At 48.1% G+C, this 138,591-nt stretch overlaps 10 protein-coding genes and 2 long non-coding RNA genes across 20 annotated transcripts in view; 8 read left to right on the forward strand and 4 right to left on the reverse strand.

The window, feature by feature from the left end:
- Positions 1-8,733: 8,733 nt before the first annotated feature.
- Positions 8,734-20,352, reverse strand: AMER1 (APC membrane recruitment protein 1). 2 transcript variants are annotated; one of them, XM_072981530.2, is made up of 2 exons: positions 20,202-20,352; positions 8,734-16,105 (listed from the first exon to the last, which is right to left on the reverse strand). In XM_072981530.2, the coding sequence occupies exon 2, from the start codon at positions 16,029-16,031 to the stop codon at positions 12,747-12,749; it is 3,285 nt and encodes a 1,094-aa protein (XP_072837631.2). In that variant the 5' UTR covers positions 16,032-16,105; positions 20,202-20,352; the 3' UTR covers positions 8,734-12,746. The 2 variants fall into 2 exon arrangements, with proteins under 2 accessions (XP_072837631.2, XP_078236824.1); XM_078380698.1 differs by lacking the exon at positions 20,202-20,352 and adding an exon at positions 19,099-19,387.
- Positions 20,353-24,058: 3,706 nt separating this feature from the next.
- Positions 24,059-30,256, reverse strand: ASB12 (ankyrin repeat and SOCS box containing 12). The gene is made up of 3 exons (XM_020784303.3): positions 29,827-30,256; positions 26,016-26,859; positions 24,059-24,451 (listed from the first exon to the last, which is right to left on the reverse strand). Exons 2-3 carry the CDS (start codon positions 26,833-26,835, stop codon positions 24,318-24,320), a joined length of 954 nt encoding a protein of 317 aa, XP_020639962.3. The 5' UTR covers positions 26,836-26,859; positions 29,827-30,256; the 3' UTR covers positions 24,059-24,317.
- Positions 30,257-36,723: 6,467 nt separating this feature from the next.
- On the reverse strand, positions 36,724-60,328 carry MTMR8 (myotubularin related protein 8). 2 transcript variants are annotated; one of them, XM_078380699.1, is made up of 14 exons: positions 60,175-60,328; positions 54,218-54,340; positions 52,050-52,212; positions 49,185-49,342; positions 48,585-48,713; positions 46,507-46,641; positions 45,170-45,302; positions 43,998-44,107; positions 43,200-43,325; positions 40,876-40,925; positions 39,965-40,165; positions 39,370-39,498; positions 38,446-38,572; positions 36,724-37,767 (listed from the first exon to the last, which is right to left on the reverse strand). In XM_078380699.1, the coding sequence occupies exons 1-14, from the start codon at positions 60,196-60,198 to the stop codon at positions 37,459-37,461; spliced, it is 1,917 nt and encodes a 638-aa protein (XP_078236825.1). In that variant the 5' UTR covers positions 60,199-60,328; the 3' UTR covers positions 36,724-37,458. The 2 variants fall into 2 exon arrangements, with proteins under 2 accessions (XP_078236825.1, XP_078236826.1); XM_078380700.1 differs by lacking the exon at positions 43,200-43,325.
- A 2,729-nt stretch (positions 60,329-63,057) lies between these two features.
- On the forward strand, positions 63,058-70,840 carry LOC144584477 (uncharacterized). Of its 4 annotated transcripts, none has more exons than XR_013538742.1 (2): positions 63,058-63,600; positions 64,919-65,594. XR_013538742.1 is itself a non-coding variant. In XM_078380658.1 (2 exons), the coding sequence occupies exons 1-2, from the start codon at positions 63,453-63,455 to the stop codon at positions 69,420-69,422; spliced, it is 522 nt and encodes a 173-aa protein (XP_078236784.1). In that variant the 5' UTR covers positions 63,084-63,452; the 3' UTR covers positions 69,423-70,840. The 4 variants fall into 4 exon arrangements, 3 of the variants coding, with proteins under 3 accessions (XP_078236784.1, XP_078236786.1, XP_078236785.1); XM_078380658.1 differs by lacking the exon at positions 64,919-65,594 and adding an exon at positions 69,049-70,840 and having other exon boundaries at positions 63,084-63,600; XM_078380660.1 differs by having other exon boundaries at positions 63,087-63,600; positions 64,852-65,594.
- A 1,831-nt stretch (positions 70,841-72,671) lies between these two features.
- LOC110074279 (uncharacterized) lies at positions 72,672-74,584 on the forward strand. The gene is made up of 2 exons (XM_072981212.2): positions 72,672-73,136; positions 73,585-74,584. Exons 1-2 carry the CDS (start codon positions 72,830-72,832, stop codon positions 74,496-74,498), a joined length of 1,221 nt encoding a protein of 406 aa, XP_072837313.2. The 5' UTR covers positions 72,672-72,829; the 3' UTR covers positions 74,499-74,584.
- Positions 74,585-82,311: 7,727 nt separating this feature from the next.
- On the forward strand, positions 82,312-85,599 carry LOC110074271 (uncharacterized). Its single transcript, XM_020784299.3, has 2 exons — positions 82,312-82,786; positions 83,563-85,599. Exons 1-2 carry the CDS (start codon positions 82,312-82,314, stop codon positions 84,300-84,302), a joined length of 1,215 nt encoding a protein of 404 aa, XP_020639958.3. The 3' UTR covers positions 84,303-85,599.
- A 2,832-nt stretch (positions 85,600-88,431) lies between these two features.
- Positions 88,432-91,645, forward strand: LOC140702281 (uncharacterized). Its single transcript, XR_012081395.2, has 2 exons — positions 88,432-89,296; positions 90,005-91,645. It is a non-coding gene; the product is annotated as an uncharacterized LOC140702281 (long non-coding RNA).
- Positions 91,646-93,751: 2,106 nt separating this feature from the next.
- On the forward strand, positions 93,752-96,797 carry LOC110074275 (uncharacterized). Its single transcript, XM_020784304.3, has 2 exons — positions 93,752-94,193; positions 94,933-96,797. Exons 1-2 carry the CDS (start codon positions 93,848-93,850, stop codon positions 95,280-95,282), a joined length of 696 nt encoding a protein of 231 aa, XP_020639963.3. The 5' UTR covers positions 93,752-93,847; the 3' UTR covers positions 95,283-96,797.
- A 2,069-nt stretch (positions 96,798-98,866) lies between these two features.
- LOC110074277 (uncharacterized) lies at positions 98,867-103,143 on the forward strand. The gene is made up of 2 exons (XM_020784308.3): positions 98,867-99,341; positions 101,391-103,143. Exons 1-2 carry the CDS (start codon positions 98,969-98,971, stop codon positions 101,843-101,845), a joined length of 828 nt encoding a protein of 275 aa, XP_020639967.3. The 5' UTR covers positions 98,867-98,968; the 3' UTR covers positions 101,846-103,143.
- A 5,611-nt stretch (positions 103,144-108,754) lies between these two features.
- On the forward strand, positions 108,755-111,537 carry LOC110074355 (protein shisa-1). The gene is made up of 2 exons (XM_072981295.2): positions 108,755-109,193; positions 109,809-111,537. The coding sequence occupies exons 1-2, from the start codon at positions 108,914-108,916 to the stop codon at positions 110,156-110,158; spliced, it is 630 nt and encodes a 209-aa protein (XP_072837396.2). The 5' UTR covers positions 108,755-108,913; the 3' UTR covers positions 110,159-111,537.
- A 7,269-nt stretch (positions 111,538-118,806) lies between these two features.
- Positions 118,807-129,430, forward strand: C11H8orf48 (chromosome 11 C8orf48 homolog). Of its 4 annotated transcripts, none has more exons than XM_078380646.1 (7): positions 118,807-118,881; positions 119,812-119,945; positions 120,289-120,554; positions 122,050-122,178; positions 124,256-124,488; positions 125,126-125,278; positions 127,575-129,430. In XM_078380646.1, exons 3-7 carry the CDS (start codon positions 120,347-120,349, stop codon positions 127,710-127,712), a joined length of 861 nt encoding a protein of 286 aa, XP_078236772.1. In that variant the 5' UTR covers positions 118,807-118,881; positions 119,812-119,945; positions 120,289-120,346; the 3' UTR covers positions 127,713-129,430. The 4 variants fall into 4 exon arrangements, with proteins under 4 accessions (XP_078236772.1, XP_078236774.1, XP_078236771.1 ...); XM_078380648.1 differs by having other exon boundaries at positions 122,053-122,178; XM_078380645.1 differs by having other exon boundaries at positions 118,873-119,053.
- A 3,464-nt stretch (positions 129,431-132,894) lies between these two features.
- LOC144584473 (uncharacterized) overlaps positions 132,895-138,591 on the reverse strand; it is an 8,330-nt gene continuing 2,633 nt past the window's right edge. Inside the window, exon 2 of the long non-coding RNA XR_013538738.1 lies at positions 132,895-134,609. This is a non-coding gene — a long non-coding RNA (uncharacterized LOC144584473). The remainder of the gene's footprint in view (positions 134,610-138,591) is intronic.

A 138,591-nucleotide genomic window follows, 5' to 3' on the forward strand; every position in this document is an offset into this window, starting at 1 on the left:
AGGATCCTCACTGTCCGTGGATTCTGTACAAGAAAAGATGGAGGAAAGCCCTGTAAAATTAAGGATGCTGCTACACAGAGGGAGACTAACTTCTTGGTCCCACTGTGGTGCAAAGACTAGAAGGCAGTAATTGTTTCCATCACAGCCACAATGAATTTTAAAAAAAAGGAGAGGAAGGAAAATAAAGGAGAGACAGACCTGAACACCCTACGGTTTGTGACTTATCCACTCAAAGCCCAATTGGCTATCTTCCTTCCGTGCTCACGCACACACACAGTTCTAACAGCGTACTAAGTAGACTTTAAGAAACTTAATTTGGGAATAAGCGCCTTTTTTTGAAAAGTACGTTCCAGAAGGCAAAATCGAATTTAGACAGGCACAGAATGCAAAACTGAATTTAGACACATGCACCCCATCCTGCAGTCCCACACAATGGCTGGCCAAGTGGTTGCAAGCATGCCTCTGTGTTTGTGTAGTTGGGTGACCTCATCCATCCGAGCCAATCATAGCACCAACTTCTGGGGGTAGGAAATCTGGAGCTTTACTGAGGGCTGTAGTGGTCTTTTACCTTCTTTTGTGATGCCAACCTCTCAAAAACGCTTTTGGCTTCTCCTCTCCTCAGCTCAAATCATGGCCCGTCTTTTTAACCCTCCACATGCCAAATGGGATACTGAAGCAGCCACGGCGGTGTGGCTCCATCCCGGAGGGGAGCGGAGCAGCAGTTCCTTGCTCTGCCTGAGAATCAAAGAAATAATACCTACTCTGCTCCATCTTTGCACTTTTGACAAAAGATATATCCCCAATTTCCTTCCAACATCATTGGCCTCTGTATATCTTGGCGAGGGGTGGGTGGGTCTGTTTTATTTCCATCCTGCTGGCAAGCTACACCTAAGCATCCGGTTGTCCACAGTCTGTCTTAACAGAAAGCTGGGCTAAATCTTTGTCCGGACTCGAGTTCAAATCTTGCATCTTCTTAAGAAGACTTCCAATGCAGAAGATATGGGTCCAACCTTCTTCACCACCAAAAAGCTCCAGTTTCCTTTCAAATCTCTTTCTTTTTAGACCCCTGAGCCCCCTCTTCTTTTACAGACCAAAAAGGCCACCTGGAAAGACGAAGCGTACCCCTCCCTGTCAAAAAAAATTCCCCCACCCTTTCTAAAGCTAAAAATAGGTACTCTCTAAAAACAAAGATATTTTTCAACAAACCCAGAGCACACGGCACATTTTAATTCAGCAAGAAAGACGTTGGCCGTCCTTTGGGGCCAGGTTTTTGTTTTTTAACGCTCGTCCTCTGGAGGCAGTAAGGAACAATCAGCTTTCCAGAGCACGGCAGCATCCGATGATGCCAGTTAGATAACGGTTGCCATGGCGATTTCAATTTTGCATCTCCGTTTGGACAGAAAGGTTTCTGAAGGGCACTGGCTGGGAGGGTTTATCACAGGCGCAGCTGGCGCTGCCGGATGATGCTCAGGCAGGTTAAATTACTCTTTGGACTTTTCTCTTCCACTAGTTTGCGACACAAAAGGTTTTTGTGGCACCAGCAGCCGGTCACGGTTAAACATTAGGACTGGTAGGACCTGGTTTGCCACTGGAATGGGACTGGCAGCCTATTGTTATTATTATTCAAAACCACCAGGCACAGCAGTCCATAACAATAATGAAAACATAAGACGGGGGTTATATAACAGATACAAGTTTTAACCAAAAACCTAAGCATCTATTAAATATCAGCACAGAATCTAAGCTGTTCCTAATATTGACATTTTTTTGTAGCTCTGATGGTGTTATTTCTGAAATCTGCAACCACTTATAGTACTGTGTGACATTTCTTGATATGTGTTTCTTCCAGAGGCGAGAGGTTTCAATGGCCAGGTCTCTGTACTGTGTTAGTTTTTTCCCCCCAATTCTTTATTTTCAACTCTGGCATCCCCTGGAATTGCAATGTCAATGATCTGGACATTTCTTCGTTCTATCACTACTATGTCCGGTGTGTTACGCTCAAGGTGTCTGTCCGTTTGGATCTGGAAATCCCACAAGCTCCGTCGTATTTCGGTGTTCCAATGAACCATTCAGATAGATTTTTTTTTTGCAAGAGGTTTTTAACTGAGGTAAGCTGCCCTGAGCTTCTGGACTCCAGCAGAAAGCAGGCTAAAAATCCCCCCTATAAATAAATCAAACAAATACTGCACTAAATGAAGGAAAGGTGGCTCGCCACAAATTGGTACGAGCAGCGAGCCACAAAACATTGCAGGGTAGACTTTAAGCATGTTTGCCTCCTCTGAAGCAAGCCAAAATAACTCCCACACCGAGCATCTATCACAAGTTAATCCGATAACAGCAGTACCTACGCAGCGGCTATAATTTCTGATCACATCAGCGTCTGGCAGGGAGCGAAAGGTCATTTCTTTAAAAGCAGATTTACACTCAGGCAATAATCACAGTTTCATTGGGAGGCAGACAAACGAAATTAAAGTGATGACACCAGGTGGCATATTGTTTTAGGGCTGTCTGGCATCCCACATCCAGGCAGGGCCGTTACAGGGTTGTGCTGTTTTTGTAAATGGTAAAGTTAGCGTTTGCAACATTCTCTCCAAAAATACAAAATCTTTTGCTGGGCAGGACAAAAAACCTTTCTCTTCTTGTGTGTTCTGTCAAGTCGGAAACCAACTTACAGCAACCCTAATAGGGCCCTCCAAGGCAAGGAGATATTTAAGGAGTGGATTTACCAGTTCCACTTCCTCCCAATTGAGTTTCCATGGCAGAGGTGGGGTTTGAAGGCTGTTCTCCAGAGTCCTTGTCCATCACTCTCTCTGCAAAATCCGAGTGTCGGCTGAAGCCACAGAACTGTTTGCAAAGCTGAACTAGTTGGAGATTAAAGCAAACAAAAGCAGAATTTTTCTGCTGAAAGACCTTTGAGATTCCAACCAATGAAGATGCTGAAGTAAACATTCACTCCATCGCTCTCCAAAATTTTGCACAGGGGGCCAGAGAGCATTTGCGCCTCACACATTCTATCTGCTCACAGAACTGAATGCCTCAAAAGGGCGACAGCCATTCTTATTCATAGTCGGTGGGTTTCATCTCAGCAAATATAATAAAATTAAACACAAGCACACTGCACAAATGCCGTCTAAACATCCACCACCCTATTTGTGAGCAGAGAAATTCCAGGAGGCATCTAACCAAGCTTTTCTTAGTTTCTTAGAAATGGGGCTTATCTGTAGCAACGGTGGGTGGGTGGGACCTCAAAGTAACAATGATTTGAAAGTAAAGGAACACCTGGTTATGGGTAACAACAGCAAAGTTGATACAGTCACTGTATGTAGCTTTTTAGACTTGGCAAGGAGTTAAGAACTAGAGATGGGCACCAACTGCTGGTTCATGCTGGCTTGTTTATTGGCCAAACAGGTGTTTGATGCTTTAAAGCCCCACCTCCTCTGTCAGGTGTCTACTCAAAGGCAGTGCGCAGAGGAGGCAGGGCAGGGAAATAGGGGCACTGTTTCTGAGTGGGTACCTGTCAGAGGAGGCAGGGCTGGGAAGCATTGAACACCTGTTTGGCCAATAAATGAATCAGCATAAACCACCGAACCGGCAGTTCGCGCCCATCTCTATTAAGAACCCTTGATAGATATTAAACCCTTTCAAAAGGATCAATATAAATCCCCCTAAAGGGCTGTAGTGCTTCTTTTCCAGAATCGTGACTTTCAAATCCTGCAGAGTGTCCAGGTGGGCTGAAGTGATTTGAGACAGGCTGCTGTGCACTGCCATACCTGATGTCCCATTTATGCCCATTCATTATTTTGCACAGAGACTGTCTTGTCTGCCCCATGTAGAGTGCAGAGGGGCACAGTTGGCGAAGGAGAGCATAGCATCCCATTAGCAGAGGGACAAGGAAACGTATTCTTGATGTTGTGATATTGTTGGGCCCTGTGGTTGGGCTGTAGGTAGGTGGTTAGAGCTGGCCTCTGGGCTTGTAGCAGGGTTTGATCCCCATCTCTGTGTCAGTGTTGTGTAGGCTCCTGTGTGCCAATAGCTGCTTGAGATGGGGGTGGGGGGTTGTCTGTAAGCAAGTATACGACGTCTACCAAGAGCTTGGAAGAGTGAAGTATTCTTGTCAAGGATGGGTTGGAGATTATTTATGATGCATGGGGGTGGACTCAGTGGTGGGCAGAACCATCTTCTGGCTCTAGGTATTAATCTTGTTCCTTAGCTATATTGGATGGGCACCGTAGTCTGAGAAAGGTGTTTTGTAAATCGTTGAGTTTGGAGCCTCTGTTTTGTGGGTCTGAGCAAAGCAGTTCTACCTAAGAACTTGGCTGCTGCAAGAGAGGAAAAGATGGCACATTTTCATACTTCTGCCCTCCATGAGAGGTCAGAAAATCTGTCGCTGGCCCTCTCTGCAATTCAATCCTGAGCTTCATTTCCAGAGATGTGAGAACTCCCCTAATCTCTTCCTTCTTTCAGCCTAAGCCATAATGGTGCGTCAATTCTTCTTTGTCGGCTTAGTCCTCCCCCTCCCTTCCTTCCTGGCCTGCCCCACCTCCTGTCACCTTCCTAAATTGAATTAAGTCTAATTAGATCATGCAGGAAACTCAATGGCTTATCACTGACATGAGCCCCATGGGCCATCCACAAAGCCTATCTTCTCTGTTGAGCTGGCCTTTCTGCTCTCCCTCAAGACCTGGTGTCAGGTGCTCCTTAAGTTACAACCATCCATTTGAAGGGAAATCAGGCCCAAATGGGTTACCCTTGACTAGTCCTAATGCTTTTAAAGCCTGCTTACCATAATGACACTACACTCTTCTTCCTTAACCTCATAATTGGATGTCTGAGATGACACCACCCCATCCCCCAATAACTAGATCACTGTTTCTCTGCACTTAAAAGCCCTCCTAGGTTCTTGCTTGGGTGAAGCATCTCTGTGCAAGAAAGAACCTTCTCATCTCCACGCTCAACAGTCCCTGCATGGCAAGAGGTGTGTGTTGGGTCAACCGATCACGGAAAAACTCAACAGTCGAATAAAACTGAAACCACGTCTGTAGGGAGAGAAGATGGGATGAATCAGCCGAATTGGCTTTCTCTCATGTCCGGTTGATGTAAGGACTCGAGATTTTTCCATCATGTTTAATAAATACATCAACTAATTTGGATAAATTGACAAATCCCAATCTAACAAAAATTCTCCTCCATGGAAGGACTATATCAAAGAAGAGCAGCGACAACAACAAAAAAGGAGAACAGCACTCTCCAAATACGTTAAGTTATACAGAGAAGAGGTAGGAACTGTTCTCGAACCTCCCAGAGCACAGGACACGTCATCCTGGGGAAACCTACAGGAAGCCGGATTTCGGCTGAATGTCAGGAAAAACTTCCTAACCGTTAGAGCAGTACAACAAGGGAACCCATGAGCCCCAGAGGTGGCAAGAGCTCCAACGCTGGAGGCTTTCAAGAGAAAACTGGAAAAACCTCCGTCAGATCTGTTTTGATTGGCATCCCGGCCGTGAGCAGCAAGTTGGACCTGGTGGCCTTCTAGGCCATTCCAACTCTGTGATTCTGGGGTGGCCCTTAAAGACTATTAGTTATATTTTAATTTAATGTGAGTTCTTGTGGTTCAAGTCCACTTCAGTGAGAGTAAATGACTGCCGTATTTCTAAAGTCTTGAACATCTAATGTCTGAGGGGGTAGATTTGTTCCATTCAAACTGTATGGTAGCAGATAGCGGACACCTCTTTTCACCTCTATTAGGGTTCGATTTTAGGCTTTGAAAGAGCTTTTCTAGAAACAGAAAAGGGCCAGATGGTCACTACTAGTTTTCAAAATACAGTCAACCCTCAACTTACGAACTTAATCCGTTCCGGAAGGACAAAAAGTTTGTAAGTCGAATCAAAATTTCCCATAGGAGTGCATTGAAAACCAATTAATCCGTTGCGGCTGTTTTTGGATCTTAGGTCAAGGGGCAGTTTGTAAGTTGAAGCATTAGTTCCCATATGAACTAATGCAAAGTCGGTTAATCCGTTCCTACCACTAGGGCAGGATTTTTGTTCTTTTATTCCCCTTTTAACCTAAGATGACAGAACACCTTTAAAAGCATCTTTTCAGCTAAGACAAGCACCTGAAAGTTCAAATTTCACGCTTTCACCACCTCCCGCGCGTATTTTTCCGTTCGTAACTCAAATCAAACTTCGCTAGTCGAGGCAATATTTTCCTATCAGAGCAATTCATAACTCGAAATGTGCGTAAGTAGGGCTATTCGTAAGTCAAGGGTTGACTGTAACTCATTGAGCCCAAATGACGTTTAAAGTCCGAATCATGTATCTGAAAATCCTCTAGAACAAGGGCTATCAACCTTGGGTCCCCAGATGTTCTTGGACTACAACTCCCAGAAATCCTGGCCAGCAGTTAGTGGTGAAGGCTTCTGGGAGTTGTAGTCCAAGAACATCTGGGGACCCAAGTTTGGGAACCACGGCTCAAAGGGCATGATTTTCCTTTGGGGATTTTAAAAAAAAAATTGGGGAGTTTCACAGGCTGTTGGTAAGGCAACCCCCCTACTAGCCATGTGGGGCTTAGAGGCCACTTTCCCCACTCCTGCCCTACATGGAGGAACTCCGAAATGGAAACAGAGACTCACTGTGGGAACATCAGAGTCCTCCGTCTGATCGGAATCACGCTGCACCCAACACTTGTAATAACTTGAGCTGCGCTTAGAAAGCAGGCAAAGGATGTGCCTAAAGCTCTTCTCTTCCCGTTGCTTACAATGACACCCGGGCGTCCAGGATGAACTTTTGTGGGAAGGCAGTGGAAACAGATGGGAGGGCAGGAGGGCAGCGGCTGATCCAAATTACACTGAGCCGGTTTACCTGCAAGCAGCCACTGCACAGCTGTTGCCCCTCAAATAACCTCAAGGGCTGGGATAAATCCAGGCTTTGCCAGAAAGGAAGAAAACGAGGAGAGAGGGAAGGAAGCAAAAAGAAAGAGAGAGAGAGAGAGAGAGAGAGAGAGAGAGAAAGAAAGGAAGGAAGGAAGGAAGGAAGGAAGGAAGGAAGGAAGGAAGGAAGGAAGGAAGGAAGGAAGGAAGGAAGGAAGGAAGGAAGGAAGGAAGGAAGGAAGGAAGGAAGGAAAAAGAGAAAGGAAAGAAGGAAGGAAGGAAGGACAGACAGAAGGAAGTGAAAAGAGGAAGGAAGGAAGGAAGGAAGGAAGGAAGGAAGGAAGGAAGGAAGGAAGGAAGGAAGGAAGCAAGCAAGCAAGCAAGCAAGCAAGCAAGCAAGCAAGCAAGCAAGCAAGCAAGCAAGCAAGCATAAAGAGAGAGGAAGGAAGGAAGCAAAAAGAGAGGAAAGACAGAAGGAAGTGAAAAGAGAGGAAAGGAGGGAGGGAGGGAGAAAGCAAAAAGAAGAAGGAAAGAAATGAAAAGAGATGAAGGAAGGAAGGGTCATATAAAAGTTTTATAGATATTAATATCATTAAGCAAGGATTTGCCCATTATACCCCCAGCCTGGTTTTTTTTTTAAACAGCCAAGGGACACAAGGTAAAGATGGTCCCTTTAAAAACTCCGGACTTCAACATGTCCATCAGAATTCAGCAAGAAGGACATTCAAAGCAAAACCCAGGGAAACACATTTGGAAGCAGTGAACAGGAAGTGAAAACAAACTAAACATGGAGGAAACTTAAGCAAAAAGTCTTGCAGGGGATGAAAACGGAGGACAGAGTGAGATCTGACTCCACTTTACCCCTTTTCTCTGGATCAAACGGTGCAGAAGGAGGTAACCGAAAAGGCCACTGTGATTAGCCGCTCTTGAAGGAATTTCTTCTAGGTTCTGATCCAAGCCCCTGGCAAGGGATGAGGAAGAAAGAAATGTGCTTTAACTTGAGGCAAGAAAGACAATCCCTTTCTCGGTCCGTCTCCTTGAATTTGGTGGCACGCGATTCTGGAAACGGTGCAAAAAGCAAGAGAGACAGAAACACCACCAACAGTTTTTACATGGCCAGATTGAGGACAGGGACCCTCCTTGACATTGAGCTTCAACCCAAAAATAAATGCACAGCCACCGGAAGGCTTAGGGCCGTTTCGGCTCAGAATAGCATCAGTCCACTTTCACCCTCCTGGACGGAAAGACGCGGCTGCCGAAGAGCCCAATTCCTGCCTCTAAAACAAAGCCACTGTTCAGACAGGAAACATTCCTGTCTCTGGCCTGGGGAAGGAGGAGGGCTCCTATCGGAGGAACAAGGCGTTTCCTGAGAAAACTGAAAAAGCTTTGACTACCCATCCAAAGAGTGAGAAGATGTTGACCTGTGCCATTTTAAAAAAAAAATCTTCCTCTGTCCTCGGGGAACTTTGAAAGGAGAAGCATCCTCCCCGTGGAGCCGAGAATTGCTGGAAGGCAGCAGAAAGCAGGGGCAGGGAGAGAGAAATTATCTTCCCTTGCCCTGTACATAGTACTGGGCACAGAAAACAAACTGTATTTCAAAGCATGTATTCGTGTCAGGAAAAGAGGTAGTGAATTTTTTTTAAAAGGGGTTTTCAAGTTTTCCTCGACAGAAATCACTTTAGTGTCCCTCAGTCCTATCAGGACCCACCCACATTGCCCCTTTTAAGAGCAGGAAAAACTTCTTAACTGTTAGAGCGGTAAGATGATGGAACTAATTATCTTGAGATGATGATGATTAAAACAAATGTCTAGTTACTTCCTTAAAATCGGAAAACGCTTCAGACACAGGCCAAATCACGAAAGCAGAGTCAAGTGTGCACGTTGGTGTATTATAAAATGGTTTTCTTTTACAAAATAATAATAACAATAACAATATTTCCATGAACTATGTACAGACAGTCAAAATGCTAACAAACACGGGCCTGTAGATTAACATTCTTCCTAAGGTCCTTTCCTTTTTAAAATTTTCTCTCTCTTTTTAAATATACCTTATCCCTCACCCACAAAATCAACCACAAAAAATCAGCGAGAGTTACATTGTTCGACAGCAAAGTCCACAAGATGTCTTTGGTGATATGTTCGAAAGAAAACGAGAAACGGACACCCCACCACGAATCCCGACCCAAAGCAAAACATGTCCAAAACGATGGCAGCGTGACCATTCATAATCCTGGCTGGTTGACGTGGTCAAGGCAAAGCAGAGGAGAATCAAGGTGGTCCCACTCAGTTCACAGCTTCTGCTTACCCCATCCCAAAATAACCCAGATAAAAACCCCGGGCTCTTTTGTGGTGGACCAGCCAATGCTTCACGGACACTTTTCATTTTGACAATCTAGACAGATAAGAAAACCTCCGAGGTTTTTCAGCCTCGGATGATCTGCCGTTGAGACTCAACCGGGCTGTGTTGAGTTCAGGAACAAGCGACTTCAAGTCACAAAGGACTGAAAATCAAGGCGGAAGGACCTTTCCTGGCACTAGCAGGTTTTAAACGTTCAGTAAGACCCCCTTATCTTTGGGACCAGTATCCGCTGATTCAGGAATCTATGGCATTAAAATATTTTTTAAAAAATCCTAGAAATATATATTTCTAAAGGAAGTTACCAGACTTGGCCACTAGAGGGAGCCAGAGACCACACTATGTATAGCCTTCGCTATTATTCGCATTTCCAGCATCTGTGCCTGGCTTGGAACCAATCCCTCGTAAATATGGGGGATCTACTGTAGACATTTGGTTGGTTTCCACCAGACATTCCAACAATCGTTTCTGCCCAAATTTGTGTACATTCTCAGCTTCAAACAAATACATATTCAACTCGAGAGCTTGGGAAGTTACTTTTTGAAAGTAATCACTCCCCCATTGTTTTTTAACATATTGGAAAGCAACTTACTACACTTCTGCTTATGCAGTTTGTTGCTTTTCTGTTTGCTTTTTTAAATCAAAAACTGAGGATTGATCAGAAAATAGCACAAAACACAAAAAAAGCTTCCCATCAGAAAGCTAAGGGGGGGAAAACCCCTTTAAAAGTAATTTCTGAAAGTAATGAGAAAACATTTACTCATTGCACCAATAACGTAACCATGTGTATCTGTTACACTATTTCTGAAATGTAACTTCACCACTCCCGTGTTAACCAGAAAAGTAACTAGTTACAGGTAAATGCATTATTTGTAATATGTTGCATCCACGCTGTTACAAACCGCATCCCATATTAAAGATTTTTTTTTTTGGCCATTTCTGGACTTAAGACTAGCCAATCTTAAGCTAATGCACAATCATTAGTTCCCAAAAAGTATGGCTCTAGGTCAGAATCTTCCTTCCAGATATGATGCACTGTAAATCCCAGACTCTACATGGCAGGCGAAAGCTGTTCTGATTCATATGAAAAACAGGGTGACATCTGATGCCACCCAGGTGCAGTCAGGCCTAGATCTAAAGCTGAAACTGGACTTTTCTCTCGTTCAAAGCCTAGGGTCAAACTACATGTTACAGGGAAGGGTATATTTTCTTCCCACAAGAAAATAACCTCAGGCTTATGTGCTTCAGCAATCAGACTGCGTCAATGAAAGCCTGTGCTCACCTTGCAATGACCAATCACAAAAACAGAGAACACTAAATGCAAGATACCTTGGTGAAGAAAATTCATGCCCTGTGTCAAACAGATGTTTTTACCTCTTGAGGGAGCATTTCTTCCAAATACATGCTAAAGGTGTCCAGTTAATTGCACATGTATGCATGCAAAATTCCAAGGACACGGATTTTTTCAAAACAACATAAGAGCAAGGAGAAGTACACCAGCTTTTCCCAGCTTGGTGTGTTTCAGTTGTGTTGCAACCACAATGCCCATCGTCCTCCTTCAAAACGGCCAGCGGCCATGCTGGTTGGAATGCTGCATGTTATGCTCTACTATACTTTGAGAGTGCCACGCTGGTGAAGAGTTCAGTAAACAACCAAATAAATAACAACCAAAGTACCCCAAAGTGTCATTCTCATCTAAGTATTCCCGCTATCAGTGCTGCGTAAGGAGCTCACTGGTAAATTGGGTGCTCTAAACATTCCACCAAATGAAATTTAGTCATCGGAAGGAAATCGAGTGCAGTAGGACCCCTGAACCAGCAGGATTGGTATCAGTGGTTTCACCTATCCGTGGTCTGAAAATATTAGAAGAAAAATCCCAGAAACACTTATTTCCACAATGTAGTTGCCAGAGGTGGCCACTAGAGGGGGAAAGAGACCATGCTCTCTCTCTAGAGAGAGTGAGTTTGCTATTATCCACGGTTTTCAGCATCCCCGTGGAGGCTTGGAACCAGCAAATATGGAGGTCCTACTGTAATTGGATGCTTAGCAATAGGTTTTGTTTTAAAGATACACAACGACAAAATATCTCTTTCTGATGCTTGCCATCCCCCAACCCATTAGGGCCACCCCCCTCTCCACAGCACCTACCACCAACGATGTCACTCTGCACATGTCACTCTGTTCAACGGTTAAGTCCCATGGAGTTCACTGAGGTTTCCTACCGTTTACGTGGACACAGCAGCAAGGCTAGGCTGAAGACAGCACTCCAGATGTTGTGGGACTCCAACTCCCATCCTCTGGGGGCAGCACAGCCAATGGTGAAGAATGCTGGGAGATGGGGTCCAAACCCATCTGGAAGTCCATGCTTTAAAAAAATATTATTTATTTTTTAAGGAGGCCCACGCTTTTGACCACTCCTGGTATACAAGATGGGAGCATTAAAGGCCTTGATGAGTACTTTTCTCCCCAGCCACTTTGCCCTCCCTTACTCACTGCCTAACCTTCCTGGTTACCCCCTTCTCGCTCCCCACCCCTCCTCCTGACCCACAACACACCTCGTATTTCCTTTTCACCGCTGTTTGAGACTCCAAAGGCCACCCAATACTAAGGCAAACCTTTAGCTGCCATTCCTAAAGCGCATGTATTGAAACTTTCTGCACAAGTTCGGCCCTTCCTTCCCAATTAACACCCAGAGGCAGGATGGGTACATTCTTACACAACCCCAAAATTGGGAGCAACCACGATGGATCCAGTCTTCCCTTCCAAGGAAGCAGGTCTAGGACTGGGCTAAAAACTTGCACACTTATTCTTATTTTGCCACAAGCCACTCACTCCAGTTTTTAAAGTGGCCAGATTTAACATCCACCCTCTCTGCTCAAATGCTTTTTTTTAAAAAAAAAAAGTTAGCAACCTCACTGGTTTTTAGGAAATTACGTTCATACCTGCTTTTATGAGAACGCCAGGCAGGAAATTTGGAGGAACGTTTTCCATGGATGCCCAAAAAGTCGGAGACCCTTCCCACTTTCAGGATTAACAATGGTTTGCTCTACGGAAGGATGATTCAAGGGAAGCACTGTAACCGTTCTTAGTAGCAAAGTAAAGTCCTGCCATGGAAGCAAGAGAGCGGAAAAAACCTGCAGCTCCCAGCTCTATATTACAATTGTTTGTGTTACTTTCTGCCAAGTTTTAATGACCCCACAGACATAAGGACCTCCAAAAGGTCTAAAGTATGCCTTAGCCCCTTTCAATGTTTTTCCAGTCCCTTGTATCCCCTTGGAACTCCCATCCCATTGAGAGCTCAGGAAAGAGGCCTTTCTGGACCACAAGACCCAGACTCCCCCGCTAGCCTGGAGGAATGCCAGACTTATAGTCCAGATAGCCGTCCTCTCCGAACTTCACCCGAACCTTTCTTTGAACCGTCTCCCCCCAAGCTATTTGGCTTTTGTTACATTCATGACGGCACAGGGTGGAGCGGTCCCAAATCTGCAGATCCCCAGCCGGATCAGACGTCCCACAGCTCTGCCTTTAGGAAGGACTCAGCTCTGCCTGCGGCGCAGCCGAGACACGCCGTGCGTCCACCCCCACGGGTTTACACCGCATCAGCTCGCTGGGAGAATGAGCAAAACCGAAGCCGGGAGGCAGGTCGGCGTCGTTCTCTCCCAGAGGCAGAGCCCAAGCGCACTTTTCGGCCTCGCTGTCCCCACCAGCTCTGCAGAGGGCACGTCCTTCTTGGGGCAGGACGGGCGTCTGCAGAGGCAGACTGGACGGCCGGGCCATCGGTTTCGTTCCCGGACTGCCGGCTCCGTCAGTGTGAGATTTCCCAGGAGGCACCTTGGCAGCATTCGTCGCCAGGGACCGAAGCGGTACTTCCGCATCCAGCTGCTCCAGGGCAGCCCATGTGCTCGGGACGGCTGGCGCGCTGAGCTCACCGCTCCAGGGTTTCACCGCTGGCGAGGAGGAAAGCTCCTTCTCGTAGGGTACATTCTGTAGTCCCGGCCAAGAAAGGGCACCGCCGTCGGCTTCCTTTTCTTCCGGAGAGCAGGGAGCGCTTGCCCGGCCGACATTCCACCGAAGAGAACTCGGACCCTTCTTGGGGGTCCCGCTCCGGGGAGACCAGAACTCACACGGTTTGAAGCCATTCCTGGAGAGCTGCAGACTCGCCAGCTCAAACTCCAAACTTTCAGTATCAAGGGACCGGCTTCTCCGGCCAACGGAGAGCACCTCCGGGCCGGGCAGGCCGAGCTCGTGAAGGTGGAGACGCCGGGGAAGGCTGGCGATGCTCCAGTTGCAGCTTTGGAACGAGCTCCGAGGGTATCCGGGAAACATTCTCTCGTCACATTCGGCGAAGGATTCTTTCGAGAGGTAGCTCTCCTCAAAGACCTCGAAGGACGCCGCAATGTCCTCATCCGTGTTCATCTCCAGGTGTTGCTCACACTCTCCTTCCCCGTCCTGTTCCACGTCCACAATGTCGAAGGTGACCATTGTCGGGAGGGCCGGGAGGTTCTGGGTGAATGCGGAGCCCGAATCCGAGCTCCCGAGGCTTTCCGAGAGGCTGGAGAAAAGGGTCCCGCTGCTGGTGAACTCCACCAAAGCTTGGGAGAAGTTGACGGCCTGTTCCAGTTCGCACCCGCTTCCTGGACGGGGCTCTCCAAAATCAGACTCAGCCCGGTTGGGTTGCTCACCCGTTGGGGACCCGCGACTGCTGTGAGTTCGGTAGGAAGGGTAAGTCCCGGATTTCTCTAGGGCCAAGCCACGGAGGGCGCATGACTCAAGCAAGGCGTGCTCGCCCTTGACATCCAGCACAGACCCATTCTCGGAGAAGGGAGGAGCCAGGCAACCTCCTGGCTGGAGCATCTCTTGGAGGTCTTTCCAGTCCTGACTTGGGGTCGGTCTCCCCAACTTTAGACTGCTGTTCTCTGCATGAGGGGCCACCTCCTCACAGCCCAGGCCACTGGGATTTCGGCCAATGAAGCTGGCCACTCTGGTTTTGCCTTCCCTCGGCGGCTTCTCTCTCAAAGGCTGATCCTTGCTGAAGCTCTCCAGATGTTCCAAGGCAGGCGCCCTCTGCCTCTCCCAACAGAGCAGCTGTTTCTGGATGGCCATCAGCCTCTCCTCTTCAGTCTCCGTGCCTTCACCCTTCTGGCCCATCCAATGAACCAAGTCCTTCTCATCCGGGAGGGAAAAATCGAAGAACCAGCCAAAGACCTCCGGAGGGCACGCTTTCCTCTCGAACCATGGCTCCTCTCGAGAGGGGCTCATCAGCGCATCATCAGGTTCGTAAAATTCATAAAGAGCATCGCCGCTGTAGCTGTCCCTTGGTAGCCTCTCCTTCTTGACTTCATCCAGCCCATCAGCAGCTTCATCCTCGGGGCCCGGGGTGGCAGAGTCGTAGTACCCCTCGTCGCTATTCGGAGCAGATTCCTGCTGATCGCTGTGCGGCGTCAAGAGATCTGCCTCGTTCCTCGTGCCTTCGTGATAGAGCCGAGTCTCTGCTTTTGCACCATTCGCTCCCAGAAGCTCCCCTTTTGCCACCCGCTCCGGCCCGTGCCCTTCGTAAGCCGGCTCCCCTTTCGCAGTCGTTCCCCACACCTGCTGGAGATACTCCTCTATCTCGTCCGGTACGGCCATCTCCTCCCCTCCGCCCTGGTACGTCACCAGGCAGGAGCTCCTCTTGATGGCCTCTTTGCTCCGATCCGCCGAGGTCGAATTTTCCGTCATGCTATCCATATCTGGTTCAGCGATGATGTCTCCGCAGCCAGTGAGGGAGTCAAAGCTTTTGAGGGAGGTGACGTCTCCAAACATCAGGCTCAGCTGGTCGTTGGATGGCATGCCGGGAGGGCTGTGCTTCAGATCCCCAGGCTCAAGAGTGTCGGGAAGGTCGCCGTAAGAAGAGCTGTCACAGAGGGCGCTGTCTGGGCTCACCTCCACGTCGGGAGAGCCTTCTGGGTTTGCTGCCTCCCCACACAAGCGGCTTCCGTTTCCCTCCAGTGGGTCCTGACACCCGTCGGGGCTGCCTGCTACTCCAAAGGGAGCACTGCCCTCCGGTTTCTCGCCGCCGTCTGGCAAAACAGTCGGGCTTTTCCAAGCCCCCTTCTCGGAGGCCTGCAACGTCTCCGTGCTGTCCCGCTCGCTCGTGACAGCCCTCTCTTCGGCAGCCAAACCCTTGGCCGTCCACTCTTCTAGCTCTGTCCTCTCCGGTTCGGGCGCTTTGCTTTTCCGGTGGCGCCGGATGCTGTTGAAGAACCCCCTTAACCCTTTCTTTGGCCTCGAGGGAAACAAGGATTTTTCCCCACTGGACGGCTTCTTGTCAAAGCCCTCCGAATGTCCGGAGAGAGAGGCCGGCGGCCAGACCAAGCTGACCCGGAGATGGGCTTCGGTGCCCAAGAGGGCACTGTGTGAAGTGGGCAGCTGGGAAGAAGGGAAATCCACCCTGTTCTCCAGGGGACTCCGGAGCAGCCCTGAACTGGCATCTTCATAGCCCACGTCACTGATGCCGTCGTGCGTCTTACTCTTACTCAGTCCCTTTTTCGAGGCACCTTTCCCCGGGCCTTTGTTTTTCCCTCCGAAGAAGCTCGGCAGGGTGCAGATGCTCCTCTTCCCGCCAAAAAGCTTAAAGGCCGTTTTCTTCAGCTTGCCAGCCGGCACCGGAACCGGGTTTGGCTCAGAGGTGGCAAAAGATGCATCGCTCTTTCCGGAGAGCCGGTCAGCTGCCCCATTCTCCTCCTGGGCCCGCTGTTGAGTGCCGTCCCGGACGGGGGGAGGCATGGCGCCGGTTCTCCCTTCGAGACAAGCTGCTTCCGCAACGTCCATTCTATCCTACAGATTTCGGTGGAACAGAAGATGCTCGCTGTTCAGTGTCCTTTGATTGGGGCATCGCAGTTAACCTGAAATGAGAGAAGGGAGGGAAGGAGGGTGTGGGAAGAGGGAGAACGTCAGAAGAGCCTCTCGCAGTAACAAGAGTTTCGCCCCGTTCAGGCCCTTCTCAAGACCTGCGAGAGAGGGAGGAGCTACCCATCGGGCCCCACCCTCTATGTTCTTGCACACAACCCATTCCCCTGCTGCTCACCCGCCTTGCGCTGAACACTTGAGCTCCGAAGTAACCATCTGCGTGGCAAATTAAAAAGCCCAGAGTCTTGCCGCAGGAAGATGGAAGTCACAGAATCCTAGAATCATGGAGTGGGAAGGGGCCTCTAAGGCCACTTGAGCACAGCTCCCACCCACCCCCCACTCAAGGCAGGAATCCAAGTCAAAGCAGATCTGACCAACGATGGTCCCATTTTCTGTTGAAGGCCTCCAGCATTAGAGCGCTCACCACCTTCTGAGGTCATGGGTTCCCTTGTCGTACTGCTCTAACAGTTGAGAAGTTTTCCCTGATATTCAGCCGAGATCTGCCTTCCTGTAGCTTGAGCCCATTATGACGTGTCCTGCGCTCTGGGATGATAGAATAACAATCCTGTCCCTCCTCTGTAGGACTACCAATCAGGTCCTAGGAGGGAAACCTCACGAGTAAGCCTGAATCTATTTACTTGTTGAATTTAGCCCTCCTAAAGGACTTTTTTAAAAATTGTTACTTCCCACTTTAGTAAGGACCCTCTCCTTCTTCTCCTCCCCAGTAAAGGAAACCCTTTTACGGTGACCTCAGACCTGATCCATGGTAGAACGGCAAGTCTCGGGTTTCTCAGCTGGGCGCTCACGAAAGCAACTGTCCTCACAAGAATCCAGAGATTACCTCTCGGAATTTTCCTTTCCTTCCCCTTTTGCAGGGGGAGAGAGTTCATATCCGTAAGAAAGCTGCAGTCTCCTCCCGACACCAGTACAGACCAGTGCTCCCAGCTCAGGGGAATGAAACAGCTGCCCTGTTAGTTAATGCCATTTCTTATCAAAAGTAACCACCCCCATCTGGACTCTTCTGGTTTTACTCATGAGGTTTCCCTTCTTCTTTCATCGTTCCAGCAACATCTGGCACAGAACATTTAGAAAACTGAAACCAGGAGTCAGAGATTTAATCTAGCACCGGGGGGGGGGGGAGAGAGAGGGAACCACCCTCATGTTCAGCCAGTTGTACTCCTTTCTCCAGCCTGTTCTTTTTGCAAAATGCTTCAGGATGTGAATGCCACCGAGCCGAGCCTTGGGGGTTTGAGAATATTGCTATCTCTATGAATTAAGAGGATGGCCCGCCATGCCTCAAACCCGGGCTCTCCCACGGATGGGTCCTCGCCCACAATTACAGCAAACACAACCTTTCATTTCTGCCTCCACCGCTGCCGTCAGCCGGGCACACAAATTGTCAATCTATGAGCTCATGTCTCTTGGGAGAGCTCTCCAGAATGCAAACATCAGGAATTTGCTTTGAACCATCCATTTCTCTAGTAGAGTAATTTTAAAACAATCAGGTCTCATTCCCTATTTTACTGGCTAAAGATTTGAGAAAGTTAAATTTTACCACCACCGCTAATCTGCGTGTCCAGTTGCCCTTCTAGTCAGGGACTCAGGAGAGTCTTCTTGCAAAAAAAAAAAAGTAATCTAGCTTTGAATCAGTTGTGTTAATACCTGTTTTAATACCTATATAGGCAGGAGGTAATCTCAGACAGATCTGGCGGTCGCCAGGAGCTTCCTTTTCCAACAGGAAGTTAGGCCCGGGACATGAAGCCTGCTGGCTAGGCCTTGTCTTCAGGCGAGCAAAATTTAGGTGCTGGTCTCTCAGGTGCAACTCCCAGAATGGAGAATGACGGGATCTGTAGTCCCCCCCCCCAAAAAAAAGCTAAGAGTCACACACCTCTCTTGCCAGTATGAGTTTGGAACACAACTCCCAATAAAGAAAGGAAAGAGAGTGAAGGATTATTATTTTTTTTTACAGGGCAGAGAATCTACCTTGATCCCTACCTGTTCTGCAGAAAAGCAAATTCCACTGAGATAACACAACTGAAAGGACCATGGATCATTGAGTCCAGAGCTAGAAGGGGCCCTACGGGTCATCAAGTCCAGCCCCCTTCTGGAAGGCACAGCAGTTAGATACCCGAAACACAAAACTAGCCAGCGGTTCTTTTTTCCTTTTATCTTACATGATGAAATTTTAGCATTAAAAGCAACCAACAGAAAATCCTACGACCCACCCCCTTCCGGGCCTCCCTGTGGTTCTGCTTCACTTGACTACGTCTACTGATGTATCCTAAAAAGCTCATGTTGATATAAAATAGTTACTCTTCAAGGTGCTGTAACCTCTTCAGTTTGTGTTCTATTTTTGTTGTTGTCATGATGATGGTGACAATGTCTGCATATTGTTCCACAGATCAAAGTGGCTACTCCTTTCAGGAAAAATGGTGGACCCGTTTGGCTTGGAATGAGCATCCGTGGCCTGCAGCCGCCGCCTTCATCAGAACCACAATGAAGGATGATGACAAGCCAGAGAGTGTATGGGCCTTCTGAGGTGATCTCGTAAAGGTATTCACCCAATACAGATTTTGGCATTTATCTCATGGACCAAAGACCTATCTCTCTTTTTTAAACTCCAGGAAGGGACAAAACACAGTCTGAGGGCCACGTGTGGCTACTGAAAGAATTTTCTGAGGCCTCTGGACCCCATTTTTCCTTGTAATTAAAACAATAACAACTGAGAAATGCCTTTCAAATAAGCACCGGGACCCTGCTGTACAGTTTTAACACTCCAAAACGTAAACCACAGGGAATGGACATCCTGTTAATCCGGGGGTTTTCTGCTGTTGTTTTTTTGTGCATGCTACCAGACACGGAAACAGATCCTGCCCCCATCAAAATCAGTCCCAAACTGACCCCTATAGGGTCGAATCCATCAGTGACTAATTTACTCTAAAAGGCATGCACTGTGCATTATAATCTTTAAAAACAAAAGGATTTCTACCGTGCCTGGCTGACCTTTTTTTAAATCACCTGTTCCCGGAGCTTTCAAACAGGAAAATATAACGGGGGGGGTCCTCCTGCCCCCGCATCTCTTGGGCATCCAGCTCCCCAATTCCAGCCCTGAAGGAGGAGCCCCTTCCAAACCGAGTGTACCAGAAGCGGACTTCTTTCCAACACAAGTTTGGAAACGTTCCATGGTTTGAACGCCCGTTAACAGAACGTTCCTTTTTTCAAACCACCCCACTTGGAACGATCGTTCTGGTGGGAATTGGCGTTCCTAAATAGATTTTAAAAAAAGAACCGGGGAGAGGAGGGAACGGAGCGAGCCATCAAGTGGGCCGAAGCTCGGCTCTTCTTCCTTCCCGAGAGCGCCCCGAAGGGATCCCGGCTCTGGTTTGTGTGGCGGTTGTTTGTATTCCACAACCAACAACGATCACAAACAAGCGGCGACAGGCACGGAGGCGCCGGCCCGGCAGGTCGCCCCCTCGCTCGCCCCCCTCTTGAGAAGAGGGACCCTCCCGTGGCCAACCCAAGAGCTCCCCCCAGGAGGAGGGCGCCCGGCTCGGGGAGCCCAGGGGGTGCCTCGGCCCAATGGCCCCCCGGATCGCGTCCCTCTCCCAACGGTGCCTCCAAGGACGGCAAAGCGCCCCGGCTTAGCCGAGGATCGGCGAGGAGGGGGGGCTAAAGGGAGACCTCCAATCCCCCCCCCCCAAAAAAAGCCTCCGATCCTGGAAGGACAAAGCAAGGCTGGCGGGTTGGGTTTTTTTGGGGGGGAAGCAAGGAGGGGCACCCCCCATGTAGTCCCCGGGAGGGCTCGCCAAAGGCCTGCCGACCTCCTGCAACAGGCAACCCGGAGCGCACACAAAAGAGACGCCGCGCACGACCGGCGGCGCGGCGCGCAAACCCTCCGCGGCCCGGCCAGCCAAGCGGCGCGCCAAGAAGGCCGGGGCCGGCCGGCCACAGCTCCGGATCGGGGCGGCGGAGGCCGGCCGGCCGTCCTTCCCCCCCCTCCCCGTTTCCCGCAACGCCCGAGCAGGCCCCAGGCTCGGGGCAAGGGGGGGCAGGGGGGCGCGCGGCTCCTCCCGGACGGCCTTTTGCGCTCACCTGGGGACCATCTCCGGCTCCGGACGCGCGCCCGGCGGGGAGGAAAGGGGCCGGCCGGCCGGCCAGCCAGCCCAGCGCGGGATCCCCGCTGCCGCCGCCGCCGCCGCCGCCGTCTGCTCACCCCCCTCCACTCTCTCTCGCCCCCCCCACCGCGCGCAGGAGGAGCCGCGGGGCGCGGACGGGCGCGCCTCCTGCGCCGACGAGCCCAAGGCAGGCTGGCTGGCGAGGTGATGGACGGACGGCCCGGGCCAGTGAGAAAGCGGCCGAGGCGGGGCCGAGAGGGGGCGCCTCCTTCGGGGATCCGCCCTCCCCCCCCCCGGCCTTACGCGCAAAAGCGCAGCCTCCGCGGGCCCCGCCTCCCGCGGCCGCGCCTCCCGCAACTTCCAAAGGAATGCAAAAAGAAGAAAAAGAAAAGGTTGCTTAGTAACCGACTCGAGGCGACCCTTAGAGAGCTTTGAGAGAATTTTTTTTGGGGGGGGCGCTCTCGGTTCCCCCTCTCCCCGGAGCTGTTCATGGCCGGGTAGGATTCGAACCCACGTCCCCGGCGTCCGAGTCCATTAGTCTACTCCTTGTACCAGACGGGGTGTTTTCTTTTATTGCACCGGGTGGGAATTCCTTCTCGCGTCCGCCCGGCCGCCTCGCCTCTCCGCGTTTCCCAGCAAATGGGGGGGGGGGGGGGACGACCCGCGGATCTTAGGGCTCATGAAAGAGCGCCAAGCTTTTATTTCTTATTTAAAAATCACAAATATGCTCCGGGGTTTTTAACTTGTAAACCGCCCAGAGTCGGCACTAATGGGGCGGTATATCAAACAAACATTGTTTATAAATAATGTGTTACTTTAGTTGTTGTAAGTTTTTCTAGCTGCTTGGCCGCGTTCTGGAGGCTTTTCTTCCTAACTTTTCGCCAGTCTCTGTGGCCGGCATCTCCAGGGGAGAGGAGCTAGAACTCTGCCTGTGCTCTGGTGTCGTGTAGAAGAGGGTGGGGGGAAAATCTTTACAGGCATGGAGGAGCGAGAGGACAAACGCTGGCTCTATGGTTTGGAGATGAGCACCGCCGCCTAGAGTCGGACACGACTGGACAAATTGCCAAGGGGAACCTTTACCTTTTTTTCCAAACCTGAAAAAATAGGAATGCCAGCCAAAGACCAGCGCATGAAAGGCCAGCAGGAAGAACTGCGAGGCTCATTCCTTTAGGCCAGAAGCAGACAATTTCACAGCAGGCCAACTGACCGATCCCCTGAAATAATAAACAGGTCGATGATGCTGAGTTTCAGAGATCAAACATGTGACAAAGAGAAACAACAAGTTCCTTTTTTGAACTACAAAGTCCAGTAGCCATAGGGAGACGGCATCAATGCTGGCTTGGCGATTATACTGTGCCACTTCTGTTTGTTTGAATTGCTCCTAATTGGAGAGTGGTTAGACTGCAGTCCTGCAGCCAAAACTCTGCTCACAAACCCAGGTTCGGTCCCAGGTAGCCGGCTCGAGGTTGACTCATCCGTGTGTGTGTGTGTGTGTGTGTGTGTGTGTGTGTGTGTGTGTGTGTGTGTGTGTGTCTGTATGTCTGTGTGTGTGTGTGTGTGTGTGTGTCTCTGTGTGTGTGTGTGTGTTAAATAATTAAATTGCAAACCACCCAGAGAGAGCTTTAAATGCTATAGGCTACACTCTGCTTTGTTAATAGTAGCTGTTTTTCAAGATACACATGTCCAGAAAAACAATAAAACTGCTGTGGAAGGGAAAATCCCATCTAAAAAGGAGTCTTCCAAAATATCTCTTAACTGGCATACATATACCTGAATAAGGAATGTGAAAACATGTGGTGCTGGGGAACATTCAAATAAAAATCTGTAATTTTTCTTTTCTTTAAATGTCTACTTCCAGCTACAGCAAGCCTGCTGGAATCGGTACCTGCGAAAACTGGTTCAGCTTTTTTACCTCTGCTGGTCGTTTTTAAGAAACAGCTAAGAGCAAAGAAAACGGTCGAGGCTGGATTTTTTTTCTGCAGAGAAGGGGCTGAAAGGTGTTCCCTTCCACGGCTTTGTCCTCTTTTTTTTTATTAAATATCCTTCGGGCCTTCGCTAAGCCTGGTATTGCCTCCAAGCCTCTAGAGTGAAGCCTGATTATTAAGCTTCGCCGATCAAAGATAATTATTCATGGATGAAAGTCCGTGGAAAATCTGCTTGGGCTTGTTTCCTTGCAAAGAAGACGGTTATTTTCCCCCTCATGAGGATGGTCTTCTTTAGATCCCAGGAGACCCTAATGGCAGGAGGGAGGCTGGCCCTAATCATGAAACTTACATGAATGAATATACATGCACAGCTGTTATTGCGCCTACCAGCTGGTCATTTTTCTTGATCACATAGAAAATAATGATCTTTTCCTAGTGTCCACTCATGTATTAACAAATTACATCCCCCCCGGGGGTGTCTGTTTGAATGCAACTGAGGTCAGCAGGATTCGAACCAGAGGCGTCACCACCTCCACCCTCAGCCAGTCTGCTTCTACCTTCCTCTTCTCTTAAAAACACCCCATGACATGACGTTGACCATTACCTGCCTCTCTTAGGGCCCAGCTATGTACTGCAAACACCCTGTGTCATGTTTCTGGCATGCCTTCATATCAGAGAAAATGGAAGACTTGCTAATGAAGCCCATCTTTACCTTCCGAGGGCCAATCAGAAAACAAAGCCCAACACTCTTCATGTCTCGGGACCCTCCCACCCGAAAGCGACATCAGCTGATGGGTGGACGCAGAGAAGTGGCCTGTCATTCTACCTAAGCCCATCATTGTAGGCAGTGTGACCCGTTGATTGGCTGCTTGAAGGAAGATGCAGCTCTTAACGAGAGGAGCTTGGAGGACTTTAATCATCATGGTCACTGGCATATGGGCTGGTGGCTACGGTGGCCCAGGGCAATGATGCCACCGGCTCCAGGCTCTTCGTACCACCAACAACATCATTGATTGGAGTGAGTTTGGGTCTCAGTAGAGTCACTGAATCTCCAGTCCCCCCCCCCCGGTGGGTTTCCTGGGGGGTTGAGTTCCCTGCGCTAACCCCTGCCCCCAAGTAGTGTCTTTTCCAAGGGGGACCCCCCACATAACCTCACTGGGGGACCTGGCCTGGAGAAACAGGAGGGGGAAAAGGATGGTCGGCAGAGCTGGGCATGCGGAGGTCTGCTCCTTGACTCCTGCCTCACCAGTATGGCAACTGGGTGGTTTGTGGGCACGGCTGCTGCAGCTGACCAATGTGGATGCCAGGAGGCAGTAGGCAGTGAGGGTCCTTCTGGGACACAATGAACAGAGGCTAACCTCCCACAGCCCTTGAGGCTCCCAACTGGCACGGATTCAGGGGATTCCCGCCAGAGACCTGCTTGCCAGGTGTAGTTCACCCCCCCCGAGAGGCACCCAACAAAGGGCCCCAAACTTTCACCACTGCTCACCCCCAGACACCCCCCATCAGCTGGCTCTTCCCCACACACCTGTCCTGCCACCCCCAATGCCTTCCAGGTGCCCAGGAGCGGTTTCCCCAGATTCCCTAGGGGCTGATGGGTGATGGCAAGCAGCCTATCTGGAGGGATCAGTGTGCCCCCCCCTCACAATCACCATAAAGCCCAGGATTGAACGGGGAACATTGCCTGTGAAAACGCCCTACCGCTGATTGTGGATCACGACCTAGAACAGCTTAGATTCCCACTGATCATAGTGACAGTGATGGTAAGAATAACAATAATGTTAATATCAACAACAACCAAAGTGTATGGTTGCCCCGGTTAGCTCCTGGAATTGTGAGCTTTTCCTTTGGCTCGGTCCCCTTTTTTGGGGAAAAAAAAAGATAATGTGTTTAATTAAGGCAGCACATAGAGGCTCGCCTTGTAATTTTGTGAGGGTGGTATAAACCATTTCGGGTTTTAGTGTGAACTTTACAGAGCTCTCTGAACACCCTGTCTCCCAGATGGTTTCAGCCGCTTTGGACTAAAACCCACAGCGGGTCGCCCAAATAAAACGTAGACACACTGAGAGAACTAAACAAGACCACCACACGACTGAAATTCCAATTCTTAGATGTTTTCATTTCTTCTTTTCTTATCCAGTTACCATCCTTACCACTCGGCTCTTTGGTTACGGTTGGTGTTTGAGGTAGTTCAGCAGCACCAGAGGGATTTCCAGTTGATCCACCGCGTGCGGCCGGTTTGCCCGTTTTAAGAACTTCCTGATGGCCAGCCTGCACTGAGACATCAAAGGTTTGGGGACCGCTGGAAGTGGAAGGAGAAGGAAGGAAAACGTGAGTCCTCAATGAACATCCTATGGAGACTTCAAACGACACGGAGGGGCCCCCAAAGTGAGATGCATCGATTGGAAGCAAAGAGGAGGTGCAAAACCAATCAATCTATCAAGGGTTTTAGAGACTTTAGTAACAGCAGGAGCTCCTCATTCTGCTACTTGAGCAGCCCCTGGAGTTCATAGTTAGGCAGCAGGATCAACCCATAAGGAGAGAGGGTCTTTTGTATAGTTCATGGCTCTTGATTGCTCCTTCAGTGGCGGTTGGACTACAAAGCTCATCAAGAGCAGACAACACAATGAGTGGTGGATGCAAATGGGACTTGTAATCCAGTGTGAGACCTAGAGGGTCAAGCATACTCCGTCTCTGATTTCAGTTCACTTTCCCACAGAGGGTTGTGGGAAAGAGATAGTTTTGGTCAAGCAGCTCTTCCCAACAGAAAAGATTCTTTCTCGCGTGAGCTGAAATCTCCTTTCTGATCTATTTTGAACCCACTGATTCAAGTTCTACAAGTTCTGGAGCAACAGAAAACACACTTCCCCACCTGCCATGTTGAGGTACAGTATTTGACAATATCACCTAAGATTTCACATGTTAATCTTGAGATACCCAGTTCCCTCCTTCGTTCTTTAGAAGGCTTGTTTTCCAGATCCTTAACTACCTTTATTGCCCACTTCTTGTTTGTCTGTATCCTTCTTAAACGGGTGTGTCCAGTACTGGACACAAGGGAGCTGAATTCAGACCAGTGCAGAAAAGCACCATTCCTTCCCTTGGTCTGGACACTATACTTCCTTTTGATGCACCCTAGAACATTAGCCTTTTTTGCTGCAGTGCCACGCTGTTGGCTCCTGCTGTCTACTACAACCTCCTAGATCCTTTTCAATATACTTCTCTTCAGAGTAGCAAGTGAATTTAGCTCTGTAAGTATCTGTTCATTGATAAGTTCTTGCACTGAAGTGAAATTAACTTGCTGAGAAACAGCTTCCCTGCACACTCTCAGTTTCCCTTTTGAAATCTGCTTATTCACATCTGTACTTAGGGATAAGATAGGATTCAATGGGACCACCAGGTACATGGATTTAGGACTGTCTTGCATGTCCCATGCAAACATTAGAGACAGATGTGAAAAATAGCACACTAGATTTCATTCATTCATATTAAAACCCTTCCTTTTGCACTATATAGGAAGATAAGCCTAGTGATGTGTCTAAACAATAATGTTTGGAAGTTAACATATCTGATGGATAACACTATTTCCAAAGCATTGTTTCCTAAAAGATTACAGGCATCCTTCCTGTTTGGCACAAAAATGAATCCTTTTGACATTAACACGCTAAATCTCATGCAATATTTCTCTGCTCTGGACAGATGTTACAAAGATATTTTAAATAAATAGTTAAATAAATAAATGTTGTCATTTTTAATAGCTCGGATGATGTCATTTCTGAAATCTGCAACTGCTTATAAAACGGCGTGACATCCCTTGATATGGTTCCCAACGCCCTCCGTCATCATCACCCTTAAAGACCATGAATTACCTCGCTCTCTGGCTAACAGATCTTGCGCCTTGGAGTTTGCAGAGATCACGTCGAAGGCGATGCCCGGTAAGTAGGCGTTGGCGCCGAAATCGAGGAGTAGCTGGACGAATTCGGCTCCACAGCCGTGCCTCAAGCAGATTTCTAGAAGAGTCTTTGGAGCTTTGATCCGAGCGACCATTTTCTCATCGTTGCAGTTGTAGTTGGGGTCCGCCCCGTAGAGGAGGAGGAGCTTGAAGCACTCCAGGTGGCCGTAGACGGCGGACAGGTACAACGGGCCCGAGCAGGCCACGGCGTTGGCGGCCCACTCGGGCAGCCGGGCCTTGACGTTGACCTCTGCCCCGTGGGCCAAGAGTTCCTTCAAGATGTCCACGTCGCCTTCTCTGGCGGCCGTCAGCAGCGGCGTGCAGTTGTTGTGGATGCTGCCGGAAGGATCCGCCCCGGCTTCCAGGAGGACCTTGACACAGTCCAGGTGGCCGTTGTTGACGGCCGTGAAGAGCGGCGTCTGAGCCTTCACGTCCAGGCTGTCGACCTCTGCTCCGTGGGCCAGGAGAACCTCCACGCACCTCACGTGGCCTTTGGAGGCGGCCAGGCGCAGGGGAGTCCCGGGCACGCCCCAGCCGCTCCGGCTGTCGATGAACCGCTTGTACCTGTCCTGCTGCAGGAGTTGGTCCAGGAGCTGGTAATCATCCTGAGACACCGCGAGGTTCAGCTCTTGCCTTTCCCCCTCGCCTTCTTCGTCTTCCCTGGGTTGCAGCAGGGAGAAAATCTTGGTGATGTCCAGCAGGCTCATCTTCCTTGGTCTCTTGAGTGTGATTTTCATCCTGAGCTGTCCAGTGATGGAAAGCTACCAACCAAGAGGAAACAAGACTTAATCCCACGGTTGGCCAGGTGGATGGGCCGTACAGGAGCAGCCTTAGGTGGGGTGCCTGTGTGATAAAGGGGCTTGGGAGGAAGATTAGAGCTCTCAAGCCTTTCCCCCAAAAGCAGTGAGAAGTTCTTGGGCATTGGGGCAAACCACATGGTGCCGGTTGTGATTGCTGGCTCTCTCCAACATATGCCTGAGAAGGTACTATAACCACCCTGCAACTTCCCACTGTCTCTGGAGGCAGCTTTCCCACCTTGGCCGATGCAAGGACCCGCCTTCTTTCCGCTGCTCCCTTCTACAGGTATTTATTCTGTGCCCATGGGTCTCCGGCTGATTTAAAAGCTAAAGCGTGTGTCCTGTTGTTTCAGTGTCCCTCTGTGGTCCCACATGATCCGTGTGAAGTTTGTTTTAAATACGGAATCCGGCCCTGGGTAGGTAGAGAGACCTTCACTAATTTATTAAGATCTCCTTTAACGCTTGACTTGGAGAAACATCAAAGGTAATGGCCATAGGCCAGGATTGTCCTGGTTTTGGAGAAGGTGGTGCAGGCCTCAACTTTGACCCCATCATCAACATGGCCTACTAGCCATGGGACCACCCTGGCCTTCCTCTTAAAAGAGCAGTGCATTTTTTTGGGGGGGAGGAGATGAATTGAGTTTTTCTGCAGTTTAAAAACCTTCCATTTTCAATGGCTTCCGGGTCATGACTAAATTTTAGACGGACTGCAGTCCTTCCATGCGTAGGGGTGAGAATGCAGTTTTCCTATACTATGAAGAGTCTCAAGGCAGCTTAAGGACTAGCATGTTTTATTTGCTTTCAGCTTTCATGAACTTTAGCCTTTTTCATCAGATACCCTTCAGTGCTATTTTATAGTGTCACACAGTACTTAATGCATTTTGGAGGCATTTTGATGGGGATTTTTAAAAGGTTTGATTCCATTCTCTTATTATTCCAAAATGGCAAGGGAAGGATTATTTGATTTTATTTCATTCTTTTGTTTTTTGTCGATTATTTGCAAGGTGCATTATTGAAATTGGCCAGTAGGGGGAGCCAGAGATGTCGTCCCTGTATTTTCCTGCCCTGCTGGTATGGCTATCAATGCTATGTCAGTGATTTGTACAAAAATGGGAAAAGGATGCTAGACGAGGGGGCTGTCTAGCAGATTTAATTTATTCATCTGTAAAAGAAGGAGGCGCTTTAGCCGCCTGGGATCTGGGGGTGGGGGTCAAGCTGGTGGAGGGACACAGTGGTATTCCTGGCATTACTCTTGAGAAACGGAAGCCCCATAGAAGTGCATGGTTTCCATTTTTCACCAGGAGGAATTCTGGAGCTCCACCTGTCCAGCTATGGAAACTCTACAAGCCTGGGGGAAGGGGAGGAAAAGAATGCCCCACACATTCCATCTTGGAAGCCTCCAAACATTTCACCTCCCGGAGGCTGATGCCTGGTGGCTGCGCATTTCCAGTCCAGCTCCAGCTGCTGACACTGAGAGGTGGGGGGGGGGGAGAACCAGACTTGCCGAAGCCCAATCTCAATCTGGACTCCAAATTTTAGAGAATTCCAAGAAGACTGCATTTCACTCTGCTTGGTTTGCTTCTTTTCCCCTGACTTTGGTGACGTCTGCTGTTTTGGGTTAGATGGAACTTCCCAAATTCACGACTCATCCTGTCACCAGGAGGGCCTTCGTGACTGGGGGAGCCCAGAAGGCATCCGCCAAAAGAGAATAAACTTTCCCCATCTCTGTCCATGTTACAGATGACTTAAAAATTTGGCTAGCCTTCTTTACCCCCCCCCCCAGGTCTTAAAAGATCTTTCAGAGCAAAGGCATGCTCGGAATTGGGAAATGGCCCAATTGAGACAGGTGTGGGACATCTCCCGGTGGACCGGGGCCATATTTTGGGCTGTTGGAGAAATCTTGTGTCTGCCTGTGAGATCTGCTTGGAATCTAGACATTTAATTTAATAGAAACCTGAGATTTGCCAGCTACAGCTTGCTGCAAAAGGTATACAGATTTGGAGTTTATAAAACCCCCAAGAATGTCGTTTGAGTGCCAGCTACTAACCAAGCAGTTCATGGCCCTTTCCTATGGCAAGGCCTGTAGTTAGAACGAAGGCCACCCTGGATACCTCCGTTGCCTCCTGTCAGGAGTCTAGTTCTGTCGGTCTTTGCTCGGGCTGGAGATAAATAACGGGAGGTCAACTTTGTTGGTCAACTTGGGTGCAGTTCTGACTGGAACGGATCTTTAGTCCCGTGGCCCGCAGGATCTAGTGGGACCCGTGGACCGACACTGGAGGCAACCAAGCAGGATCAGACCGCTTTCCGGCATTTCAGCCTAGGTGGTGCAGGGTCTCCCCCTTCCAATGTTGGCTCTGGAGAACTTGAGACCAGCTTTTTTTTTGGGTGGGGGCTCCTCTCTCCTGCTTCTGAAATCTTGCAGGAGGCTGATGGCAGGCAAGCGGGCCCTGACAGCTTCCAGAATCCCCCAGCGGGCAGGGCTGGGGGATTCTGGAATTTGTAGTCCACAAAAGCCAAGGGTTCCCCTCGCTGTAGCTGAGTGGTGCCATCCTGCAAGGCTGCCTGCGCTAAAACCATGGTTAAAACCGACCTAGACATCAGAAGCAAACATCCGCGCATCGTTTGGGGCCAAACTTTCTGGGCTTCCCGGATGCTAAAGGAGTTTTTTTTTTGGGGGGGGGGAGGGCTCTGAAAAAAAATACCCCCACCCAAGTGTGGCGATCCACTCTTGGGATGTTCCCCTCTCCCCCCCCCCGCTCCCTTCCCCCTTGGAGACAGCGAGGTGGCGGCGCCCCAGCGAGCCAAGGGCTTCGCGTGTCGGCGCGCACGTGGGAACGCGTTCCGAATCCCCGCGGGGCGATTCCGCGGGCGGGCGCGGCGGGCAGCGGGGAAGGAGGCGGGCTGACCCGACGCCGGGAGAAGGGTACTCACGAGCTGGTGGCTTGGCGGAGACGCCGGGCTGGGGGGCCCCCGAGGCTGGGGCGCCGGAGGGCCAGGCTGGCTGGCTGTGTCGCAGGCCGGCCTCTGTGAGGTCGGTCGTTGGGGACCCGCTAGGCGAGGGCAGGGGGTCGGCCTCCCATCGCAGACTGCCCCCCACCCCCGAGGCTGGGGGGCAAGGAGAAAGGGGAGAGAACAAGGGGGGAGGCGTCGAGGCTGCCGGGGGGCAGAAGAAGCCAGGCGATCGCCCCGTCGGGATGGCAGCTGCGCGACTCCAAAAGGGGCCCCCGGAGCTAAATTTAGCCCCCCGCTCTGGAGTCTTATCTCAGGACTTCCATTCTGGGAAAGAGGACGGGCCGAAGGGCCGGGCCTGCGCACCCGGGACGGATAGGGCCCAGAGCGCCCCGTCCAGGCCCCAGACTCTCTTCCCAGCGCCCCCTCCCCGCAGCCATGAACGAGCGAAAGGGATGGATGGGGGTCGGGCCGGGTGCGCTGGGCCGAAAAGGGGGCGAGGAACCCCTCTCCCCAAAAGCGTTTAGTGACTCTCTGAATTGCTCCACGCGTCCCCCCCCCCCCCGCAGCCTCCTGAAAATGGAGATACGAAGCAGGTAAGCCGAGATTCGTTGCCTCGGAAGAAATATCCGGCTAGGCAAGAATCAGTTATTTCCGAGGAATGCTCCAGAGCTTTCAGGTGGTCCGCTCCTGGGTCTAAACTCCTTTCTGGAACTGATACACGACCGACCTGTCAAGCCATATCGGGGGTGGGTGGGTGTTTGCTTCTTTTTTTAAAAAATGACACCCCCATCCATTTTATTCAACAAAATAAGAGACGGCTGATCGGATACATTTATCCGTGGAAGCCTCCACTCCTCCGAGCCTAGCCTCAAGTTCTGATCCAGATGCGGGAGTTTTTGGTGTCTTCCCCGCCCCCGCTTTGCAATGCCCAGCCAGACGAAGAACTCGGTGGTATTCAGAAGCTAACCTGCTTGCCGGGCTGGATTGCTCCCGTTCGCTCCTGGGGCGTCACGCTCGGCAGAGAGCAGAAAGGAGCTTAAGAGGGGCCCCTCTTTGTACAAGAGAGTTAATTGGAGGGGAAAAAGAGATCCACTCCGCTTCTGGATCAATTTTCCGCCCGTGTGCGGCGGATTCTCCCACCTCATCGCCGGGGAGGGGGGGGGACACACGACCCATCGGAGACGCCTGGAGGAGGAGACGGGCAGGCTCAAGAGAAAAGGGGAAGCGACGGCGAGCCCCCTCCAACCCCCCATGGCAAGCGCGATGTGGGCTGGAGTCCGCGGAACCTGCGCGCTCTCTGCCTTCCGCGGCGGGCGGAGGGGCGGTGTGCGGGATCCAGCCTCGTTTGCTTCCCATCCTGGGGATCGAGGTGGCGCAGATCCCGTTCGAATCCATAGTCAGCCGTGAAACTGGCCGGTGTGTACAGCCGCTCTCGGTGGCACCTATAGACAGGGAAGAGGACCATGAACGATGGAGCTCTTTATAGGAAAGGTGGAATAGCTATGGAACAGGGATGGATGGATGGATGGATGGATGGATGGATGGATGGATGGATGGATGGATGGATGGATGGATGGATGGATCTCTGCATATAGGCATCATCATGTAGTATGGCAAAAACTGGAACCCACCAACTTTGTGTTATGCCTGTACATGAGACCTGTTAAGGTCCTCAGGTATAGACTCACAGAAGGGGCCTCTAAGGCCATGGAGTCCAACCCCCAGCTCAAGGCAGGAATCCAAATCAAAGCAGATCTGACGGAAGATGGTCCCATTTTCTCTTGAAGGCCTCCAGCATTGGAGCGCTCACCACCTTCCGAGGTCATGGGTTCCCTTGTCATACTGCTCTAACAGTTAAGAAGTTTTCCCTGATTTTCAGCCGAAATCTGGCTTCCTGTAGCTTGAGTTCCTCATGACGTGTCCTGTGCTCTGGGATGATTGAGAAGAGATCCTGCCCCTCCTCTTTAGGGCCGCCTTTCAAGCCTTTGATAAGAGCTCTCCTATCTCCCCCCAGTCTTCGTTTCCCAAGGCTCTCTGAACAACACCTATGCAAGGCCCTCCTTATGCAAAGCTCAAAACAATGTGATCAGATTGGTATCGACAATGGATCCACCCCAAGCTGGTGGGACTTTCTGCCCAGCAGAAGCTTGAGAGGATATGGGATATGAAAAGGTTTGTGGGACAGAACTAAAATGGGAACGGAGGCCAACTTGCCCTGACGTGGCACACCTTTCAGATGTTGTTTAGTCATTTAGTCGTGTCCGACTCTTCATGACCCCATGGGCCAGAGCACGCCAGGCCCTCCTGTCTTCCACTGCCTCCCGGAGTTGGGTCAAATTCATGTTGGTCACTTCGATGACCCTGTCCAGCCATCTGGTCCTCTGTCGTCCCCTTCTCCTCTTGCCTCCACACTTTCCCAACATCAGGGTCTTTTCCAGGGAGTCTTCTCTTCTCATGAGATGGCCAAAGGATTGGAGCCTCAGCTTCAGGATCTGTCCTTCCAGGGAGCACTCAGGGTTGATTTCCTTCAGAATGGATAGGTTTGTTCTCCTTGCAGTCCAGGGGACTCTCAAGAGTCTCCTCCAGCACCACAAAAAGCATCAATTCTTCAGTGGTCAGCCTTCTTTATGGTCCAGTGGAGGACTACAACCCCCATTATCCTACAAGTAGTCAAAGGAGATTATGGGCATTGTAATCCAACCCATCTGGACCATACCAAAGGTTCCTGTAGACCACGCGGGCAGGAAAGACCTCTGTCCTGTTGTCAGTTCGTGGAAAGATGACGATGGCATTATCTTCTGTCTCCGCGGGCAAAGTGTAGGTTATTCTTCGACTTGTGTCCCTAAAACTACCTGCTCTCTAGCGCTGCTCTAGTCCTTTACACAGTACTGTATTAGACCAAGGACCAGGCCATTAAAAACAAAAACTCCTCAAACCTATCGTTGACCCAAGAAGTAAAAAATAGAGACTGTTAAAAAAATGCAAGAACTTTATTATTTTTGTAATAAAAAACGTAATACAAATCAAACTGTCCATAAGACTTGCAACCAGGTATATAAAGAGCACAATACTCTTTTCTTCTCTCCCCCCCATCTTTTTTTTTATCAGTGAAATCAGAGCTGGGCCATGTATTTAAGATATATATATATATAATATATATATAATGATTCCCCCCTCTCTCTATATAGAGGGAATCATTAATCACAGTTTTAGACAGCTATATTTTAAGACAAAACACAGCCAGCAACTTACAAAACTTTATATCAGACACAATTTTACTTTTTTTTTTTTTTTTTTTGCAAAAGGGGAACTGCAGAGCCTTTTAAGGCTCATTTTAATATACTGTCAGGTCCAGTGCTACATTAACGCAACGCCACACAACCTGGAAAACATACTGCATCACCACCATGACAACGAGACACATACATTTATGCATACGCAGAAACCTATTAACGGGAAAGCTACTCATGCATTCAGTCCATTCCAGGGAGCATACATCAGCTGGATTACCCATAACTGTACAAGAGGTTTGGACCCATGCAGATGGTTGTGGCCACGGGCGGCGGGTTTCACTCTCCCTGAAATGTGGAGTCGCCTAGCAAGGAGAGAGGTGTGCATCTGGATCCCTTGGTCCTTCCGATGGAGAATCGGGGCCTTCAACTGCAGGAAGGTTTGGCCATCATGGCCACACATGGCCACGGGTGTCAGGACTTGAGATCCACAGCACCAAGAACCTCCATCCCAAAGTTACACTCTTGGGCTTCCATGGCACGGATGCTGAGGATGAGCCCCCCCCCCAGGTCGAACCTCTGAAGACCAGGGGGCTGCTTGAAGCATTCAAGGTCCACAGTCTTCAGGGTTTTCTAGTTACTTCCCAAAGTGACTGCCCAAGGACATTCATTCAGTGGAATTTTGTAAGTTTTCAAGTTTTACACCACTATTATTTTTTTAAAAAGTAAGAAAAGTTTACAAGTGTGATAACAGCACTGCAACAACAGAACAGTTACTCTTCAAACACTGTAATGAGTAACAGGAGCTAATTACTTTTAAAAAGTAACTCCCTAAGCTTTGGTTCAACCCACTTATGCCAAGGATTCACTGGCCCACGGGTTTAGTGTAGAAAATCATACTAGAGTAGGCCCACTGAATCAATGGGGGTTGGGTGAGTCGGCTCCTTTGTCTGTTGCACTGATTCAAATGGGCCTACTCTAATTGCAACTTATTATAGTAAGTTGCAATTAGAATAGGCCTATTTGTATCAATGAAACAGAGGAGCTGACTCGCCCAACACATCCCCTTTGATTCAATGGGCCTACTCTACTGCAATTTACTGTACTAAGCTACACTGAAAGTTAACAAGTCTCCTCCATCTGAATGGGGTCTATAAGGAGCCTCACAAGGACCCACATAACCTCTGTCTCTATGGGGCAGTCGGGGGGCGACGGTGGCGTAGCTACGATTTGCCTAACCAGCCAACTCTAAAGGTGCCGAGTGCAAGGATTGCTCCGCAAGCTTAGTTCTAAAAGAGAGCCCTCCCCTGCAGCTGCTGCCTTTCAGAGATCCGTGGAGGACAACGACCAGGCCTTCCAGCCTGTAGTCCATGTAAATCAGGAGGGACCCACAGGTCGGTGACGAGAGACGCCTAGACTCCCCATTGCCGAACACGAGCGCTGGCCCCAAAACCACTATTTTTAGCAGCAGGTAAGAATTTGAACAAAGCGAGGCTCCGCCGGGTGCCACAGCAGGGAGCCAATTATATCCGACGCAGGAGGCCTAAGGACATACAGTGACGCTTTCCCAATTTTTGTTGTTTTTGATGTGGAAAATGGCTGCCCGGGCAAGCATCAGTAGCTCGAGATCTTTCTATGTGGATCTTCAGCCCACCGTTCTCTCTTGCTGACATGAAGCAGGAGCCGGCTGAAAGTGGCCTAATTCCGACTGCTAGTTCCACATTGCAACAGAAGATTTAAAGACACTAGGCTTAGAATTCATACATCAGGCCTAAGTGGAAAGAGTCCGGAATCTCCATGGATGTAAAGGTTTCCAGTGCTTTACGATTTTTCCCAAGGAGCATGAAAGGGACAGAGCTTTGAGCTCACAACTCCGTAGTCCCTCCACGGGGGAATGACTTACCCGTGCGGCTTCCTTTTGAGTGAGTACTATACAAAATGTATATACGTATTCGTCAGGCATAAGCATACGAATTCGTATGCCTATGCCTGAGAGGGTTGGAAAAGTCCTTTAGCGACAGATTGAACTCCCTTAATCTAGAGGATGGAAAAGGGTGACTTCTGCGATACTCCGATACAAGAAGGTGGTTTACGATGAAGAGTGGACTTCTTCCACCTCTGCTCCCCTGCGAGGGGAAGGTTGTACATCTATGGAATGTCCATCAGACAAATGGCCAGGTCCCCGTCTGGCGTGTGTGCCGAAGGAAGGTACTCCGTCAATGGATCCAGGAAGAGGCGACGTCCCTTCTCTACGTGGTGCCTGTAACAAGTTGGTTTCCTGCTCTCCCTTATCCCAACTCCCCTAAAAATTCTGGTCTTGAGGGTTCCTCCGTCCTATGACTGTATTGTTCCATATCTGCCTTCTGTCAGAGCAAGTGTCCTAATGGATCCTGGCTGATGCATTCACTCCCCCCCCCCCAAAAAGTTTTATTTTAAAAACAGCAAAAGAATAAATAAGATAAAGCTTCCCCTTACAGGAAACCAAATACAGCATGCATGAGTTTTTTCAGGGGGAACCACTAGATTAACACATTTGGCCATGCTTTTCCCTGCTGGTAATTGTACATGCATGTCTGCTGTTTCCAACTTCTCCATCATGAGCCTGTGCTTATTAAAATAATGTTAACCTCTTGGGTAGGTGTTTATTTTCTCGTTTTGTTTATTTTCTCGTTTTGAATCGGCAGGATCAAAAGCAAGAAAAGGTAGACAGACATGCGGAGCAGAGGTTCCCTCTGCATTCCATGGAGTGGCAAACAGCTCACAAAGACATTTCGGACTGCTCCTGCCCAAATAGGCTTTTAGAAAGGAATGTTTGTTAGAAAAGCGTAGCAGAATAACTGGCCACCGTGTACACCATTTTGCCCATCTACAGTACATACAGTAGGGCTTGGAAGACCAGGTGGTGATTTTTGGAGCGTTGGTGTTCGGAAAGGCCAGACGGCTCTACTTCCCTTTGGGTCCTATTCCCTACTTCTGCATAAACCTGAATGATTCGTCCGAGTGGTTTCCGATTCGGGACTTCTGGTCCAAACCGTAAGCCTTCTAGAGTGTTGAGAAAGTGTGGTCTTCCAGATATGTTAAAAGGCCAGTTTCCGGAAAGCTCAGCAAATCGTTAACGCCAAGTCCAACTCCTGAGCATCTGGAAAAGAGAACCTTCTCTGTCCTAGCTCAACAGTTTTAAGATGATGATAGCCCTGTCTTTTGAGAGCAGACCGGCATCGTCACGGTCTACCACCACACGTTCCCTGTTCATTGTTTTCCACAGACGGGGGCGTGTTTTCTCGCATCACTCAGATGAGGACAGTGCCGTTATTAAGGATCGCACAACACAAAATGAAGGATCTAGCAAGACAAAATGCCCACGCTGCTCTCGAGAGGTCCGGAGCTGGCCAAGCTACATGTCCATGCTTTGCATTTCCACCCTTTCTTCGGAGAAGGGCTTTGTTGGATGTGATCTTTTCTGTGTGGCAGAGAGGAAAGAATGGCGTGGGCCCTTTCTTAGCACCCTAAAGGTGATCATTAGCCTGGCCAGTATCTGAAAGGAGGGAAAGGAAAACAGGAAGAATACTGAATATTCAAGAGTCCCTGTGGATGCTTGAAAACCCGAGACCGTCGTCCCTAAAGTCACTTCATCCGTGGGCCACAACACCTTTCAATATCTTTTAACAGCGACAGAGTGCTAACCACTGTCAAGACAACAAGCAGGTTCAGAACAGTTATTTAAAAAAACAAAACAGGGATACAGTTCTAAAGCACAACTTCCACATACTCCACATTACAATCACACACACCACAGTGAGCAGATGACCACAGGGCCAGTGGAGGGGCATGAGGTTCATCAATGCTTAAAAAAAAACAACGTAAACAGCAGAAGGCACAGCTATGTAGGGAAAAAAAAAAAGAAGAGAAACACGTGCAGGGCCCCCAAATTCTAACCCGAGGTGGTCGCAGAAGGGAGTCCCCGCACGAGGCAGCCGCAAAAGGGCTTCTTTGAACATGGTCTGACTGTTGGTCCTTTCATGGCAACCTCTCTCTTCCCTGGGGATCCGATTCGGTGTGGTTTGAAAAAAGGGTCCCTATTGACAGGGAGTCACCGTCCTCAGAGGCTACGAGTAACATCTGACCGTGTGTGTGTGTGTGTGTGTGAGAGACAGAGCACACTTGTATGGCCTGACTTGGTCCCCATCCGTGGCAGTCACAAGCCCTGTGCGGTCTCTGCCCGGCTCCAGAAAGCCCTCCAGACCAGCCGACACCAGCTCTCCCTGCCCCAATGCTTTCAACACACAGAACGCAACGCTTGGCCCCACAGGGGTGAGGTGACTGGCCTGGCCCAGGGTGACCCCTCTCGCCGGCCGCTTCTCCTTGGCTTTCGCAGCCCATCTCAGTGGTCCTGGAGGTCTCCCTCCAGGGCATCAGGCCGGGCGGTCCCTCCCGCGGGCCAGCTCTCGCTCTCTGGGACCAATTTGAGGGAACTGGTCTGGTCTTCTTGGAAGGCTGTCAGAGGCCGACCCGGTCCGTCCCCTCCCTTGCCGGCGACGGTCCCGTTGGCCAGCAGGGCGGGGGCCTCTTCGCCCTCGTAGTCCTGAGGCGTGTTGAGCAGGGGGGATTTTGAACAGCGGGTGGAAGCGACGGCCATTCTGGGTAAGATGGGAATCTTGTCAGGCAGCGGCCCATCTTGGAGAGGCAACTTCTGTATCGACGGAAAAAGAATTCATCATCAGAACCCCAAATGCGTGATGCAAACAGCAGAGCACCAAGGAATCTGCCAGGACAGTAAGACTCCCGTATCCACAGGGTGTCATTTAGATCGGATGTAAATGGTGCCCTAACACCTAATCAGGGCTGGCTGGATAGTTGTGGGAATCCTTGGACTCAACCCGGCCCAGGAGACCAGCAGACAAAAGACAGCCACCTCATATTTTTACTCCCTAAACTCCCTAGGAGTTTCAAAATTCTTTTGGTTTTGCTGCCTGCCTAGGGTCAGGCAGACCCACTGGGGGGAGAACAAGTCTTGCTGAAGAAGGATCAGTCTGGCTTCTGCCTTGGGAAGCCCGGTCTGCGCAACCCAATTCAAATCCTGCATGTCAAGCGAACACGGCAGGAGGGTATTGCAGATGTTAAAACACAGATAAGCATCAGAGGTCAGACAAAAAATAGCTACCTAGGACAGGAAGGGAGGGATAAGTAATCTTAGGGATAAGCAATGAGTTAAGGACCCAGAAAGCAGGCAGGAAGAATATGCACCTAGGAAAGTTCAAAACAATCCCCCCCTCCCAGATAAAAGCAGCTCCATCATCCTACCCCTGAGTGACAGCATTAGATTTATTCTCTTTGTCTCTGAGTTTGGTCTCACTTTCCTAGTACTCACATTTTCTAGCTCGCCGGCAGCATCTTCCAGCTCCACATTCTGGCTGATACAGCCAAGGAGATGATCCAAGACACACTGCTTTGGGTGCATCCCTTTATCGAAACGGTTGTACATGCCGCACCAGAACCTCAAGGAGAGAGAAGGATGGAGAGAAGTCTAGTAGGAACAAGTATGGACGGCTTTGTCATTTACATTTGCTTTTAGGGTCACAAACACTTATGAGAAGCGTGACGGTCATGTTAAAAAACTCTGGAGGCACAACAGCCTAAGGACTACGACTTCGCTTAGAAATCAGGCACCCAGGATTTCTGGTGGACTCCCCACTCTGGGTCCCCATGGTCAGAAGGGTAGTGGGGGAGGCTAAGAGAAACTGCCTTCTCACCCACAAAACTCAATCTTTGGAGAACAAAGATACAGCAATTTTGCAAAACTGGAGCAACTAACTCAGGGGTGTTGTGTTAATAGACTATTGTGCAAGGACCCCATCTCATTGCTGCTCCTACTTCTCCAGTTAAAACCATCAGGTCATGGTGAAAAGACCCTTCTCTGCCAAAGGTGTTAAGAGGAGGCAGGCCATTTTTGGCTCAAAATTATAATTTAATACATCTGCATTTCATCTAACAAGCACACAAAACTGTGGTTACAAGGCAGGGGATCAGATCTAAAAAATATTAGTAGTAGATTAGGTTAATATTAAAGAAAAAAAATGAGCAGTTAAAAAAACCCACACAACTTATTTCTGAGATTAAAGAAAGAAAAGAACCTCCAAAGTTACTTAAAAAAAGCTTCTCCCTTCTGCCTGCACCAAGTGGTGTGACAAGATTTGGGCAGAAACTGCCGGGGGGGGGAGCTATTCAGAGTTAAGGAAAATACAGGGTTCCCCCTCCCCTCCCCGGTCTTCTCTACCTTGAATAAGCGACTTACTGGAAGCTGAACGGCAAGGTGTTGGGCCGGAGTTCCTTGTAAGCTGTGAACCCTTTGTAGAGTGGATTTCTAAACTCTTGCTTCTTCTGGAGGAGGAACGGCCACAGAGAGTGAGTCTTCTCAAAAATTCTGCCAGGTGGAAAAATAAACAGGGAGGACGCTCAGGGGAAAGAGTTACTGGGTAGCCTCTGGTTGAGAATGTGGCTTTGTATCCTGCATCTAACCTCCACGTCTAGACCCAAGGACTCATCCAACCTGTATAATCACGGCCCGTTACGTTCCACAGGGCCAGCTTTGGGGAATCTCATTGGAGACTCCTAAGATTTGGCTGGCCAGCTTACAGCAAATCAGGTCATTCTCCCGACTTGACGTAAAGGTGTAGAAGTCAAAGTTAAAAACATTCATTTTTTCTAAAAACAAATATATATATTGGGTGGGGTGGGATGAGATTCAGAGGAGGACTCAAGACCACAGTATTTTGCTCAGCATCACAACATAGTTCCCTACCTGTTTCAAATAAATGGATATTCTTAATATAAAAGAACCCCCCCACACACACACACACACATTCTGCTCCCTGGGAATGCCGACTCACTTTAGATCTTCCCGGTCCTTGTGGCAGGTCCCCAAGAAGTTGCCAAACTGGCAAGAATAGACATGGTCGTGGATCTCGAGAAGAAAGCGCTCGTTGAAGTCAAAGGCGCAGGGAAACTGCTGCAGGAGCTGCCAGGTGCAGTCAATGAACTGGGTGAAGACAGGAGACACTTCTTTGGGGTCTCCCTCCAGGTGGCCGCACCTGCGGAGGCAAGAAAAAGGGGCCTCAGGGCAGAAAAGATCGACCAGCACATGGACCTGGGATGGATTTCCATCCCTCCACCAGTTCGACTGGGAACGTGGACGCTCAACACTTAAGTAAAAGTCCATCAACTCAACAGAGGTACGTTCGTTAGGGAATAGCAACTGGATCTAACCCAAGGTGTCCAGAATCCTTTTGGCTACTTACAGAAATGCAAACAGAATGGCCGCTGGCTTGATAGCTCGGTGAATTGGAGTATAGGGCTGCAGAGCCTGAGGTCCGGAGTTCAGGTCCTAACTGTGCCTCTGGGAGAAGAGCCAGCCTGGGTGGCCTTGGGCAAGCTGCATAGGTTTAAAGCAATGGTTCTCAACCTGGGGTCACCTAGACATTCTTGGACCGCAACTCCCAGAAATCCTGGCCAGCACAGTCTGTAGTGAAGGCTTCTGGGAGTTGAAGTTCAAGAACACTTGGTCTGTCCAAGGTGGGGAACCACTAGAGCACATCAGACGGAGGGACTTGTAAAACACCTCTGAGTAATCCACACCTAAGAAACCCTGGAAAAGGGTCCAAACGGGCTTGACAGCACACACAAAAATGCAACGATCGAAATCACAGCACTGAAGAGCTCTTAGTCAGCAAGTCCCTCCTTGCCTCCATTGATTTCAAGCCTGCGTCTTCCTAACCTTCGCACACTCAAATCTAATTTTTACCTGTGTGAAAATTTGTGGCCCATCGCAATCCATTCCTTCTCTATCAGGACCTGTAATGGTCAATCAGAAAGAAAAAGAAAACACAGTTTACCAAGAGGCCAAAAGACCAAATTAAGTGGCAATATTCACAACGGCATCAATATCTCCGAACACCAGCCGTGTGCAACGCACTCCCAGGACGCAGAGGACAGAGACGAAGGCAACCCTCCCTTAAGGCACCGGTTTGTGGCAGGCAAATCGTTTTGGAGGGGGAAATGCAAAAAATAGGATTTGTCTTGGTTGCGGGTTAATGCAGACCAGCCCCAAAAAGCTGCAGCTGCATTTCTGCATGATGTACGAACGGGTTCCAAAGGGAGAATCCTGTCAAAGAGCTGTTAAAAAGGCCGTGCCGTATTTAATGTATCACTTGCAATATCTTCCTCCACGGGAGAGCTTTTAAAATGATTCCCGGGGGAGCGATAAAGAAGAGAGAATAGACAGCGCAGCTCGAAAACCAACGTTCCCTCTCCTTCTGCAAACCCAGAAGAGCTCTAAGGGGCCGGGCGTTGTCATAAAATAGGGCGTCTGGAAACCGAATTCCAAAAATGGGGCCTCCAGAGAGGACGGCCCAGCTGAACCAGCTTCCGTGGCTCCCTGCTAGCCTGTCAGGGATGATGGGAGCTGTAGTCCGCCACCTCTGCAGGGCACCAAGTTAGGTATGGCTCTGCTGTAGCAAGAGGAACGGTTTGCTGACTTACAATGTGATTTGTTTTAACCCCAAAAGCAACGACTGTCCGGAAGGGAAAAAGAAAAAGCTTTAGAAGCACTTGGTTTCTCCAAATGAACTTTTTTCAAAACGCTTGAAAACATTTCGGGGTATCTTGGGATCGGATTATGCGCTGACTCGCATATGCTTTCCCTCTTAATTATATGAACCGCTTCAAGGCAGTGCTATATTTATACAAGGAGCATATGCACCGCCGAGTGTCGGATGGTGGTATGCTAAGCTTTAAATCTGGGTCGGGCGCAGCCGGAGAGGAAACGGCGATAAAACATTCCTAACCTCAACCGTTGGCTTGCCTGTTTCAGAGACACCCGTCCTTTTACCCGAGGGGCGGCGACTCCGATTTTAAATGGATATGACGGCCGCTCCTCTTCACTTTCTCCCCGGATGTGAGCTATGCTCGCGCTGCAAAACTGCCACTGGGGGGTCTTGTGGTTTTTAATTGTTATTACAATTCTGCCAAACAGCATCCGGAGCGTTGAAAACAACAACGGTAGTGATGAACCTTCAGGGAAATCTTGGACATGGGCATCTTGTCTTGCAGCTGTTCCTTCCCAGGTACAATCACAGAGTTAGACCATGATGCAGAGAGGAGCAAAGATGTACAGCTGATCAATTGATACAGGATGCTTTTTTTAAAAAGAACATAATCGTATGAAAATAAAATCCAGCTGCAGGCAGTTCAGGAAAGCTGGCTGTAACACTTGGGCTGGGAAGAAAGTGTGATGTGTACTGGCTGTAGCAGGATCAAGCTGCAGCCTGGCCTCACTCTGGCCTTCTCTTTGTCTGTCGGCTCATCTCGCTGTGTGTCCCGCCGAGCCTTCAGGGCACAAGGAATTGCCAACTGACCGGCTGTGGTGCCCCGGACAAAGGGGAGCTGGAGGAAGACTTATGATGAGGATCCAGCCTGTAAAGTTCCAGAGAGACTGTTTTTTAAGGAGCCCCCCCCCACCCCCGGAAACCAGAACCACCTCTCAAAAGGAAGCCGAAAAGGCAACAAAGGAGAATGTCTGTTTTTTTTAAAAAAAACCAGTACACTGTACTCTAGGTAAAAATGACAGACAGCTTCCCCACCGGCTCACAAATGCTCCAGAGTTAATTGGACGAACTCGAGGGAGATCTTTCCCATTTCAGATCGATTCCCAAAGCTGCGCGCTCGTTGCTGCTTCCGAAAAGGCCAGGATCAAACCCTACATGTCCTTCTTTTCTTTCGTTCTGCTTCTGATCCAAAGCTGTGTTCGATGCTGGGCTTCCGTCTGCATAAGAGCAGAATCCTGCAGAAGCGACAGCCGTGCCCTCCTCTTAAGCTCTCCTCACCCCCACCCCCCCGGGGCAAGTTAAGTTTTCAAACAGCTCCAAAAGGTCAACAGAAGGCAAAAAAATTTATCCAAAGATACCACCCATGTACCTTCTTGATTAGACCAGGGTACATGGAATTAAGAGTCTGTTCATGTTTACCAGGTTAACAGAAATTTTTTAAGATTCAGCGGGTTGACGGATTTCTATTTGAGGGGATTGGTGGCGGTGATGTAACCATTCCTCAATGCCTCTCTGCTCTTACCATGAATCCTTTAAATGTCCGATAAAAGGGATCCAGGAGGAGACAAGCCACGGAGCAGACCTGAGCGGTGCGATCCCAGCCATCTGAGCAATGCACTAAAACGCTGGCCTTCTCATCTTTCACTGCCTGGAGAACGGCGAAAATAGACTTACTTAGGAGGTAGGGTTTAAGCCAACCAACAAACCACCATGCCAACTATCTCTGACTGTTATGGGCCAAGAAGGGAATGGCCAAAAGCCACAACAGGGAAGGAGAGAGACAGGTAGAACATACCCTCAAACTCAATGCGGTATTTGGAGAGCACGGGGAAGTCCCTTTGGGGAGGCAAAATCTCACACAACCCTCTCCCTCCCCTTGTAGGCTTTAAAGATCCAGAATGTGCCCATGGTCCTGAAAAAAATGTTCTAGATCCTCAAGAGTTCTTTGCCTTCTGTAAGGACATACCTACCTCCCACCACATTTTAAGGAGCAAGGTTTTCATTTCTGAATTTATTTTACTGTAGAAACAAGGGAACTGATAATTCTCCAGATGCCACTGGACTACAACTCTCCATGGATAGGCTGATTAGGGCTGGGGGGGGGCTGGTGTGCCATAACATCCCAAGGCCTGCAGATTCCTTAATCTGTTGTTCTAGAACCTCGCAGACGATATCAACATGGGCTTTCGCGGATTTCATTTCCCAAGCATTCCCACCTTCCAGGGCCCGCGTGCGATTCAGGGAGTTGCAGCCAAAACAGTCAATATTCCAAACTCTGGACGGTACACCTGTTCTCCAGAAACTCAGAGCCTGGCTTTACCTTTGCAAGAAAGACACCGGCGTCCATTATAGCTTTGATGTGCCGTAACCAGCCAGAGTTCTCCAGGCCGGTAAGGAAGTCACTCATTGAAAGATATCTCATTTCACACACTGGAGGGACAAAAACAGACCTTTGGGTGAAATCCCGTTCTTCCCCTGCCCTTCTTTAAAGTCCCTTCCAAGGGCCGGGAGACACTTTAAACAAACATCGCTCAAAAACTGTCACCTGTTCATGGAGGAATTTAAGAGCACTGGAGGAAGGAGGAATTTAAAGAGCATTGTGGCTCATAACAAGCATGGTGAAAAGCAAAGGGTGCTGCTTATATACCGCCCCATACTACTTCAAGCACTCTCTGGGCAGTTTACAAGTTAGTTATGCAGGCTCCACATTGCCATCACACACACACACACACCAGCGAGCTGGGGACTCATTTTACCAACCTCGGAAGGACGGAAGGCTGAGTCAACCTTGAGCCACCGTTACCTGGGATTGAACCCCAGGTCGTGAGCAGTTTTGGCTGCAGTCCAGCTGTTCAACCACTGTGCCACGAGGCTCTTACCTGGCACCGTCTATACTGAAGTCCTGAGAGCCGCACATCTAACTCTCCTGGGTTCTAGCCTGTCCTGGGCTCCCGCAGCAGACAGCCTCTGGTGTCTGCCAAGAACAATTGAGTTCGGCAGGTGACCCCCCCCCCATGCGGCCAGGGAGGAGGCCAACACACTGGGCCAAGTTCAGAGGAGGGCAACCAGGGGGCTGGGAATCCCAGCCCTAGAAGGAAAGACTGAAAGAACAGGGCCCTGTTTAGCCTTGAGCAAAGAAGACTGGGGAGGCACTCCTCAAATACTTGGAAGGCTACAGAAGAAAGGCAGGATCTGTTCTCGGTCATTCCAGAGTGCAGGACATGCAATAATGGGCCCAAGCGACAGGAAGCCAGATTTAGGCTGAACATCAGGAAAAACTTCTCAACTGTTGGAGCAGTATGACAAATTACCGGAGAAGGTGGCGAGCGCTCCAATGCTAGAGGTATTCAAGAGAAAATTGGACACCCTTCTGTGAGACCTGCTTGGGTTCTTGCCTTGAGCGGGGGGGGGGGGGTTGGATGCGATGGCCCGAGAGGCCCCTCCCAACTCTATCACTCTAGGATTCTATGACCAGCCAATCAAAATACGCACCTTCCAAAAGCTTCTGCAGGCTGCTTCTCATTACATGGATGTTTTCAATCCCAATGAACTTAAAACGGATGTTGTCGTAATTATCCACATTCTCGTAGCCCTTTCCGGCAGCACGGTTGGCCATGGCGTTCAGCTGGAAAAACCAAACAGCAAACATTACGAACAGAATACTCACTGCCTCTCATCCCCTCCGTTCCCAGGGGTCACCCTGCCGGCGGCAGCATTTTCCAGAATTTCCATTCTGGTGGCTGGGGTTTCACATTCACCGGTAAAACTGGAATCGATTTTAAACTTTGTAACTTAAGCAGTTTAGGCATCTGGCTGCGGAGCCAACGGTTGGGAATTCGATTCCCCCATCGTGCCTCCTTGAGAGGATCTGATCCCTTCCAGCAATGCAGTTAAGATGATGATGATGATGATGAAGGAACCACTAGCATCTCTGTCATGGCTGGGTTTTTCCTTACAACGATCACAGCTACACCCATGAAACTAAGGTAGGAGAAAAGCAAGGTTTAATGCGAGCACACCACACCGCAGTGTAGAAAAGCTTCAGCTTCCTGCATGCGCCAGCTTTTAAAGACACACAAAGATACGCTTTCCTAGTCCATGTGGACGTGTGTGTGTTTGCAAACTTTTGTAAACATCTGCCGGAGTGTGTGTGAGGATGAATAAGGGTTTTGGTTACTGCGGCCGGGTCTTCAGTGCTCATCACTCTTCCCATGATCAGCCAAATCATTTATGCAGGCAAGACTTAAAAAGAAATCAGGTATATAAACTTTGGAGATTTTGCACACATTCCAGAACTCAATTTTGTTTGGCACGGAGTGTTACTGTTTTCTGTTCAGAGTACAGTAGGACCCCCGGTATTTGCAAGAGATCCATTCCAAGGGCCCTCCGGATGCTGAAAAACACTTAACACTATACATAGCATGCTCTCTAGGACTTTTCTTTTAATATTATCAGACCATGCCTATGCAAATCAGTGGATACTGATCTTGCAGATAAGAGGGCCCTCCTGTACTGACAAAGTTGAGATTTTTTTTAAAAATCTCTCTCGATCATCTGGCTTCAACCCAGCTCCTGGAAGTCTTTTAAAATCCAGCAAATACTGAACAACTTGCAGGTTCTCCTGTGTAACTGGGTAGGACTTCAGCAGCAGTGGTGACTATCAAGGAAGGGTTCTGCTTTCCTTCCTAGCCCATTTCTGGCACCCGCCCTTTATAACTTGGGCTGTGCTTTGGGAACACCAGACCTTCCGTATGTGTGTGTGAAGATGCAGCAGAGGGGGTGACCCCCTCCCCCCACCAGAAGCATCCCCAGATCCCAGGAAGTGGTACCTTTGGCCTCGTGTCTACAACATACATGAACGGACTTCCAGGGTTGGCTTCCCGGATGGCCTGCAGGAGCTGTTCGTCCTCCAGGCAGCGAGTGTTAAGCCCGGACAAGGGCTGGCTGCACCGACAGATGGCGGCCTGAAAGACACGAGAGAGGGCCGCCGGAGATGGGTCAGAGGCTCGCCAGGAGCTGGTAGTGATCACAGCAACTGGCTCAATGGTCACAAGGCTCTTGAGAATGAAAACCCTAAAGCTTTAGTCTGCTCATCCTCCTTTTAGCTCAGACCCACGAAAACATCCCAGGAGCAAGAAGGGTTTCGGATTTTTTTTCTTTCTTTTTTTTTCTTTGGCTAGTTTAGAAGATGAATTACGGAGGAAATAAACAGGGCAGTCCAAAAATTTAGGCCAGATACTTCTTATTCATTGATTTCTTCATTTGTTGTCTTATTTACAGGCTACCTTTCTCCTGAGATAAGGGGACCCTTATGAGGACCAACTAAATGTTGTAGCTGTGATGTCTGTGCAACCCCATACTGAGGCGGAGCCTGAAGGTAGATCTTCAGGGATGAGGATCACACCAGCGACCCCTTCCTGCTCCCCTCCAGCTTCATGGAAGGGTTCTGGAGACATCCAAAGCTCCCTGGTTTGGGGGCGTTTTAGTTGCTCCTAATAAAGGCAGGGTCCAGGGGAGGGGGCTTAAGGGTTTTCTTCTTTGTGGAGCAACCCAACTGTTCAGTTTTTGCCGGTCCTTTGAAATAAGAAGACAATGGCCCTTGGAGGAAATGGGATCACCCCCACCCCCATGTCCCTCTTATGCCTGCCTCTCTTTATTACAGATAACCCATCGCTGGTGGTGATGCTGAGCTGCCAGAACAGGATAGGGGAAGTCCCTGGGACAAAATAAAAATGAAAGCCCGGCTGCCAAATAATTCTGCCCATACTTCAGCCCAGGGCGCTGCAGAGGCAGCAAAAGTTAAAAGTGAAACGCTCAGCATTTTTATTTCGCAATGAGTTCCATTTAACCAGGGTGATAATAACTTTCTGTAGAAAAACTCTCTGTTCCAACCTGTTTCTCCCAGATCAAAAATCTAAGCAGATCAGAGGTGAGATGTAATTAGCCCGTCCCTGATTCTGGTGGGCTCAGATTCATTTTTTAAAAGCCAAAAACCAAAATAGATTAGTGCCCTCTAATCGAAGTGAAGCTTCTTGGAGAGCTCCATGGTTTAGGTCTCTGGCTGCAGAGCCAAAGGTTGGGAGTTCGATTCCCCTTTGCTGCCTCCTGGGAGAAGAGCCAGCCTGGGTAGCCTTGGGCCAGCTGCCCAGTGGTCCTAGAGCGCCCCCAGAGGAAGGGAAGGGTAAAGCACTTCAGTCCACCTAGAAAACTCTGAAAAGGGTCACCATAAGTCAGAACAGACTTAACAGCACATGATGATGATTAATGCAACTGAAATTCCAAAAGTGGATGCTAGCCAACTAAGGAGGGAGTCATAAATCATTTGTTTAAAAGAGATGGGGGCCGATACTCTTTTTGCCCAACCATGTAACAACATGCTCTTCGGTGTGAGCATAGAGGAAGTATTTGTATTCTTAAAACGAAACAAACTTTTAAAAAACTAGCCCCATAGGGAGACGTGTTTGTGCTAAGCTACTGGGTGTTACCTTCTGTTTCCAAAGTCTGTCTATATCAAAAGACTGCAGCTCTTCAAAAACAAAGCAAAACATGACACACACACAAACCCTGTAATAAATTTCATCTGAGGGCTACTGGACCCTCCTTGGCTCTCCCTCAATAAGTTGTATGGAGGGTCTGATGCAGTCATAGGACGAGCGTAGCTGTCCGAATGTTAAAGCACTGCAAAACCCATCAGGCCTAGGAGAGAGACACACACACAACCAATGGTGAGAGATGATGGGTGTTGTACTCCAGCAACATCTGGAGGGCCAGGCCTTCTCCGTTCCTGCAATTATGAAACGTAAAGAACGCAGCCCAACAAATATCAAAGTGCACTTGCATTGGGAAGTCACCCAATGGCCCCGGAGGCAGAGGGAACCCCAGAAAGAGCAGAACACGCATGACTAACATTGTTTTCTCTGGAGAAGTAGGAAAGCGCTGGGATCCGACCTCGGCTTCTGAACTTGGAGCTGCCCAGCACCATCGCCTTGGTGGCGGCTTTCGGCACCACGAGTTCCGGAGAGTACGTGTTGCAGACCTAGGAGGTGAAAAGGGGAAAGAGGACCGGGACCTTAAATCGCTGTGATGTGAACCGCCTGGAACATTTATTACAATGGAGCGCCTGCTGGCTGTAACAAGTCCAGCACTGAGATTAAAACAAAACCTTGACACTTTTAAGACCGTTTTTCAGATCTGAACTCGCTTCTTCAGATGAATGAAATTCCTGAAACGTCTTCGGAAATGGACAAATTTAGTTATGTGTCTGTTTAAAGACACTGAATGCAAGTAAATCCTTGCCATTCAGAAACTCTTCTAGCTAAGAAGATAAAGAAAAATATATCTCCTTATAGCCTTAAAGTCAGATTCCATCCTTCCCAGGGAGCTGGTAAATAAAGTCAAAATATGTAAGCAGGACCGATAAAACACAATATAAAACAATGTGCAAACAACCATTTATCAGAGCTGTACATCTCACCCAAAATCGGCCAGCTATCTGAACAAGACTTACCTCGTAATCTTTGTTGGCATCGGTAAACTCCCAGTAATCATTGGGGATCCCCATCCTCTGGTAGTCCACGCCGACCTCTATGAGTTTCCAGCCCATCTCTCGGTGGTCCTTGGGCATTTTAGGGTTGTATGAAAACGCATAAAGTTCCTCGGGTTTCCCTAAAGCAAAGAGGCAATTTTCAAAGAGGGCGAAAACCGGTGATTGCAGCAGCCATGCTTGCCAGAGGCTCTTAGAAAATCACATGGAAGTCTGTGGTGGGGTTTCACCTTCCATGTCCATAGAATCATATCAGATTTGCTTTTTATGGCTTCAAAAATAAGCCCTGAAATGGTTAACTATAGATATTTTACTAGTCCCTCTCCCTAGCGATCTTTAGTTGCCTGGGAGGGTCACTTTTATGATAAAAGGAAAATGAGCCAGCCTTTATAAAGCTTCAGCGCCTGCTTGTTTCAAAATCCTGTTGAAAATGGGAACTGCATGGATTCTAAAATGAAAGTTTTAATTAAGAATCCGTGTGCCTTCCATTCCTGTAAGTGTAAGATCTGCAGTTCAAAACCCTGCCTAATTGATATCCCAGATTAGAGATGTAAAATTTCCAGGAATTATGAAGCCATATAAAACAGCTTTGGAAAGTAAAACAGAAAAGTCTGTTCCCCCCCCCCCCAAATTTTTTTCCAGGTTTTTTCCAAAGCTGTTTTATATGGCTACAGAATTTCTAGAAATTTTACATCTCTAATCCAGATTAGAGATGCCCTCGAGTCTTATTAGAACACTCCAGTCACACGTATCTCTAACAGAGAGAACACCAGTTCTGACGCTGTCCAACTTTGACAGAGCTTCTCTGAAGATAAAGCTGTGGCAGATGTTCTCCTTCCTTAAGTACGTACAAGGTTTGCAATGCAGTACACAAACCCCGGAGGACTCTATCCTATCTCAGATGCGCAGATACAAAAGCACTGTGGCAGCTTTGAAACTAATAAATATTATTTCCGTGAGCTTCCATGAAATAGAAACGCATTGTTTTCAGACACACCAACCTCTTGCATCTGAAGAAGCAGAAGGCAATCTGTCAACGTTCATGCTGAAACACACTTGTGACTTTTACAGACGCCACAGTACTACCTACTGAAACACGGTAACAATGGGTAGCACTTTGGGGGGGGAACTTTATGTTTACACACATGTGTTTCTGTGTTGCCTTTTCTCTCTCTGTCTCCCCACCGGGTCCTGAAGAAGGCATTTACTCTAGTGGCATGCTGGAAACTGGTCCCTTGAGAATTTCAATGATTATTTATCAATCAAAGAGGAAGGACCTGCCTTTAAACAGCATTTCAAAGGATCTGCCTGTTGTAGAATGGAGGAGCTCAAAACCAGGAGCCCCAAAAAGACTGGAAGAGGCAATGCACAATCAAGAAGGCCCCAAGGTAGCTTATATTATGAAAAGACAGTATTGAAAGGTAAAAAGAGTAAGTGTACAAATACTGAAAGGGATCAAACAGATACCATCCCGGGAAATGGTAAACAAAAGCAATACTAAAAACACATTCAAAGCAACAAGGCGCAACCAACCATTTAAAATCCCCACTCAGGCTGCCAGTCATGAAGGGAAAAGCCTGCCTAAAGATAAGTCTTTGCCTGCTTGCAGAAGGAGAGCCAAGAGGGGGCCAGCCTGGCGTCCAGTGGGAGGGAGTTCCACAGTCTCTGGGAGCAGCCACAGAGAAGGTCCTCTCCCGCATCCCCGCCAAGCGCACCCAGTGAGGGTGGTGGGATGGAGAGAAAAGCCTGTCTTCTATTAAAAGCAGTGGGTGTGCATATGTGTGTGTCTAAGAGAGGGGGGAATGTCTAAGAATGAAAACATCAATCTTATACGAATCTCATCTGAGACTCTTATGTCCCTAGAACTGTTTTGCTCAGATGCTCCCAACTTTTTTGGGAAAAGAGACCGGCTGGCTCTTCCTGGAAAGCAAACCTCAACCATCTCTATGTGAAAGGAAGGCTGTCCCCACCACCCATCACCCTTGGCCCCCTGCCCTCCAAGATGACTTTCCCTCCCCTCCACAACGTGCAGATCCAATCCATCACGCATCCTGCCGGTCTCTCAGGGCAGCTCCCTAGGGAGAGCCTGGGCCCTGCCAGGGTCTGATAAAGCAACTCATTTGCCCAAACAGGTCATCTTCAACTGTCAAGTCATCCCCTAGGAGACGATGAGTAATTCTGGTCCTGTGGGATATTGCAGAGGGAAGATACGGTGGAGGAACTGAACCAGAACACAGAGGAGCTCCCCTCATGAGAAGGCAAAGGAGCCTCACTGGGTCTCAGAAATGTCCCCCGTCCAGCCTGTAACTCTCCTACCACTGTGGTTCCCAGTCTTGAGTCCCCAGATCTTCTTGGACTACAACTCCCAGAAGCCTTCACCACTAGCTGTGCTGGCCAGGATTTCTGGGAGTTGCAGTCCAAGAACATCTGGGTTACCCAAAGTTTGGGAACCCCTCCTTTAAGCCATCCTCTCCCCTCTGGTGTCCCTTAGGGATGTTAGTCTAACAACATCCATCGTCTCCAGACAGCAGTCAACAGAGAGAGAGAGATGTCAAGAAAAGAGAGGAAAAAGTCTTCTGAACTTTTAAGACAACTTGAGCGCATTTGGCATTTCTGGGAGAAAACACTTTTGCTTGCCTCCATCTGGATAAAAAGCAGGATATTTTCATGCTTAACAGAGAGAGGGAAATAGTATGATGCGTTGATTCCTTCCTTTCTTCCTCTCTGGCTTAAGCGGAACTCCAAGGTCAAGGACCCCCATTTCCTTCCTTCACCAGGCAAGAGTGTCTCCAGGGTGTAAAAGTAGAGGAAAGATCCAGAAAACCATACCTGGTTGGGAGAGTTTCAGCAAAGAGGTATAGACTTCGTGACAGTCCCGTTCCTGCCCGATAGTAAAATGCACCACTCGGAAGTTCTTGCAGTGAATAAGCAACGGGCAGCCGGAGGCGGTCAGAGGCAGCTTCTCCACGGAAGCAATATGGTGATGGAGGATCTGCAGAAAACAGGACAGCTTAGGGAACAGAGCCTGAAATTTCTTCCTGCAGATGACACCTCAAAACAAGGCTGGGGGGGGGGGGAGAATCAATCTGGAGGAAGCAGCACGACTGCCAGAGCTTGAGATGAAACTTCCACTTAAAAGTCATAACTATTGGCAGTTTAAAGCCCCCCCCCCCCCCCACAGCCGAGCGCTTATTACTGACAACTGCAGCTCGGCATGAAAGATGCCGTAATTTGACTTCGAGGAAGTGAAACCTCACAGCGAGGCGATCATACCCTGCAGTCAGCCGTATTGTTTTATTAAGATGATTCATTTCATAATCATGAGTTTAAATCCGGGAATGATGCAGGAGCCCTGAACCGAGGGCTCAGGAACAGCCGCATCCCTGGGGCAAAAGTCTCCAGACAGGGGTGCTTTATAAAAGTTGATTCCTTCTCTCTAAAGGTACAAATGACTAAGAGAGGGATGTGTGGGCAGGAAAGCTCGGGAGAAAATATGCAAGCTCATAATTTTGGGGTGGAGTGGGGGAGAAAGAGACTTAGCTGCCGAGTTGTTCTCATTGTTTCCCTTTTATAACATAAAATTAGCACAGCATGAAAACAGAAGGGTTAAAAAAGGGGGGAAAGTTAGCAATTAATTGATAGCCTACACATATACACCGTCTGTCCTAGTGTGCAGAAAGCATCTGGAATGGCTTAATTGTGTGAGCAAGTCCTGCTGAATCTTCAGCAAGCTGAGACAGATCTCAGTTAATTGTCGTTCATCGATTTAAAAAAACCACAACTGTCCCATCAGCTGACATCCTAATAGGCTGCAGCAAAAAAGAAATGAATTTAGAAGCAGGACTGTTCCATGAATCCTGTTTAAAGATGACATTCCTGAACACTCCTAACTCAACTGCAGGAGTGGCCGGAAACAGAGGACCAAGATTGCACACACACACACACACGTGCACCTTAAATTCAAGACACCAAAACCAACTGGGCTGGATGAGGAACCTTCCTTCCACCCTTGATAAGAGTCAAAGCAGCATCCACGGCCCAAGAAGGCAACAGGAACTCATAACTCAGCTTTGCCCACCAAACCCTTTCTAGCTGCTCTCGAGTATCAGCCACCAGAGAAATCGAATTAATGATAGCACCGACCTTGTGTAGGTGTTACTGATGGCAACCCTTCCAGAAAGGATTCAGAAGAGAGGGGCGAGAGACACACGGATTTGATTTAAATCACCTCGATTTAAATCCCCCAAATTGGATTTTTTTTGACAATTTAAATAAAAGAATTGATTTTTTAAAAAATTAAATCATCAAGAAATCCAAGTTTTAAAATTTAAATTGTGATTTAAACTGATTTTAAAAAATTAATTTTTATTCACCCTGGATACACAGCATGCTAACTCATCTATTCCACTGAAAAATGATCAGTTCTCTGCTCTCCCCCCCCCCCACCCCCAGCCTTTTTTCAGTTTGCACCGAGTCTTTTTAGACTCTAACCTCCGTGTATAAGGCTGCCTTGTGTAAACTGACTGCACACAAGCCTCTTCGGGACCCATTCTGGCTGAGTGGGACAAAAAAATGCATAAAATAAACATTAAAATGAAATAAAGCGCAGGCTACGTGTGTTTCAAAAGGCGATGATGGCACTGCGGAATCAAGAGGAGAGGCTTTGAACAGCAGCTGCCAAGGAGCAAGCGGCGGAGAAAACAACATTGTCTTCAAAGCCTCATTTGTGAGCTCTCTTAATGAAGCCGGCAGATCACTGCTGGGAAGAGGGTACTGGATAATTAATCAAATCCACAAGGGTTCTTGTTAGGTCCTAATGCTCATGATGTGACTATTGATATATCGCACAAATGCATCCTTGTGTTCTAATGAGCGTCAGACAGTTAAATGGGGTGTACAGAGACACGAACTCGGTACAGCCCTCCTGGTTCATCAGAGGTCCCCTGGGGTGGGGTGGGGGGGACAGGCAGCTGGCTCATCCGGCGCTGTGCCCTTACCCATGTCTCCTTTCGGACTTCAGCGGAAGCATCTACGTAGATCAGATGGGTGGCCGTCAAGTAGAGCGTTCCATTTGCTGGCTTTCTGTGCGTATAACGATCCAGGAGCTTGACGTTTTCTACCTGCGGGTTAGGAGGGGTGGAAAACAAGGGAAAGGAGAGAGGAAGAATGAATTAGAACAAGTCCTAAAAGATCAGGGATAAATCAGGTCTGCCAAAGCCACGAAGGGCTCTCTTTGTGCTCCCCAGACAGGGCTGGGCACTCATACGGGGGTCTCCTAGAAGGTAAGCTTCACCAAGCTGTAAATCACACTTGGTTTAAAAACTCTGAATGTAGTAACATCTTTGATTCACCATGCTGAACGCACTTGACCTTGTCTGATTCTGAAAATTTAGCAAGGTCAGGCCTCATTAGAACTTAAGACAGGAGGAAATACTGCAAATTTCTATGCAAGGCTAAGAGAGGATACCTACAGAAATCCTGCAGAGCTGGGGTAAAATTTTTTTGAATCAATCAATTAAATAAATGAATGAATAAATGCTCAGCTAGTCATATCAACAAGGTAAGGCAACTTCCTATGCCCCTGACATTCACAGAGTCCATTTTTAGTACAACAGAAAAGCAGGCAGAAACTCTAGAATCCATAAAATGGTAAAGGACTGAAGGGTTAACGTATTTCTTTGCCCCCTCAGGATGGGTGCAGGTGAAGAAAGCATGTGTCACGATGTATGTGCCTTCTGTGAGATGTCAATAAAACAGGGAACGAGTGTAAAAGGCACTTCTCACTGGATAGAGCAGAAGCAGGAAGAGTAAATCTGAAGTCCTTCCTTGCCTGATTACTGTTCTTTCCTGCCGTGTTTGATTTTCTTATCTAGATTACTCAGTTAAAAGGCAAGGAGGTGGAAGCAAAAAAAAAAAAAAAAAAACATATTTGAGTTTTCTTTCCTTGAGATTCATTCTGGTGTTGAAGGTAAAGAGATACGAATTTTTAGAAGCGGCTAATACTTTCAAATAAAGCAGTAGCTTTTTAAAAAAAAGTATTTTCATGTCATTGGAAGATAATGTTTAGTACTGGACTGAAAGACACTCACAAACATTCTCTGGGTTTCAAAACTCAAGGGTCCGCAGACGTTATCCTTGGCAGAATGCTATTGAATCTCCATTCTGGGGTTGTGGATTTGGTGGCTGTGCTAAAGACCACGTTCAGGGAGCACATTTTCGTTTGGCTAATGAAACAGAAGGGCAGAGGGACCCAATGACAAAACGGGCTAGAAGCAAAGCATTTTCTTCATCAGCCTGAGCATTCAGCAAAAGGTTTGGGAGAAGCAGGAGGGCAATCAAAGCAGAGAAACAGGAAATGGGTGCTTGAAGAAATGAAGGGGGCCACGGCGCTAAGGGCAACCCTAAGATTTATAGATGTAGAAAACAGGGGGAGTTGAAAAGACGGGAAAAATAACACATCAAACTGTTTAAATAACTCAACTATGGAACTTCTTGGCTAACCAGATTAATATATGAAATACATTTAATACTTGAAAACGGCTGAATACATGTGAAGTATTATAAAAATATCCAAATAAGTAACTACTTATTGGGGGGGGGGAGACAAAATCAAGTCCAGCAATCGGGATCCTCATCGTACAAAGGCTGAGAGATGCGTCATCAACAGAGATGGCTCGCAGCAGGATTAAAGCATCAAACAACCTTAACCACTGTGCGTTCTGTGGCTGCGCCTGGGATCAGACAAAACCAACATTCACATCAGGGAAGGGTCAGTCTGAATAAAACTCCCCTGCAAGCAAATATGAATGTCACTTGTTCAGAAAGAACAACCACTTCCATCTCGGTTAGAGACCTGTGCAAGGTCTATTCTATGTGAGTTTTCTCCTAACGGTCTTAAAACGCATGCCTGCAGGAAGGGAGGGGGAAACAATGAGACAACCTGCCAACTTTTTATTAGGACCTTTGCAAGCGTTTATTTTAAAAGTCAAACCTCTTTTGCACAGCGGGGAGGAGAAATACTGGGAAATGAACAAAACTGTTAAGAATACACCGAAGCCTCTTTAACACAGCCATTCTCAGTGGGGCCATATCTGAAAGGGGCCCCAGACTGAAAATTTTTCTATTTTGCTTTTCTATCCAGCTGTCTGTGCTGTATCCTTGTTTAACTCTGTTAAACTGTTTAACGTTCGTGGGCTCTGGAACCCACGAAAAGCTCCCAAAAGCACCATGGCCAAAAATAAAAAGTTGAGTTTAACTGAACCCAGACTCCAGTCCATTGACTCTATTTTAACCACTGCTAGGCTGAACCACTTTTGGGTCAGGGCAGGACTTGAAACAGGTTGAAAGTGCCAGAACTGTACGAGTGTGTTCAAAATTCAACACTTAACTTCTTCAAAAAAAAATGATTGAATTTCCTATGGTTTTCTGCCAAACTTGAATCAATTTTTTAAAAAAATGCACAGGTGGCCCCTTACCCAAAACCACAAACTCCAGAACGGTGTTTCCCTGGACTGCAACGTCCAGAAATCTTGGCCAGCACAGCTGGTGGTGAAAGCATCTGGGAGTTTTAGTCCAAGAACATCTGGGGGAACCCAAGGTTGGGAGCCATTGCTATAGACCAAATTTTGGAAAAAGCTACTGCAAACCTTCCAAAAGGCAGCTTATCTCTGATCCACTCCCCACGCTCCCCAGTCCTTTTATAAGAAACTTTTTAATCCAGAGATGCCCTTCTTGATTCTTTGAACCAAGCTATGGGCTATCTATGCCCTTTTTCATACCCTGGCTTTAATAGCTAACACATTCCAGCAAGGTTCATAAACTGCATTTCTTCCTGCATTTAATTATGCCTAAGCAGACCTTCCACTTTTCTCTGGCAAGCCCAGTTACTCTGGGTCATTTCCACTGCAGGAAAGTTTGCAAAGATTCCTAGAGGCGAAACATTTTAGTGCAGTATCAGTTTCCATTTATTTTGAATATACAAATCCTCACAGTTATACTTTGGCAAATGCTTCCCACACTGAAACTGCCACAAAAGTATCCCTTATTCCATCAACATAGTATTTCTGAATATAGGTGCAACCATCCATTCATACAATATTTACACCATAACAGAGAGACATTTACTCTCAGTGCTGAGTTCTTGTTGCAACACCAGAAGGACACACAACGGCCAATGTACAAACCGTGACTTTGAAAATTTCTGTGCTTGTCCAATTTTTGAACCATCTTGACTTACAAAAAATGCTGGACAGCATGAAAGCTCATGCTACTTCCAGCACATTTTGGGAAAGGCACAGACATTAAAGACAGACAACCCATGATTAGAAGAGGGAATTCCTTAACTGATGGAAAGTGTCTGAGTGCACAGCAGGAGTTTTTCTCATCTCTTATAATGAGCAAGTTCTGTAATTGGAATGTGATTTCTCACACACCAAAGTTTGTGCGAATTATCGCTCAACACTAATGCACTTCTTAAGACTACCTGCAACATCTAATCTTTACTTAATGGTGCTGATAAAATGGAATGAACTCAACTCTGAATTTCGTGCATACACATTTACCTCTGAAATTTGCTTTAAAAACCCCTTTTCAGGGGTTACAATATCGCACAGCAGAAAATACATGATTATAACATCTGTAAGATGCCTGGCCATGATCTATTCTCTACAGTAGAAAGTAGTTTTCAGAGACTAGACCTCAGAATACCCACTTGGTGTGAATAATGCCAAGGCTGTTGGAAATTTAGTGCAAGGGGGAGTGTAAGCTTAGAGGTTCAACTAAATCTTGGGAGTGAGAGAGAAACCAGTCAGCCACTGGAGTTATTCAAAAATCTTTGGTTACCAGTTTGAAACAATTGCCAATAGTTGCTCAAATTTGCTTCCTAGAAATCCAAAACTCAGTACTCAGTTATTTCGTAAAAATGTCATCTCGCCCACAAATTTTCAGGATGATTCCTAATGTTTAGGCTTGGCCCCTTTTTGTCCAGCTCCATCAATGCTGAGAAATACAAAGTATAATGAACAGCATACATATTGCACTGATATTTGTACTTAGGTTTTTGGTTTAAAATGATATCCATTATATAATGCCAGTCAATGTTTTTATAATTTTGATTGACTGTGCCTGGTATTTTTGAATAACAACAATCACAATAATAATATAAATTATTATGATGGATAGCTCAAGTGTCAGGTGGATACACAACTGGCTACAGAATCGTACTCAGAGGGTGATGATTAATGAGTCCTTCTCTAACTGGGAGGAGGTAACTAGTGAGGTGCGAGTCCCCCTCTACTCAGCACTGCTTAGGCCTCACCTTGAGTACTGTGTCCAGTTCTGGACAACGCATTTCTAGAAGGATGCTAACAAATTGGAACAAGTTCAGAGGAGGGCGACAAGGAGGATCCGGGGGCTGGAAACCAAGCCCTAGGTCGGAGGAAAGATGGAGAGAACTGGGCATGTTTAGCCTTGAGAAAAGAAGACTGAGGGGTGATGTGATAGCACTTTTCAAATATTCGAAAGGCTGTCCTACAGAGGAGAGGCAAGATCTGTTCTCGATCATCCCAGAATGCAGGACACACAACAATGGGCTCAAGTTAAAGGAAGCCAGATTTCGGGGGAATTATCAGGAAAAACTTTCTAAATGTTAGAGCAGAATGACAGTGGAACCAGTGACCTCGGAAGTTGGAGAGCGCTCTAACACTGGAGGCATTCAAGAAAAACTTAAGATAATCACCTGGCAGATCTGCTTTGATTATAGTCCTGCATTGAGCAGGGGGTTGGACTGGATGGCCTTATAGGCCCCCTTCCAACTTCACTTTTCTGTGATTCTATGATTTCTATGATTCTAATACTGTAGTGTTCTAATAAAGGCAGTGTTTTATGTCTCTGGCTGCAGAGCCAAAGATTGGGAGTTCGATTCCCCCTCTGGGCCTCCTTGACAAGGGCTGGGCATGATGATCCACTGGGTGCCTTCCAGCTTTGCAGTTCCAAGAAGATGATTGTCACCTGCTGTTGCATTTGTACAATTTGGGGGGCCCAATGGGCTATTTTTTTAAATATATTTTTTTCTCAACAATTATATAAAATATTATAATCAGCTGCGTATCTCTGAAATAACATCATCAGAGCTGCAAAACCCAGCAAGATTAGGAACAGAATAGAGATTATACCAATATTTGACTGATACTTCGGCTTTGGGTTAACACTTCTACCTGTTGTATAATACCCGTCAAATACTGTGTCTTGCATTTTTCAAATCATCATCATCAACGCTTTTATAATTTTGACTGACTGTCTGGTACATAATAATAATGATAATACTATACGATAGCAACGATAGTAATAGCAATAAAGATAACGGTAACAACAATAATGCTTTAGGTGTAGCATCTCCAAAGACCTAGAAAACCCTCTCTCGCCCACAGGCTGCAGAAAGCTGCCTGGATGTGGGGGTCAGTCCCCCCCCCCCCGGTTTTCAGGAAATGCCTGGGAACCTCCTCCGTCCTTGGGAAAGACCCCCCCCAAACAATTGGGCCGAATTCGGTGCCAAATGTGAAATTCCAAAATTGAGAATTCAATTTTAGTCAAATAGCGTGGGGGGGGGGTTGCCAACCTCACGAAGACACAGACCCCAATAGTCAAGGAATGAAATCCCAGTCCACCTTGGGGAGTGGGGGGGGGCGAGAGACCTGGGCACATACTGGATGATGATTATGATGATGGGGAGGGAGGATCCACAGGAGCCATATTATAAGGCATGCTCTGCACATGCCCAGAGGCAAGGGTGGGGGTGGGGGCTTTCCACAGAGGCAATTGCAGCCCCCACAAAAAAACAGCCCCCCCATTTCATGGCATGGAAAAAAAAGGTCCAGGAGCTGAGCCCCCCCCCTTTCCTCACAGCCCCTCAGGGGTGGGGGCGGTTTGGGGGAGGGAGCCCCCCCTCCCCCGTTACCTTAGGCGTCGTGATGTGCTCCATGGCGGGGGCGAGGGGGCCGAAACACCCCCCCGGGCCCCCCCCTTCCCGACGGCGGGCGCGCCCCCCTCTCCTCACGTCACCCCGCCGCTCCTGGCGGGCCTCTCCCTCCAACGGCTCTCCCTCGCGCCCTCTCTCCCCCCCGTCCCGCCCCGCCGCCAAAACCTCGCGAGACTCCCGGCGGAGCGCGAACTGGAGAGGGGGGGGAGAGGGAAACGGGCGCTGCGTCGCGAAGCCGCCGGCGCCATCTTGGGGGAGGGCACGGTGCCCTTCGAGCGGGGAAAACGAAGGGCGCGAGGTGCTGGGGGCGGCGGGGCGGCGGGCGTACTACCCCGCCGCCGTGCGCGTCGCAAATGGGAAGCCGGCTCTCTCTAAACCCTCCCCTTTCAGGAGCTACCCCGTTTTGGGGGGGAAGTTTGGGGGTAAAATAGTTGTTCTAAAACAGGTGTTAATATTATTGCTAAAAAATCTAACGGGGCTGGTTGGGACTCCTCGGGAGTCAGGAAGGATTATTTTTCAGATGATGTTGGGAAAAAAAAAGGCATAGAGTTGGACTCTTTGATCGCACTTCTCGGGGACAGATTTAACATTTCTGCAGCGTTTAGGGTTGATCGAGTACAATATAAAATTAAATATAATTTACATACTGTATTAATAAGGACCGATGTATTGGAGCTCCTTAAAAATGAGCAGCTAGATTGATTGATCAGGGTGGCTTTGCAGCCCACTTTTTTAGATCCCCGGAGTGAAAGATTTTTTTGTTACAAGTTTCCCTATACAAATAATCTACATTGTAGATTTGTATAGGAAAACACAGGAAATTAAGTTTCAAAGTGGCATACATGTTATTCAAACAAAGGGCAGGCTGTGCTCCATAAAGATTTGGCTGTGGGTAAAGTGATAAAGTTAGTTAGTTTGCATCAGCTGGGGCTGAGGGCATTTAATATTCATTTCCCTTCCAGTCTGCGGTTATATGTACTGTATACTGTATAACTATTATCACCATAACTGCATCCATGGTTGGGTGACATGCAATGGTGTGTAGTATTCAGTGGCACAACCCAGCTGACCAACCAGCATAAATAGGTTTCAAGAGGTAAATATCTGAGGAGAGAGAGAGATAAGATGGTCCTATTAACGTTTGCATGGTCTTCCACCCTATCTATGCTGTTTTGAGTGTTGCTTAACCAACTCACATTTCATTTTTTTCCCCCTTTAAATCGGCTTTCTCAAACCTCTTCCCTCCCAAACGTCTTCCCTCCGAAAGGTGTGGGGTGCAAGTCTTACCAGCTTCATCCAGCCTGCTCAGTTGGGCAGGAGTGATGGGAGATGTAGTCCCAGACCAGAAGACCGGGTTTAAGTCCCTTTCTCTCAGTCTGTATCAAAGCTCAGATTTGTTAACAAAAAAATTGTGTGTGTGTGTGTGTGTGTGTGTGTGTGTGTGTGTGTGTGAGAGAGAGAGAGAGGTTGTTCCTTCCTTCCTTCCTTCCTTCCTACGTCAGTGACTCAGACCTAAGCAACTCTTTCCCAAAAGATTAATACTGACATTAAAATAATACAGAGAGGATTATTTTCTTATCTCTAATGCCAGCTTATAGCGTGGTTTTGGCAGGAAGGAGGGGCTGCGGCTTCGCTCTTAAAAGTACGAATTAAAACATCATTTCTGAGGGGCAGAAGGAGCTAAGCTGTCAGAAGCTAAAATATGTTTTCACACACACCATCAATAAAGAAGCTTCTCTCAGACTGCAGATCTACACACTTATATTGGGGGCCAAGCCCCACTGAGGTGAAGGGGTTACTTCAGAGAAGTTGTGGATAAGATTGAACTGTGCAAGATCTTGTCCGAGTTTTTCCGTTCAGCAGCAGAAAAAATAGCAGATGATGACAGTTTTACAGCATGTAACTTATGGCATGTTTGTTTTCATAACATATTTTTAATCTAGCTGTGGAGAGAGGGTCAATTACATGTATACCTATTTTTCATGATTCCTTTTTAGAGGGGATGGAAAAGGAGTCATATGACTTCATCATTTGCTTCTTTCCTCATGCTTCCTTCACAGCAGAATAAAACCTAAAGCTGAGTGTGTTTGTCCTCTGAACTTCCTTGATACACCCTAGCAGTCAATGGATATTTGCAATATGGTCTCTAGTGCCTCTTTTCTGAATCCAGCTTGAATGTTGGGCATGTCTTGCTCCATATATGGTTAGAAAATCTTTGTTGCAAAACTGTGAGCATCATTTTCTTGCGCGGGAAGTACTTTTCCATATTTCCATTTAAAAATTGCTGGGGATGACACTGTTTCTCCGCTGCCTGAGAGCTCTGATCTCCATGGCGTGGGCGATCAGGCTCACAAAAGGGAAGAAACATTACAGTCATGTTCAGCTATTTAATTGAGAGGCCCTAAACACCAGAGTTCTGAGTCTCAGCCAGATTTTTGGACTCAGTCAGAGTTGTTCACTCTGGATCTGTCTGGACCGGAACAGACCACTTTTAGGTGTTGTGAATATATGGTGTCTGAATGAAATCTTGGGTTCTGTGCAGAACCTGGCTTTCCGGTGACTGAAATACATTCAACTTTTCTCAAAGCTAAAGAGATTCAGTACAAGCAACATGGATTTCCTTATTCTTTTGGCCTTCCACATAGTGTCAGAGACCATTTATGCTGGCTAGGGATTATGGGAGTTGTAGTCCAACACAGAGGAACCCCAAGTCCTCCTTAGAAAAAGGATTTTCACACTCCTCTTTCACAGCTATGCAGTCTGAGGCATAAAAAAAGAGGCATAAAAACTTGCATTTGATTTGATTCAAGTAAACCCATAATAGAGTCCTTCAAAAAGCTCTAGGAGCAGATGATTTCTGAGATATAAATGGCATTTAAAAAAAAAACAGCCAGCTTGACTTCTAGGTAAACGAGGGAGGGTGCTTGTGAGCCTGGATTGGGGCCACAGAGAAGGTCCTTTTTAGCTTTCCAGGTGGAGGTGTTTTGGTCCCTCCTGGGAAGGAGAGGAGGGAAAAGGTACAAATAGATCTAAGGCCAAACCAGCGATGGACGATTGCATTTCTGGGCCTCACGGGGGTCATTCTGCTGGCGGAACAACAACAACAACAACAAAGTCACACAAGACCTGGGTTCCTGGGTGTGTAAGGACTTGGCCACACTGAGTTCGGTGAAGGGGCCCCGGTTCAGCTGGTTTCGAAGCAGGAAAGTCCTCCCACCTGGCCAAGTCGGGGAGTCCGCTTGGAAAGAGCAGGTGCCATGGTGGAGAGAGCTTGGCTGTGTGGCCTAGTAGTCCTGCTGTGGGCCGAAGGAGACGCCTGCCTGGAGAGCCGTGGGCCAACGGACCGAGAGTGGCTGAACCCCACCGACAGCCTAGGAAACCACCAGCACTCGCCCATCCCCTACCGTAAGGAAAACGGCCTCAGCTGTCACCCCGAGGCTGTTTTTGGAAGAGATGCATCTTTGGGTGGTTTTGGGCTGCATGCAAGGAGGCCGCTTTTGTGCTTTCCTGGGTCTCCCCTTATTCCGGTCCGGGCAGCACATCCTTGGCTGGTAGGATGGGGAGGGGGGCACATCCCCTGTGAGTGGCAGGCGACAGGGCATCCCTGGGGACCGAAGGATGCCTTCATACCTGAGCTGGCAAGCCTGCTTGCCTGCATGAATTCACACATGCACAGAGAGAAGCCGGCCAGGCGGGGAGGAGGAGGTTGAACCCTGGCTTCCAGTAAAGAAGCCCCCAGCAGTGGGGCAGGCTGGGGCTGTGCCCCCCCATTGATCCGAGGAGAGACGCCCTGGCTTCTCATCCTACAAGCCTCCTTGGAGGGGGGTCACGTGAATGCCCATCTGCTGGGCTTCACAGTAGGGTGGCCTGCTCATGCCACTCATGCCAAACCGGGGAGGGGGGGTCTGTCTTTGCACATGGAGATAAATGAGTTTAAAATGGGAGGCCCAAGTTCTCTGTTGCCCCACCATAGAACACCCAGGGGTTTTTGGAGGGCTTGTTTGGTGTGGGGGCCGCCGTAGGCTTTCACGGGGCATGTGGGCTAGTGTTCTGCTCACAGTGGCTGGCGGGGGTGGGGGGAGGTGATTCCTGCAGTTTCCTAAGCCGTCCTAAATCAACCGAGCATTTTGTGGCACAATAAAGAGTAACCGATTTAACGCGGCCTCTATGTCTGCCGACCGCCGAGCATCCGTAGCTCGCGCGGCCTGCTGCAGTCCGTGGAAGAGCAGAGAGCATGTTATTCTGAAGGCCTGAGAAAAAGGACTCGGTGCGATTAGATGGGAATTGTTGTGACTCTTTGATAAACCACAGTAAACCCAAATAACATCTGGTGTGTATGAGAAAGAATTCATGTGATGTAACAGGACTGTTTGCCTAGAAAACAACTTGTCAGCATAGCACAGATATTATATACAAAGAAACCAAAATGGAACCTCTCTGGCTCACTTCATAATTACAAAACCCATATGCCTTTAAAAGATTTTACCTTAAAAACCCATCTCATCACAGGGGGGGGGCAAGTTGGCACAAAGGGAAGGGAAGGCGGGTTAGGGTGGCTTCCGTGAAGAGAAAGTGGAAGAAACAGGTGAGGATGCAGGAGGGGGAGAGGCGGTCCCTGCCGGCACTCCAGACGGGCTTTTTCCCCCCCATTTGCAGGATGGGTGGCCGCTCTGACCGTGTTATGCGTTTCCCTTGCCGGCTGTCTGCTCCTGTGCTGTTGCAGCTTTTATCCCTCAAGACCTCCGTCTCCCCGGCAGCCTTCGAGCGTGGAGTGCATTCCCATGGAAGACCTCGAGCATCCCTTGGAGTCCCCCACCTCGGCGGCCTCTTCTCAGCTCTCCAGTTCGGTTGGGGACCCTCGAGGCCATCCGGAGGCTCCCCCTCCGTCGCCTGTGGTGCAGTTCCATCGGGCGTATGCCGAGAGCGTGGAAGACGGGGCGCCCCTCAGGCCCCTGGTGCACCGAGGTCTTTCTCGCCTCCTTTCACAGCCCAGTGGGGAAACGGATCTGCCCCTGCCGCACTGAGGGAGGCCGGCAGAAGAGACTTGTTAGGCCCAGCAGAACGCGACCCTGTCTTGGCCTGGTTTGGCTTTTAGGTTCCAGGGAGTAAACTGGGCTTGTGTTGGACAGTGCTTTTAAGACTGTGTAGGTTATCACGACTGACTGTGTCGTCTCATGGAGGAGGATGCTGGGCATCCTATCCTTAGGCTTTTAAAATCCGAACTGTACGGCAGCCGTCGCCCTCGCTCAAAGAAGCCAGGAAGACCGCGGGAAGTCACGCTTCGTGAATGAACGCCTTCCTTCTCTGGTGGCTGAGTGCCCTTGTTTTGCAGTTCCCTGTCCATTTTATGCTTATAAATGTGTATCTCAAGCCTTTAATAAAAAAAACAGTGGAATCTACCTGGTCTTGTTGATGCTGCCGGTCCATTTCCGAACCCCGGTCTACTGGAAATCGAGGTCCATAAAGGCCCTCTTTCACAAGTGTTCTCCAACTGGAAAGGCTGTCCTTTTGTTAAAAAAATATCTCTGCACCCATTCCTGGGAAACCTGGAATCTTCGTGTTTATCCAAGGAGTGCAACTGTGGCTGCAATTCCCCCCACCCCGCTCCCATTTCTGCAAATAAAAATGTGAAGGGCTATTCCTGTTTTTTTTTTTTAATGGGAGGGGGGAACAAAAAAAAACAGAAGCAAATAGCACTATGGCATATTTTGCACCCGCCCTTCTGCAGCTTGGGAGGTCTAGTTCCCGTCCAGTGACCGATGAGGTCGGAAAAGATCCTTTAATTCTGACAAAAGGAATTTCAAGTTGCAGCCCCTTTGCTCCCTCCCATATCTAACAGTTGCCATTATTAAAGGAAAAGTAGCATTAGGAATTTTCTCAATGCTTCGTGAATACGAACCTTGCCTTGGCCTTCAGCTTTGTGGAACGGAGAAAGACTGGCTCCTGAGTAGACTGACAGGCATTGGGTCCTAAAAACGGTCTTGAAAGAGCTCGGTAGGTCAGAACTTGGAAAAGTGACTTTTTAAAAGACTAGTCTTTACAGACTCTCCAGCCCGCGTGGCTCAGGGTAGCGAGGATTTCTAGGAAATGTAGTCCGAGAAGGTTTCCCCCCCCCCCCAAGGAAGGAACGGTGCAGCAAAAACAACGGAGAGTCTGATGGCATTTTGAAGATGAAGAAGTTTTATTTTGCAAAAGCTCTCCCAGGCTGTCGCTCCTGTGCTCAGGTACAGCGGGGGGCAGTTCAAGAAAGTGGGGCTTCCAAGGTCTGTGTAGCACCTGCATCCTAGCAGACAGGGATACATTTCCTTTTAAGCCACAGGCCCTGCTTAAAACTCCCAGATGACTCAGAAGCAGACCCAGACGAGGGCTTAGCCGGCATGAATCTGGACCCCCACCGGAGCCTCTTTCAACCTTCCAGGTGGAGACGATGTTGGGCCATTTTGGGTGTGGGTAGGAATGAATGGCAGGGTGCGGATCGGGACCAAGCCAGCTGGGTCGGATTGTGTCCCCCTGTCTCTCCAGAGAGAGAGAGTTCAGTGGAGGAACAAACTGGGAGAGGAAGGGGTTGCCATTGGCTTGGCTAATTAAGGGAGCTTTAATTAGCAAACCAGGAGCCTGGAGTTGGGCTAGTGATAGCCAAGCCAGGCTGAAAAGATCTCACTCTGATTGAAACCTCCTCAAGGGGTGGGTGCCATGGCCGGCGCGTGGCTGTGCCCCTTACTTGTGATGCTCTGGACTCCAGGAGATGATTCTGTGGCCACGGAGGGGCCCCTGTATCCAGACTGGCAGCGCCCCACTGATGCCATGCCAACTACGGAGCCTTCACCTCGGTACCACAGTAAGCGAGCCCACACTCCTTTCTTACCGCAGTTGCTCAGCTTCTGAGCCTCTTGGGGGTGAATCCTGGCTCCTCATCTTCCACTTAGGAGCCTGGGAACCTCTCTCTGGCTCTCCTTTTGGGGTCCCCCCCTCTTCAGTTTCTCCTGCCAAATCTCCTGTTCGACTGTTGGGTGGGGTCTCCTGGGGTGTTGACCCCCCTCCAAGCGAAAGCACCCACAGTTTTAGCTGCCCTTGGGATGACTGAGGGATCGGGCCCCTGCCTGGCTTTCCCTCCTCCAGCCTGAAATGGGGGAGAAAACTGCATCTAAGAGTCGACCCTTGGGCTCATTTCTTAAATCCACTCTGTCAGTTTCTAAGATCCTGTGCTCTGCTCGTGACTTACCACTTTAATTTTTTTTTAAAAAAAACAGTATTTAAGAAAGAAACCATGGGCACTTGTTTTTAAGGAAATCAGCAAAACTCGTGGATTCAGATATTGCCAATGATTAGCCTCCTGAACATAATTAAGAAGGATCATTGGGGGGGGGGGGAAGGCCAGAAAGAGTTGGTTGTTATCATGGATCCAGGGAGCAAGATTAATATTTGCAAAGAACTGGAACAGCAACAAACAAATCAGTCTTGAAGATGGGGAGGAAGAAATGTGGAGTTTAGCAATGAACAATAAGTTAACCTGTGCAATCAAAAGAAGGAGAAGAACGGTAAAATCTAACAATTGCAAAGATGTAATGGCATTTATACTTGGAGTATGTCTTTTTGAAAGGGAAAGGCTATAGGCCAGCAGAAGAACCCATGCATTTTTGGAGAGGAATGGGGTAAAAAGGGGTGCAAATGGATATTATGGGTTGGCTAGTCCCAAAGGTGAAGGTGACACAAGTGGGAAAAGTTTATTGTGTATTGTGTGTTGTCCCCATTGAGTTTGTATTTTAGTTTTAATTTTATTATTTGCAATTTTCTTTTTGTATTTTTTTTTAAAAAAACATGTTATTTAACACCAGCTCCAGCCATTTTTTAAAATGCAGGCCTCCATATTCACACCCATAGTCAGAAGGAGCGTCCTGTTTGTGACATCGAGCGAGGCAGGCGTCGGGCTGCTCAGCTGTGCCAGTCCTTCTGAAAGGCAGGAGAAATTCTGGGACAGGAGTCCGGGGCCTTTAATTGAGCAGCCATGCTACCATTTGTTTTAACAGTATACATGGATTTTTTTTAAAAAAAAATCTTCAAATAGAATGAGTAAGGTATAAAGTTTCTAGTCCATAGTGCATTGCAGTGCAAGAGACTTAAATGCCATTATTACCCTGTTAGAGTGGGAGGGAGGGTTAAACTCTTCATGGTGGCTTAAACCCTGGAGGTGTGTAGGTGTGAAAGGGTTCTGTCCCATCCAGGTGTAGCCCAAGAGATTCTGCGGCCTGAGGCAGTGCAGCAAAAAACCCTCTCCCCCCCCCCAAGGGAAGGTGCCTTGGGGTCTAAAGCAGGTCTATTCCTCTTGGCCTGTGTGGCAACAAATCTGTGCATCACCGATTTTAAAAAAGCAACAATAGCAAACTAAAAAAAAAAAAAAAAAGATTTACTGCCTTCCTAGGTCATCCGATGCCTGTCTCCCTCTGCTTCATGGCAGAGCTAGGCCTGGTTTCATGCAGGTGCAGATTCTGAGGGGGGAGGCTTGTCTGGACACATCATGAAAGAAAATTAGGAGAAACCGATGGGGAGAGATGGATTTCCTATCGCCTTAGGACTCTTTTATCTGGGGGGGATGGCTTCCAAGCCCCCCACTGATGCTGAAAAAAAATGCAGACATTCTATTTTAATAGTGAATGCTGTACATAACATGGTCTCTGGTTCCCTCGGGTGGCCAGTTCTGGTAACCACATCGTTAAAAACAGAAATATATTGGGTTTTTAAAAATATTTTTAATATTTTCAGACCATGGATAAGTGAATCTATGGATCCTGATCTTGTGGATAAGGGGGGGGGGGGGGTCCCTACTGTGCTAACTGGCTTTTCCTCTGTTTCTAGAATGGGCTGCTGTTCTGACTTGTGCCATGCTGGTGGCCTCCCTGTGCCTTTCCACCGTCGTCTGCTGCTGCACCTTTCGCTGGTCGAGGTCCCACCCTCCCCTGGCTGGGTCTCCGTACGTGCAGTGGATCCAGCTGGAGGAGTCTGAGCCTTCTGCACAAGCCCCAAGCTCTCCAGAGCCCTTCCCCTCTCCAGCGGCCGAGGGTCCCCGGGGCGACACGGACCAGCCCCCTCCCTCACCCATCGTGCAGGTTCACCGGACGCAGGCGGAGACCTCGGATGACGAGGCAACCCCTGGGCCTCTGGTGCACCGGAACGTCCCACGCCGTGCTGGGCCGCCCGGCTTGGAAACGGAACAATCTGCAGAGCAGTGATGTAGGAAGCGAGCAGAGACGTGTTGGACCTGGAGGAAGACAATCCCACGCTAGCTAGACCACCATGGCTGCTTCTAGGATTTGGGAAAGGAATCGTTCTTGTTCAGGTTGAAGGATCTGCATCCACTCTCTTCAGAGGGCATTAAAACATTTTCGATACTCAACGTGCATACTATCAGCCCCGCTAACAGGGCTGCAGGAACGGACCTGATTCTTTGCCTAGCCTGGAAATCGCCTTAAGTTAGGCCGATGGTCTTATGGGTCAGCATCCTGGATCCCCCTCTGAAACAGTTAATGCTCAATAGTTAATGGTCAGTGAGTTCTTGCTTGAGAGAAATGGTGTGCCCACCAACGGTTAATAACGCTTTTGTGTCTTTTCAGATAGCTTTCTCCTCCTTGACCCTTTCCCAGTAGATGTCAGAGGGAGACAGTATATCAACCAGTTTGACTTATGGAATATTTTCCATATTTTAAAGTCAGGGGCTGCTTCAAGGGGGGGAAGGGGAGAACAACATGTGACCCTCCAGGCACGGTTGGACTTCAACTCCCAGCATTCCTCACTGCTGTCTTTGACGGCAACGGCTCATTGGAGCTGGAGCAGAATGGCTGCTGGAGGCTCATTGAAGCAGAAAAGGGCGACAGGGAGCATCGCTCTGTTTTTCCTCGTGATGCTAAGGAGCGCTTTTCCAGCTCTGCGTCCCGAAGCAAGTAGCCTCATTGGATGTGTGTAGGATGATTCAAGCGGCATCTAAAATGCCGGTAGAGGATAAAGCTGTGGCCATTCCTGCGATGGGGAGAACTAGTTCTGTCTCACCAGATCTGGGAATCCACCCTTGGACCAATGACATTTGGAGCTTGTCTTAACACTGCCAACGTTGCAGGAAAAGTGGAGTGCATATCTATCTACCACCGTGGCTTCCAACCTTAGGTCTCCAGATGTTCTTGGACCACAACTCCCAGAAGTCCTGGTCAGCACAGCCGGGGTGAAGGCTCCAGGGAGTTTTAGTCCAAGAACATCTGGAGGCCCAAGGTGGGGAACCTCTGGTTTACAGTATGCAACACAGCAGTGTAGAAAATGCACAGGTTATCTTTATTCTGCTGGAACCTTTGTTCTTAAAACATTTTCTTCTCCTTTATTCTGGGCTAGTTTACTAGTGGACAGCGAGGGCTGTTCCTCCTGAAACTTCATTTCATGTTGGAATAAAGTAGGGCCATGTTTGGAGGAGAATCGGTTTTCTGCCTTCTGTAGTCAGGCTTTTAACATGTTTCTGTGCATTGCGCTGAAGAGGTGAGCGAGGCGGGCATCAAGACACCCTCCCCAAAGGACCTGCTCGTTGTGATGCTTGAAGTTGTTTTTCAACATAGATCATTGTTGTGTTTATCCATGCACGGTTTGTTAATAAAGACAATAAAAAGTGGGCATTTGGTTTTCCTTCTGGGGTTTGTTCCGCTTGAGATCAGAACTGGATTGATGGATTTGATTTGATTTATATACAGTACCACCCCATTACTGCAATGCATTATTCTGGGGGCGGGGGGAGATTTACAACCATAACACAACAGTCAATCAAATTTAAATAAAACACACAGAGAACAGCCATTCTCAAAGAGGCATACATTGCAACTTGAGTGCCGAACGTGAAGCATATCGAGAAGAATCAGGCGGGGTTACAGAAAAGCACATCTAAAGAGAAGAATAACTGCTGTGAATATCTTTTGCATGTTTGGCCTACAAATTCTCCAAGAATTCTGGGAATAGCAGCCCAAAAACTGAAGCTTGCCCTCCTGGGGGCTTTGCACCCATAGAGAAGGGATTTTAATTACCTGCACTGTCGGCTTTCCCGATCTATTCTTCCTATTGGGATTTGTGAAAGAAAGCGGGGGGGGCGGGAAGAAAACTGTTGTAGCCTTTCTGGGAGTTGTAGTTTGGCTGTCCATTATGTTCCATAGAAGGCGCCTCCCAAAGAATTACAACTCCTAAGAAACACCGTGGCAGTTTTCATTCAATCTCTCCTCCACGTTCCTCATTACACAAACTTTTATTGGAGTTCATGGTTCCATATTCTGGATGGAATGCCACTGAAGCTGTGCACCACCTTAGGGCCCTCTCAGGCCTGTCTATCTGCTAATATCTTTACGAGCAGCAGAAGACCCCTGGGTGTAGCTAGGTATGGCTCTTTGCTTGCCTGCTGCTAGGTCCATTTGATGGTTGCCACAGCTTTTCCCCCACCGCTGAGTGCTGTGCCTTCTGCCCCACAGGCCCCAGTGAGGGCGAACCACCCCATCCCAGAGTGCAGGACACATCATAATGGGCGCAAGCAACAAGAAGCCAGATTTAGGCTGAATATCAGGGAGAAAAAACTTCTTAACTGTTAGAGCAGTACGACGATAGAACCTTGCAGGTGTTGAGCGCTCCAATGCTGGAGGCAGTCAGGAGAAAATTGGACCACCCTATTGTCCGATCTGCTTTGATTAGGATTCCTGCACTGAACAGGAGGTTGCGACTCGATGGCCTTCCAACGCCCGGATTCTAGGATTCCGAAGGAACAGCGCCTCTCGATCATTACTCAACACTCAACTTTATCGTGACTCATGCTAAATTTAACTGCTTCATGTTTTAATAAAGTAGGACTACATTAATGAATATCTCTTTAATGTATTATGAGTTCTGATCTAAAACTGAGTTTATGTTTTTTGTGGTTAGCGATTTTTCTTTGCTGTCTGGCATTTGTCCTATAATTGTTTATTGCTAAAGTAAACATTTTAAGAAATGTGTATTTTAAATGGTAGGTCGGTAGGCAGTTTACGGTACTTGGGCGCTCTCTGCCCAAGGATGGTGACAACTGAGAAACCCCCCGTATCTTCCTATTCCATTAGTATATGCTGTTATTCCGTGACATGCGTTTGTGGATGCTTCTTCGGTGCCTGCCCACGTGGGCTAAAACCTTTGAACCCAAAATAGAACTGCGACAGAGGAAATGCACCCTGGCTTCTTAAGCCAAGAGAAACCGTGTGAAATTCCGACAGACTTCAGGTCCAAGTAGACTCAAAGAGGATGGGCATCTTACTAAGGTGCAGTCCCGTTGAAAAGAGGAGGTTTCCTTCCACGTAGAAATTGGGAGGCTCTTGGCCAGGAGGAATCGGGGCCCTGGAGAGGGAGCCCTGGTAGGTTCCTCAGGTGGAGGCGCTTTGGGTCATTTCCTAGCACTGGAGGGCAAACGGAGAAGTGCTGGCGGGCCTGGATCAGAGCCGAGTCAGCTGAGAGGTGTTGAGCCTGTCGGCTGCCATAAAGGCTGAGGAGAGACTCAGGATGTCAGACGGACGTGGGACCATCAGGTTGTTTAGGGACATTTTGGGAGAAGGAGGTGTGGTTTTGTGTTTTTTGTTTTTTACTTCCGAGGGTTGGAATGCACACAACTGTGCTGTGTGCTCTACTGCTCCCCCAGCTGCTGGCTGCTGGCTGGACCGCAAGGGTGGGCGATGGATGCTACTGCCCACTCAGAGAGGACCCCTCCCTCTCCTGGAGCCGGTGCCCGAAGGAGCCCAACAGGGAGGATGCCCAGGGCTGCAGGGAGCCTTGTCACCCTCCCAATGGCGGTTCAAGGGAGGGGTCTCCTCTCCAGCATCAACGGTGCCCCCGGGTTGCCCTCCTCCAAGCCAGCTTCGCCACCCCGCCCGGAACCACCGTGCCGGCCAATGACAAGCCAGTTCCTGGTAAGTCCCTACTTTTGGTAGAGTCTGACATAGGACCTCTTTATCTGCAGGATCAGTACCCGCTGATTCCCTTATCCACACCCTGAACATATTCTAGGAGAAAACTCCTAGAAATATGTATTTCTAAAGACAAAGTTACCAGAACTGGTCATTAGCAGAGCCGGAGAATGGGCCACGTATAGCGTTTGGCATTAAAACAGTGTTTGCTATGACACACATTGTTCAGCATCCATGGGGCGGGAGGAGTTTGGAACTGAACCCCCCCCCCACGGATACAGGGGTCTGATTTTACAAAACCCAGTTTGGATGGCTATCTTTGGCTCGCCCTGCTGAAGGGCGAAGGGATTCTGGTGCTCATGAAGGAAGGGGTGAAGGAAATGGGATGCCAGGGAGGGGCCTCAGACACCTGCCAACTGGAGGCCCTCTTCTGTTTTTTTGTGATTTCCAGACTGGGCGGCCTTCTGCTCGTTCATCGCCATCCTGGTGAGCATCACCCTCGGCCTTGTTGCCTGGCACTGCAAGGAGAGGTACTGGGGCCGACGGAGAGCCCGCTGCTGCAGCCACGTCTTTCTGAGCGAGAGCCCCGACTCGACGCCCCAAATGGAAGACCTCCCTTCTCTCCTGATTCCACTTCCTCTCATCATGACCCCCTACATCGGAAATCTGACGCACCGCGGCGTTAGTGCTGATGATCTTGAGGAGAACCTGGAGGGACCCCCGGTCATCCACCTTCTTTCTGTAGGTGCTGAAAACCCAGAGGACAAAGCCATCGGGGGGTCTGTGGGATCCAGAGCAATTCCTGGCCATGCTTTGAAGCTCAGGTCTCTCCCAGACCACATTCTGGAGCCCAGACCTTCCCCAGACCATGCTCTGGAACCCAGACCTTCCCCAGGCCATGCTCTGGAACCCAGACCTTCCCCAGGCCATGCTCTGGAACCCAGACCTTCCAAAGACCATGCTCTGGAACCCAGACTTTCCCCAGACCATGCTCTGGAACCCAGACCTTCCCCAGGCCATGCTCTGGAACCCAGACCTTCCCCGGGCCATGCTCTGAAACCCAGACCTTCCCCGGGCCATGCTCTGGAACCCAGACCTTCCCCAGACCATGCTCTAGAACCCAGAGCTTCCCCAGACCATGCTCTGGAACCCAGACCTTCCCCGGGCCATGCTCTGGAACCCAGACCTTCTCCAGACCATGCTCTGGAACCCAGACCTTCTCCAGACCATGCTCTGGAACCCAGACCTTCCCCAGACCATGCTCTGGAACCCAGACCTTCCCCAGATCGTGCTCCAGGGCTCATTTTGAAAACAGAACCCATCCGCACACCAGCTACACCTGGAGAAGAAAAACTACTGATGTGACCCCTTATATGGCTGAGACTGGATTTCCCATGCAAGATCTTCATGGCTTGCTTTTATGATCCAGCAAATGAACCAACCCTATTTAATTTTTTTTAAACACCCACACCCACACACCCACACCCCCACACACACCTCTTTCCCCAACACCCCCATTAACATAAATGAAGAAACAGCCTCCGTGGTGGGCTTGTTCTAAATATTTCCACTAGCTTCTACGGCACCTTGATCGTTCTCTTCCCGGAGAGATGCTCTGGGACCTTTTATTTGTGGTTCATTTGTGGGCCTCTTCCTGTTAGACCTTGATCTCTGTTTGGCAAAAAACCGGGGCTGCTTCACTCCCATGCAGGAGATTTGCGACGTCCGTCACCCATGGCTCTTTTCAATACGAAAACGGAACGACTCTTTTTGGGTTCTCGTTAACCTCAAAGAGGCGAAATAGAAAAGCAACTAGATCTGCAAAACAAGAAAGCAACGAGACCTGTTTGCGGGAATGACTGCTTCTGGGAGGCAAGGAGCTGTTTTTAATGCAGACCCTTGTTTTTAAATGTGTATGTCTTGTTATTAATTAAAAAAATCCCCAACTTCTGGCTGTTCTCTGGCCTCTTCTTCAGATTGCCTAATGTAGTAGGTAGGAGGCAATCTAGGGCCTAGATTTATCCCCGTTTCCTGTATCCCACCTACTTTTTTATGGATACGTCTGTTAGTTGCATTTAGGCACAATCTGTCTTCCAGTGACTTTGCTTCGGAATTCATGCCTGTCTTCCCTCCTGTCACACAACAACCGTTAGTTATTAGGTAGTGCTGGCTTAGAGCCCTTGACTGGCCAAATCTGCTAGTGTTCAAGGGAGACACACCTCAGAAGATTATGGGCTGTCGTTCTAACTGGTACACCAGAGATGCAAGCCCCATTAGGGTTGCTATAAGTCGGTTCCAGCTTGTCAGCACACAACAACACCATGCAGTGGATCTTAGATTAGTAAGATACAAGAGAACAGAATGAATTATTTTTGTGGGCTCATACTTTTGCCTATTCTTCTTCTGTTTGCCCACACCAAGGGGTTTGTATAATGTCTGTGTTTCTAGATTCAGAGCCTTTTTTTGTTTCCAATACAGGTTTTCTATTAATCACAAACAAGGAAAGGAAAAGTAGCCATCTAAAGCCCTATACGAATAAAATCCTTGTGAGTATCCAATGCCTTAGAAACTTGTTTTTGATTGAGACCCCGAGTGATTTCCCCATTTATTAGCTACAGCCTTTGCAAAGCCAAGAATACTTGGTGGGTTCAGCATTACAAGACGGTTTAAAGAAAGCACCGAGGCACTTAAAGAGCCAGCATCCAAAGCCACAAACTTCGTCTGTAGATAAACCACCACTGGATGTTCCCAAAGGAGCCTTTTTATTGGGATCCAGAGAATAATTTCTTCCCGTTGTAGCTCTCCCGAGTGCTTCCATCTGTTCTTCCATGGTTTCTCACATCCGTCCATGGAAAGGAAACACGGGAGAGCAAGCTGCTCGGTGCCTTTTAGATTTTATTGGTGCTTGGAATTGTTAGACGGGGAGCCATCCATGTGCTGATAAGGAATGGAAATGGAGAAGGGAGACCCTATGGCCCTCCAGATGTTCATGGCATCTGGAATGTAACTTCATCTGGAGGGACCACGCTTCTCACTTCTCTGCTGCCTGCCTACAACAGTCAACAAACAGCTGATGCTCCCTTCTCTATTTGCTAGGTTTACGCTCCAACCTTTCCCCCCTTAGGAGCTCAAGTCGGCGTGCATGGCCGCCTGCCTCTCCACCACGCCTTCGTAACAACTCAGCAAGGCAGATCAAGATGAGCGTCTGGGATTGGTCTAAGGACACTCAGTAATCTTTGTGGCCTGATGGGAGTTTGAGTTCAGTTCCCCGAACTTTTGTCTGATACTCTAACTGCTATACCACACTGCTTCTGCAAAAAACAAACATTGGCGAGAGCGCTGATTCCTGTTGTGTGGAGAAAGGATTAAAACAGTGGGTTGCAAACTCCAATCGAGTACTTATTCATGGCTGCATATCTTCCAGAATGTTTGGGTGGGGAATACGGGCTTTCCAGGAAAGAGGAAGGCTAAGGCTCCTCGGTAGAACTTTCCCTCTGTGTAGGAGAATCCGGTCGGAAACACTGAGGTTCCCTTCCAAGTATGTCAACGGGCTGCCTCCCCATTGGAACACGAGTAGGGACTGGATCCATGGTGCCTTCCCAGATGGAGGAAAGGTGCTAGCAATGAGAGGGGGCTTTGTAGGTGGGTGGATCAGGGCCGGGGCAGGTGCGGCGGGTTTGTGGGAGCAGTCTCATCAAGGAGAGGCACGTCTGGAGGGATTTAAAGACTCGCATGGACGGGGAGAAGAGGAACGTCGTGCTGGCTGGACAGGGGGATGTTGCAGTAACTCAGACCCAGGGATCGGGTGAACCTTGGAGAGGGGGGAGGCACTTCCTGGACGGGGTTCCCGCCTGAAGGAAGATGCATGCCGGGCAGCAGGTTCTCCTCTGCTGGCTCCCCTTGCTTTGGGCTGGGGGGAACCCCTCTGTCGGGGGGAAGGAGGGCGAACTCTGCCGAGCCTGGAGGTACGGCGAAACATCTCGGGCCGGTGGGGCGTTCCAGTGTCCGCAGCGTCACGACAGGGCGGAGGCCAAGTACTGTTGCGGGAATTGCCGCCTCCCTTTCTGCTGCTCAAGGGGAGAGGCCCGCCTGGACTGGCGCCGGTGCCGCCGCGCCCTTCCCAACCCGGCTGGTGTCACCCACCCTCAGCGACCCACACCCGTGGCGACAGACCAACCCTTTGAGAGTAAGTGACATGGCTCGGCCACCCGGGGGGGGGAGGTCCAAGCTCTCTCAGTTGAAGCATGGCCTTCATCACTTTAGGGATGCTGTGGTCAATTGAGTTGGGTCCTTGGCCCACCTCTCCCTCTCTGGGGCCTTCCAGTGAGCAGGTTGGTTGGGGAGGATGAGAGCTGTAGTCCGGCAGAAGATGAGGGCCTTAGAAAGGGGCACGTTGATCCAAGACCACATGGCCTGATGCTGGCCAAAGATTCGTCTATGGGTTCCTAGGGTGAGGGCCCCTTTGCCAAACTGCTGCCTGAGGCCGCTCCTGAATCTTTGCAGGGTTTGGACCCTGACGCTCCTGTTTAGAAAGAAAGCTCCCAGCTTGCACTGGGGCAGGAACAGGAAGCTTGGGTGGAGCAAAGCCTGGCTTAGCCTCCATGCCTTCCAGTTGAGGCCTTTTTCTCCCAGGTGAGCCAAAATGTAGTTGTCAGGAAGGCAGGTAGAATTCTGGAATACGGGTTATGGAATTTGTAGTCCTCTCTCTCTCTCTCTCTCTCTCTCTCTCTCTCTCTCTCTCTCTCTCTATCTAACTAACTATCTAACTATCTAACTATCTAGCTAGCTAGCTTTAAAGGCCTTATCCTCAGTGGCATGCTGGGTTAGGAGGTGTTGATTGTGTTTGTTTGCTTGCTTGCATGAAAAATCCTGTGTTTTCTGTTTCTAGGCTGGATTACGCTTGTCTGTGTTGTAGTGTTACTACTTGGCGTAACCCTTTGCCTCATTCTCAGCCATTGCAAAGACAGGCAGCAGCGTCGGCAGAGAGCCCTCTGGCTTAGAGGCATGCTCAACAACAGAAACTCGTTCAACTACGAAGACCTTTTCCCTCCGCCTCCTCCTCCTCCACCGGGACTGTCTTTCCCTGACAGTCCTCCCCCCTATGCTGAGGACCCACCACCCTATAGCGTTGAGGATCCTCATGCGAACCGTCCTCCATCGCCTCAGTTGCCGGTGGTGTATTTCCATCCTGCAAGCGGTGAAAACGAGGAAGATGAAGTAACCATCGGGCCCCTGGTCCACCGAAATGTTCCTAGCCATTGCTCAGAGATGGACTCGGTAAGGGATACTTCGGTAGACCAGTGATGGCCGGGAGGGTTGACCCACCTGGAAGACGTGTTAGGTGGCATGTCTACCCTACATAGTTAATAGTAGTTTGATGCCACTAAATTGCTATGCCTTCATCCTGCTGAACCTTTGGGTTGGTAGTTTGAGAAAACACAATGAATTATCTGCTGGAATTTGGAGAAGCACAAGAGAACTCTTTAGCAATGAATTCTAGGTCCAGACTATAAACCCCAAGGTTCTATAGGATGGAGCCATCAGCATTAAAGTGGGATCAAACCGGTATTAACAGTGTAGGGTTGATGCATTCCAGGAATGGAGTCCCATCCAAAAAGGCCATAGCTGGATGGTCAGATGTAGAAGTCCGTCCACTGTATTCGTTGATGCTTTTAAGAGTGTGTGTTCATGACATGGACTACTTGACCAACATTTTAATGGTATAACACATGGACATTTTTAATGATTTGGAACAGCACGGAGATGCTCCCAGGCCTCCCTCCACCTCCCCATTGATGAAATTGTACAAGAAAGAGAGATGGGACGTATCCATCCTGCTGTATTTGATCTTCTTTGGGATTGGCTGGTCAACAGTTCAATGAAACAGGGGGGGAAATGCACCAGAAAGGTGAACTCTCCTCCCTTCTATGGGATACTTGAAGGGTTTTCTTAAATGGAGATCACAGATTATCTGTCTAAAACAGCCTGGGACTGATTCGTATCCAGGATGAGAGCATGGGGGGTGGGGGTGGGGGTGGGGGTGAGGGAGGGGGAGGAAGACTCTGAACAAGCTCCTTCCAGTCCAGAACATGCCCAAAGAAATGTTTGTGAGAGGCAAGGAACTGTTTTTAGTGCAAGTGCTTTTTAAATGCATGTCAATAAATGTATGAACCTACTTGTTAATAAAAGTTGTGTATGTGGTCAGCCTCTGGTCTTGGTGGGGTGATTTGTCCGAAAGAGGTTCTGCTGGGGTCAAGATAGACCAACTATGGCCGAAGCTGATCTACCTGCTTTCTGTAGATCTTCTATGTAGGCCGGGTTTTAAGGACTTCTCTACTTGTACATCAGTCATATGCACAACCCACCTTTCTTCTAATGAGCTCAGCTCCATATCTTTCTTCCTCCCTCTGATATATATTGAGTGGTTGGTTTCACTTCATTATCTTCATAAGGAGCCTGTCAGGTAGGTCAATTTGAGAGTAAAAGACTGAGGTCACAGACTTCCGGGCCTCTGTATCTTTTGAGATTCTGCTTAGGGCTGTGCATTGTCTCTGGATCAATAAGTAAATTCAGGATGAATTAGAACAGAGTGCTCAACTCAGCAGATTGCCACTACCCCGGTTCTCTCCTGTCTATACCCCAATGCCCCCCAAAACTCTGTGACCCAGTCCTGTTGTGCAGCTTGTTATGACCAGGCATTGCATTTCCACAGTCACAGGAAAAAGGGTCCCCCCCCCCCAAAGAGATGTGCAAACACACAAGCACTTATCCAGATTTGAACAAGGACTGGATTTAAGGGTCTCCAAAAAGGGTAGAAGGCAAGCTGAGCACCAATCACTGTGCTCTTGCTGGGTGGGACTGAGTGCTATATATCCCTAATCTCCTTGCACCCAAGCCTTGGTCTGCAATAACTTAAATTTTTGTTGCTCACTTAGAACAGTGGATGTCAACCTCCCTCCCCCACCAATTATTTGGGGCTCCAGCCCCCAGAATCTCTGATGGCTGGCAATAATTGTTAGGGTTTCTATGAACTGAAGTCCAAACCATCCAGAGAACAAAACACAGAGAGCCACTTTACATGAATTATCCAAAGGGCAGAACATACAGTGCAGTATTCTGGAGGAAATATACACGTTCAGGACCATGGAGAGCTCCTGTAAAAAAGACTGGGGAAACCCAGGGTGAATTCATAGTGCTCCAAAGTTGGCATCATCAGCCACCATTGTTGCCACGAAACAGGGGGCCTTTTCCTGCCCTTTGCCTAAGGGAGGGTGAGGCGACCCGCTTCCCATTTCTCTAACCATATTTCCGTGGCACAGCTCCATCTCTTCTCATGCCTACAGAGAAATCACACCCACCCACCTAAACATTGGCCTGGTGTCCCACCATCATCATCTCGTGGCACGTCTCTGTCCCAAACACCAGAAGGGTTTTGGAGACCTTTTCCTGACACAAAACCAAACCAGACCAGAATGTTGTGGCACCTTAAGGATGACCTGCTACTGTATATTTGAGCGTCAGCTTTCGAACTCCCAACCTCTGGTTCCATAGCCAGATGCCGAAACCCCAGAGCCGTTCAGTAGCTTTCACTCCTGTAACCTCTCTCTCTTTTTTTGCCTTTCTGTGAGGAGTTGACCTCCTTCAGCGATGGGTCCCCTCTTCACACACCTGTCTTAGAAATTGGGTGGAGGCCTCCTCGTCTGCAGGGTTACTTCCTCACTCAATTTAGTCATCTTGGACGGCTTCCTGTCTCTTTTAGGGCTCTGTGCTGGGAGGGGTGGCCCAGGTGTGTCTGCTGAGCCAAGCCTGTCAGGCTAAACTGAGCACAATCTAAAGCAAGTACACGACAAAATGGTGATGATGAGGAAATGCTGGAGGAGAAAAGGTGGGGTGGGCAGCTTGCTGGATACCTTACACCTGGTGAGACGCCTCCTGCTTCTAGGCAAGGATTAAAGGTTCTCTCTTGTGACCACCCGGTCTGCTTTCCGACCGAAGCCTCCATGTATTTATTAGAAAGAACAAGGGAAAAGCTATGGGGTGCCCCAGGTTAAACAGGCATAATCATAGGGGGTACCTTTTCTTGGGTCACTGAAAAAATCAAACAAACTGCAAGCTTTCATCGGAGGGAAATGCCACTTCTTCAGGCTCAGCAGAACCCATAGTGAAAAATAAAATTGCAGACCAGTGTAAAAATTGGTGCCTTATGAAAGCTGATGTCAGTCAGAGGACTTGAGCCTCTGTGGAGCATGGTTTGGGATTTTCACACCCCTCTCCTGGGACCCAAAGGTTGTCCATTATTCTGTGATTGTTCCCCCACACAGACACACTCCAAAGGCCTGCTTTAAAAATCACAGTTTCTTTTGGGCGGTGGAGGTGAAGGAAAACAACACAAAGATTTATGTGTTTATTAGTTTGATGTACCCAGCGAGACATGCTGTGTGGCAGTGATGCACTCTCCGCCCTCAGAGGGTGATGATGGACCACTATCGGAGCCAGGAGCCTCCTCTAGTGTGCTGTTTTGCTAGGAGGACAGCTCTGGGACCCAAAAAGCAAACTTGCTTGGCTGTGGCCACTAGGCCGCATGGCTGCCACCTCCTGTGACTATTTTGGGGGGCATAGACAGCGTCTCCTACTGTGAATGCGTTTTCCGCCCAATGCAGGGGATCCCCTTCCCCGGGAAACTGGCACGGGGGCTCCCGCTGTCGGGCCCGATCCCCTTCACGCTTCCTGGCCCAGGTGGCTCCCCTTTGACTCGAACCACACTCTCGCGGGCGGCGTGGCAGAGGCCGGCCCCAGGAAGGCTGACTCTAGAGGAAGCCCAACTTCGCCCGAGGTTGCGAGGCAAACTTCCTCGGGAGTTGAGCTGGCGGCGTCGGACTTTTGAGTAAACGCATTATCTCTTGCATGGCCAGCGCCCTCCTCCCCATATGTCCATGTGGGAAGGATCGTTTGGGGGGAGAGAGGTGGCCACCGGCTTCCTCTGGCGGCGCGGATCGGGGCCCCGCCAGCTGGGGCCGCTTTCCTCCCCGACGGCGCCTCATCAAGGGGAGTTTCTCGACCCGGGTATAAAGCTAGCTTGCCGAAGGGGCTTGTTTCCAAGGGTGGGGGGTTGTCTCGGATCGGGAGGGGGGTGGTGTCAGGCGTCCTGGGGAGGGGGGAAAAGTGAGAATCGGGCGCCATGGAAAGGACTCTGCTGGGGGCCCTCTGCCTTCTCTTGGCTCTGGCGGGGGCCTCGCTGGAGGACCAGAAGGGCGAGGAGTGCTGGGCTTGGACATACGGTCCGGCCTCGACGATGTTCCCTTTCCAATGCCCGAAGAGCCTGGACGGGGCGGACGCCCGCTTTTGCTGCGGCCCTTGCCGCTCGCCCTTCTGCTGCGCCTCGGAGGAGGCCCGCCTGGATCAGAAGCAGTGCCTGCGCGCCCTGCGGCGGCTGGATGCGCTCCCGAGCGCCCCGGTGGAAGGAACGCGCCTCCCCTCCGCTCGGCAGGCGCTGAAGAGGGTCAGGAAGGACCAGGGCCCGGGAGAGGAGACCAGCCGCCCGCCTCCCCGAGAGCCGGCGACCCTCCCCAGCGGCCACGCCGCCCAAAGAGAGGAGGCCCGCCCTTACACCCTCAGGCCAAGGCCCACCCTGCCTCCGGGGAGGACTCAACCAGGTAAGAAAGGGTGCTTAGGAAGGGTCCCGTGGGAGATATTTCCCCCCACCCCGGAATGTCGGTTACTTATCGGCTCCTTTTGGCTTTCGGCTGGAGCTAGAATAGTTCTTTTTTCCCGGACAAAGCCCCCCTCCAATCTGCAAATCCCACCAGTCCATAGGAGACTGGTGGAAGAGTCGAGTTTTAACTCCTCTAAGGGTGTAGTGCAGACATATACTCTTTAGGAGCAGAAAAGGCTGTTGCTCCTGCGGTTTTCTTAGAAAAGGTAGGGACCCTCTGTCCCTTTCCGCATGCTTTGTCATTCTGGCCTAATCCTGTGGAATCCCCAAGCATTTCAAGGTGTTAATAGGAAGAACCCCCTTCTCCGCCCTGCTGCTTAAGATGGAGGCAGTGGGGGTACTTCAGCGAGAAAGCCAGGCGCTATAGCCCATGAAATGTCTCTTCCGCAAAAGTTGTGTCTAGTAAGCTCCCAGCCCACGCTTATAAAATGGGACTCCAGCTCCCGGTATCCTCTAGATGGGGAGCTGTAGTTGGGGATGGAGCTGGAATGGGCAGCTAAGAGCCACTGGCTTTACAAAAGACCCCCCCACCTCATTTGTTGAAATGCATGGCTACACCTGCTTGCAGTTGGTTGGTTATGGGGACTGTTATGAGGAACACTTCCTACAAATTTTTTTACCACCCCTCTGGGCTGGTGGGTGGAAAAAGTGGGGTAGAGATTTTATCTCTCGGTACACTACATAGCAATTTGTGACTGACCTTTCTCCTGTTTCTAGGGATACATGGATTCATCTGGGTTCTCCTTGGAATAGCAGCTATTTTAGCCGTTTTCTGTGCTATCTGCAAATTTTGTCCCAACCCCCAGGAATGTTACACATACCTACGGCACGGTCAGTTCACCCCTCCCACCCCTCCTCCGGTGCACTACAGCGTCCGACCTCCCAGCCCTGCTGCCGTGCACTTTGACATTGGCCCTCCACCCTATCAGAAAGATGATGATCTGCCGCCTTACTATCTTCGGAATCCTTTCGACGCCTTGGCTCGCCCTACTGCACAGGACAGGGCTGCTTGCATGGAGCTGGGTGTCATAAACCTTGGCTTCCAAGAAGGGGGAGCAGCTACAGCATCATCCGTGACCCGTGTGGATTCCTCAACTTCTGATTCTACAGGAGATTCTGCTGGCACAGGAGAAGTTGCTGCCAAGCAGGTGCCCTCCTGTGCAGGAGAGGTTGCCAGCCAGCTGGTGCCTTCTGGCGCAGGACAGGTGGTGCCTTCCGACGCAGGACAGGTTGCTGCTCAGGTGGTGCCTTCCGGTGCAGGACAGGTTGCCGCCCGGGTGGTGCCTTCTGGTGCAGGACAGGTTGCCACCCAGGCGGTGCCTTCCGGTACAGGACAGGTTGCTGCCCAGGTGGTGCCTGCTGCCAAAGGAGCGGTCATATCAGCGCCGGAACCTACCAGGAAGAGAAAAGCTGGCCCATTTGCAATCTACTGGGAAAGCAAAGAGTCAGAACTGTAGCTGAAGATTTCATGACGCTTGGCTCCTCTGCCAAAGCAAAACCCTTCCCCGGGTGTATTACTAATTAGTTTGTTTTTAGAATCAAGGGGGATTAGAAATGAACAAAGCCCAATCGTGATTATGCTTTTAATCTTTTTCTTAAATTTTTTTTGTAGGACTGTCTTTGTTGAATATTTTTGCTCAATATGATTCTTAATCTTTTTAAACAAAAACACACAACACCAGTATGACGTAAAGATTAGTGTGGAGTTATTTCACAGCACCCCACCTTTCCCCAGTCTTGGGCACTAGTTTAGAGGAACCCTTAAAGGAGCCCCTTGGAGTCTTGTTTGGTCTTCGGCCCCTTTCTGGGCACTGGAAGGACGCCAGCTGGATTGATCATGTCATGCTCTTGATCATTTGCCCAGGAACAAGGAACCGGGGGTGGGTCGGCCGGCCGGCAGGCCCAACACCCAGCACTCTGTCTTTCCAGCATAAACGAACAGTTCTATGGAAGGACTTCTGCTCAATGAGAGCCAAACAGAACTTGAAGGGGCATTGCAATTAAATCAGGGTTAGGTAATCTTGTGGCCCTGCAGGTGTTGGTGGATTTCAAGTCCCATCATCCCCAGCACCTACAGCCAGTGACAGGATTTGTGCTCTTAAGAACACCTGGGAAAGTCATGTTATCCAATCTCTGACACACAGGAATATTTGGGGCTCCAAATAGACAAAAGCTAAAGCAGTTCTTTAAAATGACGCGTTACCATCAAGATTTTCTGTGACTGGCACCTCTAGTTCTTCTATAGCAGGGAAATGGCAGATCTTGCAGTTCTGTGGGGTCAGTATCAAGTTGCTTAGGAAGACCGCTAAATAAGTAAAACGTAGGGTCTGTTTCTGAGATATATTGAACTTGTGAAGATGTAACAACATGTTGAAATTGCCCTACGGGACACTTAGCTGACTTGGTGCATTTAATTGCTCTAGCTAGGCAAGCCTACCTAAGATTTGATTTTTTTCCTGGGTTTCCTCTAAGTTTTAGTGTTCTGAATAAAAGTCTAGACGTTTGCATCAGCTGAGGGAACGTCGGCACGACTAACACAGGTTTATCTACGCCAAGGATTTTTAACCTCAAGAATTGTTCGACTGCTTCTATATATTAATGCCAAAAGAGGACAGGAAGGTGGCATAGGCTTTCCTGAATGGCCTTTTTCTGAAATGCAAGGAGCTGTTTTCAACACAGACACGTATCAAATGCATGTTTTCTGATGTACTGTATGTGTATCACTGAATCACCAATAAAGTTTGTCCTATTTTATTCCTGGCCTTTTGATTTTTGTTCAACTTCTAAAGTATTTTGCAGCTACAACCTAAAGAAGGTATAAGGTGCCAGCAATAGGAAAAAGACTAGCGGGTCCTTTCTCCGTTTGATATCTGGGAAGGCTGGCTGGTGGTTCTCTGTGTAGGAGTGGTGTGGTTACTACTTCACTTATTTTCCTATGGTTTGGAGAGAGGTAGATAGGTTATTTTGGAGTTTTTTGGGCAACAAATCCCATAACTCTCCATTCTGGAAGTTCTGCCTGAGAGATACCTTACAAAGATGGCCACCAAAATTTGGCTCGCCTGGGATAAAACCACCCCAAACTGGAAAGGTTTGAGGCCTAGTTTCCTATTGAGAAAGAAAGCTCCCAGCTTGCACTGGGGCAGGAACAGGAAGCTTGGGTGGAACAAGGCCCAGGTAGGCCTCAAAGCTTTCTGGTTTAGGTCAAGTGAGCCATATTTAGTTATCTGTAAAATGTCAATCAAGAATGGAGAATTATGGGACATGTAGTCACAAAAATCTAAAAATTCCATCCTTAAGAGAGTTTTATTATCATCTCTCAACTCAATCCCATTTTAAAGTGACTTTCGGATACCAGGATACCAATATTCAATATTTCAACACACTAAATTATAGCCATATGAATATAATGGGTGTTTTCAAGTGTCCAAGAAGCCATAAAGCATGCTGAATAGCTAGAACATCCATTGCCTAGATGGGACTTGTTACCCAGAGCGGATGAGAGTTTTGTGTGAAATGAGAGGACCACATTGGGGAAGGCTGATCTGCTGTGTACACCCTTCAAGTGACGATCCTCTGAGAGCCTCTTTCTTAAGGCTTAGAACCTGATGACTCTGGAAAGGCAATAAATTCTGTATTCTGGTAGTTCCCAACCATGGGTCCCCAGATATTCTTGGACTACAGCTCCCAGAAACCTTCCCCATTAGCTGTGCTGGCCAGGATTCATGGGAGTTGTAGTCCAAGAACATCTGGGTTACTCAAGGTTGGGAACCACTGCTCCTGTTGAGTTCTGATGAGCGCGCTCGTAAGGCATGTCATCATCTTGGACATGGTATATAACAGGAGGAGAGCTCCTGGTTGGTCGTATTCACAACTCAAAAGGGAAGTGCAGGATTGGGTTTTTCAAGAACCAGAGGAAAACGTAACTTTCTTCCATCTTTTTGCCTGCCATGAACTACAGCCACTGTTGGCAGTTTCCAATATACTGTAGCCTCAGCCTTCAAGGCAGGCTGCTGCTTGCTACAGTCCCAATAAAAATGTGAATTTAGCTTATCTATCACAAAGGCAGAAGCGGGGAAAAACTAGGTATATATCTAACAAATGTGTTCTCTCTCTCTTTAAAGCCATATAGTCCTTGTATACAATCCACAGGCAATGGCAGGTAATATGTCTATTGAACCACTTAAAAAAACCATAACATATGCTAGTTTTCAGCCTGCACACCAATTATTCATGGACAGGGCAGGGAAAAAGAAAAACAACTGTGTCAAAAGTCCTGGCTAGGGGCCCTCTTTCTTTGAAATGAGTTTGCAACACGAGGGGTGCAAAGACAAGCTAGAAGGGCTGGTTTGAAAGTCCACCCAGCCGTTATCTGGAGCAATTATGATCAGCAACACCCAAGGTGGAATTAGAAGCCTGTATGGGCTGAAAGCTGTGTGCATTCATTATTTTCTTTTTGTGGTTTAATAGAAGTAATACCTAACTTTGGATTAGGGGCATATCTGCCTTCTAAGCAGCAAAGAATGCTTTGAGATGACCACCCCTGGGCAAACCTTGCAAATAATCAAAAATGCAGGGTAAGAGCTCTTAGCAGAAGAGCACCAGACACGATGCAGTTATATAATGGTTTGATCCTGCTGGAATGGGCTGGGCTCTCAGTCACCCCCCTGCTCCTAATTTTGCAGGTGCTTGGAATTCACTCTGGTAATTTCAGGGAAGTGTACGGGAGTTTTTCTAGCCCAAGCGTCTGTGCCTTTTTCCAGATGACAAATTCCAGGATGTTGGGCCCTTTAGACTCCAGACGTCAGAGAGCGCAAGCAGAGATTTAAATAAATAAATGAACAATGCGGCAGAAACAGGATCGATGGAGGATGTCCTCCAGATTCGAAAAGGGAACCTGGGCACTCCCGGGGTCCTGATTCTGCAAAAAAACGAGGACGCTCGGTGGCTCTTCTACACATGAGGAAGGTGCTACTGAGCGATCCCTCTTGCCACCCGTCTTCACAGGACGGAGCTGGCAGGCACGGGAGAAGGCGCAGCCTTCTGGATGTGGTTGGACTACAACACCCATCAACCACAGCGGGTGCAGCCGATGGTGAGAAATGATGGGAGCCACAGTCCAAAATCTAGAAGTCCCACCCTCTTCTCTCTAGCATTTTTAGCCACCCTACTTGATTGCAGTGGGGAGAAGGTGGGATCCTGAGCTCCCCCAGGGCTTATGTCCATGCCTTTACTTTAAAAAAATGTGACATTTTTACCCCATCTTTCTTCCAAGAGCTCAAAGCAGTATAAATGGCTCTTTCTCTCATTTCCTGCTTTAACTCCACAACATCCCTGCCAGGCAGGCCAGCCGTTGGCCAGTGACTGGCCCAGGGTTTGGAGGAGGGAGGGAAGCATCGCTCAGACTAGTTCTAGCACTGCACTCCAACTGCTACATCCTACTGCCTCTCACCACGTTAAACACGGGTTCACCTCATATTTTAGAAAGGGGCAAGCTCCATTAACAGCCCCGCTCTGGTGCAGTGGGAAGACTGGGAGGCAGGATGCTTGAGTTCGAATCCCCTCTTGGCCAGGAGACCCATTGGAGGTGAGGTTGGCAAATGCAAATCCTTGCTTCAATATCTCACCTACTTTGAAAACCCAAAGAACTGCCAGAGAGCTCAGGGGTGTAGGCATCTGAGGATGGGAGTTCGATTCCCCAGAGGGCCTCCTTGACAAGGGCAGAACTGCATGATCCAGAGGGCCCCTTCCAGCTTTGCTGTTTTAGGATGATATAGATCTGCAACATGAATTTGACCCAGCTCCGGGGGGGCGGGGCGGCGTGGATGACAGGAGGCCCTGGCCTGCACTGGTCCATGGGATCAGAAAGAGTCAAACACGACTTAAAGACTAAACCACAAAACAGATCTGCAAACCTGGAAGGGACCCTACAGATAATTGATACAGGGTCGCTATAATTTAGAAGGGGTTGAAGGGACTTGTGCCTGAGTAAATGGAAAAAAGAGGCTTTGTCTCTTTTGGAGCAGGACCCCTTTCCCTGGAGGAAAGGAAGATTGAATGGAGGTGTCTTAAGTGCGGGTGGGGATCGGGGCCAAGCCAGCTGAGCCGAGTTGAGCTCACCAGCTCTTCACGGAGTTGACCTTCCTTCCTTTCGGAAGGTCGACATGAAAGCCAGTCCGGTTGGAGATTTAAGCCTCTTTCGGTCCTGGCGACGATTTAGTGGACAAGGAAAGTAACTGGGGGGTGGGGGGAGCTCCCTACTTCCTCATGCGTCCTGCTTGGTGAGAAGCGTGCCTTATGGATCGGGTTCTGCTGTGCGCCCTGGCACCGTCCGGGGCTCCCCAGTCTGGCCAGGAGGAGTCTCTGGGCTGCACCTGGAGGCCCGAGACTGAAGCCACGAAGGTTGCCCATCTCCTGCAAGCAGCAACACGCGGAGCAGCCAAGGGCGCCTTTGGTATGTGAGAACCCGCTGCTCGGTTGTTGCCCTCCAGTAAAAGAGGCCTGAATAAGCTGAGCGCAAAAGCAGGCAAGAGGAGTGGGAAGGTGTGGGAAGACGGCAGGTGGAGGGGCTATCAGAACTTGGAAAAGTTACTTATTGGGCAAGTTACCTCCAGAATCCCACCCTCACCAGCATGGCAGGCTGAACATGTTTTGTGAAAAGGAGAAAATGTCTGGGATCTGTAATGTAAAAAGGAATTTTCAAAGTTTTGGGAAGATAATCTGAAATACGAGCCTGCCTTTCCTCTGAGTTGGCCCATAAGCCTCTTTTGCTCAGGCTTTTCTGTCCACCCCCTTGGCTGTACGGTGGGGCAACTGAGCTGAAGTCCCTTCCTCATATCACTGTTGCCATCTCTGGTCTACACCATTGAACTCCTCAAAACACCATATTATCAAAATTGGAAAACGATTTGTAGCTCAGTTTGTTTACTTACTTACTTACTTACTTACTTACTTACTTACTTACTTACTTACTTACTTACTTACTTACTTACTTACTTACTTACTTACTTACTTACTTACTTACTTACTTACTTACTTACTTACTTACTTACTTCTCTATGGCCCAAATAAGATACCAACAAAATTATCTAAGCTCAGAAAATGGGAGGGGATGTGATGTGATAAAAGGCAATACAATTTTTCTTTTGTTTTTTCTTCCTAGGAGAATGGAAATACTACGCGTTTCTCACCACAATATTTGTTGCTGTATTAGTTTTAATTGGCCTCTTCTGCTTTTACTCCAAATTCCGGAACTGTGCCCAGTCCTGTATTAGGCGAGATCCTTTTGAAGAGCTAGAAGAGGATGATTTTGACATTCCTTGGGAAACCAATCTCATAGAGCGCCCCGAGCCCTACGGTGCCTGCATAAGCCCACCCCAAAGCATATCCGGCGGAAACACCCGAGTCTCCAGGAATGAGGATGTCCGGTTGCCCTTTGCTCCAGCAGATCTTGGGAGAAGACTGGTGTCCGGTTCCCCATCTCATACTCTTCAGGGGATTGTTGGCCCTGGTTTCCCCTCAGAGACTCTTGGTGAGAGGACCGGCCAAGGTTCCTCCTCAGAGAGTATCTTTACCATAGAAGACCTGGAGTAGATGGTGGTATTTTTGACTGTCCTCTCAGGCCAACTCCTGATACACTTCACAAAAAAACAGCTTGTAGAATCATAGACATATTACTTTCAGGGTTATACCAATGAGATATGCAGTGCTTTTAATTGACTCAACCAGTGGTTCCCAACCTTGAGGAACCCAGGTGTTCTTGGACTGCAACTCCCAGAAGCCTTCCCCACTCACTGTGCTGGCCAGGGTTTCTGGGAGTTGTAGTCCAAGAATATCTGGGAGACCCAAGGATGGGAACCACTGGACTAGATAAACAATGCATTTTTACATGTTGTTCATTTTTCTGAAGTTGCCCATGGCCATCTTCCACACCCAAAGCTGGCTTGTCTTTGTAATACCTCCATGTCAGTTCTTCTCCTATACATTCACTGCTCCTTGAATCGAGGCATTACTTTACCACCATTTAGTTCAAGACCCAAGGTTGGGAACCGCTGTTCCAAAGGATTTGCAGTCACTGAGTCCTGCCTTGGTGAACAGGCTTAGTTCTGCACTGTCCATCATCATTCATCCAAGAGGGGTAAAATATGGAGGTTGTCCTGGACAGAATTCCTTAACACCCAGGTGGACTACTTAATAGCTTTCCATGTATTTTTAGACTGCCATTCGCATCTACTAGGCCTGATGGGATATCTAATCCAGCAACAACTGGAGGCCTACAGCTGCCCAGGTCTTCCTGAACTATTGCCACTGAAACAGGGGTTGCCAACTTTGGATCCCCGGGTGTGTTCTTGGACTAAAACTCTCAGAGGCCTTTGCCACTTGCTGTGCTGGCCAGGATTTCTGAGAGTTGTGATCCAAGAACATCTGGATCACCCAAGGCTGGGAAGCATTACATTAAAATATGGCTGAGTTGCAGTATGATGCAGCTGTGGAACCAACAACTGGATCTCTGTATTCGTGGAGGAAATCTTGTTTATTGAGTGTTACTTTGTTTCTGCAGCTGTTCCTCCTTGCTATGTATTGCTTACCAGATGTCGTAAATGAAAGGGGTGTTTGTGTAGCTCACACAGGAGCAGATACCACAGGTTAGCTCAAAGTGTTTTTAGACTTGAGAAGTGTATGAGAGACACCTTTTCTTGAAGAGACAGGCAAAAAATGTGATGCTTCTGAGATTAGGGAACCAGGTGTTTTTTTTTAAAATGTATGTACCAAATTGCTAATAAAAGATATACAAAATTTTGAACCTGGCCTCTTGAAATGATTTGTTGGATGTAATAAGATGGTTACTTGTTATCCCACAGTTGTTTAACTGTAATTCAGATCTAGAGACAGTGGAGTGGAGAGAGTCTCAGCGTAGAACTTGAGTCTCCAGCTGCAGAGCCCGAGGTTAGGAGTTTGATTCCCCGCAATGCCTTTTTGATGGAGGCTGGACTTGATGATCTCTATAGGGTCCCTTCCAACTCAGCAGCTCTAAGATCATTATTATAAGACAGATAAAGCATCAAGAGAAATCTGTCTTCAAAGTTAGGGAATAAATTAGAAACTTACCACTGCCTCTGTGAAATGAATTTACCAAAGGCAGTGTATTTAATTTAGAAGAGTTGTAATCTGTTTTTCTGCTTTTGAAGATTTTCTCTCGCCATTTTTGCCCTCCGGTAACATTGAGCAGCCACCTGGAAATTGCGGAGGCTGTGACTTTTGAGTCCTTGGTTTTTGAACACTCAACACATGGGCCAATTTCATCCTGGATTGAATTCCAGCTGTGACGCTGAAGTTGCTGATCCTGGACAGTAAGCATCTTCCTCCCTTTGCTGCCTTGAGAACCGATTTGAATCTAAGTACTAGAGAACAGGAAACAAGTGGATTCCATGTGAAAGGTTTGGCAGGGACACAAAAAGCTTAGAGGAGTCCCCATATGGACTAGAGCCCTGAGATTCAACATGGGGATTCTGGGTTTCATTGCACATCATCACCATCCTAGAACTGTAGAGCTGGAAGGGAGCCTCTAGAGCAGCGGTTCTTAACCTTGGGTTACTCAGGTGTTTTTGGACTGCAACTCCCAGAAGGCTTCACCACCAGCTGTGCTGGCTGGGGTTTCTGGGAGTTGCAGTTCAAAAACTCCTGAGTAGCCCAAGGTTAAGAACCACTGCTCTAGATCATTGAGTCCAAGGTGGCACCAGGGGGGAATCAAATTTCTAACCTCTGGCTCTGCAGCCAGAGACTGAAACCAGTTAATACAGGAACTTTTTCAAGTTCTGGAAAATGTACATTTAACACAACCCACTCCATTGCTTAGTAAGACATAGGAAAATAACACATATAAGTTCCAAGATCAGACATTGCTTTACTTTCGCCTCCTCACTTTTCTCTGCACCTTAAACAGCCCACAAAAACAACACGTGTAAAGAGTTTGGATGAATTGATTTTTGGACGATAACTCCTGGAATCTCCTGGCGAGCATGGCTTGACATCTTCTTAAACCGCACCAATCCAAAATGCCACCAACCCATTCCACCTTTGGTATTTCTGCTGCCTTTCCTCCATTAAATCATCCCAAATCCGTCCTGAGTATTTGAACAATGTCCCAACTTCTATTAATCCAACTCTCAGCTGCTGAAAAGTTCAGTTTAGGAAAAAGGATATTTTGAGTGGCTAAACGATTAGTTATTTTCTTGAACAAAACTCTACCCGCTACACTGCACTGCCTCTTGTTCAAATCCTACTCGGAAGCAGATCCTGTTGAAAGTGAGGCTTATTGCTGAGTAAACAGGCACCAGCTGGGGCGATTACCAAACTGCCGTCCTCTGTAAGATCCTGATTCTGAGCCTACTTAGCAAATATTATTTCAGGGGATTGCAAAGCCCAGAAGGTGGTCATGCTGGATGGGGCATTCTGGGTGCTGTAGTCCAGAAAAGAAACTTCGCCAAGGTTTGCCAAAGCTCAAGTTACTCGAGGGTGAGCGATCAGAGACTTCGGTTCTTCCCGGAGCGCCGGTTGCAAAGGAGTAAGCTTCGTAGAACAGGGTGGCTAGAATCCTGTGCGGGATTAACGCGCGCGCGGAGCTCCCGCTGCGTAAACCGGTGGCCTGCAAACATCAGAGGGCTCTGGCAGTCTGATGAGATGCGCAGGAACAGGATACCGGCCAGGGAGGTTTGCCTTCGGCACAAACCCGAGCAGCCTGATGCTGTCAGCTGGCTGGGAATCGGGGCCAAGAGCGGCTCCACCGGGTTGGAACAGAAGCCCTCGGGACCCCGGGGGAGCAGGGGAGAGGAGAGGGCTGGGGATCGGGGCCGGCTCACCGGCGCCAGCTGCCATCGTGGGGCCTCATCAAGGAGCGATGACCATATATACCCCCGCCGGGTGAGGTTGGCTCCTTGTAGGTCCGGCTTCTTGAGCCGGAGGATCGCTAGCCAGGCTGCTTAGAGCGAGCGCCCCTTTACGCGCCATGGAGAGGTTTCTGCTGTGCGCCCTGGTTTTCCTGCGCTCTTTGGACGCCGCGGTTGCGAGAACCGCGAATACGCCGGGACACCGAGCGTGGAGCGCCGAGTTCCAGCCCAGCCTCGACGCCTCGCGGTGTCCCCAGGAGGAGCCCCACCAGCACGGGCTCCGCGACGGTCCCGGCGAGGGGAACACCTGCCGCCCAGCCGCCGCCGCCGCCGCGGCTTCCCTGTCGGCCCAGCCCGGCGTGGCTGTGGCCCGGTGGTCCACCGAGGGCTGGCCGGAGGCAAACGCCAGCCGCCCCGAGGGAGGGGAAACGGGCGACCCCGCCGCGATCGAGAACAGCGAAACGGGTAAGGAGGCAAGCGCGATGGAGGGGTATGTCCACCCTTTCTGAACTGCGTCTCCGAGGGTGCTTAGGAGCGTGGGACGCCGTGGGCTGTGCGGGGGTGGGGGATCCTGGGATTTGTAGTTCCCCCCTCCCCCCCAAAAAAACCCCTGTTCCCCAGCTTTGATTTGTTTGAGTTTTGGGGCTTTTCCAGATTCATAATAGATTTCTTAAATCTAATTGAAAAGTGGGCAGGGTGGGGATTTTAAAGAAAAACGTGGGTAATATTTGGTCCTCCAGATGTTGCTGAGCCCAGTGGCACCAATCTGAAGACAGGAGATGGGGGGCGATAGAAGCAAGGCTATCGTTGTGGGTTCCACCTCACCGTGGGAATTTTGGGTTTATTTTGGACTACAAATCCCATTATTCTCTGTTTTGGGAGTTCTGCTTTACAGACCCACACCTCATAGACACCAGCAGTAGGGCAGCTTCCTTTCTCCACAGGAAGCGGTAGAGCTAGGCCTTAATGTTAGGCGTAGAAAGCTTTTTCTCCAGGCGAGCCACATTCAAGAGGTGGGTTTTCGAGTGCAGCTCCTAGGGTGGTGAATCATGGGGCTTGTAGTCCAAAAGAGCCAAAATTCCCAAGCCTACTTCCATGAGCTAGTAATTAAATTAAACCAGGAACTGGAATTCCTAAGCTGCCTTATTCTCTTCATGAGTTAGTGACCTTCTCTTCTATCCCATTGTTTTCCCCGCTCCTCTAGCGTACTGGGGCTACATGTTTCTTTTTGTCCTGCTACTTCTGGCTGTGCTTGCTTGTTGCTTCTTCTCCTTGGCGTCTCGGAATCCGGCGTCATGGCCAGCCGGCCAGAGGCCTGAAGAATATCTTCTGAGGAAGTACACCTGTCTCCACCGTCCACGAGACTACGGCACACTCCCAAACACAGCCCCGCAGTCTGCAGACGGCCAGGACTCTGCCACCATGGGGGGAAACCCCCCACTCCTTGCGCCTGCTGCCGGTCAAGAGGACGCGTTGCCTTCAGCTGGCTTGGGGGAGAGGACGGAGCCGAAGTCTGTGCCAGACACCACTGTGGAAATCGAAGGCTCTACCTAGAGAGTGGAAGACCCAACATGGTGCATTTATCCAAAAAGGACGCCCTATTCTGGCTAAATTCAGGTTGCTTTTTAGGATCAAGGAAGCAAACCACTGCTATAGGACTGTGCTTTTAATCACACATATTGACTCAAGCTGACTGATCTTTTAAATGTTGTGACATACTTTTCCAGAAATGAACTGAGCAAACAAGATGTAAATATTTTCCCACTATCCCTGCATGCTGAGTGGTCAACCTGTGGCTCTCCAGGTTTGGCTGGCCTGCAGCTCCCATCATCCACTGGTATGCAGCCCCAGAGTTGATGGGAGAGGCAGTCCAGCCATATCCAGAGGACCCAAATTTGCCCGCCCGTGGGTGACTCTGTGAAGCTTCTGTGGTGCCTTCTGCTCAATGTCTTCACTTTAGAGGAGTGCTTCCTAGCCTTGGGTCACCCAGATGTTCTTGGACTGCAGTTCCCAGAAACCCCGGCCAGACCAGCTGGTGGTGAAGGCTTCTGGGAGTCTCAGTCCAAGAACACCTGGGTGACCCAAGGTTGGGGACCCTTGCTTTAGAGGCCTTGAAGACGAGGGTCAACCTGTCATGTTGACGTGGGTGGACTGGAACGGCCCCACTTCTCCCATTTTAAGTAGCTTCAGTGAAGGAGTTGATGTACTTTAGATCAGCCTTTCTTTGGCCTACACTGGTAGAAAATCTGGCTCCACAATGGGGTGGGCCCATGAAGTGAGGGGTAGGGCTCCTGTCCTTTTAGCAGCGCCTTAGAAGAAGACATTCCAACAGGCCTAACTTGTAAAACAACATCTGTTCAATTATGAAAGGGACAGGAGTACCGCTTGCCATTCCTGGGGCCACCCTGATCAACCAACACCTTTTCTTGTAGGTGCCAAAATGGCACAGCCCCTCTTCCAAGCTTGTCCAAAACCCCAGTGAGCAGAAGAGGAACCAAAATCTGTTTGCAAAGGCATTCCACGTAGCCACAGAATCCTGTGGGATGGGAGAGTCCATGTTTCCAGTCAAAACTCCACTGGGAGAGCAGCGAACCGGGGGAAACGAAGCAGCGGTCCCTGAAATGGGCTCCTTAAACATTGCCAACGAAGACGCAGGTCAAAACGACTGTTCAGATGTGACGTGAAAGGCTTAGGTTGACCTGGCCTTGTACCAAACCCGCCTCGAGATGTGTGTGTATGGGGGGGGGGGTTAAAGTATTTTGGCTCGGCTAATATATGACAGATTCTGTTTGTCCGCCCACTCCGACTTGAGACCCACCGTCTTACCCCTGGATAATTGTTTGTGGTAGTTTTGAGGTCCCCACTCACATCAGCAAGGTTGTGTACCCACTTTTGTCGATGAAGCCAAAACAGGCAAACCGCAGGGGTCTTGCCCCTTTGGAACGGAAATGCTCCTGTGGTGCAGGATGCTGTTCTTAGCACAGACACAGTGACCACGGCATGTTTTCCAATGTGCGCACCGACCTATAAAGATGTATCAATAAAGATTCTGCTCTTGGTGAGTCGAAATGGCTTGGTCATGCCTACAGTTCTGTTGCTGCTCCTTCAGGGGTATTCCTCCCCCCCCCCGCCCAATCGAAATCCGCCTGTTTTTGCTCTCAGATGGGAATAATGGATAAGGATATGACACTGAGCACAGGCAAGCTGGACATAATCCATGATCCTGGACATAGGATGATTACAGAACTACAGAGCTGGAAGGGACCCTATACATTCAGCCCCTGTCAAGGAGGCCCTGTGGGGAATCAAACTCCCAACCTCCAGAGTATAACAATTAAGAGCTATAAGCCATGTTCAGGTATTGTACCTGCCTAGGTCATGAGACTGCATGTAAGAGGAACAGCGCATGCATCTACCGCCTGTGCCCCCATTATTCCTGCCCCCTCCTGTCTTAAGGGGGAAGCTCTGCAAGGGCCTTCTCTGGTTTTCTCGGATGTAGACAGGACCTTTCACATGGCCTGACATCTCTCAGGATCCCTGGTTGAGCAAAGGTTCTCCTTATGCTGTCATTAAGATGGTTGGGCTGGGAGTTGAAGATCCAGGTTCAGGGAGAGAAGGCAATGCCCCCCCCAAAGAAAAAGTGACTAGGATGGGGGAGGGATATTGCTATTTATTTTCCTAATACGATCTAGTACATTTGAACCGGCTGGATAGCTCGGTGATTTAGGGTTGGGAGTCCGATTCCCCACTGGGCTTCCTCCTCCAAGGAGAACCAGCCTGGGTGGCCTTGGGCCAGCTGGCCAGCCCCAGGGTGCCCCTAGAGGAAGGGAAGGGTAAAACACTCCCAAGTATTCTCTTATCTGGAGATCCCTGGAGAGGCTTGCCCAAAATCAGAATTGACTTGAAGGCACATGACAACGAGGATAATGAGGATGATAATATTATCCAGTACATTCACTTTTAGGTTGTGGTGCCTTCTGAAGCCTCAGCTGCCCTCCTATAGCTCTGAATGCTTTATGCAGGAATATGGATGGTGGGTTGGAACCTGTACAGTCCCATGGGTCTTATCCATGTTACTATGCCATGTTCATGAGGTGTGGCCATTTGGGGTTGAGATGCTGGAAGCTTTGAACCAGTGGGGACAATGACAGTCATGTATCCTCGCCCCACCCACCCCACCCCACCTTCTCTGTCCTTCAGAGATGCGCTGCAATCCACACGGAAGCCGGGCGGTGGTAGGTTTTTGGTACCTCTTGGTCTTGAAGGATCTGCTAGCTGAACAGATGCCTCAGTGCTGCTGGAGATGACAACCCACAAGGAGAAACGTTGTTGTGAGCTCGGATCAATTTTTATTTATTTTGTTATTTATTAGATTTCTATCCCACCCACCCAGATCAAGGGTCTACTCTTCAACACAATTAGACCCCCCTTTGGGGGCATGATTATGGGGACTGTCAGGATGAATCCCTGCTCTTCGATGTAGTCCATGCAGCTGGCCCTTTATGGCCAGTTTCATGTGCAGCTCATAGCAAGTGAGTCAAGTTACCTCCAGGCTTGGAAAAACTTCACCTGGTTCCTTCAAAGACCTGCATTTTAAAAGACATATGAGAACTTCACCCGGGTTCAGTTTGCCTTCAGTCTGGCCAGCAGGTTGCCTCATTGACTGGGGAGTCAGTCAAGACTTACTTCTGAGTAAACAGGATGAAGAATTGCAATGCCTTGGGCACAGCATAGAACCAATAAAGCTGTGTGTGTGTGTGTGGGGGGGTAACGTGCCCCAGGAGGAAGAACGTCCCGCTGAACCCACTGGCTGGGCTTCCTTCTGAGTAAAGACAAAGAAGAGACCACCAGCGCTGGTGCAGGGATTGGGTCGTTTGTCCACCTGCAAGAGAAGCCACATTCCGGATGTCCCTCTGTGTATGTGTGTGATCCTATTGCTCTACCGGTTGTTGTGAGCCGCCTCGGGTCCTGTCTTAGTAGAAAGGTGGCATAAAAATAAATAAATCAGTGAACTGCACAATGGATGGTGGATTCAGGAGGGAGAGTTGCGGATCAGGGCCAGGCCAGCTGAGTTACATTTCTCACCAGGGGTGGGTGGAGAGAGTTGACTTGGTGCTTATAAAGGGTGGAGGAGGCAGGTGGGCCAACCCGCAAGGACACGGTGGGGCTACTGAGAGGGGAGGGGGGCTCAGGAGACTAGAGGCATCCTCCACCACCACCACTCGGGGCAAGGCAGAGCCATGGGGAGGGCCCAGGCAGGTGTCGTGCTGTTTCTTCTTTTGTGGGGTCCGGGAGACCCCGGGGCTGGAGGAGAGATGTGCCGCTCTTGGATGTTCGGGATCAAAACCCGGTACGGGCCCTTCCGCTGTCCCGGGAAGAAGGACCTGGCTTTCTCCAAGTATTGCTGCGGGACCTGCCTCCAGCCCTACTGCTGCCCCTGGCAGGACCACCGGCTCAACCAGACGGCCTGCTTGACCAGCGGAGACCTTGAGGGCCTCTCCTTCGAAGACCTGGCGGCCATCCCGACCGTCAGCCCTGTGTGGACGACCAGCCCCCCAGCCTTGACCACCACGGCCGTCCGAGCTACCACCCTGGCGGTGCTGGTCGAGAAAGGTAAGGCCTCCCCAGCCAAGGATTGTGCCCAGCCCAAGGAAGTTGGGTTGCTCGCCTGCTTTTCTTCCAAAGACCTCCAGGGGGCCAGTTGAGTCTTCTCTCCGGTCTCTCTTCCAAAGAGCAATAGCCCTACCGGGTAGGTGGGAAGGTCACCCTAGGATGGGCTCCCAGCCCCCCAGTGAGTTTCATGGCAATGTTTTACGGAGATCTGAACACAGGTTCTCGGGGGGGGGGGATGTTCCTCTTGTTGTAGACAAAATCTTTCAGAATCCTGCAACCACTGTGGCTGCTGGTCACGATGGCTGGGGATGATGGGAGGTGTAATCCAAAACAGAAAACAAACAAACAAAAAACAAATCTCAAATGGTGCTGTTCTCCAGACTATCTGGAGGTCCAAAATTCTCCACCGCTGCTTTCTTTCAAAGCCCATTGACAAAGGCAGCTTATTCAAATCATTTCTTTCTCAAACGTATCTGTGGGGAAGGTTTGGCTGATGCAGGATCAAACCCAAGATCCTCAGCACTACTTCAGATTATTCATGCAAGACTGATGCTTTGTTAATCTGGCCCCTGCTGAATACCCAGTTGCCGTCTTCATTTAGAAACTGTGTGCCCTAAATCCAGTTGTAAATCCCAACTAGAGTAGAACCATTAAATCCATTGCAGGGGGAAGGGGAAACAACACTTATGTAAATCCTGTTGGTTCAATAGTTCTACCCTAGTTGGGCTGACCCGCTGGATTCAAACTCAGGACTTGTGCAACCACTTCTGGTACAGTTTGTTTAGTTTTATTGGTAATGCATTTATATGTTGTGCTTCCTTCGCTGACCTTAAGTACAGTGGCCCTCACTCATTCTCTTTGCATTATCTTCAAAAGAGGAGGCAGGCCAGGCTGAAAGAGAGCAATTAGCCCAACACCCTCCTGCAGGGACTTGAACCTGGGTCTCCCAACCCCCAGTGGAACAGTCTAACTGCTGTGTTATACTTGTGCTATTCTCCTGCCTTACCTAGAAGGTGCAGGTGTCTGGGTATGACATGTAAAATCTTCAATATTATCCACACAGCAACGCTCAGAGGCAGGTGAAATGGTCCAAGGCCACTCTTGAGTTTCCCAGATGGGTGAGGATTTGAACCTGGGTCTCTTTAAGTCTCAGACTATGATGTTACAGAAACGGCCTCATCACAGTAGGCCATTGCCTACTGTGCCTCGTGACTCCTATTATTAAAAGCTGGAATAGGATTTTTTTTTAATTTCTTGGATTACAAATCCCATAATTCCCCATGTTAGGAGTTCAACTTGACTTACCCACACCTCACAGGTACCTACGTGTTGCTCACCTGGAGGAAAAGGCATAAACTGGAAAACTTTGAGGCCTATCTAGGCCTAGCTTTGACTAGCTTCCTGTTTAGAAAGAAAGCTCCCAGCTAGCACCTGGGCAGGAACAGGAAGCTTGGGCAGAGCTAGGCCTAGCTAAGCCTCAAAGTTTTCCAGTTGAGGCCATGTTTCCTAGGCGAGCCCACACTTAGGTGCGTGTAACTCAGGAAAAACTCCCAGAATGAGTAGTAGTGACAGGATATGTAGTCCTGGAAATCCCAAGATCCCATTACTAGTTAAAAAATTCGAGCTCTGAAGTCCACTTTAAGATGACAATCTGCCCCCTTTATCAAGTGATGGCTAGGTGGGTTTTCCAAAATGCAATTCCTCCCTTCTCCCACCCCCTCTCTCACTCTGACATAGTGCCACCATGCCTTCTGAACCTTGTGCTACAAGTTTAATAGGAATAGAACATAGGAGCCCTTTAAATCTGAATTCACAGAGACAGAAAGATGGACCCAGTTGCTTTTCTCCAGCATTCACATGTCTTGGGCTGCAATCCCAGACTAATCTTAAATGTGGTTTGAAAAGAGAGCCATGTTATGGTTATCCTGACAGCTTTCTTGAGGCAGTGGGGAGATGGTTGGTAGTTTTCATTTCTGACTTGTTTGCAAAGAAGCCAACTCTTCCGAGGTGCCCCTAACAACTACTGTCTGGTCTCCTTCTCTTCTTCAGCACATCGGCAATATATCTGGGTCATCCTTTTCGTCTTGTGTCTGGCATCCTCTATCATTGTCGCATACTGGCTTATCAGGCGTTGTTTGAATCGAAGGTTCATTGCTGAGTGGCTGAGACGCCCAGCTGAAGACCCGCCATCGCTGGAACTGGCCCAGGTTCCTCCACAACCTGAAGCCAATGAGAAATCTCCTCCAAGACCTGCCACCATTGAGGTCCCTCATGGGCCTAAGACTGCTGTAGACACTGAAGCACGATCTCCAGGTGTTGAGGATCTCCAGGGAAGCTGTGAGGTGCTTCCTTGTTTGGACAAACCCCTCAGTGGGCAACCTAGCCACCCACCCTCTGGAAGCCCTAAGAGAGAAGAAGAGGATTATCTTGTCTTCAGCACCTCTCCAAATAATGCTGAGGGTCCAGTCCTGGAGCTAACCATGGGAGCTGAATCGGCAATCTAATAAGTAACCAGAGATTCTCCCTTGAAGGAGAACTGCTAGACAACAGCCCAGTGGGCTCTATAGCCACAGATTTTTAGGATATGAACTTTTAATTAGGATTGGTTGACTGTTTGATTTTCACTTCTTTTTAGACCTTACTTTAGATTTCATTTATTTGCAGACAATACACTGGTGTGGCAACATCAACACTGAGGTGTCCACCCTACACGTCCCTATCAGCACATAGGAAGAAAATAGGTAATCTCCCCACCTCACCCCACAAGTTTTTCCTCTCCAGTGTGGATTTGTGTACCAAACAAAGTAAACAGCACAACATCTATGGATTTCAAGCTCTCCTGATACTTGCACACCCCGTCTTTAGCTGCCAGTGTAGGACATGTTTGGTCTTGAAATATGAATGCATAATTAAGACAGCCTGCCTTCAAACCTGACCACTCAGGGATGTTCTATTCTAGAAATAAGGAATATGGCCTACATGGCATCATTGCAGCTGTTTGAAACCACACAACATTCATGGCTTCATCCTGCAGAACTCTGAGGCTTGTAGTTGGTGACTTGGAATTCTTTACTGTACATCAGGAGAATGCGCTATAGCGCTGTAGTGCTATAGCACAGACCAAATCCATCACCAAACTATACATTCCAGAATTTTGTAGGAGGAAGGCATGGACATCAAAATGGCAGCAACCTTACTACGAGTGTTTTGTGTGGGTACCCTCTGAGTTGTGTACCTCAAAGGGAAAGGGGTATGTTAGTACATAGGATGACTTGTCTGAAGGCCAAGCTGTTTGCCAGAGTAGAAGATGACACGGATATCACAATGTTGTCCAAAACTAGCAAAGTGACGACCACTGACCAGTCATAGCATGTAGGCTGTCTTTTTTTAGCAGACATCTTAATGCCATACAAACAACAAAGCAATCATGAGCTGCCCTGTGAAACAGTTAAGCAGTGAACTCCTTCTTAACTTTTATTCTTGGGTGGTGGGAATATTCTACACGTGGTTTCACTTTTGAATAAATGTGTTTTGTAATTTAATGTTGACAAATGGCTGAAGCACATCTCTGCATGCTATGGGGGGGACCCTGCTCGGGGGACTTACCCCAAGGTTTCAAAAACCTGAATATTCATTCTATGACTGTTCTGGGGTATAAATAAAAAGCAGCCATGCGAGACCCCCAAATCTAAATGTTTCTGCAATGCAACAGCTGTTTTCTAAAAGTCCAGATTTTAATCAAAATGTATGTATTGAGTCCATCAAATCGTCAATAAAAGTTTTGTGTATGTGGCTTATTTTATACTGGTTTCTTTGAGTGGTTTGTTCAGTAGTTCCTCTCAAGCTGCAACTTGGGATCAAATATGAGGTTACTGAGAATTCAAATTTCCTTCATGTTTTGACTTGACAGCAGAATTGTCTCAGATGTGTGCTTCAGTAATCAAGACCTGCAGATTTAGTCCATGGTTAACTTCCGGTGACCCATCATTTAAAACAGAAGCACGCTAGATGCAAAATACAGAGGTGAGGAAAACTGCACACTATAGCAAACAGATGGCTGAATGGAACCAATAAACAATGAAACAGCTGTCTGGACAGTTCACTGGCTGGGAGCACCTGTCTGTGGAGCCTGGGGTTGGGAATTCAAATATCCTTTATGAGTCCCAAAGATGGGCCAGCTGAGATTATCTGAACTGCATGTACCCAGCCAGGGTATCTTTTCAGAGGTAGTTTACCCTTCCCTTCCTCTAGGGGCACTGTGGGACTGTGCAGCTGGCCCAAGGCCACTCAGGCTGGCTATTCTCTCAGGAGGCCCCGTGGGAGGAATCGAACCCCCAACCTCTAGCTCTGCAGTCAGAGATCTAAACCACTGAGCTATCCAGCCAGCTACATACAAGCTATACTGTTATATTAATCCAAACAAATATGTACAGCAGGATCAGGACAAATTATTCTGTATACCCTTCACCATTGACTATGCTGGCTGGGGCTAATGGAAGTTGTAGTCCAACCCCATCAGGAGTTCCACATTTTGCCCACAATATTTGTACCATTTGCTCAGGGGAAAAACCCTCTGAATGCAAGGCATCTTCCTAGTCCGTTATTTTCATTTTGTTTCTGCTGCTCCCAGACTCTGGAACTCCCCCCCACCAGAAGCCAGCCTGGCCCCATCTTTGCTGTCCTTCCACAAGCAGGCAAAGAAGACCTCTCTCTCTTCAGGCAAGCTTTCCCCTTAAGGTCTGGCTGAGCGAGTGGGATTTTAAATGCATTTTTATGCCTTAGTGCTTTGAGTGTTTTTTAATGTTGCTTTTGTTTAGGTGGGGTATAAAAACAGAATGAATGGATGAATGAATGAAACAGATAAACTGTTTCGAAAGGGCTGGCTCCTCAATGGTCAATGCAGGTCTACTTGAGAGTAAGCCACCCCCCCACCCCCAATAAAGCTTCCTTCTGAAGGAATGTGCATAAAATTCCTGTATTGCAAAGGGGTAACGGATTTACTTTTGAGTAAACCTAAATGAGCCACAGAAGCAGAGGGGCCACCTTGTTCATTGCATTTGAATGGAGGGGAGACTTTTTTTAGAGCAGTTCATTTCATTTCATTTCATTTTTTTTAGTTAGATTGGTAACCCAACTTCCTCCCATTCCGCTCAAGAAAGTGTACAGGATGTAGCTCTCTTCTTCCCTTCTTTTTTTGACACAACAGTCCTGCAAGGTAGGCCAAGCCAAGAGAGGGTGGGTGGGTGGCTGGCTGTTCCACCCAACATGTGTGGTGTGGTTCACTGGAAACTCTCACACCCATCTCCAGCCATTATACTTTCTGGCCTTCTGACCTGTTCTTGGCTAGGGAGCTAAAAAGGGCTTCAGGAATCCTTGTCAGTGGCTGGGGTGGGGCTGTGGGTCCGGCCAGCTGAGAGGAATCCTGCCTGCTGACCTTGTCAAAGCAAAGGAGAGTTTCCTGGGCAGAGTTTTCATGATTCCTGGAGGGACGGCTTCTGTTGAAAGGCTGCCAGATGGCCCCCGTCAAGCAAGGAAGCTCAGGATGAGACCATCTGGGGAGAAAAGGATTTCTCACTTTGGGGTTTGCCCTATGCTGCTCATTCCACCATATGCCCTGATGTTCCTCCTGGTTCTGGGGCTTGAGAAAAGTGTGGGGGAATTGCGTGGACCGGACGGGGCGGGGGCCTTGGGCAGCATTTTCCCAACCAGCCTGGAAGAATCCGACACGGAGAGGTGCATGGGTGGGGATCGCTGGTTGTCTCCTTGTTCGGCAGAACAGCCCACCACCAGACTTGCCCAAGGAAGATGGTCCACCAGCCAAGCCCTGGGGGCCAACTTCAGCGACAACCATAAGGCCAACACCCCCCAGCCCCGCTCCGAAGGCACAGGTGAGCAAATTCCATCATCCACCACCATTTACAGGGGGCTTGGGTGTGGGTCTTAGCAAAAATGACTGGGAATGGGATGCTAATCTTCTGTTTGCTTAATTACTACCTGTAGACCTGGGCTTTCTTTCCAGGCTAAACTTCTCCCTACTACTTCCTTACAACAGCCCTCCGAGGTAGAGTTAAGGTGGGAGAGAGGGTAGTCAGCATTGGCTCTCCGAGCTCACTGAAGACTGCGGCCTGGTTCTCCCAAATCCCACCCCCCTCCCTCTCACCTCATGGTGGACAAAATTGGGGGGGGGGTTGTTGGACTACAAGACCCATAAACCCCAGTGAGTAGGATCACTGGGATTTGTAGTTCAACAGCATCTGAAAGACTGTTCCTTGCCTGGTTGTGCTGTAACCACTATGCTTCACTCTCTACCTGTTAACCATCGAAACCAGAGACTCCCAACTTTGGGTGCCCAGAGGTTCTTAGACTACAACTCCCAGAAATCCTGGCCAGCACAGTTAGTAGCAAAGGTTTCTGGGAGTTGTAGTCCATTAACCTCTGGGCGGATCCAAGGTTGGGAAACACCGCCCTACATTATAGATCCTTTCTATCCACGATTCCCAACCCAGCTTGGGTCTCCAGAGGTTCTTGGACTACAACTCCCACAAATTGTAGCCAACACAGAGATGGGTGAAGGCTCCTGGGAGTTGTAGTCCAACAATATATGGGGACCCAAAGTTGGTTGAGAACCACTGATCTAAACTGTGCAACAGTTCTGTTTTTTTAAAAAAGCAAATTATTCTCAGGCTCACTTCTCCCCACCTTTTTTTTTTTGCTTTTGGATGGGGTTGTGAAGAAGCATGATCGGATTCAGGATGTGTTTGACTCCTAGTGACTGAGCTCTCTTGATGTTTTAGTTCAGCTGAGTTTCATCTGTCTTCTCCTCCTGGGAATCGGGGCGGCCCTCTTTTTCGTCTGTTTTGCTTGCCGGGTCGCTTTCTGTTTCTGGAACCAGCTGAGGCTGCGGGGCCCCGTGCAAATCCTGAATGAGCAGCTGCAGCTGGGTCAGTTGGAACATGTTCCCCATGTGCCACTGGATCCCACCGCTGCCACCACCACCAGTTCTCTTCCCGCTGTGGGCACTGGCTCTGCGCAGGAGGTGCTTGTATGAAGAAGACTGGCAATGAAATCTTGAGTTCCAGCCCTTTGCCCCCAAGACTGGAAGCTATGGCGAGATCATCAATTTTTGAATCACTCCATCATCTCCCCCAGGAACATGGTGGAACACCCACGTATTGCTTGATCCTTCCATCTTATTCTTTCACCTTGAACTGCACATCTATGTCTGAAATGCTTTGCCTTGAGGCAGGAATGCACCCTGACGACCAGGAATCTCTGAGTTCTTTATTTCTGAGGTTTCTCAGCAGAAGGAACGCAGTGTATCTCCGAGAAATCATTTATGGGACCGCCCAAGCCATTGGTCAGAGGGGAGAAACCGAGATCCAGACATTGCCAGAAAGCTGTGTTGAAATCCAACAAGCTTCAGCATTTCAGGACCACACTGTTAGCTTTTAATTATTTAGAAAGACAATTAGACAAAGCTCTCCCCTCATGCCCTGACGGACTTCTTCAACGGCCAGTCAAGATCCAGAAGTATTGAGCTGCTCCGTTGAATCCTCAGTTAAGCTTCATAACTCAGGGCAGGAGAGGAATCTAGGGAATTGTCTTATCGACACAAAAATTATATTATGTGTGACTTTTCATTTCCATAGCTTCTGGAAGATTGTACCGGAAGGTACCCTGAAGCTTTTTAAGGATGACATTTCTGCAACCCTAGTTAAACTCAGAAGAGGCAGATCCAGTCCGGAGCCCAGGCTGTGCTTCCGGAATGAACTTTTCCCTCCCCCGGGATGCTAGAAGCAGGGGCTTGCTAAACACATGTTTTCAATGTATGGCTCTTTATTACCAATAAAGTGTGGACGTGTAGCATTTTGACACTGGGTTATCAGTGTGGTTTGTGCAGCACCTGATGAGATCCAACAGAGGCTGCTGCTTGGCATGGATGGATCAGATTGTGAAGATGCCTTTTCCGCTGTTGTTGACATGTGTGGTCAAGGCTCTTCCAATTTACAGCGATCCTATGAATGACCTATCTCCAAAATGTCCTGTCCTCAACCGCCCGACTCAGCTCTTGTAAGGTCAAGCCTGTGGCTTCCTTTAGGGGGCTGGGAGGTTCACTTCCCCACTGGGCCACCTTGAGAGGGGCTGGACCCGATGTTTCATAGGGTGTTTTCCAGTTCTGCAGTTCAAAGGTCATCCAAAAGGTTTTATCTAGGACCCATTGGTCCATCTTTCTGGCAGCCCGGGGTAGGTATCTGCAAAGCTGTCCTTCAGCATCATAGTTCAAACACATCTCCCTCCACCCACCCCAAACCCACTCAGCTGTCTTTCAGACGTAGTTATCTCTATATACTTGTTCCTAGTTTGCCCTGGCAATGTAGGGCCCTCTGGATGTTCTTGAAATCCACTCAACACAACCGGTGTTGAGAGGCAGTGTGGTGTAGCAGTTACAGCCTGGCAATTAGACCTCACCAGATCTGGGTTCCCCACGGGGGCCACTAAACTTCCTGGGGGACGGTCACAGGGCCAGGCAGGCCCTCTCAGTCTGACCCACCTCGCAAGGGTTGTTGTGATTGGCAGGAGTCTCAAGGACGCCACCCTCCCCAAGGCCATTGAAAACAAAGTAGAAGAGAGGTGTAGCAAATCAATAAATATGAGCAGCAATATAGGGAGAAGCTCTTAGCAGGTGAGCCTGCTTACCACCCACCCTGAAGCACCACTTTCCAAATGCTGTAAATTAAGATAGTTCTCTTAAAGGCACTGGAGCCTAGCAGTGGTGGCTAGTTGGCAACCCTCTTTTCTGGCTAGACCCGAGAGAGATTCGTATCTCTTGCCACAACGTTTAACGATTCTTCACGCCAATCTTCCTGCTTGGTTGGCGTCAGGCGGCACCTTTACTCTGAAAGGATTGCGAAGGGGATCCACTTACTCCCACGTAAATAAAAGAGGGGGCACTACCTTGCTCCCTGCGTGCTTACTCTGAAATAAATCCACGCTTTCATGGTCCAGCGTGCAATACACTCTCTTGCAGGGAAGTAAATCCTATGGAATAGAACGAGATTTACTTCTGAGTAACTGTCTGTAGGTTCCGGCTATTGGGCCGGAGGCAGTTTTGCACTAAAACCAGCCGTGCCATCGCCACCTCGTCGAAACGTGCCTTTTCCTAACGCCAAGCTACAAATCTCAATAGGCTTCCTCAAGAGCAACCCCCTCAGACCCACCCACCCCCATCCCCGTCGTCGCCCAGGTCTTTGGTGCTTAAGGAAGCCCCTGCCTCGGGCACACGCCCTGTTACTCAAGAGTAAGGCCATTAAACATGTTAGGATCGGACTAGCGGGGGGCGCAGCAGGCCAGGTGCGTAGAGGTTTAAGGCGCTCCTCCACCATCCATGGGCAAGGATCGGGGCCAGGCCAGCTGAGACGAGTTTCGAACCCCGACGTACAGTATATAAAAGCCAGGGCGGGGGGAGGGAGCGCTGGGATGGCGTTCATGTGTGGATCCCGCGCAGGCGCTCCGACGGGGCGGACTGAAGCCCAGAGACCCGCGCCCTCAGCTTCCAAGGGGGCCCGGGCACCATGCGGTGGGCCCTGCTGTGGGCCCTGATCCCTTGTTGGGGGCCCGAGGGGCTCCTGGCCGCCGAGGGGGAGCTGTGCCGCGCTTGGGCCGACCAGCAGCCGCGCAAGCCCTTCCGCTGCCCGAGGAAGCGCGACGGCCCGGCCGCCACCTTCTGTTGCGGGAGCTGCCGCCGTCCGTACTGTTGCGCGGCCGCCGAGGATCGCCTGGACCAGCCGCGCTGCGGGGCGCAGCCCCAGCCCGGACCCGAGGCCGGCGCTTCCCCTCCGCCGCTTCTGCAAAGTAGGCGAAGTTTGGAAAGCGCGCAACCCTCGCGGAAAAAAATCCGCTCTTCCCGGGAGACTCCGGGGGCTCCGCGCTGGGGAAGTAATTCGTTGCAAGGAGAGTAGTTAAATCCGACTACAGTAGTTAGGGGTTGGTTTGTTTCTCTCTTACGGTAAAACGGCAAACCTTTGTAGGTTTTCCTCAAGAGTAAGCCCCTCTTTCCATGGCCACTGGTAACGAGGGTGTAGCTTGTTGGCTAGTTAGCAATCCTGATGTAAATTTCAGGATGTGGGAGGGGGGTCCTCCATCACAGACTAGCTTGTAGCTGGCCCTTCCGCTCTGCATTTTTACTGGAACATAAGCGAATTCCAAGAACTCCCAACATAGCTGAGCCCCATTTCTAAGCTGATGCAAAGAACAGCCATCTGTCTATCTAGGACCAGAGATACTTGGAGGGGAGGTCGGCCTGCATGAGTGGGTGCTCTCTGAAAGGTCTAACGATGTCGGCCATCAAAATGTTCAAAGGACAGGAGGTGTGTGTGTGTGTGTGTGTGAGATCCCCACCTGAGAGCAGGAGCATCCGTGGCACCTTCTCAGCTGGGCTTTCTGTTTCTTTTTCTTCTTGATTTCCAGTCTTGCGGGTCATGGCCTTGTTTTGTTCCGGCGTGCTGGCTTTTCTGCTGGGCTTTGTGGGCCTCCGTTACCTCTACTTCTGCCTGGAGAGCTGCCTCGAGTCCTTCATGGAGGAACCCCCACAAATCCCAACGGATGAGATCGACAGATCGGCTGGGTGTCCCATCACGGACCACCGACAGATCTCGCTTGACGACCCGCCGCCTCCTTACAGCGCCTGCGTGAGCACTGGCCCCCCGTCTTTGGGCGCTGCAGACTGCCAGCGTTCCCGAAGCCTGTCTTCTACCTTGGACCACGAGACACTTGTCCAGTTCCGTCGTGGCACGCCAGAAACCCCAGGGATGGGGTAACCAACCCTCTTGCTTTTGGCCAACGTCGGCCCCTTCCATCTAGAACAGATGTTACTTCTTACCCAAACTAGCAACCATCATTTGACTCAAGACGAGACTTGCTTTTAAGCTTACAGAATCGGATTAGCTTTGTACAATGTTTTTATCAGTGTGTGTTACATAGGCAAGATGTTGTGTTTTTAAATTTAGTGCCCTGCGTCCTGACTTCCGTCCTTCCCCTTTTTCCTGATAACGAGGCACTGGTGTGCCAGAAGAAGCCTTGGCCCAAGTGAGCTCCTGGTGGATAGCCCTCTGAGTGAATTCTGGACTACATTGCCTATGAGCCACACCAACAGATGTGAGGAATGCTGAGAGTTAAAGAGAAAGAGGGCCACCCTTCACCTACCCCTATCTCACCGATATCCTGGAATGTGCCCTGAGATATTTGCTACGATGGCTCTATAATGGAGTTTGCTTAGAGCAGTGGTCCCCAACCTTGGGCCTCCAGCTGCTCCTGGACTACAACTCCCAGAAACCTTCACCACCACATCTGCTGGCCAGGATTTCTGGGAGCTGAAGTCCGAGAACATCTGGAAGCCCAAGGTTGGGGACCACTGGCTTAGAGCATTGGTTGCCAACTTTGGGTCCCCAGATGTTCTTGGACTACAACTCCCAGAAATCCTAGCACAGCAAGTAGTGGAAAGGCTTCTGGGAGTTTTGGTCCAGGAACATCTGGGGACCCACGGTGAGGAACCACTGCCCTAGAAGAGATAAACTGATCCCCTTGCCTCCAGTCGGTGGGGCCATCCTGGAGATAAAAGATTTATCCCCTGCCTCCTCATCAGTAGACATAATTTGTCTCAGTGACCAAAGAAGAGGAGGTCTTTCCATTCTGGCCACTGGGAGCAAAGGTTTGGACTACATTCCCCATCACTTTACTTTGGCGTTGCATTCCAGGATATTGGATCCTTTCTCAAAAGCACCGTCCGTGTTAAACTTCCTCCAAAAGGACCTCAGAATGGACCTCGGAGGAAATCCTTTTTGGCCTGCTTATCTGTGGATCATGTGTGTCTATATGTGTGTGTGTTTGTGTAACCATTCAGACTTGAGACCTAGTGTTATCTACATGCTGGTATGATACCCTCAGGGGTGTGTTTGCTCACTTCCCTTTGAAGTCCCATACCTTCTGGACACCTATGGTTTTTAAAAAGTTGACAACTGTACGATATTTCTGCGTTTTTAACCCTAACGAGGCAAGACAAGCCGAGGAGAGGTGTGTGCCACTTGAACGAAGGGCTTTGGGGAGGGTTAAAGTCATCTTAGCACACACATCGGTACTGGTTTAGTTTTGCTTAACAATATATGTACCCAACAGTCAATAAAAATATGTGCGCAGCCTTTTCCCTGTCTGATCTCTGGGACTGGTTAGCTTAATGGCTGATATGATTCCACGCCCTGGTTTGTATATCCGGATGCATGTCTCTGTATATATATGAATGAATGAATGAATGAACATTCTGAGTTGGGAAGTAAATATATATGAATTCCAGAGTGATCTCTGGAATGTCCTGTCTCCAACAGCTCAGGTCTTGCAAACTCAACTCTATGGCTTCCTTTAGGGAGCCAATTCATCTCCTATTTGCCCTTCCTCTTTTCCCGCTGCCTGCAAATTTTCTTATGCTTACTTAAAACTTTCCCCCACTTAGTTTTGGCATTACACTGGCCCAAGTTTTAAAAATTGCAGAAATGACTCTCTTTTTTGGAAGAGTCTCTAAGATATTTTTCTCTGCATCTCTCCTTTTCATCCAGCAAATTTCACCCACTCTCCAACCTCTTCCACTGCATGTGTAGCTTTTAAAAAAAATCTTGCCCATGGAAAGCTTTGAAGATCAAACTACAGCAAAGCCAGCAGAACAGACTAAAAGGAAGAACGAACAGCCATTCTCCCCATCCCCCAGTGATACTGGCAGGCCACACTTTTTCTGTCTCGGGAGGTTGGAAAGTCAAGGCAGTCAAGAGAAATGTGGACGAGGATGACACAAAAGCTCTTTAAAACCCAAGAAGGGCACCGTGGATTAAAGGCAAGCGGATGCAGCAGGAAATGTGATAGCAGCAGGGTTTCAATTCTTCCAGTTAAGCTTTATTTGAACTTTCTAAAATCCGTTGCCTCTAGGGAAATACGTTTTTCTCCATGGGGGAGAGGCTCGGATTGTGACTTCTGCTTAGATGGCCAAGTGGCGCTGCTGTAGGACATGGCACACAATGGGTGCCATATTAACAGATGCTGTGTTTTAAGTGGTGCATCTCCAGTGGTGTAAGCCGGCAGAAGGCATCGTCCGGTCTATGAGTCAAGCTGTTCCTGAGTTTCTCCAAGCATCTCCACCACCCGCCTTCCCGATCCATAAAAGAAAAATGTCTGCTACAAGAAAGCCCCACAGACTATGCCTCCAGGATGTGCCTCAGTGGCTTCCGAGTATGATATTTCCACCCTTTATTTATGGTAACAGGCTAATGTTGAGCTTTTGGCAAGTGGGGAGAAGCAGCTGTTCTGATACCGTGCAGTCTACTTGGCTAGTTATCCATCTTCCTGGTTCTGTTTACTTGTTACATGTATTGGTGTTATTTATGTCCAAAACATGGGTCTTTCTACGTATTCCACCCAATGCCTTCAGTTTAAGGGACTTTCCTCTGCTGCTACACCTGGGCAGTGCAATTCCCTCTGGCTCCATCCTTGATGACCTTTCGTGGCTGCTTAACAGCCTTAGTGTGTTTTATCAGGTGTCATGCTGGTTGCGGTAATCTGGGAGTTGTCTTCATTCCACAAAGTCATGATGTCCCCAAGCTGTGGTTCAAGAGTAAGCTCAACAACTGGAGGTTCTTACCTCTGACCAGGAGAACAGCCTTCCAAATTAAGTATGGCTCCTTTCCATTATTTCTTTCATTAGCCCCATGAGTTTGGAACCTCATGTGATGTCTCCTGAGGCAGAAACATGGAACACACACACACACACACACACACACACACAGAGAGAGAGAACCCCAAAAATCCAGAACAGCCCTGCAAGGAGGCGTCAGCAAGAGGCTCAGCACTCAGAGGGCAGGAGACCAGCCCTGATCTCAATGCTCACTCGCAGGATCGTTTTATGTTGATCTCCTGTTTTTGATGAGCTGTGACCACCGACTGACTCAGGGGTCTTCCAGCTTTTCCATTAACTCTAATGAGGCACCGCTCGTTATTAGATCAGGGAGATACTTTACTGCCTTGGCTATTAAAATGAAGCAAAATGAAAGAGCTGGTTGGGTAAAACGAAAGGGGGGGGAAATGTGTGCTGGGTCTTTCTGACACTGTTGTGCCTTAACAAGAGCGCAATGTTCTGTCCAGAGGAATCATCACATCTCCCCTTTCGCTGATCTGCACGCACCTCGCCTTTTCGGTGCCGTGACTCAAATCCAGCAGCTGGTGGAATAAGAGGAGGAAGGAGGTCCTCTCTCCTGGACAAGCCAGATAGACTTTTATTTTGGCAACCCTGCCGCTGTCTGTCTTCATTGTCAATGGTCACCCGCTAGAAAAAATGGATGGCTTCCTCTCTGTGCTTTGGATATAAAGGCCAGATGGTGTTAATGGTGCTTCAAAGCATGGCTAATTCATTGCCACGTTTGTTACACCCTCCGCAGAAAGAGCTCAGATCCGCGGAGGCAGTGCTTCCCTTAATGTATCCTCACAGCAACTCTGTGGGGTGCATGAGGCTTAAAAATGGGGGAACGTTCGAGGTCTCTAGCCCTTGTAATAATAACTGTGGGCTAAGTCAATTCTGACTTGTGGCAACCTTCCCCCGCCTCCCCATAGTTTTCCTGGTAGAGAATACTCAGTCGCGCATTACCATTCCCTTCCTCTAGGGGAGCCCTGGGACTGTGCAGCTGGCCCAAGGCCACCCAGGCTGGCTCTTCTTGGATGCCCAATGCGGGAATTGAACTCCTAACCAGAGACCTAACCCACTGAGCTATCCAGCCTGCCCTGAAGCTAGATGCAGGAGGGAACAATTAGTAAGTGCTGGACAGATTGACAGTCACCCCCAACCCAGAAAAAGTCCCTCCAAGTCACTAAAGCCACAGGCAGCGTGCAAGGCTGTAAAAAGGCCAGCAAAAGTTCTACTTGCACATCCAGCCTCAAGGGCAACCGACAGCACAAGGGCAGTGCCATACATCAGATTCAGCCATGAGGCTCCTTGATTGATGATGGGTGCTGGGTACAATCTGTGTTTGGGCTGTACCACTCCAGGCTGCAGATGGAGCTTCGCATGAATGAGTGATCCTCTGCAGGAGAAATAAAATTCCTGTAGCAAAGTCTCAACTACGTTTCCTAAACTAAAATAAGTGGTCAATGTTAGAAGTGGATGGACTGATGAAATCTGGGGCATGAGAATTAAGCCTCAGATCGTAGCTCCAACAAGGTCCCTTTTCTTGGTCCATTGTCTGGCCCAGTTAAACCCACTCGCTTTTTGGACGCGTCAGTGTAAGAGGTTGCCTGAATTGAAGCCGAGGAGGAATTCTCACCAAATCTAAGTTGACTCCTTGACTTACCGAAGTAGATTTAACTTATAACATCCATTATTTGTTGTCATCTAAACCACTGCAGTTCTAAATATTCTGTTACCAACGGCATCCTTCAGCAGGCTGTAATGTTTGTGAACATCCCATGACACCACGTCATCAACAACGGCATCCTTCGGCATCCTTCAGCAGGCTGTAATGTTTGTGAACATCCCATGACACCACGTCATCTAAACGACCCCTAAACTACATAGATGGCTCTGTAGATTAGTAGATAATCGTCTGTGAACGCATTTCCTTTGGCATTTCGAAATGGCAAAAGATTGTTTCCAGCTCTCTCTCTCTCTTTCTCTCTCTCTCTCTCTCTCTCTCTCTCTCTCTCTCTCTCTCTCTCTCACTCACACACACACACACACACACACACACACACACACACACACACACACACACACACACACACACACACACACACACACACCTTCTTTGGCAAGCTGGATTTAAAACTCCTAGGCAACATCTTTTCAAGCAGATGTCGCTGCTCCTCCTCGCCATAAAAAGAGAACAACACTCCCGTGGTTTCAAAACTGTCACTAACAAGCTGAGCAGAGCAGTGGAATTTGCGCGCCGATATATGGAAATGTATTCTGTCTTCTTGGGATAATTTGACACAAAGCGGATCCTGCGCAGAGACCCGAGGAATCTCTCTCTGTAACGAAGCAGAGTTTGGGGTGGGGGGGGGGGGAGAGAGAAGCCCTCATTAGCAAGAAAGTCGGATGCTGTCGATGTTACAGAAAGAACTTGAAAGCTCCAAACCAGCTCTTGAGATGCCCCTAATGGGACACGGAAGATCAGGCCCAGCTGTGAAACCAACTCTGAAAGGTACAGAAACTACCTCTGTGATCTTGGTGTCTCGGGTGTTCTGAAGCAGAAAGTAACTTCAGTGACAGAACACCTGCTTTGCCTACAGAAGGTCCCAAGTTCAGTCCCAGCCGTCTTCTCCAGAATGGATCGGAAGAGACTCTTGATAGCAGCTACCCACTCAGTGTACTGAGCAAAATGGACTTTTGTCTGACTTATGTATTATATTTGTATTAGAACAGAGCACCAACATATATAACAGGGAATCTGAACGGACAGGGAAAAGGAGATGGATAGTCCAAATGTGATTCCCCCCTCTTAGTCTTTTCCAGATCTATGTGTAGATTGCTTCTCTTAGGCTTCCTTCCTTCTCTCTCAGAGGTCACTTCGTTTCTTCTTCCTGCTACTTAGAGAAATTGCTATCAGCAGACTTATATGCACAGAAGATGCACTATTTATGTTCACATAGGTCTAGCCATCCCCCCACACACACACTATTCCTAAACAAGTTATGTGTACAGATTTTTTTTTTTCTGGGATCAGACTGAAAAAAAGTTCTTTTTTTAAAAACTCCGCACTGGTTGAGGGATTGAGGAGTTGCAATCTGCAAAAGTAACTTTTCAGGTCTAGAACTTCTCTAATCTCTGAGAGAGAAGAAGCATAGTAATATAATTAAAGGAAAGGTTCTCTTAATTTTATTTGCCTAAAGGGAGAGAAGCACCATAAGAGTTGACCAGCGGAAGCAATTAAGGTCATTCTTTACAGCATCAAAGAACTGTATTGTTTTTAAAAAAAAAACAGAAACCTGTTTTTGGTGATGCTGCAGAAACAAAATATTAAGAAGGCATTTCCCAAAAATAAGCGCCAGGGGAACAGGCCATTACATTCATCCAAGGAGCACATTTAGCAAAATCTATCAGCTTCCACGAATGCTAATGCAGACATTGTTTCAGAGACTCCCCGATTCTGTCAAGTTGGCCTATGAATTATGATTTTAATATCTTCCTATCTGCTCTGATTAGGATCTGTTTCTTTGCTGGGGCAAGAGTAGGTTACAGCTGAGTAACACAAAATGAACCATCTTTTCTTCTTAGATGTGAACGTTTAGCTGGCCATCTGGAGTAGACTACTCCTTTCTCATTAACTGGCACTTACAGTCTCAATAATTCATTCTGAGACACTTGTAGGAGAAATAAAAATGTTTCATTACTTACAGTCCACCCCTTTCTCATTAATTGGCACAGGAGCCTGCTTTACTGGTTACAAAGCCAGATGACAACCAGGGATGGGGGGGGGGTTAGAACTGAGAACAGACAATGTCTGGTCACCAGAGACCCCCCAACACCACAACACACTTTTTAAGAAAACCTCAAAAAGTCTCTTTCTGCCTACAAGAGAGTGTGGAAACTGTCCATGTTTAGAGGGATTCCGGCATCCCCCAAAATTTTAAGGTTTATTTTTATTTTCTTAATATTAAAAGGTGCAAGGGAGTCCTCCCCCCCCACCCCCTGGTTAAAAGTCCTGCCAAGTGACACACTGAGGCCATTGGTTATGGAATGATAGAATTTTGCATTGTGATGTGCCTCCTCCAGAAGGACGGCTGTTCATAAAAATGGACTCTTTTCCATTTCCATTCGTCAACATCTTCAATTAGAAAATGGACCAGTCTTCAATTTAGCTGCCCCATGTGTGTCTCTGATGGATCAGACACCATGCATAGAGATGAAATATTAATCGCCTCCCTTGCCAGGCAAGTGTGCATTAAATAAGATTTTAATGAAACTACGGGGTAATAGAATGCAGTCAAACATAGAACTATCAACCAGTTGAGGATTTTTAGTTGGTTAACTGCCTGGCGGTTCTGTTTCTTTTTTCTTTTTTCCCTAATCCAGAATTACCAAGTTTAAATCCCAGGATTCATCACCTGGTAAGGAGAATATGTATATTTGTCATTTAAGTGCGCTCTCACACACACCCCGAAACGGGATGCATGGTGATGGAAATAAAACGGCAGGTTCAAAAAGTTCATGCCTCCAGCAGCAGAATTAAGAGTTGCCAAAGAAAGTCCGTGTGCTGTCACCACATCATAAGCTCATTAATTAACATTTCTGACAAGTAATTATGTGCTTTTCTGTTGCTGGTCTGCTGCATGTTCCCCAAAAGAAGACGTGGAGGCTGAGCGGTAGCGACAGAGCAGCAGGTAGCTGAGCTAAAGCAATGCCTGGCAGCTGGCATGAATCATGCCGAAGCACCACAGGAAGCCTTCTGAGCATAGCTAAAGAGTGGCGCATGATGCTCAGTGGCTCTATAGGTCCTGTGCCAGCTAGGGAAACATTCTCCGAAGGCATTTTTGTGAGATGGGGGACAGAATGCAGGCATGGAGGGCCGGGGGGGGGGATAAAATGTGTTTGTAAGCCGCCTAGAGTGGTCGCAAGACCAGATAGGCGGGAAATAAATAAATAAATAAATAAATAAATAAATAAATAAATAAATAAATAAATAAATAAATAAATAAAATGCCTTTGTTTCAACTGATGACAGAGTGGTACATTCATCATGACCCTCCCTGTAACTAGACTGTGCAACAAGGAGAACTTGAATATTCCACCAAATGAGCTGATCAATAGTTGTTGTGGGTTTTTCGGGCTCTTTGGCCGTGTTCTGAAGGTTGTTCATCCTAATGTTTTGCCAGTCTCTGTGGCCGGCATCTTCAGAGGACAGGAGTCAGAACTCTGTCTGTGCCCTGGTGCACTTTGTTTGGATAGTTGAGTATTTATAGCTGTGGGATCAGCTTTTGTCCTTTTCAGGAGATTGGGTGATTAGGGTGATCTCTCCCTGCAACAACCATCAGATCTCCGCCGTGAAAGCCTTTGAGAATAAGTTGATCAATAAATGAGTTCTAGCCCTTTTGTGTTTGTGCGGGGAATGAGGCTCTTATAAGGCTAATGGCTCTTAATTGCCTATTTGGGACAAAGCTCTCTCAAATCCTTTGTATTGCGATAGGGATAACTGGCAACACTATATGGTTTTTGGGAAAATATATTTCCTCCCTAGCTATCATGAAGACTGCAGCTAAACCCAAAGTAGAGATAGTCTACCCCTGTTTCATTAGCTGGCACTTAAAGTATCAATAACGCTGATATATAGGTACTGGTGTGTGTGTGTGTGGGGGGGGGGGGGTTCCCCTACTGGCGGAACCGAAGAACGCAGGGCGGAACGCAAGTGCAGGAGGGACGCGCTCAGGGGGGAAGGCGAAGAACGTGACACTCGCCCCCCCTCCGCCACCGCTGGTTCCGCGGTAGCCATGGCAACGAGAGCGGCCTACACGACCTCGGGTTCGTTCGGAACCGGAGCCGCGTTTGGAAAGAAGCTGCTGGAGGGGAAAGAAAAGGCTGGGTGGGGGATAGGCACCCCACGGGGCAGGACGAGGCTGGGTTTCTTTGAGCTGGGAAAAACTTCTACGCCCTTCCTCCCGTTTAAGGCGCGCGGGTGTTTCCTCTTTATAGGGTATTGGTGTCATCTCGCCGGCATTGCTGCAGATGTTATTGTTGTTGCTGCTGCTGTTGATACTGGTCCACTTTGCAGGGCTGTTGTGCGAACTTATGGGAAGCCTTTTGAGCCTACCCAGAAAATGCCTGGAAACAGCTAATAATCACTCATTTGGCCCCAGGTGGTCCCTATACGTTAAGAATAGCCTGCTTAAATAGGTTATCTGTTGGGTTGTGGGTTTTTTTCCCTTTTGTTTTTTTTAAACCTCTCTTAAAGGAGAGGACCCTTAAATAAACGTGGATGTTGCAGCCGGGAAACAAACGCTTAGTCATAGATTTTGCAAAATAATAAAAATAAAATGCATTTTATTTCATTTTTACTTGGCATCTTCTATTAAAATACAAAGTAACACTGAAATGAAATGCAAACTAAAAGAACTTGGCTGGCTTTGGGTGCTGGCACCTCTAAGCCTAAGGCTCCCTCCCTGGTCCGTTTGAGCCGGAGCAGAATTGGAACCCAGGACTTTCCCTTTTGTGACACCTCCCCATGTTCGCTTGTAAGGAAGGAAACTGGTTCCTGTGGGTCCTGCTCCGTACGTGTGCATAGGATTGGCCACAAACATTTTCAGTTTCCCTTGCTTTATACAGGCTGAATCAAACTCAGAGAGAGGACTTAGGCGTTTGAATGTTACTTTTAATTCTTGTAAGCTTTCAGCAGTATTTGAACAGTGAATCACACATTCCTATAATAACAGGCATGTTGTTTCTTCTTCACAGAGTGAGCAAGAAGTTGTCTCTAATCCGTGAAATCTTCAAACCGGCTGCACTGCGGTTACATGATTAGTCAGAAGTGTGTCTTGCTGTGTTCATCCAGGAAGAGCCGGTGCAACGTGGTACAAGGGTATTCAGAAGTAAGTCCCACTGAGCTTAGCCATGTTTCCTCTAGAGGAAGCTGGTTCTAGGATTACAGATCTAGTTTTTTTAAGCACTCCTGCTTTTGGAAGCATAGAATAACATGGGTGCCCCCATGGAACGGAGATCATCGAGCACAAGATTGCAGATGAGAAGTCACGGCCTCTTGGGTTTTGTTTATAAATCTGGGAACGACTGGAATTGCTGTTTTTCAGACAGATCATTCACAAAGTCCTTGTCACAGATTGCCCGGCTCTCGCGCTGACAGTCTGCAAGGATGACAGTTTCCCATGGACTCTGTACTACAACATCCATAATTAATTTTGCCGTTGTTATTTTTAGTTGGGCCCTGGGGTGACCAGATGGGCCGACAGCGCCTAAGACTTTTGCTGCAGAGCAGATGGAGGTGAGCTACGGCTGCAGCAGCTCCGTTCCAGAGGATTCAGACGATAACTTTGCCTCCTTCAGCGAAGGAAACGAAGGAGAACCCTCAAGGAGCTACGAGAACGACTCATTTGAATCTTATTCTTCTGGAGAGAAGTTGGAATTGCCTTCAGCGTCGGATCAGTCTGAGAGCACGTGGCAGTCATCCAGTCAAAATGATGAAGGTGTGCTTGCTTACCTGTACATTTTGGCTAAATCTCCTTGCAATCTTACAGTGACTGAGAGAAGCAGTCCCATCAGCAAAGCCACAAAGAGAGTGACAGAGAAGAAAGGGATCTGTCATCCCCTGAACAAAACAGCAGAGCCCTCAAAATACAGGGTTACCATGCCAGAACTGATCAAGTATGGCATGCAGTGAAGTTAGCTGGCACGTTGATGGTAGAAAGAATTGATGTAGCTGGGGGTGTCATTCTCTGATGCTATGTTTGAAGCCTTCCAAAGGGTCCTTTTGCTGCCCCCCGAGTTTTCCGCGAGGTGGCATGGCTTTCTCGATATGCGCCAAATTCAACTGCTGATCCCAAAGCCTTTTTAAACTAGCATTTCCTAAATAAACCAAGCACGTGGGTAGGTTTAATCTTGTCCTGGAGCTATATTATGCTTTCAAAAACTGCCTCAGTGGGCCCGGGAGTGGCTTCAGTGTGTCCGGCCAGGACTCTGGTTCTCTTGAAGTCTTCTGCCCACGACCTGCTGCAGTCAGCAGAGACAGAAAGATTGTTTTCCCCGTAGGGCTTGGAGAACAGCACATTCTAGTTCAGTGCAAATAATTAATCCCCAAGCCTCCTTTGCTACAGTGACAGTGGGCAAACAAGGCTCTTGAGCTTTATTTGCTATTATACAGAAGAAAATCATAGTGGGAAGCAGCTAACATAAGAGGGAAATGACAAATCCTTCTACGCCTGTGGCGTCCCCTCACACCCCTCCTTTAAAAACCACTTCAGCAGGAGAGTCAAGAAGGCTCTACACATTTTTCTGATATAAGCCTGCTTGTAGCTTATATTGTATAGCCAAGCTGTTTGACTCAGGTTGATAGTGGCTGTACCCCGGTATCGCGGGGTGTGTGTGGATTTGAGATGGGGCAAGAGGTGGTTGCTGTCCAGGTTAAGCCCCAACTGATAAACCTCACGTAGTCTTGAGTGTAGTTATTCAGAATTTAGCCTTAAGGAGTTCCATGAAACTTACTCTCAAGGAAATACTGTAACCTAGTAATGATCGGTTGATTTATGTTTGACCGAAAGTAGTTACCATTTTGTTGACTGAGATTTACTCCTAACTTTAGGTAGCCTTTCGGGGTTAGGGTGAGTTACTCAAAGATCATGTCTGGACTTCTGTAATCATCTTAGAACTGCAGTATGGGAAGGACCCCTCTGGATCATGGAGTTCTGCCCCTGTTAAGGAGGCACAGTAGAGGAATCGAACCTCCAGCCTCTGACTTTGCAGCCAGATGCTTAAGCCTCTGAGCTGTCCAGCAGCTCTGATGAGCCTCGTTCCTGTTGGCGTTGGGAGTGTCCTTCATTGATATCTATTGTTTCTGGGTCACATACCACCACAGAGGGAAGATACAAATTTTGAAGGCTGACTTATTCCTTGATTTTCAGTTTTAGTGACATTTACATATCTCAGTGTTATATTCATACCGGGCCTTTCTCCCCCCCCCCCCAGTAGGACAAGATCCTGAATTTTTGAACCCTCTAGCAGTCGGAGAGTATATACCTGGGAAATGGATCAGCCTTCTGCAAAACAAGAGAGCTGGCACGGAGGTAGCCAGAACTGCCAGGGAGCCAAATAAAGGTGAGTTGATTTCAGATATAATTTGTAAGGCAATAAAGCACTTTCATTTTTTTCATCCTTACTCACTGCTCTGTCCCTGTTCCTAATCTCTTTCTTGTTTTTCTTGCTCGCTGTGAAGCCACTGAACACTGTGGGGCCATCACCCTGACTGCACTCCAGAGAAATCTTCGGCTCCTGCAAAAACACCGGTACAAGTACTATGCTGACATCAATATGGTTGATACAAACACATAAAACACAGAGGTTGTGTAATCTTAATCAGTGTCAGTCACATTGCCTCACTCCTGCTTTTAACGAGGGAGCATCACAGTCTCCACAGTCCATTATTTCTAAAGATTATACTGGATAGAGACATCATATCAGCCTTGACCATTCAGCAGTTGGACCCACCGTATAAGACTGGGCTGGAGAAAGGAATAACCTGGCCCAGTACAAGAGATGCTCTCCTCTCAGTGGTTCCGTTTTGTAGACAGACACGTCCATAGATCCACAGCAACATCACTGTCCATTACACATGCACAAAAGGGCCCTGAAGCAGTACAAGCCACGTTTGAAGTCTGGGGGTCATCAGAAAGCAGGAGGGGATGGCTGGGAAACAAGGACAGGAGCCAACCAAGTGATGTGTGGCAGCAGGATGATTAACTGGGCAGAACAGATGATTGACACGGAAACCCCATCTTTTCTGGTTTCTGTATATTTCTGGATGTAAATCAGAAGTTCTTTAACTGTAAATCTCTCTAAAGCAATGCTTTGGGCCCCACCAACCAGTTTGTAGCGTTGCTCATTTAGGTTTCGAGGCTGGCTTTCCTAAGCCCCTGGCAAATGCCCTGTTTTAAGTGCTTTATTTGGGTCAACCCATATGTCCTTGACCACACCGGCGGTATCTCCAAGCTGCGTCTCTGAAGCCGGAACAATCACGCCCGAGAAATACCTCCAGTTGCTTTTAGGTTTTCAAGTCCAAAAATGTGTCTCTTGAATTCAATAAACGTTGAAGCCTGCAGCCCTGGGAGCCTCTTACAAATTGATTTTATCTACTTAGAAGTAGTGGGGATAACTGCTTAATCACTTTTATGCATAATTGAAGATTAGCTGCAGGACAATTAAGGCCCACTCAGTAAGCTTTGGAAAATGTAGTGATTTGTTCATTTGAAGCACTGCATTTCAGGTAAGGCTGCCAAAAAACACACACACACACACAAAACCCCCCAAAATTATTAACCCAGCTTTACTGTGATCCTATGAAGCATGACTCAAAACATTTGTCTCAGAAGCATCCTCCGCAACAGCATACTACTTGGAGGCCCTCATGTGGTTTCCCAAACCAAGCAAACTGAAACCCTGCTTATAAAACTCCTTAGATCAAGCTGGGACAATTTGCAAGATCTGTCGAAACTCTGCAGTGTGGCATTCTTTTTTTTTTGCCCAGTATGGCTGCCAGCCAACCAGCCCAGTTTCTCTTTAAAAAGCACCATCTGTGCTCCAGATGTTGATGGATTCCACTGTTGCTGAAGCCAGCAAGCATGGCCAATGGTGGTTGGCCCACAGCATCTGGAGGGTGGCAAAAGATTCACCATGCTTGTTGTACAGGTGCAACCGAGAAGGTGGCCCTGCTTCTCATCTTTCATTTTGCCAGGTTAGGGAAAGACAAAGCAGAGCCTGGAAACCTTCCTGTGTTATATTTATCTCTAACGGAGTTTCTAATTAGCAAGAGTTAGATTAAGCAATTACCCAGAAGTGTTTGAATTAATGTCTGCATTAAAAAGTAATTTCTGTGTCACTGGTATTTACCCCATTTCTTTTTTCTCTCAATTATCTCAAGCCCTGTTCTAATATTGATTGTTTTACCTTTCTACCAAAATACCTATCATGCATGAGACACATCTCATGTTTTCTCCTCCCCCCCCCCCCCCGAGGAGATGCTTGCATTTTGCCCTCTACCCTAGTATGCACTTCAAGCTCCCTTGCTTTGGGAATACTGATTTCTGTGAACAGGTTTCACCGATGGGAAGCTGACAGGCCTTCTCCTGCCGTTCAAACAGCGGTCGACATTTTTGTCTTGCTCGTGTCACCTTGGCAGGAATTTCTGAGGTATCTGAAGAAGAACGGGGTGCTCGGCAATCTTTTTGTGCCATCAAGATTAACCAGCTCTGTCGTCCACCAAGCTTAGCACCACCAAAGAGGAACAAGCGGAATGATCAGAGGCATGGATGTGCTTCAGAGGGAAATCTGACGTGTGATTTGAACTGCATTGTGCCTGATCAGCTACTGAACAGGCTCCGTCTGAAAAATATCAAGGAGGCTGTGAATCAGGTACTGAAGGGAAGCAAAGCCTCTCTCTCTCTCTCTCTCTCTCTCTCTCTCTCTCTCTCTCTCGCTCTCTCTCTCTCTCGCTCTCTCTCTCTCTCTCTCTCTCACTCACTCTCTCTCACTCACTCACACACACACACACACACACACACACACACGTGTATGGAGGAGAAGAGGAAATTTCAAATATTGAGTATCTTTACCAGCAGAGACGTCCGGATTTAGCTGAGAGTGGCACAGATCCTATTTTGTATACTTTCCTTTTTTATCATAGGAAAGCTGTGTTAGTATTTTATCATAAGAGAAGAAAAAAGACTCAGTGGTTCTATAACATGTACTGTGTATTACAAAATAGCATAAGGTTTTTCTAGGGCTAGGCCTGGAAAACTGTTAGGTTTTAGACTTACTGGAACGCAAAGCCCTGATTGATTTCTGGTGTGGGGAAATCACCAAATGACACCCAACTCTTCCCCCTACTTAAATTAGTTTGAAAATAACTTGGCCTTTTAAATTGTTTTTGCTCTAAGGAAATCGTTTATCCTGTAGCTTACTCTCCCTTAGAAGTCTGTGCCATTACGCTGAGAAGTTGCATATAGCCATTATTTTATATGAACGCCTTGACTGTGATTTTGCCTCTTAGATAGCAGAAACCGAAATGCATCACCCTTCACAGTGTTTCCCATGCACGGAGAAGAAAGCAGAGTTGGCCAAATCTGCTTTTCTCAGACGAAGCAAGACCTTGGTGGAGGAGGTTTTGCTTCAGGAGAAGCTGGAAGAACATCTGTATGCCAAAGTAAGCTGTGATTTGAACAGTCATTTTAGCAGCTTTACAGATAACAGCAAAAGGGACTGATATGCAACGGTTTGGTCAGCCAGAGTGCCCTACAGCATTGGGCCTCCAGATCTTCTTGGACTACAACTCCCAGAAGCCTTTGCCACCACTTCTGCTGGCCAGGATTTCTGGGAGTGGAAGTCCAAGAACATCTGCAGGCCCACGGTTGGGGACCACTGCGCCTACATCTAATCTGCTTGTTAGTTGTAAGACTGAGCAGAAATAGTGATTTGACTAAAAATTAATGATATTGGCCCAGTAATTTGAGGAGAAATGGTTTTATGAAATGGCTGTTCCTTCAATGTAGCATCCTCAAATCATTTCACTGATGCTTCAGTACGTTTGCTTGGAAATATGTTCCACTGAAGGCACAGTCAAATTGGATGTTAAAAGCAATGCATCTTCCATGCATGCTTCAGCAGTCAACCATTTGTAAATTAATCTCACCTCTTCTAACTGTAAATTTAAATCAACTTGATTAAATTCATGGTTTCAATGGTGATTTAAATCACCTCTCAGAAAGAATGGCTCTAATCTTTAATACATACATATATTTTACAAAACTCAGAGGTATACTGTTTGGTTGTAGAAGGCCCACGTTATATGTTTTAAAAGAACTGATTTATTTTGAGAAACTTTCAGATTAGCTTTGCAATAATATTGGAAAATGCTGCCAAAGGTCATTGAAACAGATGCTTGTAAAGGCATGGGAATGTGAAGAATTTCAAGCTTGAACCAGCTCATAATGAATATTCAAAAGATTTTCTTACCTTACTCCGTTATGTCCGTCATGATCTCAACAAAGACACTGGGATTATTTCATTTTAAAAGCCTAAAGGGAAGTTTTGGTGGCAAACCTACCAGATAGGAAAGTGTTACGAGGCCTCTGACTTACTTGTAGTCAACCCACAAGTAAACTTAAAGAGTAGAGACTATATAACTTTATTTAAAAAAAGAATGGAAAACTGTAAAATAAAATGTGTGACTGTCATGTGTCAGATCAGATGGCCCCTTAACATTTGTGTGTGAGAAATCTGGATGTGCATATAACCCTGATGTTCAGATTTAGCACAATCTTGACACATGTATCATCTTCCTTTGATGCCAATAGATGACCTGTTGAAAAATTTGAACCGAAAGACCATCTAAAGTTTGCTTTAGGTTGTGTATTGATTGCTTCTGTTTCCCACTGTTGGTTTTGTGAAGGAGACTAGCAACTGAGATACAGAACACAAATGCAGGAGGAGGGAGGGGATGCCTTTATTAGACTACTGGAAGTATCAGCTTCTGCATTTGTATTATATTAAGATGGTTAATATAATACAAATGCATGTATATGTTCCCTCTTTTTTTCACATATATAGATATTACTTAATACAGAATGTGGAGTCTTGACGTATTTGTGATTCTTTATTGAGAACGTTAGTGTGACTGTAACCAAGATTGCCACGACGGAGGGTTTGACGGGGCCTTAATGAAGTTCATGCTTCAATGAACTTTACACTTCTATGTGACAGATTCTCTTGGGAAATCAGCCAGGGTGATTTTCGCTCTCCATAATATTTGAGAAAAGTCAAGGCAGGAAAAGAACAGTCTTGGTCAGAGCCAGGGGAGAGGGTGCAGAAATGAAAAGCAACAGTACCCTGCTGGCCCTTGACTATCGTTGACTATTACCATGTTGTTATTAACAATAATAGCCATGTGCTGTCGATTCCAACTGATGGAAACTTTTTCAGGGTTTTCTAGGTATAGGGAACTCAGAAGTGGTTTACCATACCCTTCTTCTGGGGGTGCCCTGGGATGATGCAGCTTGCCCAAGGCTACACAGGTTGGCTGTTCTCCCAGAAGGTGCAGTGGGGAATCGAGCTCCCAACCTCTGGCTCCACAGCCAGAGACATTTACCCTTCCCTCCTTCTGGAGGTATCCTGAGACTGTGAGTGACCGGAGACACCTCTGAGGGCTTTTGATTTCTTGGCTGTAGCTCCCAGCATCCTGCCTGAAGGAAATCCTGGTGAATTCTGGTGGGTGCAGTTCAAAAAATCACAAAAGCCCCGTGCTTCTTTGCTTCATCTTTCTACTGTAAAAATCCACGAAGGTGACTTGCAAATGTAACAAAAACCTCTGGTTCCGCAGCCAGATGCCTAGACCACTGAGCTATCTGGGCAGCCATGCTATTATCATTCCCGTGTCATTGACAGTAATTGTTGAGGAGCAGCTACCAGTGCGGGAAACATCCCACCTTGTCTTTCTCTCCTAGGATTCTCTCACCCTCATTGGCGAAATCCACAGAACCCTTCCTAAGCTTTCTGAGGATCCCAAGAACATATGGTGGAAGCTGAACGAGCGGGGCCTGAAAGCGTCGAGCGGTGCCTTGTTCGTTGCAAAGATTAATTAAAGGAGATGAGGAAAATAGGTTGACTCCACACATTCCGAGTGACACAGAGCCAGCCTTTGTGAGACACACAAACACCTGCTGTGGAATTGCCAGCTTTGCACCCTAGTCCCCGTGCAAAGAAAGCAATATGCTCTCCTTTACCAAGAGATGTTTTTCAAATTACGGAAGGGGGCTTTATCATTATTCTGACAAGCTGTAAGTATTGGTTTGTGTGCATTCCTTTTTGGGGTTGCAAGCAACTTGCAGCTGCCGCCACCACCTGTAAGGAAAACAATTGGTTCTGTTTGTCAAGGCGGGGAGGTGTAATGATAGGATTTCGGCTCGGTCCGTGCCTGCTGCCACTTGTTAAATTGAATGCCAGAGTCCCACGTAGAAGAAGGGCGCCCTGGGTGGGAGGGAAAAGAACCCCAGAAGAAACCAAACGAGGTGTTCTAAATTGCTGGCGAAATGAAAAATGCAGCCTGGAATTAATCCACAACCCCGAGGATCCCACAGCAATAAGCCGTGATATTAAATTAGTAATGTCAGCTTGTGAATGTCGGAGCAAGGAGAGAATTAAACAGCCGACATAGCTGTGTGTGTGTGTGGGGGGGTTTGTAGAATAATGCCCAAACGTTGTTCTTATATTTGCTTGTCTGAAAGTTGATGAACTGGCTTGGGAGGGGGAATTATATCTCATAAAGTTTATGATTATGTTTTTCAAATTTCTCTTTTGATTATTTTACTTCTGTTGTAAACCTCCCTGGAATATGATGGACGAGCCTTGTGAAAATGCTTGGAATGAGTAAGCAGCAGAAAGGAACACATCTGAGGTGTCTGCCTGGAGAGGAACAAGTATTTTCCCCCCATGAGAGGTGACATTCATAAGCAGACTGGGTTGCTTGTGAAGGTGACACCCATAGGCGTTACACTTGTATGTGGCCGGTTATGGGATGGGCCACCTGTAGATTACTAAACGGTGAGAGAAGGAATATGAATCTTTGGCCTGCTGTATGTTGTTGGGTGACAACTCCCATCATCCTTTATCCCTGACTGTGCTGGGTAGGGCTGATGGGGGCAACACCCAACCATTGCTAAATTTGAGCCCAAAGCTCTCTGCCCCCTCCCAGCACTAGATAATGGTTTCTGAACCCCCTTTAACAAGAAGGCTGTTTGTTGTTTCTCCGCATGATCTTGGATCTTGTCTCCTTCCAGCGGGCTGTCCCTGGGAATAGGCTGGTTTTATTTCTTGACATCTCTGGGCATGCTCTCTAGTTACCTCCTTCCAGACCACGCACGTGCCCAAATTTATGACTTCTCCATGTAAAAATAGGTAGAGAGGAATGAAAAACCCTTGATGCATCCATTGGTGTAGCTGACAGATGCCAAGAAAGGATCGTTCCATATTGTCCCCCCCCCCCCCCGAAGAATGCATGTACTGCTTGGTTTGTTTGAAAGAAAATATGATGAAAAGTTATGGCCTCCGCTTACAGCTCCCTTGAAAGAGAGCAGGATTAGGGATAGGAAGCCTTTTTTGTAACAATGTTCCCTGTTACTTTCAAAGGAGTCCCACCCCAACCTGTAGCTACGCAGCGATTTCAAACCTGAGCAGCGCCGTAGAACCAGTGTTTATTTTTATATTTTGTTTTAATTTAACATCATGTTCCACCGTTTTGTGTACAAACTCTCTGTCTGAAATTATTGCTGTTACAGAAACGATATTTTTATTTCCCTTCCCAGCTGAAATGTTTCTTTTTTTTACCTTCCTCAGACAAGCCAGAGACATATGCTGTCAGGGGGGCTCAGCTGCTCCGAGGAGGCAGCAGAAGGTTCTGTTCAAGTTCATGTCATTTTATATTACAAGCATCCACTTAGCTATTTTTTTCCTCTTTCCCTTTCTGTCTTGCAACTGTCTCCTTCACCTGTGTGGAATGACTTGGAATGAAGCGGGCAGTGAGGAAACGAAAACCAGCACAGGGAGAAAGCAGGCAGGGGACCTGTCTCCCTCCAGAGATTGCTGGGTTGACAATCCATGTTGCCTCTAATTCTGAGCGATGCTGTGGCTGTTGGAGCCTTCTGTGACAGTATGCAATCATTATTATTATTATTATTATGGCAGAAAGGGGAAGGAAGGGCACACAAATATACATTGTTTAAAATGAGCTGATGGATTCAATGGTCTCAATTCATCAGCTCATTTTAAACAGTGTATATTTGTGTGCCCTTCCTTCCCCTTTCTGCCATAATAATAATAATGATAATGATAATGATCATGATCATGATAATAATAATAATAATAACGATGATGACGATGACGATGACGATGATAATAATAATAATAATAATAATAATAATAATAATAATAATAATAATAATAATAATAATAATAATAATAATAATAATAATAATAATAATAATAATAATAATAATAGCAGCATACTGTCAAGTCAGCATTGACTCATGGTGACCCTGTCCAGGGTTTTCCAGGTAGAGAGTAAACTCAGAAGTGTGTTACCCTTCCCTTCCTCTAGGGGCACCCTTGGGACTGTGCAGCTGGCCCAAGGCCACCCAGGATGGCTCTTTGGAATACCCGGGGGTGGGAGAGTGGGTGGGAATTGAACCTATCCAGCCAGTTCCTTCTGGCCATAGATGGGAGAAAATACCCATTTCTGTTTCTTTCGAAAGGATTTATGAACTTTTGCAAATGTGTTCATTTATGGGAGGGAAGGAACTTAAAGTTAAATCAAATGCAGGAGAAGGTTTAACTGCCATGTGCATGCCAAGTTGTCTTCTTGGGAGACCTAACCTTATCTGGAACTGCTTTGGCTTTGATTTCTTCTCTGCCTTTCCCTGGGCTGTTGATTTTTAGGTGGGAGAAGCTATTAAGGCAATGGGGCAGTGTTGTGGGGTCACGTGAGAGCTGACTCTAGCACCACCAGATGACAGCTATTGGAACCAGTTCTGCCTCTATTTACGCAAGACCCCTAAGTTCACCCTTAAGGGTGATAGAAGCATAGCTGTCTTAAAAGCGCTGATGCTCACTGCTTATTTGTTAGTTTTATTTAGTAATAAAATAATACTCTTTTGTTCCTACCTACATGGAATCATGGGCATGATCATTAAATACATTTTCAAAATACCTCTGTCACCATGAACCAGGGGACTTCCTAAGAAAGTCCTAAAAGGAGTCTGTATTTGTGCGTTCATAAGAACCATTTTATGCTTTGAGTACTCCTCTCCTCTGTCTTTTCCTTCTGCAATTTTGAAAACTCTACGGGTTTTTCGCTGCCTCCAGGAGAACATTCCCACAGTTTCTCAGCTCTTTTGAGAAAAAAAATTACAGTGACTAATGATAATTGTTAAGCAAGCTATATATCTTAGCAGGATGGTTATACGTTTATATATACAAGCTACCTACTTAAAAAACAAAACAAAACAGATCATTATTACAATGTTATCACCAGCCCTCCTGCTAGAAATGATTAAATGGATATATCACCCACATAGTCATTGTCTTTTGTACATTGTAAATGTTTCACGCTGTGAAAATAGAAGCATGCCATTACAAACTTGGTAAAAGGGTGAGGAAGCATTGTTATATAAGAAATGAACATTTCTTGAACCAGTTTAAAGGAATCAGATGAGTATTAGTTGGTTCAGAATAATAATAAGAAACAGACATAGTTAATCAGCTTTAGCCAGGATCGTCTTAAGAAGGACCACTCGCTATTAAAAAGAGGCATTCTCTGGATAGAGGAGATATTTATGTTCTCTTTCTGAAGTCTGCCTGCATCGCATTGCATTTTTACCTGAAAACAAGGGTGGTGAATGGGATACCTGTATTAGACCACTAACACCTCATGCACAGAGGCCAGCTTTTGACTCCACACAAGTCTTCATCCGAGCCAGGGATGGTACAGTTGAAACCGGAGTTCCAAAACCCATGGCCAAATGTGCGGGCCAGGTTCCTTGTTTAAAGCATATTCCCAAACAGAGGCTGAAGATTTGGTCAGAGAGGGTAGATTCTAGGTTATCCCCTCTGGCGATGCAAATTAGAATGACTCGCTCTTGTTAGACACAGAGATGCTGGCTACTAAAAACCTTTCCCCACCCCAAGCACGTGTCATGTCAAAATATGGATTCTTCCTCCATTTGTTTTTAACTTTTTTTAAACGAGGAACCTGATGTTCACTTGGGCCAGGGATTTAAGAATTTGGAATGTTTGCACTTCTTCTGCAGCATCCCCATCGTCTAGCCGGCTGAAGATTTTATTTATTTATTTATTTATTTATTTATTAGATTTCTACCCCGCCCCTCTAGACTGTGTCTACTCGATTCATGCAAATTCAAAAGGTGGCCTGCATAGGTAAGATTCTAGTGGCCTAATGAAGGTGTGTCACCTTGCGTTTGCACTGGGGACAAGGACCACACAGCTTCTTTTCCCCACCCCCACCCCTTTTTAATAGTATTTGTACATTCTTCTATGAAAAATACCTTTTAAAAATCAGCCCAATCCACTTGAAGGCACTGCTTTGGTTTGATCTCTATTTGTCGAACCAGTTCGCTGACTAACTAAATGCGTGTTTCTTTTGCCATATGTGAGAATTGGCTTTTTCACACCAAAAGCTGGGACTCGGGAGAACGGCTTTAGGAACTTTGTTCCCCTTGCTTTTCAGTGGCGATTACGGCTCCCGTTTCGGTCCTGTGTTCAAAAGCGTCTCATGCAGCAGGCCTACTTTAGGAGACCCACAAAGGGGCAATCACATCCCAGTAGGTGGGAAACAGCCACACCGTCCCTCTCTCTCTCGGAATCAGCCGCCTCACCCGGCTTCACATCAAGACCAATCCTGATGCTAATATCCTGCAAAGAAGGACTTTGAGAGGTGCATTCACTTCTAAATGTCACCTGCCTTGGGTGTTTGTGCACCAGCTCCAGCTGTTAGAATCACATGTGCCAAGTCTCTTTAAGCATATGCAAAAATACTAGCCTCCTTCACACAAAAGCCAACATTGGTCTCCACGAAAATAAACCCATTGAATCAAAGGGAACCAACAGGCCATTGACTCAGCTAAGTCTCGCCCATTCAGTGAGACTAATTTAGGACTGGCAGAGGTAGCCTATTGATTTAAATCACTACCTTTTGTACCTTTGCCCTAATGGAAGATGTATGAAAAACTTAATCTCTTGGCGGTCCATTCCTCAACATGGGATTTACTTGATTAGGGGCTTAGGAATGTGCCTTGGACTGATCGTGACTTGCATTTGTATTTATATGGGGCTTTCCCTGAAAACTGGGACACCGGATTCTTCTAAGCTCAGTTCCTCTACCTTGTGAAAGATCTAGCATGGTTTTAAGAAAGGGTGTTAATTCCTATTTAAAACCCTGTGGTTTTCTCACCCTGACTTTGCGTAAAAGAACTGTAGGAAGAATTCCTTCAAAGAGTGGAAGAATTAGCAGCATTTTCCAGGTGAGAATTTCCCTGTAAGAGATCCACACATCCACTCACTTTGAGTTTTACCACCTGCCGTGAAAATTACGTTCATCTCTAGCAAATGGATTTAATTTCATTGTGTTAACAGAATCCCCATTAAAACCAGTGACATTCTGGCCCTTCAGATATGGAGGAAGGGAGAACCTTCTTTGATCTGCCTCCTGCTTTCACAAAACGGGGCTTAGCTGCCGAGGCAGCAGATGCTTATGGATTTCAGATATGCCCGGCCCTTTCGCAGAGGCTGAGAGCTGAACTCTTTGTTGTCAGTGGCTGATTTGAGATGGAGGAAAGACGGGCGTTCTCAAACCAGCTGTTCTGAAAAAAGAGGGGAAAATGGTACTGTGATGGGGATCCATTTTAGGAAAGCAGCTTGAGGACTGTGGCAGGCAACGGAATGCAGTTTTGTGGTCCTCCTAAAGAAATATAGAAAGAGTAAGGGTGACATCGCAAACCATAAAAGATTGCTACCAGGTGGGTAAAGCAATGAGATAATATTGCTCGTTGGCTCTGCCTCAGCATCTCTACTGTTCCCATCTCTCCTTATGTTTCCAAGAAAACATGATGTACAAGCTTAGGGTTTTTTGGGTGTTTTTTGGTTTCGTCGTGTCCTTACGAAACAAGTCTTGACGAGCTTTGAAGCCCTCTTTTTTCATGGTCTCTCTGATACTCTTCATGGGCTTTCTGTAGTCTTTTGCTCCTCAGCTTCCATTTGTGGAAGCAGTAGGTGACCAGGGACGTGGTGACCAGAGAGAAGAGGAGGGCCAGCACGACCACCAGGGCCACGGCCGAGGAAAGGGACTCTTCCGCCCGTTGGGCCTCCGCCTCTCGCGTGGCATTCAGTAGAGCAGGAGTCTCATGCTCCCGGGTGGCCAAGAGCGCAGGGCCAGCGGTGCCGCCGAATCTGGGCCTCATTGAGTCTCTGGAAGGACGGCAGCTGCTTGAAGATCAGACGGTTGTGTTCAAAGGGACATGGGCCCCGCGTCCCCGCGCTCGTTGGTCGGTCGGTCTGGAGGACGCCCCTTGCTTTTGTGGACTGTTCATGAAGTCCTGTAGTCTGCCAACGGACATCAGTGGCCAGCACTAGTCATGAGTTCCCCAAAACCTTTACATTCTTCAGTGTAAGACCAGAAGCCTTGTTCCTATCCTTGCATGCCTTGGATGACTTTCCCTATCAAGGGTAGAAGGACCGCGGAACTTCACATCTGACCATCCCTCTCTATAGACCAGCGCTTCCAGAGCTGGCTGAAGCTGCCGTCAAGCTCCCGTCGGGTTGCTCTCATGCCTACATCCAAGCGCCCTCTCCTCTCTCAAGTCCCTTTGAGGTTCGCTTCGCTCCCTCCCTTGCCTTCTTTAAGGCTAGTACTTGAGTTTCGTTCCTAGCCTCTGGATACGGGGCGCAGCGACTTGCCCATGTAGTTTGTGACCCTGGGAGAAAAGGGGAGAAAAGGGCCGTGGGTTAGTTTATGACAAAATGCGTACACAGAGGTGGACATTTGTGGAGGGGGGGAGACACACACATATTTCTGAGATTGTTTTTCTAGAGGGGAAGCTAAAAGAGTTTGGCTTTGCCACAACAGAAGGGCTTTACTGCTACATGAATTTTGTGTCGGAAGGAAACACCCATTTACAGATCCAATATGAAGCCATCCTTCTACTACTGGTCTGAAAAGGCATGCAGTGTCTGAGCTGCTAGTTGGCCTTTTGTATCATGCTATGATTTTTAATCTCCAGTGTGACAGTGTGACGGACTAGCACTCTGGAGAACAGGGTTTCGAATCCCCACTCAGCCATGGAAACTCATTGGGGGAGGGGAACTGTTAAAAGTACTCCTTAAAAATCTCTATTTGGGTTGCTTTTAGTCACTTCCAGCTTGGCAGCATGTAAGACACACAAATATTTTTTAGTAAACAAGGAAAAATAAAAGAAAGGTGACAAGACTGGCCTTACACGGCCCTCTAGCTAATGCTGGACTCCAGCGTCCATAATCCGTCAACTGACGTCTTGGAGTAGCGGCCTGACAACATTTCCAGGGATGCATTTTGGCTGTCCCTTTTCTTAAGAGCAACCTCTACTTTAAGAAATACTACACAATCTGATAGAGGGTTTTCCTCTCCCTTAGAATGGCATTTTATTCCACATATATTTCTGGCGAGACCCGTTCCGCTGAGTATGCCTGACTGCTCCAGACCGGTTGTGTTGATCCTTTTGGGCTTCCAGAAATTTAAGACTTCTGCTCCAGCAACGACCCCGTGGTCAAATGGATTCTGGGTGCTCCAGGTTGAAACATATCATGGGGAGGGGAGCGTTTACAACCTTCCTTTCCCTGTTCTGGAATCTAGATCAGCTTTTCTCAACTTGGCCCTTTCCGGACGGCTGGGAATAGACCAAGCGGAGAGACGCTGCCCTGAAGCTTCTTCCCCTTTGTTATTAATTAGATGTTGTTGGAATTAAACCGAGGTATGAGAAATCTCTGGCACTCATTTTTGCCAGGAAATCTGAGGCTGTTTCATTAATTTACAGCGCATTTAAAAGAGATGGGTTGGCACTAACAATGTTTACAACAGATTAGCATTCTGTTAGTCCTTTTTTTAAAAAAAGAAGAAGACGGCAGAATTGAGCATTGCCAGTAAGAAAGAATGCAGACAAAATAATAATAATAACGAAGACATGTTTTGGAAGAATGTTTGAACTGCCTGATTTTTAAAATTGCAGCAGTGTTCTGTTGTGTAACTTCCTGGCAATGAGGTTGAGGACCCCAGTGGAGAGAACATTACAAATCTGATAGATGGCAAATGCAGAGAGGAGAGCCACTCTTGCTTGGTTTTATTTCCATGAACAGCCAAGAAAGGAAGCTTAAGTTCCTTTTTAAATAAGAGTTTCCTAAAACCCGCAATTTTTTTTCATAGAGAGCAGAGAATGGAGATCTGTACACTGAATGTAGGAGAAACTAAATTGCAGGGCTGTGTATTATATATTTATATTTGGATCATCAGGTCCAGCTCCTGCTATGCTTGCTTGCTTGCTTATTTGTGTATTTATTCAGTTTATATCTCACTTTTCTCCTGGAAGTGGCATCCAGGATGCCTTGCAGGAAAATTAAAACATGTATGGATAAAAAATAAATAAAATAAAAGCAAATAAAGGTGGAAATTGATATTGAAAATACAATTCAGCTATGACATCGAGACACCATTAAATGAAAAGGCATTTAAAAATATGTCAGGTTTTTAAAAAGAGAACCGTGCCAATCCAGTAAAGTTCTTTCCTCAACAGCCAGCTGAGTTGCCAAGAACCTGCTGGAATAAAAAAAAATTCCTTAAGCTGCTGGCAGAAACAGAATGGGGGAAAGAGTCAGCTTAGCCTGCCTTGGAAGAGAATTTTGCTGCCTGGGAGCAGCCGTTGAGAAGGCTTAACTCTTAAACGTGTGGCATGCAATGCCTTTCTAATCAACTGTATTAATTATAAAACCATTGGCATGTGCCGTCAAGTCGATTCTGGCTCATGCCAATACTTTTCAGGGTTTTCCAGGTCGAGAATACTCAGAAGTGCTTTACCCTTCCTTTCCTCTGGGGGCGCTCTAGGGCCCCTGGGCAGCTGGCCCAAGGCTACCCAGGCTGGCTCTTCTCCCAGGAGGCACCAAAGGGGAATCGAACTCCCAACCATTGGTTCTGCAGCCAGGGACCTAAACCACTGAGCCTTTCATCTTTCTACAGGCTGAATTTGGCCAAAGCTAATGAGAGAGAATTCTGTTTCAGTTCATTTTTTGGGGGGGAAAATTACCACCTTATTAAACTGAAAGTTTGAACTCTTGAATGCTGGAGAAAGAGAACTTGATGGTTTTCCCCCATACATCCCACAGGATATCCTCCATGTCATTTCAAAGTGGACTTTGACTCACTTCTTCTGATTAGACTTGCTAGGTGGCATCCAGATTTTCTCATAGTTACATACGTATGACCCACAGCCTTGAGCTTGCAAGAATTGAGCATCGTCAACAGTTTGCAAGACCTGAGCTTAATTAGAGCCCCTTTTTTGGGGAAGGGGGCAGTCCTTCATTGGGGCACCATGATGCTTGATGGCAGATGACCATAATAATATGACCACCACCACCCCAAACTCAATGGAAATGAACAACTTTGCTCTCAATGACATCTGTGGGCCAACTGTGAGTCCAGACTCAAAGTCTATCTAAGACTTAGAATCTTAGACTTCTAAGTCCAGATTCTGTCCCTCTGAATACCTTTATTTCTTCCACCCCTGTGCTACAGCTCTGTCCTTCCCCTATGATAGCATGCACCAACCTAAAGCAAAGCAAAACTTGTCGGACATAGTACAAAGCTGTCAAAGTGAAATAATGTAGTATGTGGCACCTGTCAAACATCTCAACTGACAAAGCTGAAATTCTATCTCACATGGCGTATTCATAGCAAATGTCTGAACGTTTAAAGATTGAGACCCAGATCCTATTGTATGGATGCTACAGGTTCTTTGTGGCAAAGAGCGGCTCATTCATGAGGTGCCTGATCACATGACTGGATGTGACCCAACTATTGCCTTGTTAAAAAATGTCAAGACCTCCATATGCATGAGTAGAGCTCAGCACTAGGATTCTGCCCTCGATGAGAACAGTCAACCTCACCCAAGGAATCTTTGGTGACGGCATTAATCTCTACTCTAAAGCAGCACCATGACAAGGAGGCAAGTGCTGAGATAATCCCATGGACCTGCTTCAATGTACAGAATACAATACAAGAGTTCTTCTCACATCTCCATCCTCCAATAGAGAGCTTTGTCTACTCCTGGAAAGCTGAGTCTTCTAGCATCTACCTGTTTGCATCTAGATAGATTACATCTACTGATTTGCACCCGGATTGGCTACACAATTACTTTGCTGCAGAAGGTGATGTGGTTTCTTCTGTCCATTCCTGCACTAGTATGTGGAAGGTTTGGTTAAGAAACAAAAAACAGATGGGAGCAACTCTTTATGCCACCAGGAGATACATTCCCCCCCCCCAACACCAATCGGGGTCCACATTGCAAATGGACTTCCTGGACTCTTATGTCCTATAGACACAGAGGTTTCGCAAAACTATTAAGGAGAAACAGGTGGGACTTTCTCTTCTCTTGTGCTTTCATCTTTGTTGTCTGGGGCTTTCACCCAGCAAACATCAGAAACTGGCATGACCAAAGCACTTGCCATGTTGGGCTTGCGAATCTACCCCTCTTACAAAGGCAGCTAGCTGATTTCCCCTTCTGTCACTTAAAACCAGCATAAGAAACCCAGTACATGGTTCAGCTACAGAGTGATGCACATTCAATTTCCTTGCCCTCTTCCCTTCCATCATAAGCACATGCGTTCTCTCTATGCATGTGTAGGGAAAGAGATATACATATATAAGTGTATGTA

The sequence above is a fragment of the Pogona vitticeps genome, chromosome 11 (assembly GCF_051106095.1).
Source record: "Pogona vitticeps strain Pit_001003342236 chromosome 11, PviZW2.1, whole genome shotgun sequence".
NCBI lineage: Eukaryota > Metazoa > Chordata > Lepidosauria > Squamata > Agamidae > Pogona > Pogona vitticeps.

Bases quoted from the DNA above. Each gene is read 5' to 3' on its own strand.
- AMER1 (XM_072981530.2), bottom strand. From the start codon at position 16,031: ATGGACGTTGCGGAAGCAGCTTGTCTCGAAGGGAGAACCGGCGCCATG.
- ASB12 (XM_020784303.3), bottom strand. From the start codon at position 26,835: ATGAAAATCACACTCAAGAGACCAAGGAAGATGAGCCTGCTGGACATC. The intron at 24,452-26,015 runs GTAATTCATGGT...TTCCACTTCCAG, and splicing joins TCTGTTAGCCAGAGAGCGAG to CGGTCCCCAAACCTTTGATG.
- MTMR8 (XM_078380699.1), bottom strand. From the start codon at position 60,198: ATGGAGCACATCACGACGCCTAAG. The intron at 44,108-45,169 runs GTGCGTATTTTG...TTGTCCCTCCAG, and splicing joins CCTGCAGAAGCTTTTGGAAG to TGTGTGAAATGAGATATCTT. The intron at 37,768-38,445 runs GTGAGTACTAGG...CCGTCGATACAG, and splicing joins CTGCCGGCGAGCTAGAAAAT to AAGTTGCCTCTCCAAGATGG.
- LOC144584477 (XM_078380658.1), top strand. From the start codon at position 63,453: ATGGTGGAGAGAGCTTGGCTGTGTGGCCTAGTAGTCCTGCTGTGGGCC. The intron at 63,601-69,048 runs GTAAGGAAAACG...CTCTGTTTCTAG, and splicing joins GCACTCGCCCATCCCCTACC to AATGGGCTGCTGTTCTGACT.
- LOC110074279 (XM_072981212.2), top strand. From the start codon at position 72,830: ATGCACACAACTGTGCTGTGTGCTCTACTGCTCCCCCAGCTGCTGGCT. The intron at 73,137-73,584 runs GTAAGTCCCTAC...TGTGATTTCCAG, and splicing joins CAATGACAAGCCAGTTCCTG to ACTGGGCGGCCTTCTGCTCG.
- LOC110074271 (XM_020784299.3), top strand. From the start codon at position 82,312: ATGGAAAGGACTCTGCTGGGGGCCCTCTGCCTTCTCTTGGCTCTGGCG. The intron at 82,787-83,562 runs GTAAGAAAGGGT...TCCTGTTTCTAG, and splicing joins TCCGGGGAGGACTCAACCAG to GGATACATGGATTCATCTGG.
- LOC110074275 (XM_020784304.3), top strand. From the start codon at position 93,848: ATGGAGAGGTTTCTGCTGTGCGCCCTGGTTTTCCTGCGCTCTTTGGAC. The intron at 94,194-94,932 runs GTAAGGAGGCAA...CCGCTCCTCTAG, and splicing joins GATCGAGAACAGCGAAACGG to CGTACTGGGGCTACATGTTT.
- LOC110074277 (XM_020784308.3), top strand. From the start codon at position 98,969: ATGGGGAGGGCCCAGGCAGGTGTCGTGCTGTTTCTTCTTTTGTGGGGT. The intron at 99,342-101,390 runs GTAAGGCCTCCC...TCTCTTCTTCAG, and splicing joins GGCGGTGCTGGTCGAGAAAG to CACATCGGCAATATATCTGG.
- LOC110074355 (XM_072981295.2), top strand. From the start codon at position 108,914: ATGCGGTGGGCCCTGCTGTGGGCCCTGATCCCTTGTTGGGGGCCCGAG. The intron at 109,194-109,808 runs GTAGGCGAAGTT...CTTGATTTCCAG, and splicing joins CCCTCCGCCGCTTCTGCAAA to TCTTGCGGGTCATGGCCTTG.
- C11H8orf48 (XM_078380646.1), top strand. From the start codon at position 120,347: ATGGAGGTGAGCTACGGCTGCAGCAGCTCCGTTCCAGAGGATTCAGAC. The intron at 122,179-124,255 runs GTGAGTTGATTT...TCACCTTGGCAG, and splicing joins TGCCAGGGAGCCAAATAAAG to GAATTTCTGAGGTATCTGAA. The intron at 125,279-127,574 runs GTAAGCTGTGAT...TTTCTCTCCTAG, and splicing joins AAGAACATCTGTATGCCAAA to GATTCTCTCACCCTCATTGG.